We start from the raw sequence: 106,028 nt of genomic DNA, 5'->3' as shown, positions 1-106,028 counted from the left end.
CCGACACCGACACCGTGGACAGGCCAGGGGAGGACCGAGAGAAAGCCCCTCTGGGCAGCTAGAGGGCCCAGCCAGACCTCAGACCCACCGTCGGGCGCCTCCAAGCTGGGCCTTCCACACGGATGCTATAAATACCACTGTGCAAAAATGCAACAAGCACAAAGCCACAAAACAAACCCCCATCTCAAAACGAGAGGAATGCGGGCCCTCCCTCTCGGAATGCATCCTGCTGGAATGGGAGCCGCTCCGTTGTTCTCCGTGGGTGTCACTCAGACGTGTTCCGACAAGGCCCCGAAGGATGAAGCGTCTTGTGATACATTTGGCTTCGAACTGAGGCGTTAGCTCCATTTCCCCCCCATTAATTTTCAAATCCTTACCAACTGTGACTCTGTATTTAGCACAAGAGAAAGCTGGGGACGCGGTTTTGCCTCCTTCCAGAAATATGTCTGGCTCATCAGAACTTTTTTTTTTTAACATCAAAATATTTTAAAGATATTTTAAACTTTTGTAAAGAAAAACATCCACCAACAAGAGACTCTTCTGAGGAGGAACATTTGTATTTGAATAAGACCCTTGGTGTGTAATTCAGTCTTGCGATATACAAGCTTTTGTGTATAAATGTTTTATGATCTGAATCCCTGTATTTTGCAGGGTGTTTCCTCTTTTGCTTTCTAGATACATATGTATATCGATATTTTAAATCCATCTTTGCTTTTTTTTTTTTAGAGGAGTTTGTAATCACCTTATAACATGAAAATAAACATTTCCTTTTTAAATCCACCATGTGGGGTTCTATTTTGATGAGGCTGTTCTTTCTTCCACTTGGCAAGTGCTCCACAGTTCCCGAGGGGCTTGCAGGTCCGCCCGGGGTGCTCCTCACAGGTGTTCAAGGTTGGGGGCTCTGAGGTAGAGGCTTCCAGAGGGGACGTGGTTTGCTCAAGGGCACACGGCAAGGCTGTGCAAGAGTCATTCGCACCCAGGCCCACTGACTCCTGGGCTGGGTCTGTCAGTCCTGAGTAAAGCCACCTGCTACACACATAGCCCCGTGCAGCTGGTGTATCTCCCATAGTCTCCCGAGCCTCAGTTTCCCCATCTGGGATAAACCCCCACCCCCTGTAAGGGTTTAGGGGTGATTAGAGGTGATGCTCATAATGTATCAGGCCCTCACCTACCTGCACTGGCTCCGTTTCCTTCTTTCCTGGCCCGGGCTTATCCTGCTGTAAGCCCAGCAATGGGGAGTCGGGAGAGAGCCACTAACTTGAGGTTGCTGCCCTTCCTGCCCACCCAGCCTCCACCCAGCCACCAGGTGCAGTCACTGAAGCCTGACCGCATGCCATCCCATCAGGGCTGTGATTGTCAGTGCAAGAGTGGGGCTGGGTTTGCTGGAAGGTGGGTAAGTGGCAAGTATGCACATGGGACCGCACACTGGGACCTCAGGGGGGAGGCCACTGGGACCACAAAAGGTCAGTGGTTGGCACAGATATCCTCGGCCCTAGGGGTCATAAGCCCGACACTGTTGTAGGTGGGGAAGAGGCCAGGCGGGTTGCTGTTTGGGGCAGCCTTCTAGTCCACTGGTCGCATTACCCTTTGTGAGTGGGAAGGTCAGGGAGCCTGCTGGGTCCTTTCCCCAACTTCCCAGACCAAAGGAATCCCAGTATTTCATGATTTATAGACCATGTTAGAATAAAATATCCCTCTCCCCAATTCTTTGTTCTGGCTATCTGCCTTTCTGTTGGCCCCTGTGCACCTCCCTCCCTCCCCGAGTGTTGTGGCTATATGTCTTGTGTGCAAATCCTGACTCCATTCCTTCTTACCTGTGTGGCCTTGGACAAGTTACTTAACCTCTCTGTGCCGCACTTCCGCATCTGTGATGTTGGCATGGTAACAGAGCCACCTCTGCAAACTGTTGGGAAGATCCAGGGAATTCTTGCAAAGCTCTCAGAACACAGCCAGGCTCTAGGGCTGGTGCTACTGCTCCCGGAAGACCAGCAGAGCCCCGTGCAACCCTGCGGCCGCCAGTGTTCCTAACCCAGCCACACAAATGCAATCGGTGTGGTCCAGCCCCTGCTTCTATCCCCCCGGAAAGGAGGAGCTACTCCATCTGGCGCAGCTGATGGGAAGAAGCTCTTCCGCTGTCCACACAGAGCTGTGGCTCCTCCAGTGGGACCCAGGCTGCCCTCCAGGCCCCTCCCCCACCTAGGCAACAGACCCGTCAATCACTTGTCTCAGTGGCCTGCTCCTCCTGCACAGAAAATAAAATCCATAGTCCCTACCCTACTCATGGTCCCTTCATGTTTAGGCTCTTCGACCTCCAGTCTGGTCTCTAACCCCAGTCCCTTCCGTGTCCCCTTTCTCTTCCTTCGAACCATCAAGCTCATTCCCAACTCAGGGCCTTGGCACCTGCTGTGCCCTCTGCCTGGGACAGGCTTCCTCCATGTTTCCACGGGGCTGACTCATGTCCTTCAGGTCTTGGCACAAAAGTCACCTCTGCATCGAAGCCCTTCCTGATCCCCTGAGCTAAAGGCCCCCACCCAGTCACTATCCCTCTTTCTATTTTGTTTTCATTGCTTTTTATTCCTGAAAAACATATATTTTCACTTGTCAGTTGTCTGTCTTTTGCTAGAATATAAGTTCCATGCAGACAGGACCTCGCCTCTCTCGTTCTTGTTTTTCCCCGGGGGCTAGAATGATGCAGCGTACACAAAGGTTTTTTGAGTGGATGATAATGAATTAATCAAAAGCAGGTGAGATGTCACAAGACCCAAACAGACGCTGACTTGCTAGCCTATGATTTAAAAAAAAGTAGACACCCACTCCAGGTGCACTTACATTATTTTATTTAAAAAAATGCAAATCATCCCAACAGCACCCCACCCCCAACTCCCAAGTCACTGCAGTCCCTGGTGGGACAGACAGATTGACACGGGGTGCAAACACCCCAAATGGCCTTTGCAGTGTAGCCCGTTGGCTTGTAGTGCTTCCCGAGAGCCCTAAGAAACCCCATGTAGAAAAATACTTTACAAGGAATATGCTCTCATCTCAGCCAGAGAAAAATACAGCTTTTAGGGGTGGGAGGGGCGTGTTGCAAGGACTGTACCCAAAATGCATAGGCAGGCAGGACGCTCACCGGGACGGGTGTCAGGAAACGTCAAGTCTGGGATGAACATCCCCATGAGAAGCCAGAAGAAATATTGCATATGAGAAGGCGGCCACAGCAAGGAGTCCACCCGCCGAGCCTCCAGGTCCCGTTGCATACGTGGATGGGGAAGGGGAATGGCAGAGGCCCCAGCCCCAGGAGGAAGGGGAGCATTGGTCAGGGTTAGGGTGCATCTTCCTTCGCCTGCAGTCCAGTGCAGCGTCCCCAAGTCAAAGGCCCCGGGAGTGTGTTCTGTCCAACTCTGTCAAGTGACAGAGGCCCAGAGAGGCTGAGCCACTTTCCTAAAGTCACACAGGTGAGGCTGCAAAGTGGCCATGTCTCTGCTGTGCCCTCACCCCAAGCTGAGGGTTCTTGGCTCTTGCTTGGTGCCCCTGTAATGGGTGGATGTTCCTGCAGACATCCAAGAGAGTAGAGGCACTGGGCAGTCCAGCCAGGGCATAAGGGCTCTCAAGGGAGGCAGGCCCTTGGGGAGAGTTGGGCAGGGGGCTGAGGGGCCACAGTGGACAGGGAGGCCTGAACCTGCTCAGAGACTGTCCACCCCTTGATTGTCCATTGGGGGCATCAGTCTCACAGGGGGTCACACAGCAACCGAGCAGTTGGGGGGTGGGGTCAGGGGGAGGAACAGGCCTTTTGACTCCTGATCTGGTCCCTTGAGTGGAAGAACGTTGTTCGGGCCAAGGGGGGACAGAGGCGAAGGCGGGTGCAGGTGAGAGTGGGTGCCCCGTTTTTGTGAGACCCCCATCAAGAGCTGGGTGGGGACAAAGTAAAGCCCAGACCTGGCTGCACCCTGCCCGCCCACCTCCATCCCAGGGGCCACACCAGACCACCAGGCGGAGGCCCTGGGCCCTTCTCACAACCAAAAGGGCTTCTGGTCTGTGGAAATGAGGAAAGCAATTTTAAGAGATGCTGGTGCTTCCAGATTTCAAGTGGGAAGGAACTTCCTTGAATGACGACTTTGGACACTGTCACCATTGAGTGTGAGAGAGAATGGCCATCTCTCCAGTCTCTCTCTCTCTCTCTCTCTCTCTCTCTCTCTCTCTCTCTCTCTCTCTCTCTCTGTGCTTCGCCCTCCTCCTTCTCCCCTGAATTGGACCCTGGGGAGTAGTTGCACCAGCTTATGTATCGTATTTCCATGGCTTCCCACCTTCACTGAATGGCAGGGGAATGGAGCCCCAGTTTTATCCCAAAATGACTCCCTCCACATGGAGGAGCCTGGGCTCCGAGGGGCCTGTGCAGATGGGTGAGTGGCCACATGTCCTACAAAAGAAGCAGGAGGGGCTGAGAGCCCAAAGCCAGCCACTGAGCTGCCCAGGGCGCCCAGTACCCCGGCCTCAAATCAGAAGCTTTGGATCAGAGACGCCAAAATGAAACAATCACCAACTTTCATATCAAAGGGCTGATGCTTCCTGGGTTCCAGACGTCCCAGCTCAGAACCTTCTAAGTGGGGACACTGGGACTCAGAGACTCTCAGAACCAGCGAGCCCCGAACACCAGAATCCTGGAGGAGGAGGTGGCTCCCACCCGGGCAGCATCCTTCCTGGCGATCATTTCTTCCGCTGAAGTGGCCCCAGCCTCACCCCGATTGCTCCTGTCAGGAAACTAGCCCTCTGAGCACATGTGGAGGCATCACTGGGAGGCCTCACCCCTCAGGCAACAACCCCACGGGGTGCCCAGCCCCTGCTTGCTCACCTGCTCTAACGGAGCTCACTCCTCCATGGCAGCTCATTCCAGCTCCATAGCTCCACTGGGAGAAAGCGCTCCCTACGCTGAGCTAGGCTTCCCCACATCAGACGCCTGTCTGAGGATGCTCAGTAGGGACCTGAGACCACCTCCAGACCCCTCTTCTCCCAGCTGAGCAGCCTGTCCCTGTTAGGCTGGGCACCTCTGGGCATCTTGGAGACCCAACATGGAGAAAGACCTGGAGATGCCACTCCAATTGGGGCAGGGACCTCACTGCCTGGCACCCCAGTTCCACAGAACCAGAGAACAGTGACAAGGTCCTGTCCGTGGCTTAGAGCCTGCCAGATGGACAGATGGACATGTGGCTGGCCACTTTTCCAACCCAGCTACAGGTCTGGGAGCCAGGATCAGCTGGAGTGCCCCTTGGGTGTCGACCACGCCGACGTCAGAGCATCCGGGGGCTGCTGGGGCCGGGTGCTCGCGGGGTCCGGCTGCTCTGTGCCAGCGGGTTGCGGCTGATGACCAGCTGCAGCACGTCGCCCGCCTCGGCCAGGAGCGGCACCGCCAGGCAGCAGTCGAAGTCCCGTGTGCGAACATGGTTGACCTGCACGGTGCACAGCCCAGGGGAAAGACTGGCATCAGCCTGGCCTGTGCTGAAGGAAAAATCTAGAACACTCACACAGCGGAAAGCATTCTTCATTTAACATTCAATCCTCCTGGTGGGTTTAATCAAAGGGAAAGTCCCAGGGAGGTGCCGGTATACCCTTCGCCCCTCTGACGCCTTTTTGTCGTGAAAGAGCACACATTTGGCCCCCTGCCTAGAACGGTGTGGCCACGCCCTGTTGCTATTTCATTTGTATTTTACACTGGCCTTCTACTTCACGCAAACAGTGTCAGGTTTTCATTCCTAATTGAGTCGAAAAGTTTCCTTTTAAAATCAATTTAACTTGAAAAAAAGTCATCCATTTAGAGAAAGCATACATTCGATAAATTCAGCACAAATGTGGCAGAAATCACACCAAGGGAACAAAAGTAGCTGGGGCCGGGGAAAGGCAGCCCAGGTGGCTGGGCCAGGATGCCCATAACTTTCCATCTGCTCGTCTGCATTTCCCAGTCTCCCTTGCAGTTGGTGAGGTCACATGACTAATTCTGGCCAATAGGCCATGAAGGGGAGTGATAGGTAAAGGCAGAAAAACCCCATATGCCATTTTCCAGTCGGGTTTCCTCTGCTGTGGTGTCTGAGGCAACGACAAGAAGGGGGCGTCTCCGTCAGCCCAGGCGGAGCAAGGCTAATGCAGTCCACGGTGGACGTGTGTGTTAACACTGTGACACGGGGCTGCGAGTTACTGCAACAGAACTGGGCCTAACCTGACTAATATGACTGGTGTCGTCATTCCCTTTTCACAATGAAGGAGCTGGGGCTCAGCGAGGGGAGGTGACCTGCCCAAGGCCACTCAGCCAGGGTAGAAGTGGGGACTCTTTCCCCAGCCCAGGGCTAGGAAAGACCACTCCCCCAGAGGTGCCTGCTGCAGCCTTACCTGGAGGACCCTGTCGAAGGGCTGGAGGCCCCCACGCTGGGCGGGCCCCTCGGGGCGCACAGTGTGGACATAGACACCCTTCTCCAGGAGGCCGTCTGAGACGCTGAAACCAAAGTCATTCCTCGTGGGGTCCTTGTACAGGGTCACCTGGGAGCAGGAGGAAGAGGAGGTCCCTAGAGTGGAGCTCCGGCCCCAACTTCCCACAGTAGCCGGAATCCTTGGTCTGGCTTTCAATGTCTCTGGGATGCAGTCCCCGCCCAGAGGCACTCCGCACGCCCTTTTGCGGTGCCCATGGAGCTCCCCTCCCCGTCTGCACTCAGCAGGCCCCAGGCCCCAGATCGACGCTCCCCATCACAACAGAGGCCCTTTGGAAGGGAGTTCCTGTCAGTTCGTCCAGTCCTCTTGCCTCCCCCCGGAGAAGGTCTCAGTGGGTGCCCACGTGTCTTCACTACCCCTAACACTTGCTCATCCCCCAATTTACCCAAGAGCTGGCTTCAGGCTAGAGGTTTCTGAGGGCTATCAGGGGAGAGGTTTTCTTTCTCCTCTGTGTTATCTTTCTATATAGTAACCTACAGATGGCAAAAATGCTGGCTTTTTACTTAAGGTAGTAATAAGTACATACACATAATATGTAGAAGTCTATACACACAGTAACTTAAGTTGAGAAAAGTGAGTCTACTTAAAGGAAACTATTAATAATAGCACAGCGTGCATCACAGGTGTGTGTGTGTGACGGGAGTTTTGAGAAACCAGTACAAAATCCCCATTTCACAGAGGAGGAATGAAGGCTGAAGAGAAGCAGGCCCATCTGGAGCCCATGGCCAGCCCTCATGGCACCAGGACACACACCCAGGCCTCCTGTGCCCCCCCACCCCACCCCACCCCCCCAGCACCCACCTTGTGCATCTCCAAGGGTGTTGGCAGCAGCAGCTCCTGCATCTCCTCCGGGGAAGGGCGTACCTCCCGGCCCCTCCGCCAGGGCCGGTGGCCAGGCCTGCCCTCGAGGGCCACGCTCTGCACGGTGCCCGTCATGATGGATGCCTGTGAGGACACAACCCTTCACTCAGACACTCACTGTTCTCAGTCAGCTCTTTGGACACCTACTATGTGTCAGCCTTCAAGGTCACCTACTATGTGTGAGCCTTCAAGGTCACAGAGGTGAGGAGCATAGACACACTGCTGTCCTCCCAGGTCAGTCACACCAGCAATCAGAATAACCATCCTTGGCACTGAATTAGCTCTAACTCTGTGCTGGGCTCAGTTCTAAGCACTTTATACATCGAACTCATTTTATTCTCTACGGTATTACAAGACCAGCAGATGCCATTATTTTTCTCCACTTTACAGATGAGGAAACTGAGGCTCAGAGAGACTAAGATTTGAACTCAGAGTCTGGCTCCGAAGTCGAGGGTCTTAATCACTCTGTTACCTTGTTAATTGCAAAAACCAATAAGATAAAGTTACACACGGCAGTTAACAGTCACAGAGGCCTGGTACATGGAAGGTGAGGACAACGAATCTGGTCCCGTGTGAGAGGTCAGGAAGCGTCCTGAGCTGAGATCTAAAAGATGAGCAAGAAAGCGGGTGGGGAGGGAGCGGGCCTGGCAGGCAGAGGGAACAGCCTGTGCGAGGGCCCTGCAATGGGAATCTAGAAGAAGGCTGGAGGAGGGGCACGGAATGAGGCTGCAGGTGAGGGCTTGATCCCACACGCCCCTGGGACTACAGTGAGAAACATTAACTTCACCCCAAAGGCAATGGGGACACTCTGAAGGGTCTGTGCAGGGGGTGGGGGGCAGGATCAGATTTGTGGACTTAGTAGCACCTGCCAGCTGCTGGGGAGACCGGGCTATCGCGGTGGGTGTGGAAGCCAGGGGGGAGACCTGTGAGGAACCATGCAGCTGTCCAAGCAAAAGATGACCGTGGCCTGGACAGGGATGGGGCCAGTGGGGAAGGACAAAAGGAGCAGATGTAGGACACGTGTCAGAGGTGAAGCGAAGGGGAGCTCTGGGAAGGGCAAGCGGAGTCAGGAATGCTGCACGCGAAGTGAGCGCCGCGAGTCTGTGACCCTGAGCGCAATCTATTCACATTCAGACCAGGAAATCCAGAGCTGGGAGTAGGGGGGCGCTTCTGGGGTCGGTGGGAGGGGAGGATGCACTTCTCACCCGCGATATTATCATTTCCTAGGCACAAGGGAATCTATCTGCCCAGCCTAGAAACTTCTCTCCTGCCCGTCACAGTCTCTGAGTTTTCACTATTAATATAATTTTTATTGATTTCAGAGCAGAAAGGAGAGAGAAACATCAATGAGAGAGAATCATTGATTGGCTACCTCCTGCACACCCCCTACTGGGGATCGAGCCTGCAACCCAGGCATGTGCCCTGACCAGGAATTGACCTATGAACCGGTTCCTAGGTCGATGCTCAACCACTGAGCCACGCCCGCTAGGCTCTGAGTTTCCACTAATAATACAAGGTTCTCTCTGACATTGCGGCTGGGAGTTTGGGTCTTTTCGAGGTCCCCTAAGGACCAATTAGGGCCAAAGGATTGGGGTGGGGTGGGGAGGAAGAGAGGAGAACACGAGAGGATGTTGAATGAAGAGGCATAGAGACACCTTTCTCAATTCTTACAACTGGCCCTCACCTGCCTGGAGAGCCAGGGTCCGAACAGAAAGACCAGAGACTCAGAATCTTGGGGTAATAGGATCATTAAACAATGAAAGCAGGGTATACACCACAAGCGCTTGGACCCCTAGAACTGTAGAATTCTAGGACTTGCAATTAAAATGCAGACCGAGCTGATACAGAGAGCTCGCATCTCCCTCCAAATCTTACGGTAAATTAAAAATAAAATTTTCAAAATAAACACTTTCAAAGCAAAAAAAAATAAATTAAATAGAGACAGACATGAGCAGAAGTGGAACCACTTGGCCTATGGAACCAGATGTGCAGCGAGGAGCTGGGGCGCCCATTCAGGGAGGAGCGGAGCGCTGGGGGAGTGCCACCCCTGAATGGGGACTAGAGATGCCTGCCTGCCAGCTCAGGGGTTCGGCAAGGAACCACCAGGACTGTGGGCTGGGAAGCCATGTGTGAGAAAGGGAAGCCAGCAGCTCAGGTGACCACTGACGAAGCATGAGCCAGAATCCGCCTTCCATAAACAGTGCGATAGAGACACCATGCTGAGCAACGAATGAAAACCTGGTGTGGAACTGATGAAGCTCAAAAGCCACCGCAGGCCTCAGAGGTGCTTCACAACACAGAGCACGTGCGGGAGCCTCCAGGAGTAACCGCTGCTGAGAGCAAGCCCGACAACGAAAGAGTCCACCTGCTCACGAGACCGCGGATGAATGAATTTGCACCCAGCGAACTAGGGGGGCGGGGGAGAGACATCTAAACAAACTTTAAAATAAGTCTGCTTAAAGTACGCAGAAAAAAAAACAAGAAAATGAGACATTAAGAAAAAAGACTGGGAAGAGTTGAAAAATAATGAGAGAGTAAATAAATAAAAGATGTGGAAGTGGAAATACAATATTTACGAAGTGGGCTAAACAGTAGATCAGGGGTCCTCAAACTACGGCCCGCGGGCCACATGCAAATACAAATATTGTATTTGTTCCCGTTTTGTTTTTTTACTTCAAAATCAGATATCTGCAGTGTGCATAGGAATTTGTTCATAGTTTTTTTTAAACTATAGTCCAGCCCTCCAATGGTCTGAGGAACAGTGAACTGGCCCCCTGTTTAAAAAGTTTGAGGACCCCTGCAGTAGATTAACAGCCAGGGAGAACATTAGTGAATTGGAAGACGAGTAAGGGAAGCAACTAGAACACAGCCCAGAGGAAGGTGGAGGGCTGCTCTCCGCGTATGAAGGAGCTGCGGGAGTGACCCCGTCGGGCCTTCCCTGGCTTCTCCTGGGCAGCCTGCTCCCTCGCAGGCGGTGCTGGCCTCATCATACAAGGCTGCACTCGCCTCTCAGCTCCTCGGGCTCCTCACTGTCGGTGCTGAAAACGATGTCGACATCCACAGGCTCCCACAGGGCATGCCCACAACCACGTCCACATAGGGCACATGCGCACACAAACACCAAGCTGTTCCTATGCATCCAAATGTGCACACTCAGACACACATGGTGTGAGAAGACACTCAGCACTGTGCATGCATGAGCATGCTCACATGTATGCATACACACATGGTCCCAGTGCACACGCGATGGTGCCAGACATGCTCACATGTGCACACCCCCTGCTGTGCCAACCACGATGCTCTCAGTCACACTTGCACACATGTCCATGCACAGTCTGCACATGTGTGAAGATACCTTTACACAGAGGGTGCTGGGTGAGTGCACACATACATGTTACACGTGAGCACAATCCCACCAACATGCTTGCCTCCCAAAGGTGCACACACCAGTGCGCCCAGAGGCAGGCGCCCCACGCAGGCCCGCGGGGCAGGTGGCCTACCTCCAGTTCCCTCAGCAGCTCTGACTGACCACACGACTCCAGGTCTTCGAGGGCTTCCCCAAACACGCGCCAGAAGCCCTCCTTGTGGGCAGGGCCGGGGGCTGGGCTGTAACGTAGGAACCAGAGAGTGTCAACTCCTGGTAGGCGGGTGGGCAGGCAGGCAGGCTGGGCCTGAGGAGTCTTCTAAATGGCCATCGGCGTTGGGCTCGAGGGGCCAGAGGGTGGGCAGGCGGGCATCCTCGGTGGCAGTGCTGGGGCCCCGGGGCAGTGGTAGGTGACACGGAATGAGGGGAAGACGCAGCTAGGGGCGGCCAAGACTGCCGGTCTTAGAACGGGGGCAGATGAGACGGGGTGGAGAGCAGTGACACAGGATGCCTGGGAAGAGAGACAGACGGAAGGACAGACAGACAGACAAAGAGGAGATCCATGGTGTAGCCCCAGAGGACGGCTTCTGGCCCCACCCAGACACATGGCACCATAGGACAGTGACAGGGACAGAGCTGGAGCCAGCAAGAACACAGATGGATGGAGAGGATGGAGTATTTGTGCTGGGGGAGGGGCTGAGACCATCCCATAACTTCCATCACAGGCTGTATGAGCCCATTATCAGCTCTAAAATCGAGTCTCATTAGAAAGGTAATAAGTCACACATTTCAGAGTTCACAAAGCCATCGGCCATGCACCAAGTCCTGGCTCTTTATAGCGTATGCTATGGTTTCAAAGCGCTTCCTCTCTCCCAAAGGCACACAGGCTTTCCTCCAGGGAGCCTCAGGGGCAATAAAGCAAAATAGCTGCCTCCTTCCCTTCCCATTTTAAGATGAGAAGACCAAGGCTGAGGACATTCTCCATTTAAGTCCTTTGTACGAACAATTGGCCCATGGAGGTGAACAAGGAAGGGCCCCTGTTCTCAGGGAGCTGAGGATTCAGTCACAAAGTGTGTATGAGCACCTACTGGGTGCTAGGCGCAGAGCTAGGGGTGCCACGCAGAAGGGAGGTAGAAGAGCCAGGTAATTAACCCGGTAGACACGGGTGGCTAGCGCCACTCAGGGGCTCACGCGAGCAGCTGTACCAGCAGAGGGAAGACTGTCATCGGCCTGAGAAAGTCAAGCATTCCAGAGGTGGGGAAATTTGAGCTGGGTTTTGAAGGATGAGTAGGTGTTGGCCAGGAGAGGAGAGGGAAAGGTGTTTTGGGCAGAAGGAGCTGCCTAACCAACAGCATGGACATGGGCAGGGGTGGCCAGCATTCCTCCACAAGGCCAGCTCTCTGTGGGCGCCTCCTCCTTGGAGGGAGAGGCTGAGGTCTCTGAAGCCAACATCACGAAAACCACCATATCCACACGCCAGGACTGGTGCCCATGACCCAAAGGGCCCTCGAGCCATCTGGGCTGACTGAGGAGGACCCGGGTTTGAGTTCTGAGTCTGCTGCTGGAGACCCCCAGACTCGGGAAGGGCAAACCCGGCTGCTGCCCTCCTCCCCACCGGTGCCTCTGCTGTGCCCTCCACCCAGCGAGCTCCCCCACCACCTCGGCCTGGCTGAGAGAGTCTGCTCCATGTTTTCTCCTCTCCCAGGAGGAGCCCCTCCTCGGGGGCGGACCAGACTCTTCCACTGCCCGCACCACGGCCAGCCGCACAGGGACCGGGACCCTCACCATCCTGCCCAAGAGACCAGGACTGTCTCCATCCTCACGGCATTCCCACCACAGACCTAGTCGGTGGCTCCCAATCCTCCTCTTCCTCCTCCTCGGGGAAGCTCTTGTCAGCAGGGGCTGGGGTGTAGCTCGTCCTCCGGGGCTCAGTGGGTGGGGGGCTGCTTCTCAGCCGGCTGGGCTGCCACTCCTGGGGGTTCACAGCCCGGGCTGTCGTCTGTGGAGTGTAGGAACCTGGCAGGTGGAGACAGGGGGTGCCTGCATCCTCTCTGTGCCCTTCGCGTGCCCTCCTTCCCAATCCATCTCTAGCAGTGCTGGGCGACCCTGAATACGTCTGTGCCCTCTCTGGGCCAGCAGGACTACCCTCCGTGCCCTCAGGGCTCCTGCCACCCAGGTCCCTATCTGAGAAACCCGTGACTTTCCCAGTCCTCTGGCGGAGGAGTTAATGCCTGGGGCTCCAGGACCCTGCCCCAGCTCCGCGGGGCTGGGCTGGCTGATGCCGTGCTGAGAGGAGGTTCAGTGTTTTGACCATCCTTCTCTCCCTGCCTGTGAGCGCTCTGAAGGGCCTGCCTGGGGTGGAGCTGGCAGATGCTGACCAAGTGCTCGAGATGGGAAAGCCGGGACCCAGAGAGTGAGGGCCAGGGCTGGGAGCCACCGGGGCACCCAGAGGCATCACACTAGTCCCCTGAGCTGGGCTTTAGGGAGTCCCTGTGGCTCTGGGTCACAGAAACCAGAAGGCCAACCACCGGACTCAAATGCTCCCTGTCCCTCCCGTGGGTCTCAACATAGATGGACGGGGGCATCTGGTCCTAGGAGGGCACCCCAGAGGTTTCCACCCCAGGCTGGATGATGTAGGATGGGGTGGGAGGGGCTTCCTGCCTTTCCATCTTCGATGGGTGCAGTGCACACTGATAGAGCACCTGCTGTGCTGGCATCAGGCAGGGATGAGAGAGACAGCAGGGGTAAGGCGAGCGTGGTCTCGGACCTCAGAGGAGGGTGCTGTGGAAGCTACGCAGAGGATGTGTGAAGGCCTGTGTCCGCGAGCTGAGGAGCGAGGGGCCTGAGAATGGCTAATGGGGCCCAATCAGATCTGCCTTCCGGGAAGGTGTCCCTAGAGCAGTGATGGCGAACCATCTGAGCTCGGCGTGTCGGCATTTTGAAAAACCCTAACTTAACTCTGGTGCCGTGTCACATAGAGAAATTTTTTGATATTTGCAACCATAGTAAAACAAAGGTTTATATTTTTTGGTATTTTATATATTTAAATGCCATTTAACAAAGAAAAATCAACCGAAAGAATGAGTTCGCGTGTCACCTCAGACACGCGTGTCATAGGTTCGCCATCCCTGGCCTAGAGGACGGAGCGAGGAGAGGAATAAGGAGACCTCGGCCCAGGGGTGAGCCCTGCAAAGGCCTGGCAGCTGGGGAGACCCAGAGAGAGCATGCTGCTTGTCCAGGGGCTCCGAGGTGTTACCTGGGCCCCCAAAGCCACTCTCTGTGGCCGAGCTGTCCCAGGACTCCAAGGCGCTGTCCACGCTCGGCACAGCGGGCGAGAACCGGGCCGTCAGCTGTCCTCCTTTGAGTGCCTCTGGCGGGTCCTCGTCCGCATCACTGGGCTCGCTGAAGCTGCCTGACTTGTGAGGTGCGAGCGGGCCTAGGAGGAAAAGGGGGGTGGGAGTCACTGCCACTGGCCTCTGACCTGGGAGATAGAGATGCTCAGAAAGCCTCAGTTTCCCCACTGGAGTCTGGTGTGGGAATCCACAGGCACTGAGCCCCCTTAGCCTGCTGCTGGGCAGTCTGACAAGTGGGAGGTGCCCACTGATAGACAAACCCATTTCACAGATGGAAACACCGAGGCTCAGGGAAGCTGACCAACATGCCCAAGGTCACATGGGGAGCAACAGTGGAGCCCAGATTAGAAGGAAGACCCCAAAGCTCAGGCTCCTTCCACTGTAGTCCTGCCGAGACACACGGGACAAGTCCAGGGGGAGCTGAGGCATGCACAAGGTATGGCCACAAGGTGCAGCCAGCAGTCTTAAGAGGCAGAAGGTGATGAAGAACAGGGTTCAGACCCAGACTCTGCCCCACACCAGCCCTGTGACCTTGGGCCCACCTCTCCCCTCTCTGGGTCTTGTCTCCTCAGGGATCCTCCCACCGCCATAGGGCTCCGCATGGATTCTGTGAGAGGGGGCACAAAGCCTGGCCCAGAGGCACAGAGCCCTCCCTTCTGAAATGGGCTGAATGGTCCCAGGGAGTGGGGGGAGGCTCACGGTCTAGCTGCTTCTTGATCTTCAGTGTGACGGTCTCACCAGCCACCTGCAGGAGGTGGATGGCCTCACTCAGGGGCCGGCCCTTGAGGCTAACGCTGTTGATGGCCAAGATACGGTCCCCAACGTGGATAGCGCCAGTCCTGGGGAGGAGGCACAGGGCAGAGGGTAAGAGCTAGGCACTCAGGGTTTCAGAGTGAGGAGATGCCCTAGGAAAACTGGGAGCCCAAGGCACACGCCTGGCTGACCCTCAGGTAAACCCAGCTGCAAAAAGTCTGCAAGTGTGACTGTGAGTTGCATTAACCGAAGTATAAAGTCTAGAACAGCGGTTCTCAACCTTGGCTGCACATTAGAATCACCTGGGAATCTTTCTAAAATCCTGATTTCTGGGCCTCATCCTCCGGAAATTCTGTTTCTTTGTGACTAATGTTGTGGCCTCACCCCATAACAAAGAAACAGAATTTCCAGAGGATGAGGCCCAGAAATCAGGATTTTAAAAAGATTCCCAGGTGATTCTAATGTGCAGCCAAAGTTGAGAACCGCTGGTCTAGAGTCTGGGAAGGGATTATCCTGCCTAACTCTAAAGTTAGGTTCTAGAACCAATGCCAAGCATGCGTTTTGAGCATGGTTTGAACCCCACAAACTAGCTGTCAAATTCTAGCTACATGATCGTAACTTCCCTCAGTTCCCTCCTCTATAAAATAGGGGTGATAATGCATATTTTATCAAATTAATATTGAAGGATGGATGAATCGGATGGGTTAATGTTTCCATCCAGCAGAAATACATGGGTAGCTGTTCCCTCTCCCTGGGCCTCAGTTTCCCCGCCTAGAGAATGAGCATAATCCCAGGGCCCAGTGGTTTTCTGCCCGGATACTATGAGAATAACCTGAGGAGCTGTTTTAAAATGCAGATGCTGGGCCCCACCCCCGAACAATTACACCTATGGGACTCGGGCAGGGGAAGGCGATTCTGCGGAGCAGCCAGGACTGAGGGTGGGAGAGAAGTTCAGCATCTGCTGAGGATGCACTGGACCCAGGTGGGGGAAAAAGAGGTAGAGGATTGGGGCGGGGGTCTTAAACCCCAAACTTAGATGTTCCCTCCCCCCCAGGTGGGAGCTCACAGCGGGTCCATCCCGGAGTGCCCTTATCTTCAGCTTTGCCCAGCAAGCTCCCCTGGGGCCTGGGGAGTGAGTGAGTCAGGGAACGGCAGATTCGGGGAGGGAGGTCCGAGCTGTGCTACCAGCCACGGGTGGCTACCAGGCCCCTGAAATGTGCTGGCCTGAAATGAGATGTGCTGAAGGTGTAAAATACACACCAGACTCTGAAGATGTGGTATGAACAAAAGAATGTAAAATATTTTGTTAATAATTTTTGTGTTGATTACATGTTGGGATATTTTAAGGTTCATTTTGTTCCTTTTTGCTTTCCTAATGTGGCTACTAGAAAGCTGATAAATGAATTGGTGGTTTGCATTATATGGCAGTTGGATGGCAAGCTAGATCAGCCCAATGAAGGCAGAGGGAATTGTGTGTTGCGTCCCTGTCCCCAGTCCCCAGGCACCCAGAACGGGCTGCCACACTGTAGGTACCCAGCAAACGCGGGAGTGAAGACATTTGATGTCAGAACGGTCCACACTGGCCTCTGCAGTCTACCGGATGGCCAGCAGGGGGCGCTCGAGGAGCGGGGACGCCACAGGGAGCTGTCCTGCGGAGTCTCCAATCCTTCTGCGGCACCCTCTCCTTGTGTGGCCCCTCCTGCACCGTGTCCTCCAGGGACCCCCCGTGCCCCTCCAGCCTGGTCAGGCTCCCCCTTCACAACCAGCTCTTCTCAGTGCTGGGAGCTCGCTGCCCAGCTGAAAGGAGAATGCACCCTCCCACCCACGCTGGCGTGGCCGACCTGTGAATCCTGTGGGGCTCCTTCCACCTCTGGGTCCCAGATCTATCTGCTCCCCCAACCAACCAAAGAACCTGGGACATCCCCTCTTTCAGCTGCCACAGTTTTAGGGACACTCTCCAGGGGAGAGGATAGCAGGGGCAGGCCTCCAATGGGCCAGGAAAGGTCCCAGGCTGTGCCGCGATCCGGGTGCTGGGACCCAGGGTACTGGGCTCGGCCCCTGTATATGAAGGCACACACGTGCTCCAAAAAGGCTCACAGTGCTGACTGCCCCGCCAGGGAGGCAGCAGAGGGATCAGCACACTATCCAGCACTGACCCGGAGCTGGGAGGTCTGCAGGGCGCTGGCCCGACTGTGGAAATGAGGCTCAGAGAGGGAAGGGACCGGCCCCATGTCCCCCAGAGCATAGATGCTGGAATAAAGGTCAGAATCCAGTCTGGCTAATCCCACAGCCCAGTTCTGCCCCTGGCCCGCCGAGTATGTCCCTACAGAGCCGCGGCTCACCTCTCAGCCAGACCACGCTTGGTGAGGCCGGAGATGACAATGGGGTCAAAAGGCTCCTCCGTGCCTGAGATGGTGATGCCCAGGGGGCCCCCGTAGCGTTTCAGCTCCACCGTGTAGCTGATGGCACCCGTGGTCTCCTGCTCATCTGCAAGGGTGACACCCATCAGGGGCAGGATCCAGCAGGGCAGGGTCCAGGAGCTTGGTACCCGCAGCTCCCCAAAACCTTGGTGCACTGACTCCCTCATACTCGTCCATTCACTCATCCATCCATTGACACATCCATTCGTGCTGTGACGGCAGCTGGCGCAGCCTGGGGGCCCTGAGCCCATCTTCTGCCTCCAAAATGCTTTCTTCCACCCAAACACCATTTAGAAAAAGAAAGAGCAGGAGTGTGGAACAAACATTTTAAAATGCAGATTTCACACGCCACACAAAATAGAAATAATGATCGTGATAATGCTAATCACGATGAGAAGAAACCAGATCTCCAACTTTCCTTAAAAAAAAAAAAAATCAGCCAAGAGACCCTCTTGCCCAGGCAGCAGGTGGTGACGGCCCCTCTGGATCAGGGATTTGCCCTTCAGTGGCCCAACCCTCACCTTCCCTTTTGCCTCCCAACCTGTACCATTGCTCTTACCTCCTGTCAGTTCACTCGCTTATGTCCCCGTCTGGCCTCAGCTGTGTCTGAGTTTGCAGGGTTTGCTTATTCACTCGCACATCCACCCACACAGTGGTGCGGGGACCCGCCTTTCATTCACACCCCACCCGCTCATCTCTCACAGCTGCTCCCCGCGGGCCACCCTGCCAGGCTTTGTGTACGGCATGGGGGATCCAGCTGGTGACTCAAACCCCCACGGACTCACAAGGGCCCTGGAGGGCCCCAGGGACAGTGAGGAGTCTGTGGTGCCGCCCCTCCCTGCATCTGTCCAGTCAAGGGGTCTCCACCGGCCAGCTCTCAGGTGGCAACACCACATCCCTCCCAGGCCAGAGGGAGCCCCGAATTGCAAGCTAGGAACCGCTGGTCTGGGGGACCACGAGAGGTGGCAGGGCAGGGTGGGGCCGTACCCGAGTTGTCCTCGTCCTTCCGGATCTTCAGCTTCACCAGGTCCTCACACTGCCGCAGGATCTGCACGGCGTCCTCCATGGCACAGGTGTCCAGGCGGATATTGTCGATGGCCAGCAGCTTGTCCCCTGGCTCGAGGGTGCCAGTCCTGCGTGAGCAGGGGTGTGTGGCAGGATGGAGCCTGGCATATGCCAGTGCCCTACCCACCCCCATGGCCTACTCACCCCACCCCAGGCCCAGGGGCACCCCTACCTGTGTGCCACACTGCCTTTCTTGATGTCAGAGATGGTCAGGGGCTCCCCTCGCTTCCTGCTGGCCGCTGGAGGAAGAGAGGCCACGACTCAGCCTGGGGCGGGGGGACCCAGGATTGGGGCATGGACGTGGGCCACAAGCCCTGCTCTCACTGCTGCCTGGTTAGGTGGCTGTGAGCAGATCAGCTCACCTCTCTGTGCCTCAGTTTCACTTCTGCCAAGTGGAGGTGATGCCACACACCTCATAGGGCATCCTGAGATTAAACTAGATACTGCAGGCTCCTGGCACATAGTGGGTGCTCCATCCACATCAGCCATTTTTTCCTCTTGCCCATCCCCCAGCAAACTGTGAGCTCCTCGCGGGTAGCTGGTGTCTGTGTTCCCAGCACCTGGCTCAGGCCGGTACCCAGAACTGCATGATTCTTCCACAGTGGCCTGCAGGGAGTGTTGGCTACTGACGGCTCACCGCAGAGTCCCATTCTGGGAACCCCCTTGGCCAAGGGAGTCGCCTCACCCAAGGCCATGCCGCTCCTGGTGCAGCCTACATCCAATGGCTGGTCCAGGAGATGATGCACAGGCCCAGCTCCAGCCTCAGCGCAGGGCAACTTGCAAGGCCTCCCAGCTGAGAGCGAGCTCTCCAATGGGATTGGCTGAGCCTCTTTGCTGCTGCACGGCAGCTCCACTTCTCCCTGTGCCCAGTCCTGGTCCCTCATGGCAACAGGTGTTGGTCTTAAGAGGCCTCCTCAGTACACCCCCTGCATGTAGCTCCCTGTCTGAGCAGCTGTTTCCTGGGGAACAGGGCCTAAGGCAATGCGTGTGGCAGGAATGGCTAGTTTTCTTGAGAAAAGAATCCATTTGGGCTAATGGGTTTTGCCGTTAGTGAGCAGGTGGTCGGATTGCCTCCTAGCCCGTATGGCATCTTTGCAGATGAGACAAAAGTGCCCCTTCCAATCACTCCCGAGAAAACGTAAGGAAAGTGTAAGTCCACCTTGAATGGGCATCCCTGTGTCAAGTACAGCCTGTGCCATTGCACCTGTGGCCCTGCCGGAGGTGCCTGGGCTGGAGGCAGCTTCCGCTCCTGGATGGCTTACACTCCCACCTCCATCGACTGCAGAGCCCTTCGGGACAGCTGCCTCTCCCTCAAGCCCTGGGGTGGGGCGGAGGATTGTTCCACACAGGAACGCGGTACTGGCCACCTGTTCTCAGAAGGCAGTCCTAGGGAAATGGTGTCCCAGCGTCCCTTGTCTGACCTGTGGTCGGTCCACCAATGTGTGTGCTGCCCTCACCAGAGTGGACACCTGCCAGGAGGCCACCTCAGCAGGGCGGTGGAGGTAGTGATGCTGTGGCCAGGTGGCTGGGGTCTCCACTCCCCTCAACCTAACTTTTTCCCCTTCGGGTCCCCAGGATAGAGCCGGGCTGAGCCAGCCTCCTGACTCCCAGGCCCCAGTCAGCCTCATTTTCTCGACTCATCAATTCATCCTATAATTGTTCATTCATTCATTTGATGAAAACTTACTGAGTGGCTACTATGTGCCAGGAAGGAAAATAGCAGTGAACAAAACAGACAGAGATCCCCGGCCGCCTGGAGCTGCCAATCGAGTGGGGGCCACAGATAATCAACACAATTTAAAGGGAGCGTGTCATATGATAACGCGTGTTGTGGAGAAAAATAAAGGACAGGGACCATGCAGAGGGCAGTGCCATTTTAAATCAGGTGGTGGGGAGGGCCTTGCCAAAGTGACAGGTGAGCAAAGGCCTGCAGGGGGTGGGGAAGAAGGCAGAGGGAGCAGCCAGGGTGAAGGCCCAAGGCCGAGAGGAATACAGCCTGTCCAGGGGGCAGCCTGGAGGCCAGCAGTGGCTGGAGTGGCCAATGTCAGAGGTCACAGGGACCAGGTCACAGAGGGCTTCATGGGCCCTGGGGAGTTCACCCCATCGGACACCCAAAGGGCCTGCAGACTCCCATTGAGCAGAGCGGAGACCAAGGCTTTGAGAAGCTCCCGTCTTGCTTATGGAGAGAGCGGGGCAGTGCAGGGCGCAGGGAGCCCAAGCAGCGGGTCCTCCCACAGAGCCCTTCCCTGGGCCAGGAGGTGGATTCTTTCTCCCAGCAGGCGGGCTCCCGCGGCTCCCAGGGGCAGGCAGGATGGTAAGGAGGGGACGGTAGGGCGGGAGGGGACGGTAGGGCGGGAGGGGACTCACAGCTGATGGTGATGCCCAGCTCCACACCTCGCCTCTTGGGCAGCTTCACGTGGAAGGTGCCGCTACTCGGGATGACAGACTCTGGGTACAAACAGACGTGGCCCCACGTGAGACTCAGCCCCACATCGACACCTGCCCAGCTGGGAGGGACCAGCCCCGTCCTGCTTCTTACACCCGAGAGATGCAAAGACCGAGGCACGTGAGCTGACAGATTGGTTCAAGACAACCAAGCCACCCGGTCAGAGTGGCACCCGGGACTGGAACCCAGACCTCGCGACTGCCAGCTGGGGGTTCCCCATAGCCAAGCCCAACCCAACGGGGCTCCAGTGACGATTTCCTGAGCCTGAGCTGGGCGTGTTCACGTGATTTATCTCATCGAACACAAGCAGCATCCCCCGTAGTGAAAGGATTCTATTCGCTATTTTACAGTTGGGGAAACTGTGTTCCGTCCAAGGTCACACGTTGTCCAAATCCCAGGACCAGAATTCTGACCTGAGTTCGGGGGCAAAATCCACCCTGACACTGGGGAGCGTGGAATGCCTTCCTCCGGCCAGCGCCTTCCTCCCCACGGTTGGTGCTCAGGCGCAGCTGTGCCCCAGGCAAGAGCAGGGCCCAGAGGAGGGAGCAGAGGGCTCCAAAGCGTGAGGAGGCGGCGAGGGGCACGCTCTCACCCGCCACGTCGAACTCGATCTCCAGCACGACCTTGTGGGCCAGCGCGGCATCCCGCAGCAGCTGGTTGGCCTCCTCCATTGTCCCGTCCTCAGTGGCGATGCCGTTGATGGACAGCACGCGGTCCCCCACCTGCAGCAGCCCACACCTGAACCCCGGGCAGCCCCGCAGAGAAAAGAGGCTCCGTCACGGGCACAGCTCCGTGGGGAGCTGGCCCGCCGTGCAGGTGTGCGTCTCAGCCCTGCCCGCTCCAGCGCGAGAGCCTCAGGCAGTTTACCCGGTGGCTCTAAGGGTCTTTGCTGGGCCCCAGTGTCTCTGTCTGTCCGATGGGGGTGATGCCGTGCCTTACAAGATGTACAGAGAGAGGACTCTGACCTCAGACCGGCAGGGGCGCGAGTCCTGTGACCCTGGGCAAGGGAATCGGCTTCTCTGCGCCTCGGTTTCCTCATCTATCACAGGGGCTGGTGACGAAGTCGAGGTGGTGGGTAAGTGAGATAACTGGTGAAGCCAGGCGTGGCGGGTGACTCAGTTTCCCTGGCTGTCCGTGAGCGCCCGCCGAAGAGCGGCAGGCCCGGTGGGGAGGGGGCAGTAGGCTCACCTCTCGGCCGGGCTGTCGGGCTCGATGAAGCGCACCAGGGGAGGGGAGGACAGGGTCTCGGTGGCGAAGATGCCGCCCTGGAGCTGGAGGCCGAAGCCGCTGAGGGGGTCGCCGCAGAGCACAACCTCCGTGGTCTCTGTGTGCACGATCTGCCCGCCTGGCCCCACGGTGCTGGAGGCCAGAGACACTGTGGGGCAGGTGGGCACGGCACTCAGTGGGGCCGACCCAGCCCGGCCTTCCTGTGGGAGCCAACCCAGCCCCGGGCCCAAGCACCTGGAGTCAGAGGGACAAGGCAGTGGGAGTCCTGACTCGCTCTGGTGCCAGCCAAGTCATGGCCCATCCTGAGCCTCAGTTTCCCCATCTGAACCATGGGAGTCGTGATTCCCACTTGGCAGGGCTGTGGCAAGGGAGGGAAGAGACCATGGCTTACATGAACTCTTGTGCTCCCTTCTTCGCTGCCTCCTCCGCCCCATTGTGGTCCGGGGGCTCATGGGCTGGGATCCACGGGGAAGGGTGCTGGGGTTGGCGCAGGGCAAGGTGTGGTTCATGACCGGCGAGGAAAATGGAGTCGAGGATAAGGCTGGGGAGATGAGAGCACAGCCCCGTGAGCCCCGGCAGGGCCCTCCCACTTACTGCACAGGGGGTGCCAGGAGCCACCCAACCACAGGGAGACACAGGGATGCCTTTGCCCACCCCCCTGACCACGCGCTGGGTGACCTCTGGGCCTCAACAACGGCAGGGTTTTCACAGACCCAGTGAAACCCAGCTGCCAGGACAGGGATCCATCTCATCACTAATGTGCCAGGTGACGCTGGGCAGGCCCCCAATTTCTCTGAGCCTAGGTTTCCTCCCCCACGAAACATGCACAAGTCACAGCAGGTGGGCACGTTACATCGGCTCTGGTCTTGGCCGGCGGGTGTGGACCAGGTGGGCGTCGTCCTGTAGTGGCCGGGCCGGGGGCTGTGGCAGGAGGGCACACAGGGGGCCCAGCGATGTGGTTGCTCACTTCTCTGCACCTTCACTGTGGCCATTGGAGGAAGACGAGAGAGAGAGAGAGAGAGAGAGAGAGAGAGAGAGAAAGAGAGAGAGAGAGAGAGAGAGAGAGGCAGGGGTTGATGGAGTCTGAACTCACCACGCCTGCCCCCACCCCACCCCCCACCCTCCCAAGGTTACGCTCCCATCTGCAGATGAAGTGAGGAAAGCAGGACCACAGATCCTGAGCTCCCCCTGAGCCAAGGGAAGCAGTCAGGGTTCTGCTCACACGTCCCAGACGCTCATGATGTGCTGGGCACTGTGCTCAGGGCGCAGCCATGGGGCAGCCGGGACAGGGGAGGAAAAGCAGGCCCAGCCGAGGCCCGCAGTGGGAGGTGGTGGAGGGAGACTTGAACGGGCGACTGGCTCTGGAGCCTGGGCAGCCTCAGGGTCCCAGGGCCTGGCCATGCCTGCCCACTGCTGGGCTCTCAGGGCAGCCTGTGTGCCAGGGCTCCTGGGCTGGTGGAGTCTTGCTCAGACCTGCATCCTCCCCTTTCCACCTTTCCCAGGCCTTCCCCGCCCCGTGAATTCTTTGCCTCCAAGTCCATCTAAGCATCTGCTTCCCTGAGGCCCTCAGAGATCCCGCTCCCCCCACCTGCCCCACCTGATCACCCAAACTGGCTGCCATGTACCACTTCCTCCCCGACTGCCCCAGGGCCTACCCCGGCTCTTCCTTCTGCCGCGGGGCTTTGAGGGGTCTAGTCCATGGAAGGAGGGTGAGGACCCACCTCTCTCAGCCCATTGATTCTGCCTTCCTGCACAGCGCCCCCACCCTCACCGGGGGCTTGGCGACTCTGGAGCCAGCTGCCAGGTCACTTGGACAAGTCACGTAACCCCACTGTGCCTCATGGTCACTCTCTGTACAATGGGACTAAGGCAGTGGCCCATCCTAGGCCAGTGATGGCGAACCTATGACACGCGTGTCAGAGGTGACACGCGAACTCTTTTTTTGGTTGATTTTTCTTTGTTAAATGGCATTTAAATATATAAAATAAGTATCAAAAATATAAATCTTTGTTTTACTATGGTTGCAAATATCAAAAAATGTCTATATGTGACACGGCACCAGAGCTGAGTTAGGGTTTTTCAAAATGCTGACACGCCGAGCTCAAAAGGTGCGCCATCACTGGCCTAGGGTAATGGGGAGGGTCAGAATGAATCCGTATGATGCCCTGAGATCCTCCAAGGGGACCCACCTGCCTCTGAGGGCTTCAGGGGCCGCCGACTTTGGGGCGCAGGCAGGATCTCCAGTTGCACTTTCTCTGACACACTGGCCAGCAGCTTGGTGGCCTCGAGCAACGAGCAGTGCTCCGTGCTGGTGCCGTCGATGGACAGGATGTGGTCTCCAGCATGCAGCGCTCCACTCCTGGCCAGAGGGGGGGGGGGGGGGCGGGAAGCTGATCTGGGTGGCCTCTTCCCCTGCTACCCTCTTCACCATGGCAGTGCCCAGCATGTGCCTCACCTGTCCACCACGCTGGCCGGCTTGATGCGGTCGATGGTGATGACTGGCTTGTTCCGGTGGGAGCCGGCGGTGAGCGAGATTCCCAGGGCGGACCCCGGCGTCTTGGTGATCTCCACTATCAGGGGCCCCGAAGCATTGGCCACCGTATCTGGCACATGGAGTGGAAGAAGAGTTTGAAGTGCAAATACTGAGCACGTTCGTCCCTACCCTCACTCTGCTGTCTCGATTGAATCCTCATTGCCAGCTTGGGATCACTGCACCCATTTTACAGACTAGAAGACTCAGACGTGCGGAGGGGAAGGCTGTTTTTGCCCAAGTGCACACAGTCGCTGAGCAGCGGAGGAGGGGCAGGGATCCGGGTCTGAGGGGCTCTGGCCGCAGGGCTTTGCTGGACAATGCTACCTTGCTCACATTTATTGACAGCCTGCTGCATGCCGGCACGGAGTTGCAGTGTCTACTGCAACCCTTCCCCGTCTCAGAAAACGGCCCCCTGTTGACCCACCCAGCGGCCCAAAAACAAAACCTAGCTCCTCTGCTCTTGGTCCCACCACCATGTCCAAACGCCAGCAAATCGGGCCGGCTCGACCTCATCACATTTCCTGAACCTGCCCCCTACGGTGTTGCTCCTCAGCCACCAGCCTGGTCCAGCCACCCTGGCCTTTCTCCCACTGGGTGGCTGCAAATTAGAAAGTCCCTCCCAGCCTTTGCCATCTCTCTCCCTAACTTTTTTTGCAGCACTTACTGATGTCTGACACTCTCTCTATTGGACTCATTCTGGTTACTGCCCATCTCTCCCCACCAGAACGTCAGCTTCATGAGAACAGCGACCTCTGTATTGTCCTCAGCAGAATGCCCGTCGCATCAAACAATGCCAGGTTCATAGTGTTTATTGCCCAGATAGGCTCAGAGAAGCTGAGTGACTGGCCCAGGTCATCCAGCCTTTGCAATGATGAGGGTCTGTGCCCACTACATGCCCACCCCCCCGGGCCTCTTCCTGCCCAGCCCTAGCCCGCAGGCCCCGGCTCACCTGGAATGGCCACGTCATACTCCACCTGGAAGAGGGCCTCGTGGCTGCACTGCCGCAGAGTGGCCAGGGCCGCGGCGAGGCTGGCCCCGTGCAGGGGGATCCCGTCCACGCTGAGCAGCCTGTCGCCCACCTTCAGAGAGCCCTCCCTGCGGGGAGGGGCCCGGTCAGCCGCCTGGCCCGGCGCGAGCACTGGGCACAGCCCTGCCGAGAGGGCATTGGGAAAGGTGGGCACAGAGGACAGAGGAGGCGCAGGGAGTGGGTGAAGGAGAAAGGGACGGGACAGGTGAGCGAAGGCATGCATGAGGAGTGACAGGATGAGCGGCTAGGCCTGTGCAGGTGAGTACGTGGGGGGGGGGGCGGGTGGCGGGGGAGACAGGAACCGGGTCTGCTCTGGCATCCACCCCACCTGGTGCTTAAGACATTCAGCCCTGGCTCAGCCCTAGAATGCCTGAGGGGGATGGCCCTTGGGATCACCACGCCCTCCTGCCCCAGGGATAGACGAGCGCGCCAGGGTCCAGAGAGGACAGCAGCCCCGCCAGGGCCACCTGGCGTCAGCAGTGGGGTGAGCTGGATGCTCCATGCTGCCCATCACAGAGATTCCCTCCCACGGTCCCACCTGGCTCCTCAGCAGTGATTCTGTCCTGGTGGCAAATGGGCCTGGGAACCAATTCACCGGGGGCCCGAGCTGGGGTTCACCTCGGCTTGGGTCAAGTCCCCGCCCTGGAATGCCTGCCCCAACAGGTGGCCAAAGCTATTCTGGGAGGTTCTATGAATAGCTTGTTGCAGGGCCTTGTTCCAGGACAGATTTAGATTTCTGACAAGGCCCTTCCAGGCTTCTCTTAAAATGGCCAGGAATCTCCCACTGGGACACCAGGCGCTGGGAACTGGGCACATTCCTCCTCCACATTCTCTCCTCCTGCGTGTCTGGGCAGGGCCGGGGTGGGCAGTGCAGCCAGGACTGGGAGGGTGAGGGCGGGGGCTGAGTTACAGAGGGCCACAGTGACGCCAATCACCATGCCCCAAATCTTGGGGGCTAGAATATTGGACCCATTCCACAGAGAGGAAAACCAAGGCCAGGGAAGGGAAGAGCAATGCGACACTAAGGCTCGTTTTCCCACGGCCCCCTGAAACCACAGGATGTTGGGGAAGAAAGAGCTTGGGGTCTCTCTCATTTGAGGTTTGGTCCTGGCTCCACCAAAGACTCCCTGCGCGACTATGGGCAAAGGGTGTACTCTCTCTGGACCTCAATGTGCTCATCTGGAGAATGGGCACAAAGGCCCCAGCTCTGCCTTCTTCACAAGGAGCTGGGGTTGGCCAGCACAGTGCGAGGCTGTAAGGTTTCCTCTGGCTCAGGCTCACCTGTCGGCAGGGCCCCCAGGTCGCACATAGGTCAGGACAAGTGGGCGACACCTGTGGCTGTCTTCATGGGCCCCTCCTGGACAGAGTTCAGCAAGAGGCAGAAAATCACCTACCCACGTCTTTCCTGATGCCCAGAGACCCTGACCCAGGCCCTCAGCGGGCTCTCCCCATTACATCTGTTTGAGGACCTTATCCTTGCTACTCACAGACCCTCTTCTGAGATACCAGCTGTAAATCCCACCGCCCGCCAGCCAGTAGAGGAAATGGCCAAAGTCCTCTCCCTGCTAACTGGCTTGCTTCCCTTCCTCGGATCTCATCCTGTTTCCCTTTCGGCCCTGATGGCTTGGCGGCTCCAAACTTTGCTCTCAATCTCAGTGGCACCACCATTTTCTGAAACAGCTTTTCCCTCACACACCCCTCAACCACCTACATTTCATTGCTTGGCAGCTTTTTCCATTTAACACTTGGCTTAATAGTCCTGGGTTCTTTAAAGTCAGAAGCAAGATATAGATGACATATCCGATTTATGCACGGATTCATTAAAGCAAAACAACATACACAGAATCAGAATTAGCCACTTTCCCGCCCCCCGGCCCAAGGGTGACTCTTACACTGACCTCTCAGGACAAAGCCAAAGCTATTGGCCTCCTTGTAGAGCGAGACGTCCACTGTCTTTGACATGATCCCTGGGTTGTTCTCCGGGGCTAGAGAAAAACGGAGGACTCCCTTGAGTCTCAGTCACATCGCTGAGCTGGCAGATGTCCCCAAAGCTCGTTCCAGGAGAGTTGGGTGACCAGTCACGGAGACTATAGGAAGGGCAAATTCCTCCCCATTTAACGGGTAGGACAAGTGAGGCCTAGAGGGACCCTTTTCCTAGTACCCACTTTGTCCATCACCTGGAGAGAGGAAAGGGCCTGCCCACCCTCACACAGAGACGATGGCGGAACTCAGGCTTGAATCCATGGCTGGTGGGCTCAGGCCAGGGTTGAATTCAAACAGTTACCCATTTCCAGGCCAACTTTGAAAATTCAGAGTTAGGCCACTGTACTCTATGCAGGGTGATAGGTTGGGGAGAGCGGTAGGGCAGGGGACACTGTATTCAGCCAATGTTCCCCAAACTTGCCCCCTTAAGGGAAAAAAAATCTGCAAATAAATATGTAATATGACCGTGAGTTATAAACAGGACCCTGCCACCCCCGGGGACAGCATCCTGTGGTGCAGGCAAAGCCTCTGGGCGAGGGATGGATGTCTGTGGTCAGTCTCCAGGTCCCACCTACCCCATCTGGCACGATCCCCACCACCCAGGCCCTGGCAGGGAGGCAGCGGTGTCCACCCACAACCACGGCAGCGGAGAAAGTTCCCTGTCCAAGGGCACCCACCGGGCGGGGGCAGCTCATACTCCACCTCCAGCACCACGCGCTCGCCCACGTTCTTGAGCAGGGTGATGATCTCATCGTGGCGGAGCCTGGTCAGGTGGATCCCGTTCACTGACCGAATGTAGTCGCCCACGTTCAGCAGGTCACTCCTGGGAGCAAGGAGGCCAGAGCACAGGCATGGTGCCAGGTGCAGCATCCACACCCACCCTCCCACGGGATCCTCATGTCACCCGGATCCTCGTTGTACAGAGGGGGAATGTAGGCTCAGAGGTCAGACAATGTCCGCGGTCACACAGTGAGTGAGTAGGACAGCGTGGATGCTAACCTAGACCTGTCTGACGCCCAGGCCTGGCATTTCCCCCGAGGCCGGTCTGCCTGCCTTCCCTCCTCCTGGGGGTCACCCTCCCAGCTCTCACCAGCTCCAGGCGAGCCTGCAGAGGGGCCAGATCACCTCCGTTGCTAGTCCTAGCACTCTTTCCTGCTTTTCACCGCTCATCTGTTCTGTTCAACTGAACACTTATCAGTGCCGGCTCCATCCAGAGAGGCAGCGATGGAGAGGCTAACTCCCAGGTTCCACGGAACTCATGGTCCAAGGGAGCCAAAACAATGGGGAAATCCAGGGCAATGTGTGTAGAAGTGGCACACGGGGCTGTGTGAGCAGCGCCGCTGTCCCAGCCTGGGGCTAGGGGCTTCCCAGAGGCAATGTGGAGGGATGAACAGGAGCCTGCCTGGAGGCTGTCATGGGGAATGAGACTTCCAGGCAGAGGGAACTGTACAGGCAAAGCCTGGAGGGCCTGGCTGGAGGAGGCACAGTGGCCGGGTGAGCACCTGCTGTAAAGGCAAAGAGAGGAGGCTGGGGCCTAGAGGTGTAGCCCCCACTGCAGGGCTTCCTCCCGCAGACACTGAGCTCTTGAGAGCTTCTGGAAACAACTGCCTGACGGCTTTACCCAAAGCCCTAGTTCATTTCCCACTGGCCCCTAGCCCCCTCCTGCTGCCCCCACCAAGCCCTCTCTCACCTGGCCGCCAGCCCCCCGGGCCTCAGGTTGGAGACCCTGGGCTTCCCATCCTTGTCGGTGCCACCTGAGATGGTCAGGCCCAGCGTGCTGCCTTCTTTCTTGATCAGCTCCACCACGGTGACCCCTCGGAACTCCTCTGCTGACACATGGAAGATGAGGGGGCAGCACGGGGCAAGCTGGGCCCTCAGCTCCAAAACAAGTGAGGCTAACACGTTAGGCAAGCAGGGCACTTGGCTGCATTACGCTGGGTGAGATATTTCCTTTTTACAGATCAGAGAGGTTATGTGGTTGGTCTAAGGTCACAGAGCAAGTTAGCAGCAAAGCCAATGCTGTCTGACCCCCACCCAGAGCTCTCCTTGCCTCCAGGACAGAGAAAGAGGAAGGGGAAGAGAGGGGTTCGGTACCTGGAATGCTCTGTCTGCGGCAAGCCAGGGCCACGTCGGCGCCTCCTGCATCCTTGCCTCCTTTGGAGTAAGGCCCATCGTCTGCAGGCAAGAGAGAGAGAGAAAAAATGCCCAGAGCTCCATTTTCATTTCCATCCAGGCCAGCCTTTCATGGGTGTGGCCTGAAAGAGGGGTTCCTTCCTGCCACCGGCTCCACCGGTGTCTCTGCTGGGGGATCCTGGTGGCTTCTCCTCCCAAGGGCGGCTCTATCTCTGCTCTTGGGGCTGAATAACATTCTTTTGAACATTCACACTGTTCTGTGGTTAGCCATCTGCACAGCCCGTGGGGCTGGTATTATTATTATTATGGGTAATATTATGCCATTGTACCGTAAGGAAGCTGAGGCCCAGAGAGGGACAACTCATGCCCACCGTCACACAGCTGGGGAGTTACGCAATGTGGCTTAGAACCAGGGTCTGCTGACGGCACCACCTGAGGCTGTGCTTGCACACCTACGGGGACAGGGAGCTCCCTCGCAGGCAGGTAGGTGTCACAGCCCATGGGAGACAGTGCTGGCCCTGAGCAAACTCATTCTGCAGTGGCCCAATGAGTGACTCTTCATGAGGACTGCACTTTGACAGCACGAGCCATATTCTCAGACATTCTAGGCAGCCCAAGGTGAGTCTGTCTCACCTGAGCTTGCACGTGCCCCCCCAGCCCGATCGCTTGCCCTTGAAGAATAACCTTCCTGCCTCCTTCACCCCTGCAGCACCAGCTTGACCCAGTGTTAAGATCATGGGCTCAGGGCTCAGCCTGGCCTGAGTGCATATCCTGGCTCAGCCATTCACCGGCTATGGGGAGATCACTCTTCTCCCCTCCCCCAGCCTCCTGGCCACAGCAAGACCTAACCACTAGATGCCAGTAGCACCCCACCCCGGTCGTGACAACCCAAAATGACTTCACACATTGCCAATCTCCACTATGGGAGCAATATTGCCCCTCCCACCCCCCCCCCCCCCCACACACACACACCTTGAGAATCACTGCTCTAGAGCAGCGGCCGCCAACCTTTCAGACCTCACAGACCACCGGTTGGCCACCGCTGCTCTAGAGTGAGGGTTGCAGCTCAATCTGGGTCTCACAGAGCCCCAGTGCCCTCACTCTGCTCTGCAGGCCAGGGCTAAGCTCCCTTTGCTGGCCAGAAGGAGGCAAACAGCAAATCAAACAGTGGTTAAACCCGGAATCATTTCTAGGGCCTCTGGAGTTGGGCGCCCAGCAGCTCTGCTCACCCCTCTCCCCCCAGGCCCTCTGTTCACACCAGCCAGCAACGATTTAGGGAACACCCCATTAAGTCTAATGCCTCCCATTACAGTTCTCTAACTCGCACTTCATTTAGATTCAACAAGATGTTTCTGAGCTAATAAAATTAATAAGATTGGGTTATATCAACTGTGCGACAGCGAACGTCTGTAGTATTTCATGAGGGCAATTCTGGAATTGAAATCGGTCTTATTCTGTGCAAATGAGATTCTGCCACTGGGCAATCCGGGGCAGACCAAAGATAAGCTTGCTGGCTCCAGGGTTATGAGTCTGGGGATGGTGGAGGGGGAGATGATCTCTTAAGGAAAGGAGGAAGCTGAGGATAAATTCGCCAAATTCAGAGCAGTAGGATCCCAAAGAATAGAGTGGAACAACAGTGGGTTAAAGGTGGAATTTTGAACCCCGATACTAAAAACAAAAGATTCAGAGTCTGCCCAGCCGGCATGGCTCAGTGGTTGAGCGTCAACCTATGAACCCAGAGGTCGCGGTTCGATTCCCTGATGCCCGTGTTTCGGGCTTGATCCCCAGTGTGGGCATGCAGGAGGCAGCCAATCAATGATTCTCTCATCATTGATGTTTCTCTCTCTCTCTCTCCCTTCCTCTCTTAAATCAATAAAAATATGGTTTTTTTTAAAAAAAGATTCATAAACTAAGACTGAGGAACAATGAAGGATTCTTTCTGAAGCAAAGGATGCAGGATGCTGGCTGCCGAAGGCCAGGACCCATTCCCCGAGGTGTCTCTGTGGGATCCTCCAAGTGAGTCCTCTCCCTTCTCTCCTCATCCCAATATTCAGATCTTGCTCTAGTGAACTACTCAGTGCTGAATTGAGCTGCAGGGACAGCGGAGACAGCTGCTTGTCTCAACACTGAGTGGCCCCAACTCCCTCCTTCTACAACTTCTTGCTGGCTTTGGGCTGAGGCTGTGGGCCATCGCTTTTCCCAGCAGTCAAGCGGGCCTGACAGTGTGCTGCAAACCAGGGTTCATACAACTGTTTGCAGACAAAGAGTCAGTGGGCAATAATCGAGGAGGTGAGCCTTCTCTAGAGAAAGCGTTTTAGGCTGTGGCTGTGCTGACCTCTTTTAGAGGTGGAGGCCACTCTAGAGAGGTGAATTGCCAGATAAAACTGGCTATCTAAGACCCACTGCCATATTCAGAAAGGCACCCATAAGGAATGCTACAATGTTTGCTGATTCCTGTTCAGAGGGGACATAGCATACCACTGTCACAAGCTTTGGGGCGGGGGGGGGGGGGGGGGACTGAGGCAGCATGCAAACCAAGAATCTAAGCAGGGCCAGAATTACCATTGGCTGTGTGACTTAAGTCTCTATTTCTCCATCTGTAAAATGGGGGGGGGGGGGGTGAGGGATTATCCCTGCCCCTCCATCACTGGCCCTAGCCAGCCCAGGCTTGAGAATCTGAAGAAATGATTTTATTTATAGAAATCCCCAGGAGGTCAGGCCCCAGGCCCCCTCCCTCAGAGAACATGCTCACTCTTTCCCACTCTCTCCTTTTTGTTCTGAGACCTGGTAATTATATGCTTAGAGATGAAGGCTTTTCAAAAACATCTTTCCCACCAATTTTCAGCTGGAAACGTGCATAAAAAAACAGAGATATTTTTATCCTCGAGTTTCTTTTTTCCTATCTCCTCCTTCCAGCAATGGGCAATTATGAGCTTTTGACTTCAGTCCATCCATCCTGTAAGAACTCGCTTCAGAGGGAAATTCATTTCCGCAGTGATGCCAGCCGCCCGGGCACATGTGGGCTGGGTGAGGGGGGGGAGCAGAAGGGAGAGGCGCTGTACCCTGCACAGCCCTGTACACCTGGTCCCCAGCCCCGCTGTGCCCAGGGTGGGTGGGTGAGCTTCTTTTTTATGTCATTTCTCTTGACGGTGTTGCTAATTTGCCTAATTATCTCCATCTCTCTGGAGCCCCAGGGAGCTATTGAGCCTTGACAAAGGAAAAAGGAAGTCAGCCCCTGGCCCACTGCCTTTGCCAGGACCCCCTAAGCCGGAGAGGGGTGTAGGAGGGGGTTGCTGGGAGGGGCTATAGACTCAGCCTGGACTGGTGCTACTCTGTGGGCCTCCAGGAAGACCCGCTCACATCTGAAAGGGGGACCCCTGAGAAAATGGATGCCCAGAGAGGCTCAACTTGGGACAAACAGGAAATGACATCATGACACCGAGCCACCTGCACGGCCAGCCCGCCCCCTGTGCTGATGGCGAGCAGGGGGCCCCCCACTCGCCCCTGGGTCCAACCATCAATTGTACATGGTGGCCGCTTGCTGACTCTCCAGGGGAACCCGCTACAGCATTCCACGTGCTCGGCCACTCCTGGCTTGGTTGACCCCACCTTTGAAGGCGTTGCTGGTTTGCTGGAAAAGAAAGGATGGACTTTGGACTTAGGCCAACTTCAGATTCTGATTCCACATCTGCTGCCAACTAATGGCTCTGGGTCAAGTCACTTCTCTCCGACCGTTGGGCGTCTCCTCTGCACAGTGGGGGTGCAGTGCCCACATCATGGGTTGGTGGGAGGAATCAATGAGACTGTACGGTACCGAGAAATCATGAACCATGACAGTTCTCCCTTTGCCCCCTTTGTTCCCTTCATTGGAAAGGTTTTCCTAGCTCAGTAATGGTAACAACTCCTATCGATTAAATGCTGGGCATGGTGCTATGTGCTTCATAAGCATTATCCCATTTAATCCTCACCACTTTCTGAGGTGGTATGATTGTTATTCCCATTTGAAAGATGGGAAAATTGAGGCACAGAGAGGCTTAAGTAACTTCCTACCATAAGGAGCAGGGCCAAGATTTGACCCTTGGCCGTGTTCTAAGAACTTTAAAATTATCACCACTTTATGTGGTAGGTACCATTATCATCCCGATGTTAGAAATGAGGACACTGAGGCACAGGCAGGTTTACATGCCCGGGGTCACCCAGCTCCTAAGTTCCTCAGCGGCAGAGCCAGAGGCCCCCTCCCGGCTCCACCGCCCATCCCATGACAGACCTGGGCAGACTCAGGGACAATGCCCATGGCCCAGCCCCAGCTCCTTTGGGAACTCTTCACAAATAATGTCCCTCTGGCCATCACAGCTGGACCAGGGCGGACAGCTGGATGGAGACGCATCGAAGCTGATTCTGCTCCAAGTGACAGCCTTACCCTCACAGCTGACCAGCCTCCCCAGAAGCCAGCTTCCCGTGGGAGGGAAGCATGGAAAGATCAACGCTGCGCTCTTTCTGTTGTATGCATGCTTTTAAGGGAAACAAGAAGGAAAAACGTCAATTAATTTAAATAGTAGACTCCTGATTTGCTTGGTACCAAGGATTGTAAGAGAAAAGGAACGGAAAAGGGGCACCGGGTGTGGAGCCCTCCCCTGTGCCAGGCCTGCTCTAAGCCCTTCATCTGCCCTGGACGAGTTTAACTCCACTGAGAACCATCTGATGGTCCCCAGTGTACAGATGGGGAGACAGAGGCCCAGAGAGGTCACTCAGCTGGTGGCTGCAGAGGAAGGACTGGACTGCGGGCCTGTTGGGCCCCATCAACAGGCCACATCCTTAACCCTCAGCTCTGCTCTCTCCCTCTCCCAATAAGGGGCACCCTAGAGGCAGTGCTGGCCTCGAGGAGCCCTCACTGCTCCTGCCTCCCACCCCGGGGACAGAGCTCAGGCATCCACAGGCTAGGCACGTCAGGGCTCCCAGGAGCCATGAGCATGACTGGGAGAGCTCCCACAAAGTGTGGGAAGCGCCTGGCACTGGGCCTGAAGTCACACTCCTGGTGGCCCCAACATCATGTGGGATGGGGTGCAGGCTCAAGTCAGGCCTTGGCCTTCTGCCTTCTGAGTCTGTGCTCTCCTGTCTAACTCTGAAACCAGCAACATCAAGGAACGTGACCTCAAAACTGAGTCACCATGGAACCATTTTATTTCCCACCAGCGGTTGCCTGGAGCAGTAAGAAGACTCAATTCATCCTGTTGAGAGTAAAAGCACAATTGTCATCCCAGTCCCTCAGGTTCCCTGGCCTCCTAAAGATCTCCCCTTTGCCAGGTCTGCTCGCTATTCTCAACACCAGACGCATGCCCACCCCAGGGCCTTTGCACTGGCTATCCCTTCTGCTCGGGATGTTCTTCCTCAGACATCCACAAAGCTGCCTCCCTCACCTCCTTCAGGAACTTGTCACCTTCTCAGGGAGGTCTTTCCCAACCAGTCTGTTGAACTTACACCTGCACTCCCCATGCCTCCAATACCTCCCATCACCTTCCTACTCTGCTTGATTTATCCTTAGAGCATTCCACGCCATCTAACAGACCTGACTTTTTAAAAAAAACTTTGTGATCTTATTAACTATCTGCCCCTGCCCCACTAGGATATCAGCTGGGATGTTGTCTGCCCGTTCCCTGCTATGTCCAGCACAGAAAGCCTGCATACAGTAAGGGCTCAGCAAATAACGTTGAATTAGATTTCACCTGCAGATTAGGAGAATGGGAACCAAAGAGGTAGCATGAGTTGCTCAGGATCATGAAATCAAGAAGAGGCAGACCCAGGATGCAAACCCAGGCCTCCCGGACTCTAAGCCATGGCTGCTGTGGCCTCCTTGGCCTCTGTGGCCTCCATAGTCTGGAGCATGGGGTCCCCCAGGGCTACAGCCCCTGCTGTGGCGCAGGAGGTTGGGCCTGTGCAGGGATCCAGGTGGTCTGGTGAGAGTCCCCTCAGAGGAGTGGGAAGCCCAGGCCGTAGACGAGGGACTACACACACACACACACACACACACACACACACACACACACACACTGCCCTAGCCTTCCTGGGTGGCAAGTGCTGAGGAACAAAGACCACTTTGTGGCCTGGAGTCAGAAAAGAGTGAACACTGGACATAGGGTGGGGAGTGAGGGAGGAAGTTACTGCCGAAGTCTGTGTCCATGTGTGTCCCAGCCCTGCTCACAGCCTTTCCTCAAGGGCTCGGGTTAGTGGAGGGTAAACAAGGCTCCCAGGAGCAAGACTGAATATGGCCAGAGGACAGGCCTGGAAAGGGTTCAGCAAGCAGGAGTCCTTTGGGGCAGAGAAAGGGGACTGGGCAGCGCGTCCCAGGCCTGGTGCTCATGGAAAAGCACGGTAAGTGGCTGACTGCTCAGGGCTCAGCCTTCTCTGCAGAATGTGGAGTGCGGATGGAGTGGACACCCATTGCTGCCCTGTCCCCCTGCTCCTGGGGAGGCCACATAACCAGGCCCGGCCAATCAGAGATCCGGTGAGTGGTCAGGAGAGGGCATGTGACCCAAGCTGGGCCAACAAGAGCAGGCCCTGGGGCGTTTGCTGAAACTGCTAGAAATGGTCCTTCCTTAGGGAGACCTGAACTAGGTAACCTTAAGCTTGAAAGTCCGAGGGGCCCTCTGGAGAAGCAAATGTCTGCCTGAAATGAAACACACCTAAAAAGAAGCATAAACCTAACCGTGTTAAGGGAGCACCTGGATCCAGCTATGCCTGAAGCTCCATCTTTGGATTTTTCTTAAAAAGAGTGCTGGCAGCTGTGACCATGAGGTTCTGTGACCTGGGGAGGAAAGTAGGTGGGGGCTGCGGTGGGAGGGTGGGGGTCAAGTAAGTCACCAGAGAGAGAAAAAGTCAGGGAGATCATGAAGGGCCTTGAAGGCCAGGATAAGGAGGTGTAATCAGATTTACATTTTAGTAAGCTCCCAAAAGGAGCACGGGGAGAGGAGGATGAAGGGGGGGAGGAGGAGGAGGAGGAGGAGACCAGGAAGTCAGGGAGGAGACTGGGCAAAGGACCAGGCAGGCGATGCTGAAGCCTAAGCCGGGATGGAGGCAGAGGCCCAATAGCAGGGGAAGACACCTCCCTCCAATGCCCCAGGTGAGGCCTCTGGGGCACCACTGCCCGTGTGGCTCTGACCACGGCAGGACGAGGTGACCCCACTCATGTGGGCCTTAGGTCCAGAGGACACAGATGCCCAGGCCAGGAAAGCAGCATCTCCATCTATAGTGCAGTCGCCAGGAGGGGGCAGGAGCAGACCGCCTGGGGTGGAATCCCAGCTTTGCCACTTCTGGCTGGGTAGTCTTGGACAAATCACGTAACATCTCCATGCCTCAGTTTCCCCAACTGTAAAGTGGGGAGAATGGTCCTGAACTCAGTGTTGTTGTGAGGATTAAATGAGAAAACGCACAGAGAGAGCTTAGGTTAGAGTAAGGTCTGGCACAGAGTCAGATCTCAATAGCTGTCAGCTATCGTTTGCATTATTATTATGTGGCGTCTGAGGGTGACCCTGCCTCTGCCCCTTGCCATGGGTGGGGAGGTGGGAGCCTAAGTTCATTGGTGGAGAGCCCGGCTGTCCTCGTGTGCGTGCCAATCCCAAGTCAGTCACTGTGTCGTAGTTGTAGGGCCTTCGGAAGACCACCAGGTTTGTGCCCCTGTTTCTCTCCTGCCCACAGTCCCTCCCTTAGGAGTTGTTGCCAGGCGGGAAAGTCAAGAGTATATCGAGTGTGGGGAGGGGTTGACAAGGGCGGCCCCAGGGCACAGAGTGAAGGACTGGGTCCTGGCTCCTGCCAAGCTCCCTGTTGGGGAGTATGGGGAGAAGTAAGGCCAGCCAGCAGGCTTGGAGACAGATGGACAGATGGATGGAGCAACTATGCCCGTCCCAGAGCCCTTCCCTGAGTCCCAGTCCTGGCCACCCAGGAATGTGGCAGCTGTGTGCCACCCTCCCTCCCCACTGCACCCCCAGAGCCCCAGGGCTCAGCAACCGACCCCAGCCAGGGCTTCTCCCTCCCACTACAAGGTCCAGGAGCTCCCTCCACACCACACCTTTGCTCCCACACCTCTGGGAGGGAGCTCCCTCCTGCCCGCTCATGCCGAGGTGGGTGCCATCTCCGAGGCACCCCTGAGGGGCTGAGCACTGCCCTCTGGACAGCCCAGGGGACTCGGCCCCTTGCTGCAGGACAGCATCGGGGTCAGACAGACAGCCCTGTCACCTGCTCACCCAGGCCAGGTGCCCCTGTGGGCATCTGAGTTTGCAACCTATGGTGTCCCACTCCCTGCACTCTCTCCAAGCCCTGGGTCTCTGGGGAGTGGCAGTCCCACTCTTAGCCATCCCAGTCCCCCATCGGACAGCAGTTTGAGGAACCAGCCCCACCACTCTGCCTACAGGTCCCCCATTACTTACCGGCCTCTTCAGGGGTCTCCCGGTTGAGCCCACACAGCATGTCTGCTATTGTCCCTGCTGCCCACTGACTCCCTTGGGAGCCACGCTGCTCTGCCCCTCCCACACCCTCACCAGGGAGGGGCCGTGGGAGGGAAGCTCCCAGCTCCCACTGGCTGGGCGCTGAGTCCACCCACTGCAGCAGGCGGCTCTCTGCTTAAAGGGGACATGCTGCTGTCATGTCTGGCTCCTGGATGGGGCTCGACACCCTCACTCCCATAGCCTGGGCAGGAGATCTTGGAAGATGGCATGCATGGGGTCTCCCCCAGGGCCCTCAGGCAGATAGACTCAGGGTCCAGCTCAGCTCCTAACTTGCCCGGGGACTTTGGCAAGTGATTGCCCTTACCAGGCCTCAGTTTCCCCATCCAGAGAGGGGGAACAGTGCCTTTCAAATTTTCTTTAAAGAGCAGATTCCAACAGAATCCCAAGACATAAACCAGTGCAGCCAATGGATAATGCCAGGGCACGTCTGTAGGTCTCAAGTTGGAAACTCTTGCGCTTGGAGCCCCCTGGGGCCCTTCCACTGACATTCTAGGCAGATGTAACTACTTTCCCCCAGCCTCAGTTTCCCTTTCTATACGGTGGAGCTTGGGGAAGGCGAGCCCAGCAGCCTGCCCCAGGGAGCACCCCCCGATCCCCAGCTTTCTGGGAAGACTGAGCGAGCTGGGCTGAGGATCCGCTCTGGGCTTGATAGGCAGGAGCAGCTGGTCACAACTCCAGCCCCAGCTGGGCCTCAGCCCTGCACACTCCTAGCTCCCTCCATGCCAGCTCGGGACTGACCCTGGGGGCCCTGATGGACTCCTTGCTCCAGGCCTCAGCTGCTCCTGCTCCCAGCCCACCCATGTGTGCTGGCACCCACGGAGGGGACACCACATAGGTACTTCGGTGATGGTGGCATGAGGTGTCAAAGCCTGCGACTACATGGTGCATCCAGTTACATGCAGCAGAGAGGGAGGCAGACGAGGTCCCGGCCCCCGTGGGGTTCCTGGATACATGGGAACAAGCAGGTCTCACAGCAAATGGGAGCGTGCTGCCAAGTGGTTAGCGACGGGAGGTTTCTTCTCGGTTCTCTCCTGACCAGGGGTTCCCACCACAAAATCCAAACAGAATTCCTGAGCCACCCACTCTGGCTCCTACCACCCCAACACAAATGGCACCTCCAAAACAGTCCAGAATCTAAACCTGGGGTGAGGCCACTTGTACCCCTGTGTCCATAAGTTTGTGGTCCTCCATTGCTGCCTTCTGCTAGGGCTACTCCCTCTTTGGGTGACTGCAGGCAGGTCTTAGCAGGCAGGGTCCAAGTTCCAGGCGAGGTTCCCTTGGGCCAGCAGTGAGGCCAAAGGTCAAAGAGGAAGTCCAAGATCTCAGCCAGCCATGGGAGGGGTGATAGGAGGGTCAGAGAGGGAGGACCTGTAGTTGGCCCAGGCAGAGAAGGGGATGCAGGCTCTGGGTGTGCATCACGGTGCCAGGCGATGGTCAGCATAAGGCTCTCGATGAAGACCCTGACCATCCCCAGGTACCAAGGGCCACTTGGGGGCAGTCCCAGCTCCATGCCAGGCAGGAAGGGATGAAGCCTTTCAGCAAGTAAATTGCTCTAACAGACATCTGCCTTCTCCTCCCTCTTCCCCTCCCCCCAGCCCCCCCGCTTACAGTCCTTCAGGGTGGAGGGCTTCATGGCGCACAAGACTGAGAGGTACATCCACCCCCTCCCTTAAGAAAATATTTGCTTGCGGTACAGATGCATTTAAATGAGCTATTAAGATGGGCTGTCGGAAATCTCGCCATGTTTGTCTTTCTCACCGCTCCTTTGGAATTTACTTTTGAGGATGAGAAGCTCCTGGAAAGGTCATGCCGTGGGTTGTGGGAGAGCTTCCCTTCAGCGTTTCTCTGAGTGCCCGCTGTGCCCACACCGGGGGCTGAAACCCCAGGAGACGGTGGGAAACAGGGTCTGCCCTCTGCCCTCTGTCCCCATCAGCCCATCGAGCACACTGGCTTTTGATTTTATCCAAGAGTATGTTTGGAAGCAACTGTTGGTCCATTTTGACACAAGGCAGGGTTTAAATAAACAATCGGTCCTGAAAGGTTAGGTAACTTGGCCAAGGTATCCAGCTGTAAGGGTGGAGCCAGCTTCACAGCTAAGAGGTCTGTTGTTGTTTTTTTAATCCTCACCTGAGGATATGTTTATTGATTTTTAGAGAGGAAGGGAGGGAGAGAGAGAGGAACATCAATCAGTTGCCTCTTGTATGGGCATCACAGAGCTGGTCAGTAATACTCAGGCCCCACCGGAATTTAACAAGGTCCCAGGGGATGCAGGCGAAGTTGCAAAGCACAGCATTAGGAGTTTGGCTTTCCTTCTGCAGACAATGGGAGCCACAGATGGTTGTAGAGTAAGGGGGCGAGAAGGCTCTGCAAGGTCCTCAGACACCAAACTCAGCCAAGGTAGAAGGGGACGATCTGCCCTGGGAGTTGGCCTAAGAGCAGGAGGAGCTACTGCCCTGCTCCAAAGATGACCCCTCTCCTCCAAGGCTGCCAAACCTCGAGGAAGCAGAGGAAAGGGGGGGGGGGGCGGACTGCTGGGCGTGTGCAGTGGCTGAAAGCCAGGCCTGCTAGGTGCCCAGATGGCTAGCACAGATGCAATGGATGGCCCGTGAGGGGCACTGGGAACCCTAGGGGAACTGGCAGGGCCACTGAGCTGGTGGGCAGCAGCCCCCTGGTCAGGAAAGGCCCTGCCACCTTTGCATCCTCAGGTTTTGTTAGACGTTGGAGGATGGATTGCTGTGTGACCTGGGGCGCGTGCCTAAACCTCTCTGGCCATCATTTCCTCGCCTGCAGAATGGGAATAATAAAAGCACCCAGCCCCTGGAGTTGGGGAGACCACATATTAATGAATCAGAAAGTGTTCGCCCATCTACTTTCCTGCCATGAATGTCACACCAACCCTGAGAAAGAGACCAGAGAGGCAGAACTTGAGGGTCAGGAGCGCCCAGGTTCAAATCCCAGCCCTGCCAGCTGTGTGATTTGGGGGGAGTCACTCTGTCTGGGCTTCTACTTCCCCACCCAGGAGGAGGAGGGCAGAGACCTTGGGAGGGCTCTGCAGCCGGTGACTGTCCAACACACACTCATGACCTCTTCCCTGCACGGGGCCAGGCCTGCAGCCCTTCTTGGTGTCTCTTAATGGGGCACTGTTGGCACCACTGTTGGGACATTCTCTGCTGTGCTGGGCTGTCCTCCATACTGAAGGACCCCTGGCATCCCTGACCCTTGCCCACCCATGGGCAGCGACCACTGCAATTAGGAACCAAACTACCCCACGCTGCACAGATGGGAAAGCCGAGACCCAGAGAGGGCCCACTCCCCAGTGCAGAGTAGGGGGGCCTGGACCCCAGCCTTTCCTTCCTCTCAGGCCCCAGGGCCGGGTCCATCACAACCACACAATCAAGTCCATCACAATCAAGCCGTGTCCTGAGCCCAACAGGGTCCCTGAGTGACAGCCGGAAATGAAGTCTGGGTGCAGAGATGGCGTATTGAAGATCAGAGATAAACCCTTTATTGCTGTTCAGTTGCTTCTTCCTCCCTCTCTCCACACAGCGCCCAGGAGGTCAGGCCAGGACAATGGCTTCCCAGCCTGGTGGCTAAACTTTTCTATGAGGTGGGCATTACCGTCCCCATTTTACCAATGGGGAAACCGGGACCCAGTCTGTGATCCCACCAGCGGCAGGTGAGGGGCACGAGGTGACTCCCTTATAAGGGGTGCTGTTTAGCTGTGGCCCCCACTTCGACCAAGTTGCCCGACATCTCCCCCACCTCCAGTGCCCCCCAGCTGACTTCAGGGCAGGCTGAGCTGTGCCTCAGGGGTAATGCCCACCCATGGGCCACTCCCAGGCTGTGGCTGCAGACTGACACCTGCCGGTTCCCAGCGCTCCTCACCACAGCCTTCCTCCAGCCCTGGGGGGCAAGGGGTATGCAAGGGCAAGGGGTCTCAGGTGACTGCGAGAGCCAGCCTGGCAGTCTGCGTGCACAGACCAGGGGGGAGGAAGGTCCGAATCGGGAGGAACCCAGCTGATGGCTCTTCAGGACCAGGTGGAGCAGAAACTGGGCCAAGCTTTGTTTGCAGCATTCTACATCTATTTTCTCATTTCATCCTCACAACATCCCCACTTCAGAGATGCGGAAATGGGGTCCAGAGAGGTACAACCACTTGCTCTTAGTCACACAGCGTGAGGGGTGAGCTGGGATGGGAACCCAGGCCCTCCTGGTGCCATCCACACAAGCCCCACATCCAGAGCCTCCTGAGAAACGCACACACGGAGGTGCTCTCACCAGCCCACTCACGCACACGCTGTGGGAAGGACAGAGGGACTGTGGGGTGGGGGTTCCCAAGCTGCTGTTCACACAGGACCTACTCTGTGATAAGAACATCACACATGAGGTCGGAACACCCGTGTCTCTCGCAGAAGGGATTATACTCAAAGAGGATTACAGGAGCCCAAACAACAGAGGGGCCAAGGGTCAAGGTGGCTCAGAGGAGAAGTCCAGGCAAGCTGCCTGGTGGAGGCAGCATCTGAGCTAAGCCTTGAGAAACACAAGAACCAAACACTCAAAGATTAGGCAGGAAGGGCATTCCAGGCAGAGGGGACCGCCTGGCAAAGGGGGTGTTGGGGGAGGTGCACATCATGTGTAGGGAAAGGCACTGACCAGCATGGCAGGCCAAAGAGCTCCAAAATCAAAGGTGGGCTGGATAGGCAAGTGGGCTGGGTCCTGAAGATACAGAGACCTGCTTTAGAGGAGGGAATGTACTAAATGGGGCATTCCTGGCACTGGCTGCCACGTGGGTGGCATTTAAGGAGGAGCGGGCTCTCCTGAGTCGTCTCCAGTGTGGTGATGGGAGGGTGGGACACAGGGCCAGTCAGCTGCAGGGGAACAGTCATCAGGGGTGTGCTGGAGCCTCAGCACGCAGCGTCTGATCACAGCAATGCCCTCTGGTGGCTGGTGATCAATGAGACTTTGGGAGGCACAGGCCTTTTCCTGTGCCCTCATGTCCCGTGGGGTGGGAGACTGGCCTCAGGCCAAGGTGGCTAAGACTGTGCCTGGAATTTTACCTTCTACCCTTTAGGTCCAGCATTACCTTCTGAACAAGTGCAAATACCCCAGGTGAAGAGGAAAGAGGCTAACATTTACAGAGCGCTTACTGGATACCCAGCGTTTTATGTCAGGGTCTCTCGGAATCTTTCAAAAATCCTGCTGACCCCATTTTACAGAGGAGAAACTGAGGCCCAGAGGGGAAGGAACTTGGCCAAGGACTCCAGCTAGGACGGGCTGAGGGTCAGATCATCAGAATCAGGTGCTCCCACCTCAGGTCCTTTACATGGGCTCTTCCCTCTGCCTGGAGCCCCCTTCCCCTCGTTCATCCTTCGAACCCAACCTAAAAACTGCTTCTACTGAGAAGCCCACCCTGACTACACCAAGTGGGTCCCCTTTACCCTTTCACAGCCTTTCCTCCAATGCATTTGCTCACCTGTTCTTTTCCACTAAGTGGGACATCCTCAACTGTCCAGCTCATTGACTTTGACCCTGTGCCCAGGACTGGGCCTTGCACACAGTAAACGCGAAGTGTTTGCCGAATGAGTGAATGAGAAATCAACGATGAATACACATAATCTCTGGATGGCTACAATGGAAAGAAACCAATACTGTGTCCCCTCTAACACTTCAGTCTGATGCAGGAAATCCTTCCTGCTGTCTGGCACAGCTTGTACAACTCCACAAATGGGGAGCTCACCACCCCAGGAGCAGCCCACTTCATTCCTAACCAGCTGTGAGGGACGAGAGCCACTCTGACATTCTGAGCTGAAGCCTGCCTCCCCGTGGCTCTCCCAGGCCCCAGGCCCCCTGGCCCAGTACCACCCTTCATAGGCTCAGGGGCTCTGTCTGTCCCAGGTCACGGCCTCTGAGCCCTGGCGGGAGCATCCACAGCTCAGCGTCTGGATATGGCTTCAGTGGGGACCCACCAGCTCCCCTCCCAGCCTGAGGGCCTCTCCCCAGTGTGTGGCTGGACAGCGTGGGTGGCCGTGGCTGGACAGCGTGGGTGGCCATTCACCCCATCGGTCTGGGGCGGTGCTCATATGTGTGTCTTTCACCCCTATAGATTTCAGCGTGCTTTCACCTCCGGTGCTGTTGGCTTCAGGCTGGAGTCTCTTTTTACAGGTGAGGAAACTGGAGTTCAGAGGACAGGAGACTCAGGAACTCAGGTGTCTGGCTCCAAAGCCTTCATCACGGTTCAGTAGACACATGTGCTCAAAAAGGCTTTGTGTGACAGCTTTATCTGAGGTTGGGCCCTCCTGGTGGACTCGACTGTTGAAAGAGAACCCTGGCACTGCAGACTGATGGTGGAAGCCCAGGCAGGGTGCTAACTTGGGAGGGACCCCGCACAGCCCAGTTCAGAATATGCCAGTGAGATCCGGGCAGCAGGTGCTCCCTGTCTGAGGTGTGGGGTGCGGGCTCTGCAGGGTTAGACATGGGCTCTGGCAGAAGCCTTGTGTTTGAGGACGAGGCCTGACCCTGAGATTTCTGGGCCAGTGCCTGCTGCCTGCCAGCTGAGGCAACCGCATTCCATGGCATCCCCTACGCTGTTCAGGAAGAATCACTGGGTGGTTGCCAACTGGTGTCCAGAACCAGCCTGTCCCTCTCCAGCCTCGCCTCCCCGCACCAAGCTCCCTGAGCCCTCTCGCACCTCCCCGACTTTACACTCACGGCCCCCCAGGAATGTGCCCTCTCTAATCCCTCCCCTGCCTGCCCCAAACCTGCAAGTCCCCCAAGATTGCCCCACTGTCCCTTCCCCCAGGAAGCCTTCCCTGATCCTCCAGCTGGTTGATGCCTTACTGAGTCTCCAAAGCCCGCAGGCAGCCCTCAGTCCGGCTTTTCAACTGACCAGATGTCCCCTCTTTCTTGCCCATCTTCCCCCAGATGAGCCTGACACCAAAGTGGTGATGAACATTCTAGCTGCCCCCTGCCAATCTGTTAGCACCCCTTCCTCCAGAAGGAGCACCACAGGGGGTCTTACAGGGGCCCTGGGTTCAAGTCCTGGCTCCACCTTGAGCAAAACTGGCCTTGACATTCCCCTGTGTAAAATGGGGGTACATGTGCGGGCTAGGGTAGAAGTAGGACCGGTGGTCTCTGGGGGCTGCTTCTGCTACACCCTCAGCCTGAGACGCCCTCTCCTCGGTCCCCAGCTGGGGCTTCAAATGATCCCCGGCTGTTTCCAAACATCAAACAAACCTTCCTCGATAGACCCATTCTGCAAACGGGGCACTGAGACTCAGAGAGGGGCAGGAGCCTTCCCCAAGGTGTGGCTGTGAGCACTTGCTAGATATGTGCCCCCCTCACCACCCACCTGCCCACACATCTGCTTATGAGTCACCGCCACCTCGGCCAAGACAGCAAAATGCAGGGCTGCAGAGACAAGGTCAGCTCAAGGAGAGCAAGAAGGCAGATGGGGAGAGGCTCAGAGGAGGCTTCCAGCCCCAGGAGAGCAGAGCGAAAGGCACAGAAAGGAAACCGAGGCCAGGAGGAGCAGGGACCTGTTCAAGGACCACAGAGAGTGGGCTCGGCCTTGGTCTCCTGTGTGATGGACGTGTCATCCGCTCCATCAGGCCATCTCCCCAAGGAGGGAGACAGGGCCAGTGGCCTCCACAATTATCTGGGCAGCTAAGACAGGCAGATGATCCTGCTGGACTGAACATTCAAGCCGACACACGGAAACGACGCTGGGACATTAGCTGACAAGATCAGTGCTGGTTGTGGGGGTGACACAGGCAAGGCACGTGTGCTATCAGGACGTTCACTCAAAGTGTGTGCATGGGATCTCGGTGGTGGGGGGAAATGGCTTATCTGCCTGCTCTGTCCTATCGGACTTCCCCAGACCTGGGCTCAACTCTAGGCTCTGCCCAGGAAGGACCCAGACAGACTGGGGCATGGACAGAGGTGGTGACCAGGTGGGGAGGGTGCAAGATCCTGAGAAGTGGGGGCTCAGCCTGGAGGGGGGCCTTGCAGGACCCTATCACTCTCTGCAGGGCTGTCCTGGGGCAGAGGGAGCAGAGTGAGGGCAGAGAACCTTGGGGGACCCAGGAGAAGACAGACCAGTAGCCACACACTGGGAATGCAACAGAGAGGACCCCTGCTCCTGGTGGGGGAGACGGGATAGCTGACCACTAAGAAATGCCCGCTGGAGAGCCATGTGGGCTTTGAAGTCAGCAGGCTTGGCTCAGAGGCCCAGACTGCGCCATCTCCCTCCTAGCTGACCTTGGAAAGGCCCTTCCTCTTTTGAGTTTCCTCACCTGCAAAACAGGGCAATTTAGTTCACAGGTCGCAGGGCCGCTGTGAGGATGAGAAAGGCCATGTCAAGTACTTAACACAGTGCCTGGCCTAGCGTACAGCAAGCGCTCAATAAATGCTTGAGGAACAAAGAACAGGTCCCGAGGGTCACTCCAGGCTGCCTGGGTTCCAGGAGCAATTCCTAAAATGAGTTTATCCCTGGCTCCTTGATAAAGAAAGAAATCCCATGGCCTGAGACACCACGGCTGACCCACTCATCGAGGGGCAGAGGCCTGGGAGCAGGGTGCTGTTCTGGCACTGGGGCGGGGAGGGGAGGATGCTTCCCACCTGGGGGGTCAGATCTGAGACCCCTTTGCGGCTGCCGCAGTGTGAGAAATGCCAGGAGCCGGATGTGGAGGCGAGTTGGAGACAGAGGAGAGCCTCATTACGCAGGGAAGGAAGGAGTGAATAATTCATCACAGATGTGCGCTATGGCGGGGGTGGATGGACAAAGCTGGGAGGGCATGGCACAGCACTTCCTGTTCCCAGGAGGCCCCATGCAGCCAGAAGAAGAGGTCACTATCCTTAATAACCTTGTTATCCTAAAACTGCCCATGGCACCTCTAATACATCACTCTGCCCACCCTGGCCTGGGAGGTCTGGGATAGGCCCCTGCCCAGGCCTCCCTGAGTTTATCTCCTCCGACACATGAAATGAAATCCCGCACTCTTTGAATTGAATGTGACCATTTTATGGCCTCAGAGGCCAAAGCACAGCCCCTTGAGAAGCCTCACTGAACTGACCTGATCTCCCAGAATCCTCCATTCCACCCTTTAGGGAGGCGCTGTCATTACGTCTAAGCTATGGAGGAAGACACAGTGACCCGGGAGTGTGTGTCCTCCGCAGGCACCGAGGTCCAGCACCTGGGTGTCCGAGTCAGGCCCTCCCCTCCTCAGCCTCCATTTCCTCCCTGTCCAGACGCAGACAATGAAGGACATTGCCAGAACCAGCTGAGGTCAGCCGGGGGTGGGCACGGTGTCCAGCATGGCAGAGGTGCCCGCCTCTGTGTGCACCAGAGGTGCTCCCCTGGGTCTTAGGCCTGGGATTGAAACTGGGGAAGCTGAGCCAGGAGTGAACCCAGCTTCCCCCAGTCCGGCCCAGGCAGGAAGCGCTGCTTCTGAATTTAAGCAAAGCCTCCAATCCCAGTCTGGGGGACACCAAATGGGGCTCAGCTGACCATGTGGCCCAGGGAATCCCACCTCAAGCAATCACAAGGTGAGGAACTTCGGGGTCCTACCACATAAGACGGGAGACAGAAAGGCCTATTGAAAGTATGGGCTGGGCCTGGCCTGTGTGCCTCAATTGGCTGGGCGCTGTCCGGAGCACGGAAAGGTTGCCAGTTCCACTCCCAGTCAGGGCACATGCTAGATTGCAGGCTGATCCCTGGTAGGGGCATGCAGGAGGCAGCTGATCACTGTTTTGCTCTCACATTGATGTTTCTCTCTCTCTCTCTCTCTCTCTCTCTCTCTCTCTCTCTCTCTCTCCCTTCCTCTCTAAATATCAATAAAAATATTAAATATATACATACATATGCATATATATATGCATATGCATATATATATACACACACTAATAAAAGGGTAATATGCTAATTAGACCGGATATCCGGCTGCGGCCAGCCCAGGAGAAGCCGCCCGCGGTCCTGGGAGAAGACGTCGCTCCGCTGACCAGCCTCCGCCATGGACCTGTTCCGGGACCTGCCGGAGTCTCGCTGCCGGTAAGTGAGGGGCAGCCCTGCTGGAGGAGAAGGGGGCGGGCGGGCGGGCTGGTGGCGCCTGAGGGGGTCGGTGGGAGGAGAGGGCGGGCAGGCGCGCTTGCCTCGGGCCCGGGCCCAGCGTGCGCACCGCAGCCCCAGAGCCCGGGAGCGCTCCGCCATGTTCTCTGCGCAGGAGGAAAGGGCTCGGGCTCTGCTCGAGGCTCCGGCGGGGCAGCGCCAACCCCACCGCCTTTGGGTGCGGCCCCCACGCGCCCGCAGCCCCGCTTCAGGGCGCTCCGCCTGCGCACCTGGCGCTGTGTCCGGGCCTCCAGGCCGCACCCCTCCGGCCTGGGTCTGAGTCGCTTTTCCCTTGAGCAGTGTTTTTCCTCTTGTGAGTGTACAAGGCCAGGGGTTTGCTTTGGTTTGTTTTTACCCCAGAGATTGAAGGAATCGCCAGCGCTGTCTTTCGTGTTTTTGAATCATCCTCTGTGCGTCTCTGATTTTCGGTGGATAGTAGTTTCCCGGGCCACGGAAGTCTCCCTCACCCCAGAGTCAGGAGCACCCGCCCAGGTCCACCCATCGGCCGGCCCCGACCGCGGGGGTGAGTTCCTGCAGGCTGGGGTTTGATCCCCGCGCATTAGCCGCAGGAGACCAGTGCCTTTGTTATTGCTGTGTGTCCGGTTTTAATTGGACAAATGCCCAGCGGTCCAGGGCAAAGAAGCCGACCACGGTCCCAGGGCGCCAACTTAGCAAAATCTTGCAGGAGGAGAATTCTGTCTGGGTTTCCCCAAATTCCCTCTGTAAAGGCACAGAACAAATGAGGCCCCTTAAATAAAAACCGGAGGTGTCCAGCAATGGATCCGGTGGGCCTCTCTCATCACAGTCATTTGGACCGGATGGCGTTTGAGTATTTATCTGGGCACCATGACAGAGAAACACAAGCTCAAGTCGTGATCTCTGCCCTTAAATAATTCACAATCTTATTAGAGCGAGTGGTTGATAAAAGCGCAGTAATGACATCAGAATGTAAGGCAACGATACAGAGAGGAACAGAGGCCATTGCTAGGGTGATTTCCCAACAATTAGTACAAAGAGTATGTGCTATGAATTAAGTAAAAAAAAAAAAAAATGTGTGTGGAAGTAGCTGCTTCATGAGTATGGCATCCCTTCCTGTTTTAAAGGAAGCTGAGTTCCATGTGAACTGTGTACTGTGCTGTGATATTTGAGGCACAGAACAAGAGAGGCCCTAAGTACACTATGCTTTGATATTTGAGTCATTCTTTATTGTTCAATGTGATTTATTTCTGCACACCTCAGTTTTGTAAGAGTTAAATTACTAGAATAATACATCTTGCTATAAAATATTACTAGAAGATCAAATGATTAGGTGACATTTATTGTTATTTTCTATAAATGAACACAGTCTCTGGCATACTAAAGTGATAGGTATTATAGAAATATTCGGATAGGGAGACCTACGGGCTTAATTACAAGTGAGGTTTACTATCACAACCCAAACTTATTGCTTAAAAAAAAAAAAGCAGGGAGCCAACTAGAAACTGAACCAAATATAAGCCCTTGAAGGGCACATGTAAATGAGATAAACTTCGCTATTACAAGAGCAACAAGAAAGAATTCAGAGGCAAGCATGAGAAGCAGATTGCATCCACTCTTAAGTTGCTGCTAAAGAAAAAGGATGGTATACTATGAAAATACTTAATACAGTTGTAAAGAGATTTGTTCAAAGAGGATTTCCTAGAGTAGGTGGTATTTCAGCTAATTTTTTTTAAATGTGAAGAGGTTAGCTAGATAAGAAAAAGGTGTAGGGGTCCCAGATTGGAGAGGGTGCAGGCCAGGCTGAGGGACCCACCCTCCCGCACGAATATTGTGCACCGGGCCTCTAGTGTGTATGTGTGTGTGTGTCCTCAGACATTTAAAAAAGTATTTTGGAAAAGAAGACAGAGGAAAAACCTTCTGTGTTCTTAAATCCTTCTCCCTTGAGCTTTCATTTTCACAAATGGATGCCCAGGTTCACTGTCTGGACAAACAAGTTTGAGTTTAAGTGCCTCCTTTAGAGCCCCCAGAAAGGAATGGAGAGAGTCAGCCCACAGTAGCCCTCAGTCAATCAGGGCATGTTCCCTTCTGTTTTCTTATGTCTTGTTAGGGGTTTGTTAGTACCAGACACACCACCTTGGGGTCAGTGGTGTGTGTATGGGGGAAGAGGAAGCGAGTGGCTGGGCCTCTGATGGGAAGATTGAATTCAAAATTACCAGGTGTAAAAAATTAAAAATTACCAGGTGTCTACAGTTTGCCAGGTCCTGCCCTAATCTTCTCAAAACATCTCCGCAATCTTGGGAGCGTGGCTTTTCTTGAACCTATTTTACCGATGCGGAAACTGAGGTCCTGAGTGGGCCACACTGCAAGTAAGAGCCAGGATAGGATTGAATCCAGGTCTGCTGGGAACCAGGAGCACTTCCTGCTTCTCCACAGGGTGCGGAACCTGACCCGCATGTAATTGGCTATTCTCCAAAGCTCAAATCTGGAGCAGTCCTGAATGTGTTTGTCCATCCCTCCAGCCTAGGAGGATCCCCCTGGGTGCTCAGGGTCTGTGGACCTGAATTGGACAATAGCCTTGATGGGGGAGGGGCTTCTCTCTTGGGGGAGGTCCCAACATAGGGAAACCCTATCCCTGATGCTCTTCAGCTTTGGCCGTTCTGTCCCTGTGGAAGGAGCTTAGGGACCTCTAGGATATCAGACCAGCAGCTGCCGAGGGCCAGTGCGGAGCCTGGAGTCCTGTGTCTCCCCGTGGACCCTGCTGCCCGTGATGACCCTGAGGAAGCCCTCCCCATGTAGGCCCCTCGAGTCTGGAAAACGCTCATGGCAGTTATGAGAGCCTCTGTATGTCAGCTGTGTGGCCTTGGGCAAGTTGTTTAACCTCTCTGTGCCTCAGCTTCTCCCTCTGCACAATGAGAATAAGGATGGGACCAACCTTGCAGGGCTGTTGTGAGGAGCTAAGGAGTTAATGCATTGCCTGGCACACAGTGGCACTGAATTAATGACAGTTACTGTTGTTCTTATTAGCAGTGTGATTATTCTTAGTTCTGAGGCCTGAAACACAGAGACTGTGATCCCACCACCTCCCCCTCCCCTCCACGCTGTAGATGGAGAAATGGCAGCACAGGGAGGCCTGTGGGAGGAGGGTGGGAAGGCGGAGTAGATTCCAGCTCCAGACACTTCTCCCAGCCCCACTCCCACCCCAGCCTATCCTCCACCCTGAGCCCCTCCTGGGACTCTCTAAGGCGCTGGACACCTGTCCAGGGATGGGGCCCTGCACATGCTGGGACTCAGCATAGACTCAGTTTCATTGAGGGCCAAGACCTGCCTTCACCCTCACCAGCGCCCCCCACTCCCCTCACAGAGCCCCTGTCTTCTCCCACTCCCCCATTCCCCCAAGGACACCCCCCCTACACAATACATACACACAGCACCCCTGCCAGCCCAGACCCCCAACAGGGAGGAAAGAAAAGACCATCAGGGACATGCCATGTGAGGGGTCGATGAAGGAGACTGTGGCACAGAAAAGTAGAGGGAGGGAGGGAGACACACATAGAGAGAGACCATGGGATAGACCGGGGTGGGGGTGAGGGTGAGGGTGGGGATGGGGATGGGAATGGGGATGGGGGGAGAGTAGAAGGAGGGGTGGACAGACAGGAGAAGCAGTAAGAGAGGGAGAGAGGCAGAAAGAGGGAGTTAGAGAGACTCACACACAAAGAGTATGGAAGAGAAACCCAAAAAGCGCCAGAAGACATCGGGTCAAGGTGAAGCAGGAAGAGACAGGGCAGGGAGGGGAGGCCTGGGCGGAGGTCCCTCCCTGGACCCCTCACCCTCGCCCTCCACCCAGACCCAGGTCCTGCCGCCCAGCCCCAGGGCAGGCAGCAGGATCTGCCCCGCAATCCGTCCCGGTCCCCTTCCGCTCTGCTCGGTACCTTTGGGCCGCCGCCTCACCACGCCCAGACGCCACTTGAGTGACACGGCCAGCATCGTCCTCCTGCCCTCGGGGCCCTGTGCCAGGGGCCAGGGACCACACCTGCCCGCGTCCGCGTTCCGGAGCCCAGTGCTCCTGGCGCTCCTCCGCTCGCTAGGGAGCTGCCTGCGCTCGCTGGCAGAGGCTGGGCGCTCCCTGCCCCCGCCTTCCCCGAGTTGCTAAAATAGATAATCCTCCCCGGAGCCAGCGGTTGTGGAATCCGTGGCGGCAAGGCCCTTCCTCCACGACAGTCTGGCCGGAAAGTGCAGTCCTGGGGTGTTCTGGACCCTGCGGCAAACTTCCAGGCCCCACCCGGCAAGTCCTCTTCCTCCCAAAGCCTCACCTTGCCCGCCCCTTCTTGGGCCTCAATCTACCTACCCCACTCCCTCTTTCCCTAAGCTGGACTTCGAAGCCCCCAGGCTTTGCCCTTGCAGGTCGTCCACCTGGAATGCCCTTCCTCTCTGGCTCCATTCAGCTTCTGGGAATGTGTGCTCAGCGTCCAGAGACCCCTGTTTGCTGGCGTCCTTGCCTGCGGGGTCAGTTATGCTTTCCATACTCGTTTGGGATTATCTACTCACCCCCCAGACCAGAGGCTCCCAAAGACAGGGACAGGGTCCACTTGTCCTGTGTCCCCTGTGGTCAGCCCAGTCATTTGATGGGGTCATCAGTATAATCAACAGACCCCTTCAGAGCTGAGAAGGGAGCCCGGGCAGTCTGAATCCAGAGCAGGGGCTCTGGCCAAGAGGGAGCCACCTCTTTTTGTTTTAAATAGATTTTTATTGATTTCAGAGAGGAAGGGAGAGGGAGAGAGTTATAGAAACACCAATGATGAGAGAGAATCATCGCTTGGCTGCCTTCTGCAGGCCCCCTATTGGGATGGAGCCTGCAACCGGGCAGGTGCCCTGACTGGAATCCAACTGTGACCACCTGGTTCATAGGTCGACATTCAACCACTGAGCCACACGGCAAGGTAGAGGAGGCTCTTGTTCAGCCTTTGATGAGAAGACAAAGGGCCCAGATGACATGTGGAAAGTACAGCAATAAATAAGGCTGCACAGGAAGGTGGGTGCTGAGGCACCAGGGGTGGGGGAGATCCGGAGGCCTGACCTGGGAGGGTTTCCTGTCACTGGTTTACCCTGGAGGATGCCGGGTAAATGTCCCAAGCTCCACAGTGAGGACACCCCCAGGGCTGGATCCACACATGGATAGAGAGGTGGGTCGGCCCACAAAGGATCCAGGCCAGCCTCCACCCCTCCATTCTGCTTTTCCCATTCCTGCCTCAGCCTCACAAAGCCTCAGAGGTCCTAGCTGCTGCCACCCCCCACCAGCTTCCAGAAACAAATTAGCATCTCATCAGAAATGCCTTTAATCTTCTCCAGGCCCTTTCTTCCCTTGGCCCAAGTGGTGACATTTCTGCATCCCAGCTCTTTTGATGTAAAAGAGACAGAAGCCTCTAAGCTTTAGAGAAGGGGGGAGGTGGGGTTGAGGGGCAGACCCCTCTTAACTCCTTCTCCAGGCTGGGGGAGGGAGAGGATGAGGACCAAACTTCATACTGTTCCCATCTATTCACTTACTCAACAAATATTTATTAAGCACCTTCTGTGTGCCAGGCTCCGAGGCACAACCATGGACAAAATCAAGCCCTCACGGTGCTGATATTCTAGTGGGGAAGACAGAGAAGAAATGACAACTGTAATGACGGAATAAATGTTACAGTATGTTAGAGGTGAAACACACGAGAAATAAATGGAGCAGGGAGAGGGGTATGGGAGCACAGAGGGAGATGCTGCCATTTATAAAGTGGGGTAGTCTCCCCAGGATCCACACTGTGGTCTTATAGCCTCTTCCCACGCTAAGGTCCCCAGGGCTCCTCAGAGAAGTGGCTGATTCCAGGACGGGGGCAGGGAAAGTACAAGAGCCCAGACATCTTGTGACACCAGGGAGTCTAAAGGACAAGGAGGCCAGCTTGAGGGGCTCCCATTGGCCAATATCTGGGGCAACTTGAACACCAAAAAGAACAATGACTGTGAAACGGTAAAAATCCATGTGTTCATGATTCTCAAAAGAAAAAAAAATTGCACGGGTCCCTTTGGAGGTAGTTAAGGCACAACCTCATTATTCTATAAACAGAAATTGAAGGTAAAGAATGAAACATTTATCCTGTCTTCCTGTATGAACAGTATTTTAGAACCTAATAAGAGAAAGTCATTCTTTACAGAAGAACCACAGCAAGTAAGTGCAGAGACAAGAGTAGAATTGAAAAACCACCTTTTTGCAGCCCTAATGAAATTAAGGATCTGGCCATCATTGCAAGGCTCAAAGGGACTGAGTGACAGAGGCACCAGGCAGGTCGCACTTGAATCCGTGGACCTACCTTAGCATCACCGAAAGTGGAACATTCTGGCATACGTGCCTCTGACAGGACGTGGAAGGAAGACCAGAGTACCATCCATGATGTATTCTTGCCTACAGACTGAAACCTGCATCAAATCCAGGTTTGGACCCAAAGACCAGTGGACAGAAGGCACAGGGGCAGAGAACGTATTGAATGATACCCCAAGGACACTCCACAGGACAAATGACCTGGTTTCACCAACAAGTAATTAGAGTGAAAAAAGGAAAAAAGAGGAAGAAGGGATGGTTATAGATTAAAAGAGGCTTAAGAGAACCATCAACCAAATGCAATACAAGGACCTTAGCTGGATCTTGATTTGAATAATCCAAGTGTGAAGACATGTGGGAGATGAGAGGGAGAAACTGCACAAAGATTGGGTATGAGATGATATTAAGGAATCATGGGTAATTCTGTTGGGCTGGTGCTATCGTAATTATATTTAAGAAAAAGGCTTTATCTGTTGGAGATACAGATGAAGCACAAAAAAGTTCAAGATTTGCCCTTAAACACCTCAGGGGTTTCCCTGTGTTATATGTGCCATATAGAAGTAAATGGAAATTTGATATATAAAATAAAAAGAAGCACGGGGGTCATAGAAGGCCTCAGTGAGAAGGTGACATTTGAAGAAAGGCTAAAATGAGGGAGAGAGCCATGGGAGGGGGTGTCCCAGCAGGGAGGGGGCAGAGCAGGTCTGGGTGTCCAGGGAGGGGGACGTGTGAGGGAAGGGAGTGGGGGGTGTAATGCAGGGCTTCCTAAGGTCTCTGGCGTTTCCTCTGAGTGAGATGGGGAAGCCAGTGCGGCATTTGAGCAGAGAAGAGACATGGTCTGACCTGTGATTTAACACCATCCTCTCGCTGCTGGAGGGAGAAGGGACTGCAGGGGGTGAGGACAAAGGCAGGGAGACCAGGGAGGAGGTCCCTGCACAAGGCCAGGAGCCCAAGGTCATTGGGAATAGGGGTGAACAGAATCTGCTTTTTTAAAAATTTTTATTGATTAAGTTATTACATATGTGTCCTTATCCCCACATTACCCGCCCCCCCCCCCCCGCTCATGCCCTCACCCCCTGACCCCCCCCTGGTGTGTGTGTCCATTGGTTATGCTTATATGCATGCATACAAGTCCTTTGGTTGATCTTTCCCCCTTACCCTCACCCTCCCCTACCTTCCCTCTGAGGTTTGACGGTCTGATCGATGCTTCTCTGTCTCTGGATCTGTTTTTTTGTTGTTGTTGTTCATCAGTTTATGTTGTTCACTATATTCCATAAATGAGTGGGATCATGTGATATTTATCTTTCTCTGACTGGCTTATTTCACTTAGCATAATGCTCTCCAGTTCCATCCATGCTGTTGCAAATGGTAGAACTCCTTTTTTTACCACCGCATAGTATTCCATTGTGTAGATGTACCACAGTTTTTTAATCCACTCATTTACTGATGGGCACTTAGGCTGTTTCCAAAACTTAGCTATGGTGAATTGTGCTGCTATGAACATAGGGGTGCATATATCCTTTCTGATTGGTGTTTTTAGCTTCTTGGGATATATTCCTAGAAGTGGGATTATTGGGTCGAATGGGAGTTCCATTTGTAGTTTTTTGAGGAAACTCCATACTGTTCTCCACAGTGGCTGCACCAGTCTGCATTCCCACCAGCTTTTTTTTAAGGTGGAGCTGCCTTCCTCTGCCAGGGTTAAACATTTGCAAAACAGCTGGTCAATATTTCTTTCTCTGGGGTAGGGGCGAGCTCTAGGTCAAAAAGGCCTGGTGCCGAAACCGGTTTGGCTCAGTGGATAGAGCGTCGGCCTGCGGACTGAAAGGTCCCAGGTTCGATTCCGGTCAGGGGCATGTACCTGGGTTGCAGGCACATCCCCAGTAGGAGATGTGCAGGAGGCGGCTGATCGATGTTTCTCTCCCATTGATGTTTCTAACTCTCTATCTCTCTCCTTTCCTCTCTGTAAAAAATCAATAAAATATATTTAAAAAAAAAAAAGGGCCTGGTGGTCTCTGTGCGGTCACTTCCCATTCTGGGCCTCAGTTTCCCCATTGGTAAAATGAAGATGATGATTAAAAACTCAGACAATCGGGGGGGATAAAATGGACACATATGTAATACCCTTTGTAATACTTTAAGCAATAAATTAAAAAACAAACAAACAAACAAACAAAACTCAGACAATCATTAGGCTGCTCTTTGGAGACAACAATGTCCTGCAAACTGGTAAGGGCTGGGCATGTGTGGCCGAAAGAGAAACAGCTTTTATTGGGCAACTACTACATAACTAGGCTCTACGGCATCAAGCCTCCCCTTATCAAAGGTGACATCACGGGGGGAGCGTAAAACAGCTAGTGCTGAGTCAGAAATGTTGCTGGATTCTATTCAACGGCGCTAGTTGAGTAGAATCACTGCCTCATTGTTGCTCCGCAATGAATTTGAGGCGCTTTAATGTTCAGAGAGCGAAACTGATGACTCCAGCATCACACAGCTTCCAGGTGGTAAAGGAGGGATTTCCAACACAGCCCGCCTCTTCCCCTTCTCCAGACCCCCTCGCAGGACCAGCACCAGGAACCAGCCCCACAGGGGGGTGAAAACCCTGCCAGGGAAAACAGCTCATCTATCTGATGGTTCTAAAACGTTTCTGAGCCAAAAAGAAAGTGCCACCAAGCATTTTCGGCGTGGGCCGGGGTGGCTGTTGGACAGGGCCACCTGCCAGGAAACAGGTGGCCTGTCTGTTCACGTTCCTGGTACTGCCTTCACGGTGTAATAATTAGGCGCAAATGCCTGGGCAGGCACCACTAATGAATATGCAGAATAAATCGTGGGGCATAGGGTGGAGACGACAGAAATGCTGTAATTATGGCCCTCAAGTCCCACAGGACACAGGCTTGGCCAGGACCCCTCCCCATAGTGGGCTATGCCAGCACTGGTCCAGGTACTTCTGTCAGGGTCACGGAAGGAGGAATGCACGAGGAGCGCAAGAAGATACCTAACACTTTCCTTGTCCATGCAGTCGCCAGGCCCCAGGTGGCTGTGACAGCTTCATGAAGTAGCACAAGTCTGGGGCCCGGGAGGGCTCTGTGAACAGGACCTCTCTTCTAATTATGTGCCAGGCAGTTGCTTTCAGAATGCAGTCCCGTCTCTGAAAAATGGGGATCAAAATAACTAACTTTTATCAAGCATGGCTCCGCGGCAGACGTTCCCAGGCTTTGTGCACATTAACGCTCTCTGTCACGATTAGCCCCAGGTGAAGACCAGGGAACATGGAGCACAAGCAGAAGGCCAAGGTCACAGGCTCTGAGCCTGAACCCCGGCAGGCTGGCTCCCAGCCCACATGTGCACCCACTCTGCTGTTCTTCCTAAACACAGATGCCTCTGTTGTGGTCTCCCTGGGAGCGTGTGGGCGGGTGTGATTAAATACAGCAAACGTGGCAGAATGAGCAGCGAAGACACAGCACAGCCTCCAGTGCTGCTGGTCTCCGTGTCCCTCCACCTTGTTTTCCGCTGCGTGGCCCTCCCCACAGGTTGGACAGCCAAGGCGCCCTGTCCTGAGAGGCCCTCCTGGGTTCTGACCAGCTGTGGGACCATGGGGCCACCACTTCCCCATCGGCACCATGGGGACAGCCACCTGGCATTTCAGGTGGTTGGGAAGGTTCTCCCGGGTCAATGTGGGAGTTGGTATCATGCCCACCCTCTTCCCTTGGCACCAGCCAGTGAGACCCCCCCATCTGGGAACTGGGTGACAGCCCGCAGGATACACAAGATTAAAACCATGCAGCCTCTCCAGCCCCAGGATGGTGGATCCAGACCACAGAGCATTCATCATGGATCCACACCACACTGGATCTGACCACAGGCCATTAGAATAGAGCGGAGAGTGCCAGAATTACAGGCATGGAAGCCACAGCGGTGAGTGGACCCAAGCCACAGCCATCAGATCCAGGGAAGGACAGGGGAGAGGGATTGGCATTGTGGGACGCAAGCCCTTGTCCAAAGGGACAGTATAACTCATTGGTTCTTGCCAAGCAGATTAGGATCTCCCAAAGCTCTTCCCACGGCTCCTGACTCCTCCAACCTTACCCTCAATCCCGCCAGACTCCTCTTCCCAAAGCCTGGGGTGAGAGAGGCAGTTACATGGCCACTGCCTGAGCTGGGACACGTCCCTGCCTGCTCTGGGCCTCAGTGTCCCCACTGTAAGATTAGGGGGGTCGGCCCTTTCTGAGGGTTAGTTCGCCTCCAGTAACCTGTGAAATGATTCTATCACTCTTTTCTCCCTCTCTACAACCTTCTGTGGCTCCCATAGGACTGCATTTGAATGAATGAATGAATGAATGAATGAATGAATGAATGAATGAATGAGGAACTCTCCTGAAGTCTGATCAGTGCTTTATCTTATTCATTTCCCATGCCCCTGGAATCTGGGCCTCTGCTCTAGGTCTCCTAGATAAACCAGGTCCTCCTACCCTTCTTTTACCACAGGCCTTCTCCTTAGAAAGCCCTCCTTGTCACCTTAATGACTCTCGATAGATCACCTCCTCCAGAAAGCCCTTCTTGAATCCCCAGACCCTCGCTAACTTCTCTCCACACGTTGCTGGACCAACGGCACACTCCTTAGCACCCCACTGCTCCCTGCACCTCCCCCCACCCCCACAGTCCAGCTATCAGCATCATTCACCTGTACAATAGCAGCAGCCTCCACCCTTGCCTTCCATAACCCACCTTCCTCATGGCGTCAGAAACCAGACATGATCTTTCCCCTGCTTATGCACTCCCATGGCTCCCAGGACACTCTAGATAAGACCCGAATACCTCATCAGGCGAACAGGATGCCATTTGTTCGGTCCGCGGTGACCCTCCACTCCTTTCACACTGGCCTCCCACCATTTCTCAACCACTGGGCCTTTGCACCTGCTGTGCCTTTGGCCTGGAGCCCCACTATCTGCTCTCTGCATGGTTCCTCCCTCGCTCTCCCCTGTAGGTCCTCATTCAAATATCATCTTCTCCATGGCTAAGGACAGGTGCAGACCTCACTCCCAGCACCCTATCCTTTCCCTGCTTTATTTTTTCTGTAGCATTTGTCACTGACAAACCACGTTTTACTTATCTTGCTTATTAATTGTCTGTCTCCCCCACTAGGCTGTCAGCTGCGACCACAACCTGTCCCGGCACACAGTAGGTGCTCAATGAATACTTGTTCAGTGGGGGACTCAAGTCACACCCAGTCTTGAGGCATTTTCTTACTCTTTGCTGGTTGTTAGTCCTGCCACTGAGGTCAACGGTACTCCCGATTCATTCCTCTCTGTTTTCCTCTTAGTTTGGGGCAGATACTGGCTCGAGGTCACTCAGCAATGAAAGCAGAGCTAGGATCTGAATCCCAGACACTTAGTTCCAAACACTCTTTCAGTCTGGTCCTGGGCATTGAACAAATCTCTGTCAAAAAAAAAAAAGTCTCTGTAGAATCTTCTCTGGAAGAAGAGGACAGTCCCTGCCCTGACCAGGTGGCACAGATGGTTAGAGTGTCATCCCCTACACTGAAGGTTGTGGGTTCGATCCGCGGTCTGGGCATGTGTGGGAGGCAACCAATCAATGTTTCTCTTGCATTGATGTTTCTCTCTCTCTTTCTCCCTTCCTCTCTCTCTAAAAATTAATAAAAAAAACATATCCTTGGGTGAGGATTTAAAAAAAAGAAGAAGTGGACAGGCCCCCTGAGAGGAAGCCCAGCCACAAGTCATTCAAAGTTCTTTGCCACCCTGTGGGTAGCAGCTGAGTGAGGCCAGCCATCCATCAAGGCTAGACTTAATGAGGCTATTAAGTGCCAGGGTCTTCCGTGGGGACCTGCGTGCCTCTGGGCTGCAGGGTCACATGACATCCCAGGAATCAGGAGAGACAGCAAGAGGTCCAGGCTGATGCCACTCCAGAGATAAGGAAAACCTGGGGTCAGAGAGAGGTCACCATTCACAGGGGGCTCTTCGTGTCCTCAAACCAGGGTCTGCCTGAGGCTCGGGCAGCAGAAGCATTGAGAGAAGAAATAATAATGATGACAGCAGTGACAGTCCAGTACCATTTACTCCAGGCCCCATGCATTCATTTGTACCCCATCATTTACTCACTCACTCACGAAATAGTTGCTGAGCAGCTCTTATGCTCAGCAGTGAATACAACTTGCAGTGTATGCAGTGAATACAACTTGCAGCACTTGCATTCCAGTAGGGAAGACAGACAATAAGCAGAACAAATATGCACTACAGGGTAGGTTGAAATAGGCATGTTGAAGGAAAATAAAGAGAGGTGAGAGGGTTGTGTGTGTGAGGTACCCCTTTGATCAAGTCTTTACACAGATGAAGGAAGTGGGGGACCTAGCATGCAGATCTCTGAGCCAGGAAGAGGATGCAAACAGCGCAAAGGCCCTGAGGCAGGACTGTGCCTGAGGATCAGCAAGGAAGCCAGTGTGGCTGGAGCTGAGTGAGTGACAGAATAGATGTGTCAGAGGATGTCAGGAAGGTCACAGGGGCAGACCACAGCAGGCTGGGTTGGCTGTAGTGAGGACTTTGGCTTTTCTGCTGAGGGAGGTGGGATGCATCGGAGGGATGTGACAGGACCCCTCTGGCTTCTGGGGAAGAGCAGACTGTGGGGAGTAAGGATGGAGAGGGGACCAGTAAGGAGGCAACTGCAACCATGCAAGCAAGAGATGCTGGGGGCTTGGACCAGGAGGGTGAAATGTGGGTGGTTCAGGGCATGTTTTAAAGAAAAGTGGTGACTCTACAGATGCACACAGCCCTATAAGGCTGGGAGAAGCACATCTACTTTTCAGAAGAGAAAACTGAGTCTCAGAGAGGTTAAGTCACTTGCCCAGTGCCACACAGTAAGGAAGTATCAGAGCTAGGATTATAACCCAGGACATCGGGCTCCAAAACCTGTGCTCTCTCATCATGACGGCCATGAGGGTCTCCTGGGGTACAAGGTTCAGGGTATAAGATCAGAAGGGGAGCATCCCCATCCATCACTAGCCCTTGATTCAGCTACAAAGTGAAGCTGGAGAGGGGACAGAGGAAAGCTCGTGTAGAAGGCAGGGAGAGATGGGACAGGTGAGCGTGAGAGAGGAGGTGGCTGGGGACATGTTCCCAGCTTCCTAGATGTTTGGGAACTGTGCTGGACACAGGGAGCAATCGGCAACATCCCTGTGAAAAGGCAGTGGAGAGCAGGTGCACTAGCTGTGTGACCTTCAGCTCATCATGTACTCTCTCTGTGCCTCCGTTTCCTCACCTGCCAAATGTGGGGGTAAACAAATAGCAAGTGCTGGCACAGCAGATGGCAGGGGGTGGTATATTCAGCTGACAGGCGGCAGCAGGGCCACCAGGGTCATGGGCAGGGGATGCAGCAAAGCCGCCTCACTCTGTCCCCGCTGTCCTGCCTTCACTCCTTCTGCTGTGGACTCAGGGCCTCCTTCCATTAATTCCGGAGTGACAGCCGTGACCGATTTGGGCCTGCTTGCCTGGAATTCCATCTTCAGGGGAAGGAAAAGATTAACATTCCTCTGAAACCAGGAGACATGGTGGCTGAGACCTGGGTTCTCAGAATCATGCTGTGCCAGAGAAAGCTTCTGGTCCAAAACTGCACCCCACCCATTTTATCAGCTGGGGAAGCTGAGGCCAAAGAGGGAGGGGACATTTTCTGAGCCACGAAGCCCCTAGGTACCCACCCCCCTGACCTGGTTCCTGAGGTTTAGGGGGTCCAGGCAAGGTAATCATGTGGGCCAGCAAGGATGGCCAAGGGCCTTCTGGGCCACACAAAATCTTCTGGGTGCTGGGTCATGAGAGATACAGGGGTCCTGAGGGAGATGCCTGGAGACATGGGGGAGGCGGGGGAGGATTTGGGAAGAATTTCCAAATTTTCACACCTGGATCTCCTTCCCAAGGTCAGGCTCCATGCTGCTGTCCTTTCTATGTGTAATCCCGTCAGATCCTCATGACTATACTAGAGAGCCGGTGTTTTCAGTTAAAATAACATCACTCACAGAGGGGAAATGACTTGCCTAAGGTCCCACAGCTGGTGAGCGTCAGAGCTGGGACTGAGCCCGATGGCCTGAGCTCAAGCTGCCGCAGCCTCTGCCCCACAGGCTCCCTTTCAGGAGCACCCAGATCCCCCACTGGGCATGCCAGCCAGGCTTCTGAATGTCATGGGAGAAAACCAGCCCTGCCTGACAGCTGGCTCCAGACCTCCCCTCAGGGAGGAGGCAGATTTGGGCAAATACCAGGCAGAGGGTATGTGACAGCCAGTGGATCCGGGAGCCAGGGCAGCAGGGTTGGTGGCCATTCTGAGAAAGTCGGAGGGGGGAGGGAGGAGGGAGCAAGGAGAGGCTGAAAAGATCACCCCTCACAGCAGTGGTTAGAGGCACAATCACTACCGAGGACATTCTGAGAAGGTCACCATGGGAACCAAGGAAACTGAGGCATGGAGAGAGTAAGTGATGTGCTGAAGGTCACACAGCTAGTGCACCCTGTGGGGACCCTGGGCCAGGCCCTGTTCTAAGCACTTTATGTATACTAACTCATTTAACCCTCACAAAAACCTTTGCTACACCTACTAATAGTATTCCCATTTTTCAGGTGAGGAAACTGAGGCTCAGAGAGATGAAGCCTCTTGCTCAAGGTCACCAGCTAGCAAGTGGCCGAGCCAGGATTTAGACCCAGGCTGTCTGGTTCCAGCGTCTAGGCAGAGAAAGAGGGGCTTGAGGCAGTGGGGAAAGCTGAGAAGGACTTTTAAGGACAAGGGTTCTGATGCTCAATGAGAAGATATGTGAGTTTGTGCAATGAAACCCCCTTCATTGCCTCCTCCTGGCCAGCATCTTAGTCAAGCTTGCCATTCCACATCCCTCTTCGGGGAGTACATGTCCAAGTCTAACCCCAGATGGGCATCCTGGGAACAGAGCCCACCCTTGTGGGTCAGGGATGTGAACTTTCCACTGAGGCAGCAGCACCAGGTCAGACCCAGGGGGCTGGGGTGGGGTTGCTCTGGGTGCAAAGAAACATTGGAGGGTATTTGGGCTTCTTGGGGCCCAGATTGAGGGTGTTGAGGCAATTACAACCTCAGCCAGATTAAAAGCAGAACTATGCTAAGTGTAGTCTGTGGCCCTGGGCCTGTCCTTGAACTATTTCTTGCAGGACAGCAACAGATAAGTTCAGAAACTGGGAATAAACAGAGACTGTTCCAGCAATTTGACATTGCCACAACACCCAAGCAGCTGATCAGTGGCTTCTATTGTTCATGCCTTTGTTGTTTTTTAAAATTTATACGTTTTTATTGATTTCAGAGAGGAAGGGAGGGAGGGAGGGAGGGAGGGAGAGAGAGAGAGAGAGAGAGAGAGAGAGAGAGAGAGAGAGAGAGAAATGTCAATGATGAGAAAGAATCATTGATTGGCTGCCTCCTGCACACCACCTACTGGGGATGGAGCCCTCAATCCAGGCATGTGTCCTGACAGGAACCGAACTGTGACCTCTTGGTTCACAGCTCAGATGCTCAACCACTGAGCCACACCGGTTGGGCCATGCCTTAGTTGTTTTATTTCATTTTTCAGTAATTCATTACAAATGTATTTTTCACATGTATTGGTCTCCAATAGATTGAAAGTAAAAAGAAAATACTGACCCTTCACCAGAGAGTCTGAAAAGCACTGCTTTAGAGGAACTAACCAGTGACAAGCTGGCGCCCAGCCCGATTTATAATTCAATTTAAAATAAAGCTGTAAAATAAAAGTTTAGCTTTCAAAATGACACACAATTTTTATGCGTGCTAAAATGGAAGTAAGTTTTGGTTTTTTTTATAAGATCAGGGTTTCTCAGCCTCCAGCACTAGTGGCATTTTAAAGCAGATAATTCTTTGTTGTGAAGGGCTGTCCTGCATGTCATGGGATATTCAGCAGCATCCATGGCCTCTGCCACTAGATGCCAGCACACCCCTCCCCAGCTGTGATAACCAAGAATGTCTCCAGACATTGCCAAATGTTCCCGAGAGGGCAAAATCACCTCCAGCTAAGTGCTGGCTTAGATGTTCTGATTGTGTGTGTGTGTGTGTGTGTGTGTGTGTGTGTGTGTGTGTGTGTGTGTGTTTGTGCATACATGCATATGTTCATCCCTGGCCCACCTTCCCCACTTACATGGCCAGCCTGCCTGGCCCCTGTGGGCATCTGAGTTTGCAACCTCTGGTGTCAGCCGTTACTCTTAAGGGGTGCCTGTCAGATCTCCCATCTCTAAAGTTGGCTCATGCTAGAGGCGCAACCACTCCTGAGGACCATTCTAAGAAGGTCACCCTGGGAACCAAGGAAGCCTCAGAGCTACATTCTACACAGAGGTGAAGCGGCCTTCAATGCCTCCCACCACAACTCCCGGAGTGTGAAGATCAGTAGACAAGATCAGAAGCTGGACAGAAACTATGGACTCCAGCCAGAGGCAAGGGACTTGGTGCCTAAAGAACAACAGGTTGTGATTGAGAGAGGCTAGAAGGCCAGCTGGCAGTGGGGCTGGTGGGGCAGAAGTTCCTAATGGGCACCATCAGGAAGTGCACAGCTTGTTCAAACCACAGACACCTGCCCTCCAACCGTGCGGGATGATTCAGAACGACCTGGCAGGGCCCCAGGCTCTGTCTTTTTAAAGCTCACCCAGTGATTTTGATGCACAGCACGAGTAGAGACCTTCCTCTGAGTGCATCAGAGTCCCCTGGGAAGCTTGATAAAAATATAGATTCCTGGCAAAAGAAATGAAAGATCTGACAATACCGAGTATTGGTGAGGATGTGGGGTAACTGGAGCTCTCAGACATTGCTAGTGGCAATGTAAAATGGTACTACTTTGGAAGGGAGCTTGACAGTATCTACTGGAATTTTAAAATATGCATATCCTAAAATATAACTCAATAAAGCTGTTAAAATATGCATATCCTATGGCCCAGCGATTGCACTTGAAGGCATGTACCCAATGGAAATATTGCACCTGGCTACCAGCAGGCCTGTTCAAGAATATTCATGGCAGTATTATTCCTAAGAGTAAAAAATTGGAAACAGTCTAGAAGTCCATCAATAGTAGAACAGGTGCATGAAAACTGGTGTACTCATGCAATGGAATACTACACAGCAGTGAAAAAGAATGCGCTGCTGCTGCTGCTGCTGCTGCTGCTGCACACAACACAATGGATGGACCTCAAAAGCGAAAAAAGCTAGACAGAGAAGAGTGCACACTATAAGATTCCATTTATGTGAAGTTCAAGAACAGGTGAAAACAAACTTTAATTTGTAGTGATATATATATAAGGTGGAAATAACATATAAAGAAAACCAAAAGAGTGATCACCCAAGATATCAAGAAGGTGGCTACCTCTGGGTAGAAGGACGGAGTGGACACACTTTGAGATGAACCCATGGGGAACGTCCATGGGGCTGGCAATGTTCTATTTCTTAACCTGAGTGGTTACATGGGGTGTTCATTGTCGTCATTCTTTTCACTACACCTCTGTTATACCCATGTGTACATTTTACGATTTTAAATAAAAGGTGAAAGAAGTGTTTTCTGTCCAACTCCAAGCAGTGCTGATTCCTCAGGTTTGGGTTGGGGGTGGGGGATGAGCATTTTAAACATGCTCCTCCCCCCAGGAGATTCTGATTCCCAAGGTCCTGGGGCCATGCCAGGGTCTAAGACATATGCTGAGCACATGCCAATGTGAGGAGCCCAGGAACCCAGACCCCAGTTGGTAGGTCCCACCTCCAAAGCAAGCTGGGCCAGCGCTAGTTTTGAGTGATGAGTAGACCAAGTAAGAGCCAAGTGTCCACCAGCCCAGAGGCCAACCCACAGAACGTCCTGCCGACGCAGCGCCCAAAAGAATGGCCATGTGGGCTGCTTGCATTATTAGGAGCTCTCATGGGCTTAAGGAGGGAATTTCTACAGGGCCACTCTGCATGCAAGGAATTCTGGAAGGGAGGGTGGCACGGAGTTCACCCGCGCTGGCAGCCTGGTGTGGCCAGGCTGGGCTGACAGCCCTTTAAGGAAAACTAAATGGATGAGGAGGAAGCAATTAAGGGCTGTTATCAGGAGGCAGCTGGCATCTGTCTGCTGGGGAATCTGCTGAAGCTGTCATCTGCTCAGAGCCCAAGTCGGGGAGAAGCACCTGACTGGGGAACCTTCAGGCCCATTCTCTGTGTGAGAAGCCATGGAAGATGTGAGCCTTAGTTACCAGCCAGGACGGACTGGTGCAAAGCAAGCTGGTCTTGAACCCACAGGAGGAAGTGGGCTACTCACCAACAGCCCCTGATTTGATGATCGCCTGCTAAGAGCCAAGTCCCAGGGCAGTGCTGAGGATAGGAGGAGGGCAGATGGGACCCACTGCCATGGGGCTCATGGGTAACTGTGTCATAAAACGTGGTGAGCGTTGCAGAGCTCAGGATGTCACTGTGAGAGGGTATAACAAGGAGCACTAGGAGGCTTTCCTTGAGAAAAGGTACTTCGAGTAGGCCCTGGCCAGGTAGCCTGTTGGTTAGAGCATCGTCCTGATACACCAAGGTTGTGGGTTCAATCTCAGGTCAGGGCATAAATAAGTGGAATGCATAAATTTATGCATGAATGCATAAATAAGTGGAACAACAAGTGGATACTTCTCTCTCTCTCCCCCCCCCTCTCTAAAATCAATACATTAAAAAAAAGAAGAGGTGTTTGGGGTGAGTTCTGCAAGATTAGAGGGAACTAACCAGAGAACAAGCCCTCCCCATCCCACCCCAGGCAGGGACGACAGCATGGGCCAGGGCCCTAGGGTGGGAGCAAGAATGAACACCTCCCCATCCCCATCCCCACCCCCAGTGCTCCCACACAGCGAGCATGGCTCTGGGGCTTTCCTGCCTTAACTCATGACCACACTCTGATGTGGGTGCCATTATTCCCATTTTACAGATGAAGAAACTGGGTCATAGAGAGGTTAAGTGACCAGCACAAGGTCACACAACTCATCAGTAGCAGAGACTAAATTTGAACCCACTGTGCTATGCTGCCTCTCATTTGGCTTGTTTTCCCCCAAGAATGGAAATGTGCCGGTATGGCTGGAGCCCAAAGAAATCGGAGGACAGCAGCGAGAGAGAGGGTGGAGAGGGCAGCAGCGCCAGGCCACATGGGAGGACGCGCACTTAATCTTGGCAGCAGTGAGGAGCCACTGAAGGTAGGAGGACGGGATGGTATCGAATACATGTTTTATTAAAGGTGCTGCCCGGCAGGGTATAGCTGAATCGTCAAGCAACACTGGACCATCAACAAACACCTCCTCCTTCCGCACTGACAGCACCGCCTGGCACCACGATCTTTTCCCCCCACAGTGGGGTCCATTTTGACACCCCCCACCCCCGCCCACCCATAGACAAGGACATCTCAGATACAAGGGAACAAATTTTTCCAACTTTGACCACTTTGCGGCACAAGCCCCAAAGAGCCCTTTTAAACCTTTGATGAATCCTCTACACAGTGCAGTTAAGCCACTTCCACTTCCATGGTTTTTCCGTTGCCATTTTTTCTTTATTGAGGCCGGCTTCATTGAGATGGAGTCTTTCCTAATTAAGATTTGTAACAAAGACCTGACTCATCAATCAGCTTCTTTGCCCACAGCACATACTACTGATCGGAGACAACTTCTGCCTCCGTGGACTTCCCACTCTGGCCATGATTTCTCTAAACTGCAATTCTCTCGGGGCAGATTTGTGCAAATCTTAATTTGGCATGGAAATGTGATTATTCTGTCAATGTTTAGATCAATAACTACTTTTACCGTGCACAGTTTCAGCCAATGTCCATTTTATTTTGTGTTGATTATTTCAGTTCGTGATGGATTGGATTGGAGACCAATGGTCTGTGTTTCTTAGGAAATCCATGAGAAATTGAAATGTTTGTGAGTTAGAAAAAGAAAGGAGACTGAAGACAGAGAGAGATCCAGAGACACACAGTTGACCACAGGCAGAGACTGACAGGGAGAGACAGAAAGACACAGAGACAGAGAGATACAGAGGGGGAGAGAGACCCGTGAAATGTCAGCTCAGCTCTTGCCAGTTCAGTGGAGACAAGTGGCAGTGTCCAAGCTCGCGGCCCACAATACTCTGCTTCCTGTCCAATCACAGTCTGGACCTCTCAGCTCCAGGCCACTGCACCGCCTGGAAGGCCCTTCCCTTCTTGACACTCTGCTCAGGGGTTGCTCACTTCCCTGCTCAAGACAGGAAAGTAAGGAAAATGGTCACTCAGATTGTATTGCAGCAGACAGGACCCAGGGCAGGTACTGGCCAGCTAACAGCACCCCAGGCCCAGGTAAAAACCTTCTTCCAGCACAGTGGCTGCTGGCTACATCACCTCATGTCGGGCACCTGGAGAGCTGCTGGCTTCACCATGGAACTCCGTGCTGGATGCAGGAGTTGCCTCCCCCAATCTGGGGATCCTGCAGGAAGGACTGTCTCTCCCACCAGCCTGGGACCTTGTGGGGCAGGGGCTGGGTCTGACCACCTCTGTGCCCCAGCACCCAGCACACTCACTTATGAATAGTGAATGAAAACCATGCCTAGGTCCTGGTGGCCCCAGAAGGTTCTTCCCATCCCCCACCCCCCACCCCCTGCTGAGGCCATGTGGCCTCTCCTGTCTCCTGAATACCAGTCTTAGGTGGGAAGGGACAAATATACCTTTCCTAAAGGCCCGGTGCACGAAATGCATGCACAGGTAGGGTCTCTAGGCCTGGCCAGTGATCAGGGCCGATCTGTGGGGCCACCAGCGGGGCGACCAAGGGGCCCCTGCTGGCACCTGCCTTGGCCGGCCTGATGCTGCCCATTCGCCGCCTCCGCCCCCTGCCGCCGCCAGTCACCTCCCTCTGTGGGGAGATCAGGAAGGCCCCCCCACTGGCACCTGCCTTGGCTGGCCTGGAGCCTGTGGGCTGGGGGCAGCTCCTGCGTTGAGCATCTGCCCCCTGGTGGTCCGTGCACATCATAACGACCAGTCGTTCCACCAGTTGTTCTACTGGTTGTTCCACCGTTTGGTCAATTTGCATATTAGGCTTTTATTATATAGGATATTGCCATGTGGTGCTTATTTAAATAAGCACCTTTGTCTCTCTGTGATGGTTCATTTTATGTGTCAAACAACAGCCTAGATGCTATGAAGATATTTTGTAGATGTGATTGAATTTACCATCAGTTGGCTGAGTGAAGTGGGTAGGCCTCATCCAATCAGTTGAAGGTCTTAAAAACAAGTACTGAGGTTTCCTCAAGAAAGGGTAACTCTGCCTCAAGACTGCAGCATAGAAACTCTGCTTGAGGTTCCAACCTGCTTGGGCTGCCCTAACAATTTCTGTATGCCAGCCCCACTATCATGTGAGCCAATTCTTTAAAATAAACCTCTCTCTCTTTTAATAGATAGATAGATAGATAGATAGATAGATCTCCTGTTGGTTCTTTTTCTCTGAAGTACCTAACTGATGCACTCTGAGCCCACTCTCATCATCCAAATGCACTGCGATCCCACAGTGAACATCAGTTGTTTTTACCAATCCAACAACCAGATCCCCTTCTGGTAGCAACACCCCATTTTGCTCTAGGGAGACCCCTCCCTGCCTCTTTGTCTATGTGGTTCTTTGGGTTGACCTTGCTTCCAAAGCAGGCATAGCCAGGTTTAGCCAATCAGAGCAGTCCATTCTAAAGGCCACAGTGACATGCGATTCAACACTATCCAATGGGAGACAGCCCCAGGACTTCTGCTGTAGCCATCTGTGCAATCTTTTCCCACCAGAATGTGGAGTGATATTAGTCTGGAGCAAAGGCAGCAGCACAGAGAGAGACAAGGAATGCAGATACTGAGCCCTGATGTCACCCTCTGGGCGCCTGGATTCAGCTCTTCCTGAAGCTGATGTGAGCATTTAAGGTCTCTTCCTCACTTGGGCCAGTTGGGGTTGGGTTTCGGTCATTGATAAGTAAAAGCTTCTTGCCTGGAATCACCTCCTTCAGGAGGTTTAAGAAAGGGCAGGTGGTCTTGGCTCAGCTGATAGAGTCTGCATTCTGTTTTGGACACTGGTGTGTGCAAGCCTGGGAGTAGAGCTGACAAGCAGAGTGATAGAGGAAAGGCTGTGAAGGGGAAGGAGAAGGGACCCAGCACCGGGGCTGCTGGGAGGACAGGCTACGAGAGAGATGAGAGAGGGCTGACCAGGTGAACTTGACTCTGTATAGCTTTGTTGGTATGATATAAGCTGCTCATCTGATCTATATGAGACTTGATATGATCCCCTCATCTCTTCAGGGAACAGACATTTATACTCCCACCCTCAGTGCACAGAAGTCCAACTGCTCCATTTCTGCACAAACACGCAATATGTTAAATCTTAATGTCAGTCTTTTTGGTGGGTATCTCACTGTGATTTTAATTTCCATGTCCCTTTGTGAGAGGCTGTTGAACATCTGTTCAAAGGTTAACTGACCATTAGGATCTCCTTTGTGAAGCATCTGCGTGAGTCTCTTGTCTAATTTTCTATTGGGTTGTCTTTTTCTTGTTGATTTATAAAAGCTCTTTACATATTCTGGATATAAGCCCTTTGTTTGTTAACTATAAATGCTAAATATGGCTGCAAGGTTGACACAGAGCGAGACCATGGGCCACTCACAGGACTTAGGCTGATTGAGGATGAGTCTAAAAGAGGACTTTGGACAAGTCACGAAGCCTTTGCAGCTTGGGTGGGTTAGGAATCTCTGAGCCTCATGCCTAGATTACATGAAAGACTCAAGCACAGGCTGGGAGGAGCAAGAAAGCAGGCAGGCAGGGCAAAGGAGAACGAGAGGGCCGTCATGTATTTGCCCTGTGCCAAGAACTGGGCCAGAGGTGTCACCTGCTTCATCACTGTGCTCTTGCAGCCCTGGCCTTTCCTGAATATGGCAAACTTTTGTTTTGTTAATCCTCACCTGAGGATATTTTTTCTATTGGCTTTTTAGGGAAGTGGAAGGAAGGGAGGAAGCTGACAAGCAGAGGGGCGGGAGAGGGGAGGTCAGACATCGATGTGAGAAAGACACATTGACTGGTTACCTCCTGCACGTACCCCAACTGGGTCTGTGATTGAATCTGCAACCCAAGAACATGCGCCCTTGATCAAGAATCTAACCTGAGACCCTTTGGTGCACAGGCTGATGCTCTAACCATTGAAAAACACGGGCCAGGGCTATGCCACATTTTTTGCACCTCAGAGTCATTGCAATTGCTGTTCCCTCTGTCCGTGCAGGTCTTTGCAAGACTGATTACTTTTCAGCGTTCAAGTATATGCTTGACTATCACCTCCCCAGAGAAGCCTTTCCTGAGTACTGCAGCTGAGAGGGACTCTCCACCCCTCTCAGTGCCCTGACTCTGCTCCATTTATTTAAATTTCAAGACCTGTCATTAGAGTGCACAGCTATATGTTTCATGGTGCTTGGCTGGCTCACACTAGAATGTAAGATCCATAGGGCAAGGTCCTAGTCTGCCTTCTTCACCACTGTATTCCTAGGGCCTAAGGCAGTGCCTAGCACATAGTAGTTGCTCAGTAAACATTTGTTTGAGATAATAGATGAACCAGTCTCACCGCCACCCTGTTAGGTAAATACCAACACGGTTCCCATTTCCCAGAGGAAGGCACAGATACTAAGAGAAGTTGGGTAGCTTGTTCAAGGTTTGAGAGGAAGTAGCAGAGCAAGAGTGGAATCCGGTACTTCTGACTCCATAGGCTGCCTCTGCTCCTTTCCCCACTCTAAGTGTCTTTCAGCAGTCCCTGAATTGTTACCTTGCCTTATGACTGGATTTCCTGGCTCCCAGATGAGCTGGGTGAGAGGAACAGGGAAGAACAGATGCAGTGGGGATTGTTTGAAGATTGGGAATCTGCCAAGAGGCCTGTGCATGAACTTGAAACAGGTCAAGTTTGCAAAAACTAGGCCCACCACAATGGTCAAACCATCTCCGAAGATGGCCTAAGACAGTGGTTCTCAACCTTCTGGCCCTTTAAATACAGTTCCTCATGTTGTGACCCAACCATAAAATTATTTTCATTGCTACTTCATAACTGTAATGTTGCTACTGTTATGAATCGTAATGTAAATATCTGATATGCAGGATGGTCTTAGGCGACCCCTGTGAAAGGGTCGTTCGACCGCCAAAGGGGTCGCGACCCACAGGTTGAGAACCGCTGGCCTAAGATGTCCAAACCTCATTCAGAACAGGAACTCGTTGGCTGCAGCCTTGATGGGAGCTCACCACCTCCCAGGGCAGTCCAGTCCCATCTTGCCTAGTTCGGAGCTGAGCCAAAGGTGCTGGGGCCTTCCTCACCCTGACCTTGGCTGGGAGGCCTGGAGAGGAAGCCCGGTGCCTCCTGGTTTGGGAATTCTGCACGCTGCTGGATATGTGGCAAGAAATTAGGTTAAAGGAGGAATAATCAGCTCATTAACCCCCTTGCCAGACTCCACATGCACACAAAGTCTGCTTCAGAGCTACGCTGCTGACTGTCACTGCCTGCCTGCATCCGACTGCAACGGTACAAGTGAGATATTTTATTTATGCATCGTACATATTTATTAGGAAGCGGTAAATAAATTAGCTGCCTGCCATCTGCAACCACCAGCCTTTGACAGGTTCCCTCCCTCCCTCCTCTGCCTTGGGAGGGGCCGTGCCAGCTAAGCCTGGGTCCTATGAAAGAAGGGGCTCCTCTCCTAGTAAGATTTTCTCCAGGGTTTGAGTGGCCCTAGAATTACAGTTTTTCTGTGAGGAAATGAGTATCAGGTACTGCCTAGGCCATTTGTCAACAGCCGTTCATCCTAGCAAGCCTGGGAGGTGGGCATATCGTCATCCTGATTTTATAGATGCAGACACGGAGGCTCAGGGAGGTCAGGTCACTTGCCCAGGTGAGTGGAGACGCTAAGCTCAAGGTAGGGGAGGCCCAAAGACTTGGCGATGTGCTGGGGAGAAAGGCTGGACCAGGAGGTGACTATATTCCCGGCTCTGGAACTAGTTGCTGTGGGGTTTCAGTCTGGTCCTTTAACTCTCCTGGCCCTTCTTTGTTGAACATGAAAATAAAACACCACAGGACAGAATCCACAAGGGGCTGTGTGAAGAATCAAATCACCACCCATCCGAATCCTGGGTGGCCTTCAGAGGCTCCTACCGCTGTCCCCTCCCTCCCGCCACCGCCACCCTCCTTGAAGGGGGCCAAGACAGCTTCACACTCCTGCCCAGGCTCACTGTGTGATTCTGAGCATATCAATGAGCCTCTTGGAATCTGTTTTCTCCTCTGCAATATGAAAAAGCAATTGGACCGGGGAGGGCTGGGGCTGGGAGGAAGAGGATCTTACAGGTATGGAAAAGTTTGTGAAGCACAGGTCTGTGAGGAGGTGGGGGGCAGGCTGGGGCCCAGGACCAAGAGGAGAAGAACCCAGAATGCCTTATGGTGCTACAGAGTCCAGAGAGGAGCTGTGACTTGCCCAGAGTCACAAAGCCATCACAGCCATCAGGAGTCTTAGACCACCTCCCTCCTGGGCTGTGGAGGCAAAGCCCAAGGCACTGAGCCCAGCCCCATCCAAGCTCAGCCTGGATCTGAATCTTTTATGAAGTCCTGTAAATCTCCCGTGAATCACTTTTGCCCACAGCCTGCAAGCCCTGCCTCACTGCCTCGCCTCCCTGCAGGGCCTTTAGATTAAATTAAGTACGGAATCCAATGTAATTGCTTTTGGTTTTCCCTGAGGGCCACCTGCCACCTCCTTCCAGGGTACCTACAGGGCACTCACACATACCCTCAAACGAACATTATAGAGATTTCTAGATAAAATATTATTTTAAAAAATGTTTGATTTCGTATCTTTGGAGCTGTTGTTTATGAGCCCCCACTAGGTGCCAGCACAGCCTCCCAATAGCTCCAGGAGGCAGAATCAGTCCATTTCACAGGGAGGGACAGCTTAGAGCAAACACAGCCCTTTGGGCTCTCAACTCTGGAGCCAAGGGAGTTGGAGGGAACTGCTGATATGCAGATCCAGCTTGCCCTAGGGCCACTGTCGGAGGGAACAGGTGTGAGCTGCAGCAAGGAGGCAGGTCAGATTTCAAGGAGGCCAGACAGCATCCCAATGCACTCTATGCAGCAAGCAAGTCTCATCTCCTAACAATAACAGCAGCTAGCTGGCTCAACCGGGCACCTACTGTGTGCCTGGCACTGCAAAGGTTTCCCATGACTCTCACCTAAACTCCTCCCTTTGGCCTGCATGGACCCTGCTGGCTTCACACCACTCCACTCTCCTGCAGCCACACTGGCCTCCATTCCTCCAATACACCAGACCCACTCTAGCCCCAGGGTCTTCGCCCCTGCTGTCCCGTCCATCTGGAACACTCCTCAATCTTCCCTTGGCTGGTCGCAGCACAAATGTTACCTCCTCCAGAAGGCCCTCTCACTACTCCATCACCCTCTTTTATATCATCCTGTTTCCTTGGCTTCTGAGCAGCACTTTCCACCTGTGAATTCTTGTTTATTGTTCCACCTGTTTGTGACCTATCTCCCTTGCTGCATAAGTACAAAGACTGTCTAGTTTACTACTGTATCCCAGCAACTTGGAACAGAGGCTGCCATATGGTAGATCATAGTTCAACAACTGGAAAATGAATGAAAGGAGAAAGAAAAGAACCAACCTGCACAGGGTCTGAGTGCCCAGGCCAGGACACGGGCAGGAGGGAGGCAGCAAATGCCTGGGGTTTGGGCAAGATGATGACAGCCCTTCCCTCCCCACTGCAGGTGTGTTCCCTAAATCCAAGGTGCTGGTGGAAGGAATTGGCTTTCTAGAGGGAGTGGAGAGGCCTCATGGGATATGGAAGGGGCGATATGGCCTAGAACATGAGGAATAGCAACACTCCGGGAGATTATGTGGCCATTAAAAATGACAAGTGTAAGAAATAACATCTGCAGGGGGGAAAGGCCATGCAGAGTTGCATTACAGGCTGATAATAACCACAGCAAAGCTGATTCTTGCTGTGGCCTTAGTTATAACAGCTAAATGCTGGAAACAACCTTGTGGGGGAGTAGGGAAATCAACTGTGCCTGGAACAGCCGCTCCATGAAGCAGTCGACAGCTAGAATAAGCCAGGGAAATGCTGACCCCATAAATCTATGTGAAGAAAAAGCAAAACACAAATCAGCAAATATAGTACGATTTCAACAAAAATAGATAATGGAAAAATATTGGAAGGAAATGTACCAGAGTGGCCCTGGATGTTGGGTAGATGGAAGACAATTTTAATTTTCTTCTGGTCTTTCTTTCCAAAAGGGTCTATGTTTAGCAATAATTACATGCTTTATCAGAGAGAATGTAATTTAAAGGGATACTTTTTTTTTTAAATAATAGCAAGAGGCCAGGGAAATGTGTACATATTAGTGCTGTATGGTGAAGGTGGGACATTGCAATATCTTTTTTTTAACTGATATTGCTATGTTTAATTATTTAAAGTAGTTTAAAAGCCCAACAAACATTTTATAAGGTTTTTAAAATTCGAAACAGAAAAGGAAGAACCATGAAACTGGTCAACAGAAAGGCTGAGAGACCAGTCCCAGCTCAGGCATGAAGTGGGGCAAATCGCTTCTCTCTCAGCTCGAGTCTCCTGGTAGGTAAAATGGGGTTAGTCATCCTTGCCTCCCATTGTTGTTGTAGGATCGGGGCCTCTATCAAAAGGGGTGTGCCTGTGCCCAGCACTCAGTAGATGCTCAGTAAATGCTGGCACCCTCTGCCTTCTAAGCAAGGAAGATCCCAGCCAGAATTCTTCCAACTGCTACACTCCCAACAGGTAGGCAGATCTTTCCCACTCACTTGGGGGAGGCAGCCTCGCCTGGGAGTCCGGAGACCACAGAGATTTACATCCTCCTGGGGCCCAGCCTCACTATAAAATACAGCTGCCTCCACCCTGTCTGCCCTCCAGGACTCCACTTACCCAGAGCCAGCTGCCTGTAAACCCCCAGACATAAATCTTGAGCTTCAATTCCGTCAGCTTCACAGTAGTTTAAAATACTCTCTGCAGCAAGACTGCCTGGGTTCAAATCCCAGCTCTGCTCCTTACCTGCTGTGTGGCCTTGGACAAGTCACTAAACCTTCCTGCCTCAGTGTCATCATCTGAAAAGTGGGATTAACACTAATACCTACCTCATAGGGCTGTTATGAAAATTAAAATTGTTAATATATAAAGAACGTAACCTTTAATAACTATTGGCTGCTATTATTATTGTTAACTTCACACACTCTCATCACCAAAGCCCCTATTACAATGCCACTCTTCAGTATCAGCCCCCTCCCCATTTCTTCAGGGGCTTCCACTTCTACAGGTACAAAGCACTCTGCACATTTTAAACCACTTTCTCTTCCACTTTATTTCTTTACATCCACAGAGCATCCCCTTGGAGCAGGATTCTTTTTCTGATTTTCCTGAGGAGGAAGCTGAGGCCCAGATGGATCAAGTCACAGGAGAATTGTTCACAGAATCAAGACAGGTCCCAGATTTCCACTTCTAGCCCAGTGCACCTTGCGACACCCATCCGGCCACTGGCATTCATGTTTGGTGGCTACTCTGCGTGGCCCTGAGGGTATTACATCCACAAAGCAAGCTGAACACATAGAATGAGGCATGGTTCTACCACCGAGTAACTTGGCACTCCCCTCATTGTGCCAGTCAGCATCCCAGAAGTGCACCCCACTCTATAGCTGGCAAAGTCCTCTCCACCTGTCATCTCTGGATACTCACGATAACTCCTGTTAAGGCCCAGAAAGGCAAAGTGATTCACACATGGTCATACAGTTTGGGAGCAGCTGTGCTGGGCTGGGAGCCAGCCCCGTGTGACCTGAGATAGAGGTCTGTTTGATGAATGGAATGGGATGGCAACTGCACACCAGCCAGGGAGAGGCTTTTCAGCACAATGGGGAGCCCCTTGCACACCAGGAGCTCAGATCCCCTCGGAGCCTCACCATCCCTGTCACCAGGCCATTAAGGGAAGGATGTGAATATGGTCGTGGGCATGGCGCACAGTAGCTGCTCAACAAAGGCTGGTTGCTCGCCCTTCCTTCCTCTATTTTATTCACCACTCAGTGAGCACCTACAGGATGTCGGTCTCTGCGCTGGGCACTGCAGACCTACAGACCTGATGGGGTTCCTGCCCCCATGGAGCTCTGTCTAGTGCAGTGGTTCTCAACCTGTGGGTCGCGACCCCTTTGGCGGTCAAACGACCCTTTCACAGGGGTCGCCTAAGACCATCCCGCATATCAGATATTTACATTACGATTCATAACAGTAGCAACATTACAGTTATGAAGTAGCAACGAAAATAATTTTATGGTTGGGTCACAACATGAGGAACTGTATTTAAAGGGCCAGAAGGTTGAGAACCACTGGTCTAGTGGATGAGACAGATGAGCAAACATAGTTACACTCCTAAACGAGAGGAGCCAGGGCCAGGACAGAAATGTGGGGGGAGAGACTCATTCTGTCATATTAGGGGGGGGGGCACAGCAACAAGAGTTGCACCTTGGCTTGGCCTTGGGGTGGGGACTAGAGGAAAAAGGAATTTGCTGGGCGAGGAAGAGGTTGGGGAAGAGGCACTCCAGGCAGAGGTGGCAGCCTGAGCAAAGGCTCAGGGGTAATCTGTGCATGATTAAGGAGGGAAGAAAGGTTACTGCTGCCAGATTGCTAAGGACCTGCAACACGGGAGGCCTCCAATTCCAAAGGGGGTGTGGCTTGACCCTCAGAATCTTTGTTTGAGTTGGTGTTTAACATTTAAAGTTGGGAGATAGTATGTAAAACTCTGGACTTTTAGCTTCTCTGGAAAAATCAGAAGATCTGGCAGGCTGAGCCAGGACTCCCACAAAGCCTACTTTCTGGGTCAACATTATACCCTAGGCACATTTCACTCTCTTAGTACACAAATATTTATTGAGCAACTGCTATGTGTCAGGTAATGTGCTAGTTACTGGGAATGCAGTGGAAAATAAAATGACACAGTCATGACTCTCATGGCATTTACATACTAGTGGGGGAGAAAGGCAGTAAACATAAAGTCAGGTAGTGCAAAGTGCTGGGAAGAAAAAGAAAGTTATGGGGCTAAGGGCTGCTACTTTATTTATTTAGGGCTGCTATTTTAGATAGGCTGGTCAGGGAAGGCCTCTGTGAGGAGGATTTTGCAGGATCTAAATGAAGAGAGTGATCCATATACATACAGTCTGGGACAAAAGATTTACAGTTGTTCGTATGGAAAATAAAACAATAATTAATAAATAATAATGCAAGAATAAAGTCTGTGTTGCATACTTACAACTGTAAACCAACTTTTGCCCCACCCCTATGTACGGCGGAAGATCAATCCAGCAGAGGGAACAGCAAGTGCAGAGGCCCTTGGCCACCTTTATTCATCCTCTGGGTCACTTAGGTTGTCCTGTGGGCATTTTCTAGTATGTGTAGCCCCCCTACTGTAAGTATTGGAGCACAATGGGTAATGTATAAACAGGTGAAAACCACCCCCACATGTGTGTTTTAGAAAATACCTCTGACCAAAGCTGGGGAGATGGTAAAATTTCATAAAATTATTTCATAATGTTTCCCCTCTGGAAAAAAATCTTTATTAGGATGACAAGGGAGAGGCAGAGAAGGTCCCTCTAACATTGCACCTTAAAACTTAAGCCCAGAAAAGAGAAGCCAGGAAAATCCTTATTTCCTTTCTCACCAGCTGTCATCTGCCAAGCCCTGCAAAGTGGAAGTTGGGGGGGGGGGGGAACTGTGTGAGAATGCTAAATCTTCTGCAGCCTGGAGCTGTTTGGTTGTTGTTGAGTTTTGTTGTTTTCCAAACCTACCTGAGCTGCTGCTTTAGAAAGTCAACTACAAAAGAAACACTTTGATGGTTTTTATTGTTTGTTTCCCCATCCCTCAGCAATATTCAAGTGTAGATTCCTTGTCCTTTTACCCACAAAGTGAAAAAAAAGAGACACTATTGTTTTTAAAGGAGAGAGGAGAAAAAAGCAGATCTACAGTCTTATGCCATCCTTCTCGGTTGGGATTTGGGGGGGGGGGGTGATTTTGCATACTAACATCACAGTCCACATCATGGAACATAACTGCCATCACGCAAAGGTTTATTTGCATTTTTGAAGGTACAGGAAGACATTTAAAATCAGCTCCAGTGTTGACACTGCAGTTATTGAAAGCAAACAAAAGAGCCTTTCCAAAGTCTGGCTAGTTCTCCTGAAATTTATCTGGGCTCCACTACCTGATTTAAGGCAACGAGCAGATGTTTCACAGCGGGAAGCGCATTAGCTCCAGATGTCGCCGCTTTGTTCGAGACATGCGCATGCACGCACTGGCAACCACACATACATATACACAGGGCTTGGGGCAGCGAACATTCACAGCTCCCCTTCCGGCACTTGGCATGCCCGCCTGGACCATTTGTAACCTCTGCCTGCAGTTCTGACAGAGAGATGAGCAGCGGGAGTGAGTAGCCAATCAGATCCTGCCCCATCGTCTTTCCATTGTCTCCTAGGTAACCAGCACAGGGACACATCAGCTAGCTAGGTACTACCACACACACACACACACACACACACACACACACACACACACACACACCCCAACAGTCCATTCATTGCAGACACTGGATGCACCTGTCAGAACCTTGGACAGCTCTCCAGAGTGGCATTCAATGCCTTTGGTTCCTGCCTATCTGGCAGCCTCATCTCCTACAGCTTTCCCACCTCTGCTCCTTTACTCATGCCATTCCTCTGCCTGGCATGCCTCTCCCCATCTCTATTGATCAAAACCTTGCTTGTCTTCAGAGCCAGCTGAGGTCCTTGATCAAGACTTCCAATAGCTCCCCTAAGAATAGAATCCACACTTCTCCCGGTGCGCTGATCCAGCTCCTCAAACCTCATTGCTCATCACTCTCCCTCTCCCTCACCCCTTCTTTTGGTTCCTCCAACAGAACAAACTGGTCCTCCCCATACTACCCTCTGACCAGAGCTTTTCTTGGTACTTGCTGCTCCCTCTGCCTTCAATGGCTCTTCCTTCTGCTCTTGGCATGGCTGCACCTTCTGGTTCTTTAGTCTCAACTCAAAAGTCACCTTCTCAGGAAGCCTTCTCTGATCACCTAGACCACCCAGCTAAAGAAGTCACCTTTCCTGGGACTCACCACCACATCACCCTATGCTCCCGTGTTGTCTTCATCTCACTGATGACTCTGAAACTATCCCATCCCTAGTTATTTGTCTCTGTCTCCCCCCTCTCCCAGAATGTAAGCTCCATTACTGCAGGGTCTTTGTCTTATCCATGGCCATATCCCCAGCCCCCAAAACAGGGCCCAATAAATATGTATTGAATGGCTAAAAAGTCATTTCCTCCTCACTGCTTCCGTATTTCCCCATCTCTCTAATAAGAGGGTTGGACGTGATGACTTCTATTAACCCTCCTGGCTAACATTCTAGGAGTCCATTAGAGAGCAGAGAAGACTGGCATAAGGAGGAAAATTACCCCAGCTGCACCACGGGAAAGCTCTGCTGGTAGGAATCTGACCTCGACTGGGTCACAGAGCTCTCCCCCTCTGAGCAGCCTCCCTGAAAGGAATTTGCTGCTGCTTCCACTTCACATTCCCCAAGCCCTAGGCACCTTGGACTTTTGTTATCTGAGGGACTGGGACAACTGGAAGCTGAGGACTGGCTTCCTGCACAGAGATCATCAAATACCGGGGAGCAGGGGGAGGGGTCCTCCTGAAGCAATTACTGTGGTGAATAGAAGAAAATGTTGTTGTCTATAGGACAGTAAAATGTCAAGGTGGAGGTTCATTAGAACACAAGTCTCTCTCTCTCTCTCTCTCTCTCTCTCTCTCTCTCTCTCTCTCTCTCTCTCTCTCACACACACACACACACACACACACACACGTGTCAAAAGCATCATGAAGCTAGAGTCACAGAGTTCCCAGTCCCAGGGCTGGCTGTATGTGTCTCTCCTCAAGGGACATGACTACTGCTTTAAGGTCTAAAAGCTGCAGTGTGATCCTGACACGTGTGCTGTGTGTTTGGTGCACATAACCCATGCTTTTGGTCAACCTCATAGGGCAAGGCTAGGTGATGTATTCAAATTGCCACATGGTAGGCACAACCATGGGTCCCCCAAACCCTAGGAGTGGAGAGCCTCAAGCTGGCCACTCATAACCCAGAAATCCACCCTTAGTCCTGTTCTCCACTGATCGATGCACCAGGTCATTTCCCTAAATCTGAAGTTACAGTGGATGTAAAGATCAGGAAAGGAAGGGCAGGATTAGCATTTGTCAGGCTATGTGCCAGGCTCTGTGTTAACACTGACTCTTCAAGAGCACCCTGCAAGGTCACCCTGTCTGCTTTATGGGTGAAAACACACACACACAGACACTCAGAATTAATTAGCATGCCCAAGGTCACAGAGCTGGCAAGAGGAGGGGCCTAGGTTCGGGACATGAGTCTGGTCTCCAGGCCCACTCTTCTTTCCCTAGAACCTTACATTATACCACAGAATAAGAAGATAAGCTGGTCTTGTTCAAAATGTCCCTCCCTCTGGCTAAAGCTCTTCTCCGAAAATGCCAGGTTTGTGGGCCTATTTCTTCATCTCTGTCACTCTTGGGCTTGGCTGACCTACCATGAGCCTCTCATCAAGCTGGACCCACATCCCAGAACCTCTCATTTGAGTCCCAGTCCACAGGAACCAATTTTCCTGTGGCCCAGAGACAGCCAGGGATTTGTCTCTTTAAAATAGTAATTTCCTGCTGGCCCGAGTAGATGCACCAGCCGTCCTCTGATTTAGTGCTGAGCTCAAGGATCAATCTCAAGTAAGATTTTCCATGGAAAACTCAAATGCTGGGTACCTCCTGGCCTTGAGGGAGGGAGAAGTGGCCTCCTCTCAAGAGATGTGGCCAGTGGCAGGCAAAATAGCTGTCAGTATCACAAGACTGCATGCCTCATACGTGTGACATGTGAGCCTCATGCACACCCACACGCATCTCAAATGCATCACCCACATGCCTTCACACACAACTCACATGCACTCCATCCACATGCCTCACCCATGCCACACACACGTATTTATATATACACACACCACATGCACGGAGTGGGGGGGAGGAGGGTTGGGAGTTAAAGAGCAACTCCCTAGAAACCCTGCAGGACAGGTGTTAGGCCCTCCTCTTACAGATGCAGAAAGTGAGCCCGGGAGAGAGGGAATGACTTGTCTAAGATCAGAGCATGCTTGTGGCCGAGCTGCCCCAATTTCTGAAGAACCAAGCTCAGATTGAAGGTTGTGGTGGGCACTGGGCTCTGTCAGGTTTCCCTCTTAACTTACTCCACTCTTTGGGGGCAGTTCCATTGAGTAGGAGCACTCCTCCATGATCCCCTCCTCATCAGCAGCTGTATTCATCTGCCTCCTCCTTTAACCCCAGGGAAGAAACCCTGGGCACCTAAAGCTGTGCCATCAGCACCAACTCGGATGGGAGGAGGAATGAGAGTCTGCCCCCTGGGTTGGGCAGAGCTGCAGGCCTGCTAGGGGCTTGGGGCACCAGCTTAGGCCTGATGGGGATCTAGGTAAGACCCTCCCCAGGCTCTGCTTCATGCCCTCAGAACCTAGGGCCACAGTGGGGGCAGGGGTTACAGACCCGACTTAGCCCTGCGGACAGGACAGGAGGGCCAGGGACCAAGTCTCAATCCATCCCACCCCCCAAGCCCCACACAGGAACTTCTGGTCTGCGCTGCAGATGGATCCTTTCTCGTGAGTGGCGCCAGACCCAATGTAGGGGGAGCAGACAGGAAGGAGGTGGGGGTGGGGGGTAGACACCACCAAAATCTTGCAGCCACGTCTCAGCTTCACCACCTACTGGCCGTGTGACCTTGGGCAAGAGGCTTCCTCTCACTGAGGCTCAGTAGCCTCACCTGTAAAGTGGAAAGAATAATAGCGCCCCCCTGAGCGGGTGGCTGTGAAGGTTAAAGACAGAGGCAGATGTGAGGCGCCAGGACACAGTGCGCGGGGCCCGCGAGTCCGCCATTGTGACCCCCCAAGTGAGCGGAGGTGGGCAGCCGCCAGCCCGCCGCACTCTGCCCCCAATTCACAGTCTGGCGATTCTCAATTAGCACCGAATCCGAACTTTCCAGGGTTATGTTCACTGGACGCGGGTCCCTCTTCCTACTCCCTCCACGACATCCGGTTCTGACAACAGGTACCGGGGAGGAGGGGGCCCCGCCGCAGCGCTGCGGCACAGCCGGCCCGGGCAGGGGCTGGGAGGCAGAGTCTACCGCCCGCACCCACCTCTCGCATTCGGCCTCTTTGCAACTTTGAGGAACTGCAGAGTCTGGGGTCGGCGCGGGTTCTCCCGGGCGTGCGAGGGAAAGTTGGGTACCAGCGACTGCAGCCCCGGAATCCAAAGCCCCCGCCCCAGTTCACCCCATGAGCGCCCGCACATCCCGACCCCCGGCAAACTCCGGGCAGCCAGGAGGCACGTGGGCGCCGCGCCGGCTCCGGCCGCTCCAGGAACCGGACTCGCGGGGCCGCTCCGGGGATGCGCCCTCGAGGGTTCAGAGCCTGCGCCCCAGCCCCTGAGGGTCGCCCCGTCCCGGGTGCCATCTCGGTGCGCCCTGCGGAGCTCCCCTGCACGCTTCCCGCGGGCTAGGCTGCGCTCCGCACCGGCTGTCCTGCGGTGACCCCTTCAGGCTGCCGGCTTCAGAGGCGCTCCCCTCCCGCCCCTCGGATGCGGCCGCCTTCGCCCCCTGCGGGGACCCTCACCGGGCGCCCCCCGCGTGCGCGCTTCTGGCCAGCTCAGCGCTGGTCCGCCCGCCCTGCCCGCGCTGCGCCGGGGCTCCCCGGCCTGGACAGCCGCCGCGTCCTACCTTCGTCCGGCAGCCGCTGCAGGCAGAGCGCGAGGTTCCTCCGCCAGCTCCGCATCCCGGCGGCCGCCCTGCGGCCCGGCCGGGTCTCTCCAGCCCGGCCCGGGCCCCGGCCCCGGCCCCGCCCCCGCCGGGCCCGGAGGCGCAGAGCAGTGCTGGGGAGGGCCGCGGGCCCGGGGCACGGTGGGCATGGGCGGCCGGGGAGGGTCGGGAGTGTGGGGGCGGCCGCCAGGCGCTCCGCTCGGCTCCCGAGCTGGAGGCTGAGCAGCGACGCTCTCCGAGAACGCGCACTTTCGCGGGCGCGGGGGCGGGGCGGCGGACTCGGGCGGGAGCGTAGAGGGAGGCTGGAGAGGGACCCGACTGGGCCTGAGCAGTATGACCCCCCACCCCACCCCGTCAGTAACCTCCAACAGCCCCCTCACACACCATCGCCCCAATCTCCCCCACCCCAGCACTCCAATTCTCATTCTAGTAACGCTAATCACCACCAGTTAGTCAATGAATGAATGAATGAATCATTGAATGCATGAATAAATGGGTGAATAAGTGAATGAATGAATAAGGATGAGATCATGAGTAACTGAGTGAATGAATGAATGAGTTAGTGGGTTGAGTGAGTAAATTAATGAGTAAATAAAAGGTGAAGAAATATGTAAATAAGTGACTGATGAATTAATGAATTGGTGAATCAATGAATGAGTGAGTGCCCCCTGGCCTCAGGCCTGCAAGAGGCAAAGGACTCTCCACAGGCGCCCTCACCCCTGCCCTGGGAGGGAGGCCTTGGGGTGTGTCTTGCAGAGGAAGCAAAGGTGACTCTGAGAGGGTGGTCCCTGACCTTAACCACACAGCAACGGTGAAGGGTAGTGAGGACGAGGTCTGTCCGTCTGTCTGCGGGCTTTGTCTTCTGCACCCAATCCCAGTTCCTATCCCTCCGCTAGTCAGCCATTGAGCTCACCAGATCTCAGAGGTTGAGGAAGAACAGCGCGAGAAGGATGTGGGGGGTGCTACCCTCAGAAATCAGATTTGCTTTCTCCTTGTGGGAATGAGGTGGGAAAGGCGGGGGGTTGTAATTCAGATAGAGGAGTACCACGCAGCCAGAAAAAGGAGGGGCCTTCTTTGGAAGAGGGTAAAATGAAGAGCAGTGTTTATCATATGCACAGAAACAGGGAGGGAAGGATCTACATTCATATTTGCTCAGGTATCTGGAAATCCTCTCCAGTGGGAAGACTGGTCTCCTCCAGAAGGAAAAGTCATGTGTCTGGGGGTAGGTGGGAGAGACTTGCTTTTCACTGAGTCCCCTTTCGTGCCTCTTGAAGTTTGGAACCCTGGAAATGCATCACCCATCCAAATAATAAGTTAAAGTTTTTAACTAAATAAATTTTTACAACATTAAAAAGCATTCATACGTCAGTAGAGGCTGACTCCCCCACCCCAAACTCCTGCCCCACCAATCAAGTCAGCCTGTTTCCCTGGACACCTTCGCTCTGTCTTCCAGCTCAGAGAAGGAGCGGGTCTTGCTAGTCAACAGCAGAGGGAAATATAAACATGGTGGCCAGCAAAGAGCACGTCCTACCTCCATGAGTGTTGGGAGGAGAAAAAGTGGCCTCTGCTTCGGTCCTGGGTTTGTCAGTTTTTAGCTCTGTGTCCTTGGGCAAATCTCTTGGAGCCTCAGATGTGCAAACTAGGGATCATCATAATGTCCTAATAGGATGCAGTACAGCTAGAGCCACGTGCTTGTATTCCAAAAGGAAGTTCAATGTGGAATTCCAGGCATCTTGATCTTTCCAAGGAAGCCACCTAAACTTCGACCTTCAGAATTACTTCTTTTGTAAGGTAAGGATATGATTTTTATGTGACCTTAGATTTCTCACTGCATTTTCGAGGTTGATATAATTAGCCCCATTTTACATATAAGAACACTGGGGCTCAGAGAGGTTAAGTGTCTTTCCCAAGGTCACCCCACCCATCCAGGAGTTGGCAGAACTGGCATTTGAACCCAGATATGCCAGCTCTAAACACCCCAGACAGCATTGCCTATATAGTCCATCTGCTATACTTATTGCCTATCCATGCTCCTGAGACCCTCGGGTGGGTCATATTCAAGCCCCACATTAACCCTAAATTATTAATCACTTCAGTAAGTAGAGTTCAGGCCCAGGGTGTGAGGGTGAGAAAGGGGCAGATCAAGATGCAGACCCAAGTCTGCAGAATGCTGACTCCAGAACTTGTCTGAATGGCTGTGAGCTTCTGACAAGCCAGTGAGTCTCCCCCACAGCAGAGTTGTAAATCACTGCTGTCTACACCCAGATTGATGGCCTCCCTAACCAGGATGCCCATGGCTCAGAGGATGACGGGACAGGGATCTCTGATAGGAGACACAAAGGTACCAGCGTTGAGGTGAGGAGGCCCCAGCAGAGGCGGCCAGTCAGGAGGGCAGGGCACAGGCCCAGTACCTCTCCAGTGTCGGGGAGGAGGATACAAGGAGAGGCAGGCTCCAGTTACCCATTGCTGTCTAACAGGGCACTCAAAACTTAAATGGCATAAAACAACCATTTCATTATGGTTGGGAATTCTATGGGGCAGGAATTCAGGCAGGGCAGAGGGATGTCTCAGCTCCGTGATATCTGGGCCCCAGCGAGAAGAGTGGAAGACCGGGAGCTGGCATCACCTAAAGCAGTGGTTCTCAACCTTCCTAATGCCGCGACCCTTTCATACAGTTCCTCATGTTGTGGTGACCCCCAATTTCATTGTTACAAATTGGACATAATTAAAGCATAGGGATTAATCACAAAAACAATATATAATTATATATGTGTTTTCCGATGGTCTTAGGCGACCCCTGTGAAAGGGTCGTTCGACCCCCAAAGGGGTCGCGACCCACAGGTTGAGAACCGCTGGCCTAAAGGCTTCTTCACTCACTGTTCCCTGAGCTGGAATGACTCCAAAATCACAGTGTCACTTCCTGCTATCCTCCAAGCAGGCACAAGCCTCCCAATCCCAGGGAAGTGGCACAGACTCTGGCTGTCACGGAAGGACTGTCACAGAATTTGCAAGTATTTTTGAAACCCACAGAAGGGAAAAAATATTCAAGGAAGGAAGAGGAGAAAGAATCATAGAGGAAGTCCTATTAACTAGAGAAGTAAACAGAAGGTACTAGGGATGAGGAAGTCAGAAAAGAAAAAGAACTAGAGGGAGAAGGTGCCAGTAGGAGAGCAACATTGAGGAGTAATATAAAGGAAATAGTAAAGGATGGCACCGGTGAGCCACCTTCCAGTGTAATCGGAAAAGGGGGAAATACAGTGGCAATGGGAGAAACAGTAGGAGGATGTGACCAGAGAAATAAAAAAGGAAGAGGAATAATATTGGGGGAGAGTGAATAAATGAATAAAGATGGTGACAGTAAGTGGAGTGGCAGAGCAGTGTAGGACACAGGTTCCTGGCCTCAATTCCACCTCCAAGTTGCTTGGCCTCTGTTGAGTTTCTGAGCTATGCCTCAATTTCCTTTTCTGTGAAATGGGCCTGGTGATATTCATCCTACCTCTCTGATAAGGTCGTTGTAAGGGTTAATGAGTTATATGTGTAAAGCACTTAGTGCCTGGCTCATAGTGGGGCCTACGTAAGTGTTAGCCCCTGTTACTGGTTCTATTACTACCGTAGAAATGGGAGAGGCACCCTGAAGCAGCTTGGAGTGGGGCGGGGGGAGCAGAGAGCTGTCGGGGAAGCAGGACCAGCTGACCCAAAGGCCTGCCTAGCCTGCTGCTTTCTTTGTGGTGGCCAAGGCATCGCTCCTCCTCAAGGGCCCAGCTTGCCCACCTAGCACACTTGGTTCATGGTGACTACTGACCCTTCGGCCTCTGAGAGGGTCCCTGTGCAGGAGGTGGGTGAGGACTGCGAGCCCTGCCATAGGCAGGAATCCAGAGCTAAAGCAGGGACGGAACTCCGCCAAGGTTACTCACCAAGGGGTGGCAGGGCCTGGGCCATCTCCGGGCCTCTAGTTCCCTGGCTAGGGCTTGCTGGGAAGGAGAGGTTCAGGTTTGGCTCCAAGTGTTCAGGGATGGCACCCTAGAACCTTCTTGACTTTGACTGTGACTGAACTCCCTGGAATCTGCCAGTCTAGGTGGGGGTTCACTAGTCTGGTGAGGCAAGGGGCACGGAGAAATCACTGTGGGGTAGGAAGGAATTATTCCTGCTTATAAGAAAGTCAGCTTTACTAATATTTAATAATTGGCAGTGGTTACTTGTACTTAATTTATAAGTATATCCACATTTGGGGCTACGTGCTCCAAAATCGTTTTACCAGTGGGGCTGTGAGACCACAGAAGTCAGAGAGCCCCGGGTGAAGGTGCTCCCCCTCTGAGCACACCAGCCTCCTGGGGGCGTGTTCTGGGTAGTCACCACTAGCAGTCACTCTGCAATCACGTAGGGACCCAGCAGCCTCAGGAGGCTCGGTGCTCTGGTTGAGTTCCGGTACAAAGCCTCACACCTTGCTTCTCTTTTTAAAGCTCCGAGTCTGAGACCAGCCTTCCCATCAGCCTGAGCTTTTACTTCACTCCTTCCCTGCTCATTGCTATCGAACAACTGGTATTCTACACTTTTATGTTTCCCCTTCCAGGAAGTTAATCCAAATATTCCCAACTGGATGTAGCTAGAAATGGCCATTGAGGATTGGAAAGAGCCGAGTTCAGATTCCAGCTCCACCATTTTATTCCTTTACTCGGCAGACATTTGTTGAGAGCCTACTATGTGTGCGCTCCTGCACTCTGGGCAGGGGTATATCAGTCACTTTGACAAAATTCTTGCTCTTATGCAGCTGACATTCTCAGAAAACAGCTTATTTGCTGTGTGACTTCAGGCAGATCACTGTACCTCTCTGAGTACAGTGAGGCTCATAAACCCCAACTCTGCAGCACAGCTGTAATGAGAGGAGATAAGGGGCCTGGAGTTTTTGATGGAAGGCACCCCAGGTACCTAGAGCTGGAAGGAGCCTCAGTCCAATCTTCTTATCTTTTGACAAATGCAGATGACAGAGAGACAGTGATTCATCCAAGGTCACTCAGTGATGTGGGGCAGAGTGAGAACTGGGATCCAGGGTCCTCTCTTGTCCCTCTTTCCTCAAGACTGAGGCTCTCTGCCTGGTCCAGTGAGGGCGGAAGGAGTCCATCACATTCCGGCATAGAAAGAAAGCTCTCTGACTCCGGAGCCTATCTTCATCCTCACACCAAACAGCCAATGAACGTGGAAGCCAACTTCTCCCCTCTCATACCACCACCAAGTGGGCACTGGAGGAAACGTACCCCTGCTCCCTTTTAGAAACAGCAACATCTAGTGTCTGGGCCAGAACCAAGAATGGGAGCACCAGGCAGCTCAGCATTTGAGTTGCATGGAAACAACTGTTCTCTAAATATCAATTCAGCCACAGCTGCTTAGGATAAAGGCCCAGCACAGCCTGGGGAAAGGTGAGGAGAGCATGTGGGAGCCAGGATCAGTGTTTCTTTCCTCACCTCCTGCAGTTCAGCTCTGGCCACAAAACTGCACATCTTACTCAGCAAAACAAAAGGCTGATCCCTGCCCCACCTTCTGGTTAGAATACCATTTAGTGGACTTGCTCTTAGAGGTCTCACCACTTCTTCAGGACAGGAGCTCACTAAAGGATGATTTTGTCCAACCCACAAACCCACAGAGGACTTTTCTCCAAGAAGTCCTGAATATATATATATATCTCCATCTTAGTGTATCTGTAGGCATCTTTTATGCCCTAAGATTGGGGCACTAGGAAACTGTCTCTCTTGTCTGACCCTTAATCCAGGTCAGTGTCCATGGGGTTAGGCTAAACATGTCCAGAACAATGTCTCTAAATAAGAACCCATAGTTGAAATGTGGCCAGAAATGCCTAAAACCATCTCTGTTTGCCCCATCGCATTTGTACAGTTAGTTTTTTGTTGTTGTTTAAACCAATCTTCAAAAAAAAATAAGAAGGGGGAATATTAATAGCCCCCTTTCATATTTAGCTAAGGCATCAGAGGGCTGCTCAGGCACCCAGGACTTGAGGAATCAAGATCCTAGACAGAAGGGGAGCTTGTTGAGATGAGCCCAACATTCTCCTCTTAGGTCATTTGCTGATTCTTGGCACAGGTAAGAGGTGGAGAAACCAAATGAGCTCTAAGTAGTGTCATGGGGCTGATGAGACAAAATTTGAAGTTCAGGGCTAGCAAAGCCACCAAAACTTGAAGATCCTAGACAGATGGGAGGCCCAGAGAAGTAAGCCTGACCCTCAGTACCAACTTTTCCCTCAACAGTCACCAGTTCTCAGCCAAGCAGAAAGCGACTGAAGAGCAGATGGTGTATTCTTCAACCTCATAGAACTTGGGAGGCAAATTAAAGCTTGAAGCTCAACAGGGAAGATAAGCTCTGGGAACTGTCTCAGGCTTTATTTGGGACCACTGGAGGTTCATAGTGCAGAATTAAAGGGTGAACCACAGGTAGATCAAGACTTACAAAAATTGCAATTCAGACTTGAATCAGTATGCAGACCCCGAGTAGATTAGGGTGATAGACCCTAACTCCAGCTATGTCTCAGGAAAGGGCAAGTCTCCTCTGGAGGGAGATACTATCATGAAGGCCCTCTTCAATTTTTCATGTACAACATCTGGCATTCAATAAAAAAATTTTTTTAACAGTCACACCAATAAACAGAACCAAAATAAACAAAAAACCCAATAGCCATGAACCCAAAGATGACTCAGATGTTAATGTTATCAGGCACAGACTTTGAAAGAACTGTGACTATATGTTCAAGAAAATGTAACAAGTGCAGAATTTTAACAGAGAACTGGAATCTGTAAGAAATAACCAATAGGAAATTCAAGAACAGAAAAATACAACCACTGAAATCAAGAACTCAATCGATGGGTTTACAGATAACTGGATATCTGAAGAGAGGATTTGTGGGTTGGAAGATAAGCCAGTAGAAAATATGCAGAACACATTTCCAGTACAAAGATCTGGAGTCCTAGAAGGGGAAAGAAATAGAATGGAGCAGAAACAATAGTTCTGATAATGACTAGTAACATTCCAAAATTTATAAAAAGACATCAAACCGCAGTTCCAATAAATGCTACCAGCCCTAAAAGAATAAATCTATGGAAAACTATACTTAAACCCCTAAGAGTAAAATTGCTAAAATTTTTTCCAGAGGCAAAAATAATAGCTTCAAAACAGAGTGGGGGGGGGGGGGGGAAGGACACATTACCTCAGAGGAATGACAGTAATAATGACAGCTCATTTCTTTTTTATAATCCTCACCTCAGGATATGTTTACTGATTGTAAAGGGGGGGGGGAGAGAGACAGAGAGACAGAGAGAGAGAGAGAGAGAGAGAGAGAGAGAGAGAGAGAGAAGAAGAAGAAGAAGAAGAAGAAGAAGAAGAAGAAGAGGAGGAGGAGGAGGAGGAGGAGGAGGAGGAGGAGGAGGAGGAGGAGGAGGAGGAGGAGGAGGAGAAGGAGGAGGAGGAGGAGAAGGAGGAGGAGGAGGAGGAGGAAGAGGAGGAGGAGGAGGAAGAGGAAGGGGAGGCTTGGCCTCATGGGATGACTAATGGGATGTCAGCAGAGGTGACACCAGCAGGGGCTAAAATGGGTCCATGCACTTGCAGGGTGCTCACCCAGTTCCTCTGCCATCTCCATCCTTTGGGCTGGCCTGGCAAAGGATGAGAGACATGTGGAGTTGCCCCAGGCTGAGGGTGACCCAGATCCATAGCCAGCTAGCAACCCCCAGACATACAAGTGCACCTAGTCAACATTAGCAGAGCCGCTTAGCTTACCCCAGCTGATCCTAGACCAGGGGTGGGCAAACTTTTTGACTCGAGGGCCACAATGGGTTCTTAAACTGGACCGGAGGGCCGGAACAAAAGCATGGATGGAGTATTTGTGTGAACTAATATAAATTCAAAGTAAACATCATTACATAAAAGGGTATGGTCTTTTTTTTCAGTAGTTTTATTCATTTCAAATGGGCCGGATCCGGCCCACGGGCCGTAGTTTGCCCACAGCTGTCCTAGACGCATGAATAAACACTTATTGTCAAATGCTACTGTTGTGTGCACGAAGTCCATATTGTTTGTTATGCAGCAGTGTGGTTTTACTGGGTAGCTGATATAGGATGGAGAGCTGCTTGGGAGGCAGAGCCAGCAGAATGTGCTGGTAGTTTGCATTGCAAATGAGAGTGAGGGTGAGGGTGAGGGTGAGGGTGAGGGAGGAGACAAGGAGAATGCCCAGGTTTCTGGGCGGATGGTGTGCCCTAAGTCAGGATGAGGAAGAGGGACTGGGAGGCTAGTGAGGGAACAGGATAAGATACAATGTCCCATTTTATTTGCTCTGAATCACAAAGGAGTCAGGAGGGCTATTGGAGAAGACAGGGAGCTGGCGACAGTGATGAAGGGCATGTCCAAATGCCTTTCCTGCCATAGGGATTTCCCAGAGGTTGAACTTAAATGCTTTTTTTTTTTTTTTGTCCATTCTGTTCCCAGAAAGAAACAGACCGTTTCCCCCTTTCCAGTTGCTAGGACACTAATCTGCTTGAGAAAGGCATAGGAACATCTGGTTGGCGGAACAGTGCTTCTGGGAATTTCCTTTGTATCTGTGATTCCAATTGCTCCTCCTGGTTCTCCAACAAGGAAGGGGCCGTTCCCATGGGCCGCATGGGCCGCAGTGAGGAGAGCAGACAGTGGGGGAAGGGCAGCCTCAGCACTGACTAGATGCCAGGACTGGGCCAGACACTTCCAGTTGTATGGGTGTCATTGTTTACCCCAGAGGGGCCAGCGCTCAGAGAGAAAAGGAACCACGTTAGCTTTATCCTGCTTTATCTTTCTTTCAAAGACGTATTAGTTTTGTGTGTTATTATCTGTCTCCCTCACTAGCACATAAGCTCCCTGAGGCTGCTGATCTTTTGCTGGCTCACTCCTGTATCCCTGGTGCATCGACAAGTGTCTGACATGTAGCGATAGCAGTACCTGCCATCTGAGCAGTGTTAACCAGCTGTGGAGCACTTTTGTGAGTTTTTTTAGGTGTACTAATTATTTTAGATTTCGAAATGACACCAGAAGTGGGTATGCCTTTTGTCCCCAGTAATAGGCGAGGAAGCTGAGACACAAAAGAGGTGAAGTAGTTTGCCCAAGGAAGCAGGAGAACTTGGAATCCCAGGCGGTCTAGCCCCAGAACTTGTGCTCAGAGAGGTGAGATGATTTGTTGAATAAACCAGTGAGCTTGTCCGAGGTCACACAGGGACACTGGGATCAGCAGGACCCTCCAGGGGTGTTCCGTTCCCCTCCCTTGCACACACACGGCAGCAGGCTTCAGCCACGACCTTCTTCACAGGTGTGAGCTTCCAGCATGGTGGGCTCTGCTCAGAACCACCTAAGTGCAAGGTCACAGGCTTCCCTCTAAGCCACCAGCATCTTGCCAGGCTCCAGGCACCTTCACCACCTCAGATGGAGTGGGCAAGTGCATGTAGGGTGAGCCGAGAGACGCCTCGGGGCACGGATGGTGACCTTCCAGCTACTCTCTTGAGCAACAGTCCTCACTGGGTGCTGATCAGGACAGCGTGACCCTCTCAACCCTGGGCCCTTGTCTGGACCCCACTGACCTTATCCCTCATCATTGCCTCTTCCTCAATCCAGAAAACCCTTTCTTCTCTGAGGCCCACGTCACCTGGCTCTTATCTGTTTTTCCCAGATCTATTGATTAGAACATGAACCTGTGCTCTGACTCAGGGTTTTACTTTTTGAAACGCAAAAGGCCAGACTCAGGAAAATCAAAATGGCATTTGAAACTTATCAAATTTGGCCTTGGAATTCAAAACTTCTGGCATTTGAAATTCAAAACTCTTAACTTTTCAAGCTAAAAAGTCTTAGCTTTTGAAATTCTTGGTTTGAAAAAAAACAGTGTAGGCTTTTAAAACTCAAAACTCCGTGTGTGTGTGTGTGTGTGTGTGTGTGTGTGTGTGTGTGTTTACCTCTATGGAGTGAAACATCAGTAAATATTTGTGGATGAAGGGCTAACAAAATCCTTTCTCCTTCTCTTAAGAACAAATTAAACCTTGGCTTAACTTACTGTCTCTGTCAATCCTAGAAACCAGATAAAGGTGGAATGTCATTGTGTTGCCAGGCAACATTACTTGCGTTAAAAATGAGTCTTGATTGGTGAATTGATCTAGATTGGAAGACCCATGAATGAATTTTAAATGCCTATTGGGAACACCACACTGTTGAGCTTTCCTCTGTGCAAAGACTTGTGACTGGGCGTGTCCCTTGTGGGCACCCTGGAAGCTTTGCATATGGAGCTGTTGTTACAGAGGCATTGGCTCCTAAGGCATGAGTCTTTGAGGCCCATACTTGCCCAGTGAGTACTTCATCTCCTGGACCTACGCTGTCACCTGGGCTCAAACATGAGTAGCTCCTGGGCTGCTGTGGGAACTCCCAGATGTGGGAAAGGTCTGGTGCTACCCTCCGGCAGGCTGTTTCTTGGACTGTGTCCTGAGTGACAACTGTGTCCGATGGTCAGGTGTGAATTTCATTTTCTAGTTGAACCCCTGGTGGCCTTCCCCCATTAGCCCACATCTCTATTCCAATTACAGCTAGGAAAGCACTTGGAATATAAAACTTAGTTTGATGCAACATCTAAAAGGAGGGGAAGGCAGTGTTCACTGCATGCCCAGGACTTCCACATACCATCTTATAACATTCTCCATTTTATAGATGAGGAGACTGAGGCTCCCAGAGGCAAAGAGACTTGCTGAAGGTCACACAGAAAGAACTGATGTCTGGGAGATATCAAGCACTGGCAAGAACTGGTTCAACTACTAGTTCTGTTGGGGATGAGCTGGCAGACTTTGTGGGCTACTCTGAACCGCAGTTTCTTCCTTGAATAAATGAGTGTAATTACCATACATGGAGGCTGTGAGGCTCGAGATAGTCCACTTTCAGATGTCAGGTGCTCCAATGCAGCAGAATTCAAAATGTCCTTCTCTCCACCCTGTCTGCTGCCAACCTAGCCCAGAGATTGTACCACCTGACAACAGTTTCTAGGTGGACACAGATATTCCCAGTTCTGCAGAGCTGCATTTCTGTCATTCCCAGGATGCAGCTAGGAAAGAGGGTCTGGCTATGTCAACAGCCAAATCTGATTCAAAACTGGGAGCTTGATTGCCAGCATTCCAGAATCACCTCTGGCAAATGTGAATAAACACAGCTGTTGTTAAAGCAGTTGGAATGAGTCCATTCATTCAATAAATATTTGATGAACACCTAATATGCATGGGGCATTATGAATACCATTATCTGCGAGCGCACATAATCCTTGCCCTTAGCATTTCAGGGAAGTTGGGGAGACAGGCATTAACAAAGATACTATTAAAATTAATATATAGTTTTAAATTTTTTATTTTTTAATCTTCACTGAGACCATGCTTACAGAGGGGAAAGGAGAGAGAGAGAGAGAGAGAGAGAGAGAGAGAGAGAGAGAGAGAGATCATTGTGATAGAGAAACATCAATTGGTTGCCTTCCATAGGTGTTCCGACCGTGAGATTAAACCCAGGTATGTGCACTGACCAGGAATTGAACCCATAACTTTTCAGGACGATGCTCAACCAACTGAGCCAGTCTGTCTGGGTGAAATTAATAGGTAGTTTTTAAAAGCCAGCAAATGTTACAAAGGCAGATTGCAGGGTGCTATGAAAAGTTGTAACAGATGGTCTGTTGTAAACTGCCCTTGTTATTGCCCACTTAGCCTCATGCCCTCATTTTCACAGTTTTCTTTTGGGGACCCACTTTGCCTTCCACCAGTCCATGTGATTCAGGCGGGGATGAGTTTAGGGTAGGCACATGGTCCTGGCCAATCAGAGCATTTCACTCCTTGACACTTCAATGATTGGGCAAAGATATACACATGACTTAAAGTAAGTCTGGCCAATGAGATTCAACTCTGGGACTTTTAGAGGGATAGTTGGGAAAAGAAAGTTCTTTTTCTGTTGGATTTTCTAAACTAGAGGGACAAAAATTGGGGTCTACCATGGAGGCTCCCGAAAGAGCCTACTCAGCCTGAAGTCCCCAACAGGAAGGCTGAGAAATTTGTCACAGGCAGCTTCCTGATAATGTCATTTGAGACCCTAGATCCAGTGATGCCTGATGCCATTTCACCCTGAACTTTTCTGTTTTCTGAACCAAGAGTCATCCTTTTTTGGCTATGTCAGTTTAAGTTTGTTTTTCTACCACTTGCATTTGAGAGCTTTGCCTAATATAGGACTGACAAGTCTTGGAAGGCTTCCCTGAGAAGTGACATTCACACTGAGTGCTGAAGGACAAGTCAGAGTGAACTAGGCGAAGAGGCCAAATCTGAAGTCAGCAGTTTTGAGGCTTGAAAACCTTGAGAATTCAGGAAAGGGGAGGGGCTTTCATCCTGTGTAGGCAGAAAAAGGATTAATGAGGGGAGATCATCATGGCAAAAAAGGCAAGTCACAAATCACACTGAATGCTTAAATCATTCCTATCTTTCATTTCAATTAACAGAAATCTCTATTTACTTTTGATAAGACCTGCATTAGAATGAGCTCCCCTTGCAGACAGAAAGATGCCCTTCCCTGCACTGACCATTCACAAGAGAGCAAGGCCCAAGCCTGCCTTCCAAAACACCTCTGCTTCTGGCTTTGAGGCAGAAGTTTTTCATTCTTTTTCTAAAGGGAAGAGGAAATAAAACAAAAAGTGATGCCTGGATGGTGTGGCTCAGTGGTTCATCATTGACCCAGGAACCAAAAGGTCATGGATTAGATTCCTAGTCAGGGCCCAAACTGGGACTGCAGGCTCAATTCCCAGTAGAGGATGTGCAGGAAGCAGCCAATCAATGATTCTCTTTCATCATTGATGTTCTTATCTCTCTCTCCCTCTTCCATTCTCTCTGAAGTCAATAAAAATATCAATAAAATATATTTTAAAAAAAAACCAAAAAGTAATAACAGACCGAAAATGGGGCCCATTTATAATGTGAGTAACCATTTCTTAATTTACCGAATTTATAATATTGTGTAGTTTTGTGTTTCAGACTTTCTTAAATTTTAAGTGTTTTTTTTTCCCCATTATGAAAGTAATATAACCACATTTTGGGATATGCAGAAAATAAAAAGATAACTCTTTCCAACTCCCTCATTTCAACCCAACCAAAGTTAGTTTTTTGTGTTTTATTTGGCTAGTTCAATGCAGTGCATAGCCCAGTGCTTTTAAAACTTGATGTGCCTAAGGATCACCTGGGAATTTGTTAAAATGCAGATTCTGAACTAGTAGGTCTGGGGTGGGGCCTGGGATTTTGCATTTCTGATAAGTTCTTGGATGATGCTAGTGCTGTTTCAGACCATGCACTGAATCGTGCAAGCTGAGGTCAGCTCTGTGCTGTGTGACCTTAGGCAACCCAGTCAGCATGTTTGCCCTAGTTCATGAGTCCTGGTTCTCAGGGGTCTCCTATTGACCCCCAGATAGGATTAAAGGGACAGGCAGTAGGAGGTGTCCAAGGCATCAATGTCTAAGCACTGCTTTCAGTGGTTCTCAACCTGTGGGTTGCGACCCCTTTGGGGGTCGAATGACCCTTTCACAGGGGTCGCCTAAGACCATCCTGCATATCAGATATTTACATTACGATTCATAACAGTGGCAACATTACAGTTATGAAGTAGCAATGAAAATAATTTTATGGTTGGGTCACCACATGAGGAACTAAATTTAAAGGGCCAGAAGGTTGAGAACCACTGGCTTATATGCTGATGATGCTGATTACTACTGCCAGGCGATTAGCTTATTCAGGTACCTCAGATCTCAGCTTTGACTCAGGTTCACTGGTGTGTTCCCAGCTGAAATCTTAGCATATTTGCTTGGGAGGGGGTCCTTTCTACAAGAGATATTCATTAAGTCTCCTCAGCTTTAGTGAGGCTTGATCCACCTTCCCTTCTGCTTACCACACTCAGGCAGCTGGCCTTCCACAGCACAAAAGCCTGTAACCTGGCATTCAACTGTCCATGATCCGGCCCCTCCTAACATCCCTGCCTCATTTCCTTATGTCCCATACTCCAGGCATGCGTGACTCCCAAGTCTCACCTCTGTGCCTGTGCCATGTTACTTCCTCTGCCTCAAATGCCCTTCCCTGCCTTGATCATTGAAGAACAAACGTCTATCCATCCCTCAAAACTGAGATAAGAGCTCCATTTCTTCAGAAGTCTTGTAAACCCTTTCTGGAATGGCTGACCTCTTGCCCCGTGCCTCCTTGGTAATTTGTACAGGCCTTGCATAGGCACGACTCTTGGTAGTAGGTGGCTTAAGAAATAAGAGGGAGGAGGACTCACTGGTTTATATAATGGAAAAGTCCCAATGGTAGAGCTGGCTTTGGACACAGCTGAGACAAAGGGTTAAACTGTGCCACTGCAACTCTGTTTCTAGCTGTTGATTGGCTCTGCCTTCCTTTGTGTGGGCTTCTCTCTCGGGCAGCTATCAGAGCCCCTGGAAGGTCCACACTTTACCCTTCTACCTTTAAGTTCAGCCAAAGTAGTCACTTTCTCAGTAGTTCTGCAAAAGTCCCAGAATTGAGCCTCATTGGTCTGGCTTGGGTCACATGCTGATCCTTGAACCAATCACTGTGGCCAGAGGGTCAACAGCTCTGACTGGCCCAGCCTAAGTTACATGACCACCTCTGGAGCCAGAGGAACTAGAGTGTGGAAGGGCAGCTTCTGGAAGGAGTTTAGGGTCCTGGAACCCCAGGCTACATGAGAGCCAGGCAATGAAAACCCGTAAGTGCCTACCACAGATGTCACTTGAAGCACTTTCAAACTGTATTATTATTTGCTTTTATGACACTCATCCAGCTAGGAGGGAATAAGGGTCCTTCTAATTTATAGTTCCAGAACATCATTCCAGCCCAAGAGAAGAGGAGTGTAATAAATAGCCCTTAAATTGTACCTTTTAGGCATTTCCTTGCTATGTGACCTACATAGCAGGTAAATCACAACAGAGTCTGACAAAGGTTTTTGTGACATTTATATTAAGGTAATGCTTCCTGACACTTTTAAAATCACAAATCAAGTTTTTGCTCAGTGTCTGTGTGCACAGTGGGCGAGTCCATGTGTCTCTCATGGATCCCTCACAAGCTGGGGAAGGGGGGGCTCCTTCCTTGATGGGTGAGAGAACTAAATGAAGCCCAGACACCTTAAGAAGCTTATTTGAGGAAACACAGCTGGCCTGTCAGTGACATTGCTGAGCGTTAATCCCAGGCAGGCTGCCTTCCTAAGGCTTTCTGATGGTTTGCTGATGGCGTTCTCGATTCAGGAAGACAGAGAGGGAAGGATTTTGGAATCACCTCTAGGGCTCTTTAAAATTATTCCTCTGCCTTAGTTCTGGGTTCCTCAGAGGCAGGCTCCCAGATGAGGATTCAAGTGGGTGCATTTTACATGGGAGGGGATCCTGGGTGTCCTCTGAGAGAGTGCCCACGTGAGACAGAGAAGGAAGGCAGCCAGTGAAGAGAGCTTTGGACACAGACACGGCTGTGGGCAACTGGAGCGGAATGCCGTGGAGGCTACTGTGGGTCAGGAGTGGAGGCTACTGTGGGTCAGGGAGGAATGTAGCTCAGAGCTGACCTACCTGAAAGGGGAAGGAGCTGGCACGTTTGTATCCCAACTCCTTCCAGTCATTGGTTGTGGCTGCTCCCAGGGGGCGGTAATTTGCCAGCACATTCAGCAGCTAGGAAAAGGCCTCAGGCACTGGCACCGCCAGATGGACAGGGGTGTGGGCAGAAGCAGGCCAGAGGCCTCACACAGGGGCTGCCAGGGGCTGCGGTGACCCTTGTCCTCCCAAGCTGGGCACCACTCTTTATAGAAAAGCAGGCCAAAATATTTGAAATTGGGGCCAGCCCAGACCGTTAATGGTGGCGCATGCCAGGTGCCTCATCCTCGGAACCTGAGGCGGCCAGAGGCGGATGTGGCCCGCTGGGCCCGTGTTTGCCTGGATTTCCCGTCACTCTTCAGCTGTTTCCATGAATATTTACAAATGTCACACAAAGATGCTCATGAAAAATATACTGGGGATTGGAAGTGCAGAGACTGGGGTTTGGTAAACAACGCAGCTTAGTTATTTTTCACTCCTTCTAAGAAAATTATGATAAGAGATTTCAGATATACAAAGTGGAGGGGAAAAAATAACAGAGTGAACATCCATGTACCCATCCCCAAGCTGAAGCAGCCGACCATTTCCAGCTGATTCCATCTTTTCAGGAGGCACATCCCTTTAGAGAGTGTGAGAGGTGGAGGCAGAGCCGGGGCCTCCAGGCTCCACTTGCCCCTTCCTAGCTGTGTGCCCTTGAGCCTCAGTTTCCTTATCCGTGAAATGGGGGATGATGCTAGCACCTACTTTTTGCAGTTGGCAACACCAGTGAAAAGAGAACTTCTGTTTCCCAATAACTCCAGCTCAGATCCCAGGCTTGCCTCTCACTGGACCAACTTGGGTCATGTGCCCATCCTTAAACCAATGACTGTGGAAATGGCAATGGAATTTGCGATTGGCTAGGCCTGGGTCACATCTCCATCCTTAGAGCTAGATGTGGGGTCAGCTCCTCCTTAACCGTGTAGTGTGAGAGTGAAGGAGTAGTGGCTCCCCACAATAAGCTGGGGTGCTATCACCAGAAGGGAGAATGGACACAGGATAGATAGAAGCCTCATGTGTCCACTAGACCAGTGGTCGCCAACCTTTCGGACCTCATGGACCACCAGTGGCCTGCAGACCCCTGGTTGGAGACCGCTGCACTAGACGCCTTGACCCCAGCAAGACACTCAATGTTTCATCTCATGTATGACAATGTGATAGATCAGTGCCTGGGAATGTGCCTCAGGTGAGGATATCGAGATAGAAGAGCTAGCCCCCTTAGGGTCCAGGGGAAGAATAAACAAAAGCCTTCATAAGACTCACTTTGGCTTGGTGTCCAAAATTGAATGTGAGAAGTAAACAACCTGCATTGGTTCATTTATACAAAGAGAAACCCAGTTCCTTTAGGATAAAGTACTTCTCACACCAATGAGTCGCCCCAAAACTTGTAAGAGTTGGGGCTTGATTTGGTTTTCCTGTTTTCTCTAAATTACCAGGAAGACATTTCCCCCTCTTAAGTGGCAGGAAGCAGCATTCCATCTGAAAAAATCATCCTCATCAGGCTGCCCTTCCCCAGTGGCAGTCAGCTGACTCACTCACTCAGCTGCGTGAGGCTCAGCCACTTGGTTCTGGCGGGGGGCTGTGTGTGCATGCGTGTGCGTGCACACCCACAGATCACCCATGCACACACAACTCCAAAACACAACCTTACTTATTTTCAATGCCAGATGCATAAATGCACCGTGCCTGAGGGCCTGTCCCCCCACACCTGGGGCTGCCCACAGAAGCCATTCTGCTGAGGCTTGTTGATTCTTAGACAATCTGGTCTGAATATCGTGCTGACATTTATAGCATAGCGTGTCCTCCGCACTCCTTGCCCACGCTGAGCCATGCACCTGCAGGAGGTGGCACAGCATCAGTGCAGCAGAAGTTGTGTGCCCTGGCAATGTTTAAATAAGGACTCTATCAAAGACACGTGTTACCTAAATAGGGGATCTGAGGGAGGAAGAGGGGGAGGAGCAGGAGGGAGAAAGGGCTCTGGCTTCCCCAAGCCTATCTCTGGGTGGCCTGCATGGGGAGCCTGATAAATCCCAGTTCAAAGGCTGTCCTAAATGTATTTTTTTTAGGCTTAAAAAGATGTTAGATTCCATTATATAGAATAAATACCGAGTGTGCCTGATAATAACTAAAAACAAAACAATGCATGGGCTGTGGAGTCAGGAAAACCTGGTTTTGAGTCCCAGCTCTGCCATATAACTAGCTGGGTAACCTTGGGTCAGCTGCTTAGCTTCTTTGAGCTTCCCCACCTGTAAAATGGGCATCTTAGAGTTATCTATTTTTCATTAGAGTTGTGATCAGGGCAAGTTAGGTTAGTGATTCATATGCCAGAAGCATTATTAGATATTATTTCCTTTATCTGAGCTTTTCAATCAAAGGTGGCATGTCAGAATAACTTTGTCCTGATAATGGAGATATTACAAACCTTTTCCAGTTGCCTTGGATCTCAGCTTCCTGCCCCCAACTCTGGCCTTCCCACCCCTCCCAGAGGCTGGGTCCACAGATGTCTCCCTTGCAGATTCAGCCCCTTCCCAGTTCCCAGGTATCTCTGGACTTGAGGGGAACGTGTGTTGTTACATAGTAATTTTCTGGTTGCAAGGGACAGAAAACAGGAACTTACTGGTTTGTGTAATTCGATAGTTTAGGGGTATATCTGACTTCCAGAGTGATTAGACACCGGGGCTCAAACAGGCCACCTGTACCTGACTTTTCCTGTCTGTCTTCCCCGCTATCTCCAAGTTGGCTCCATTCTCAGATAGACTTTCCCTCATGAGGGAGCTGGGGTCATGGCCAGCTGAGAAAAGGTTAGTCTCTGCCCTGACATCCTAAGCAAAATCCTACTCCGACTGGGCAGGCACCCTCAGCATTAGATCCTCCTCCCACCACTTCCTGATTCCCTGCTATCACACCACATCGCCATTACCTTCTCACAGCAATGATCATGGTTTGCGATGAGGCCATGTGCTGGTTACCTGGGGTGGGGTGTGTGTAACTGTCTGTCTTGCCCCTGGCATGTGAGGACATGAGGACAAGCACCATGTCCATCTTGTTTATTTCTGTATCTCAAGTACAATAGCTGGCACATGTGCAAGAGTCAAAAAATAAATGTGTAAAATGAATGATGGGTGGAAATAACTGAATTTTTGCAGTTGGACACCCCCGGATTGAATTCCAGTACCACCACCAATTGTGAGTCACCTTCACTCTCCAAGCCTCCATCTCCTCATCTGTGAAATGGACATAGGAGTCTATCTGTGAGCTGCTATGAGGATGAAATAGGATAGTCCATGCAGAATGCCTGGCATGACTCCGAGTGAAGAACAGGCACTTATAAGGTATGCTGACTAATGTATGAACAAAAGCATGAAGACAGTAGATTCCCTGTGAGCTGTCATTTTGAGGGTGAACTCTTGAGGAGGAAGGTGGAGTTGGGGTGCCAGGGGAGGGCTCCTTGGAATGGAAAGATGGAGAAGGTGTACTTGTGAACAGAGCCTGTTTATCCAGGCAGCTTCTGCTTCCCCCTCTCTTTATTCTGCCCCACTCCTTTATGCCTATGGCCCCAGCTCCCTCATGACAAAGTCAAGGTCCTCAGGCGGACGTCCAGCCTCCCTGCAGCCTGCCTCTCCCTTGAAGGACCCAGGAGGGATGCAGACATCCTTATGGTCCCTCTTGTGGGATTTACAGCCCCTGCCAGGCAGGTGCCTCCCTGCTTTGTCTCTATCTGTGTCCATCTAGAGGAAATGAAAGTGGGCATCAGGGCATTTGTAATAAATAGCTCATGTCCCCGGCCCTGGGACCCATGAGTGTCTGCAAAAGGGAATGTGACTCAGGGGCCTCTTTCTTTCAAGTACAGTCTCATATCAGACTTGCAGTCACAGAGGACCTTAGATTGTTTCCATCTCTGGATGTGTGAATGATGAGTGTCGGCAGGCAGGATGCAGAGAAAGCGTCTAACTAGAGGAGAGACGGGTGCAGGAGCACCATCTCCTAGGAGAGGCAGGAGTGTGAGGTTGGGAGTGCCCCCACAGCCTCGGGGGGGGGGGGGGAGCCACCCAATCTCCCTGAGCCGCAGTTTTCTCATCTGTCACATGGAGATAGGAGTCCCTGCCAGATTGTATTTCACAAAGTACCACATGCGGGCACGCACGTACAGTGCGATTGAAACTTCGTGGCCCATGCGCAGAGTCGGTATTTTGTGGAAGAGCCACACTCAAGGGGCCAAAGAGCCGCATGTGGCTCGCGAGCCGCAGTTTGCCGACCACTGAGCTAAAATACATAAAGCATCACTTGAGAGTGGGTTGACCCAGGTCACTTGCTCCAAAAGCAGGTATTCAAGACAAATCCTTTTCAAGACGGGCACTGGGGCCTCTTCTGGGTTGAAACATGTTCCTCTATGTCAGTGGTTCTCAACCTTCTGGCCCTTTAAATACAGTTCCTCATGTTGTGACCCAACCATAAAATTATTTTGTTGCTACTTCATAACTGTAATGTTGCTACTGTTATGAATCGTAATGTAAATATCTGATATGCAGGATGGTCTTAGGCGACCCCTGTGAAAGGGTCGTTCGACCTCCAAAGGGGTCGCGACCCACAGGTTGAGAACCACTGCTCTATGTTATCAACCCCAGCATCTCAACATATGACCTTATTTGGAAATAAGGTCCTTACAGATATAACTAGTTATATGAAGTCACGCTGGAGAAGGGTGGGCCCCTAATTCAATATGGCCTATGTCCTTGTAAAAAGATGGCCATATGAAGACAGAGATGGAGGGAGAACATCAAGTGAAAACGAGGATTGGCATGACATCAGGGGTTGCCGGCAAACCACCAGAAGCTAAGCAGAGGCAAGGGGGGTTCCCTATAGACTGCAGGGGAGCATGGCCCTGCTGACACCTTCATCTGGGCCTTCTAGCCTCTAGAACAGTGAGACAATCAATTGCTGGTGTTTTAAGTTACCCAGTTTGGCCCTAGGAAACTAACACAGGGCCAAAAGAAGGGATCAGAGGCCAAGGGGCAATGCCTTTGGCTTTTCCAGCCTCTGTTGTTTCTTGCTTTCCCCCAGGGTGTGGCCTCCAAGACTCTGAAGCATATCCCCACCTTGCTCTCTGTGCCCCATCCTTGGAGCCTCTCACTGGGCTTCCGGCGTCCTCTGCCTCTTCCCAGCTGTCTCTGGATATGCAGTGGGGGCTGGGGTGGGTTTGAACATGGGAAGGCATCTTTTCCTGATCTTAGTAAGCCACTGGATTAAGGTTGGGGGCAGCACTGGGGACCCAGTGGCTGGCAGTTTTCTGGAGGCTGCAGAATTCTTAGCACTTCTTGTGGCCTCAAGCACCAATTTCCCAGGCTGCTGGAAGAGCCCCACTCACCATGCTGTTACTCCAAGTTGGTAAGCTCAGGGCAAATACGCTCCAGGCCACCAGATGATCCTTGTCCAGTCCCAGCCTGCACCATCGGGGCACTGGCATTTACTGTGGATTCCTTCTGCCTACAATGACCAGTTGACAGGTCCCTCCTGCATAAATATTCTGGAGCCAGCTCCTATAAAAACTTGCCCCTTCCCCAGTAGAGTTGAATGGATGAATGAATAAGCGAATGAATGCAAAGCTAATATAGTCTCAGGTCTACCAAGGAAGGACAGTTTGAGGTGCTGAAGGTAGGCTATCTGGGTTCAAGTCGGGGACTAAGACTAGCTGTGTGACCTTGGACAAGTTACTTAACTTCTCTGTGTCCCAGTTTCCTCATCTACAGAACAAGGATAATAATAGCACTTGCTCCTGAAGTTGCTGTGGAGATTCAATACGATAATGCCAATAACAGATTTGTGTGCCTGATGCTGATAAAGG

At 52.9% G+C, this 106,028-nt stretch overlaps 1 protein-coding gene across 3 annotated transcripts; it reads right to left on the bottom strand.

The window, feature by feature from the left end:
* Window positions 1-5,282: 5,282 nt before the first annotated feature.
* GRIP2 (glutamate receptor interacting protein 2) lies at window positions 5,283-84,526 on the bottom strand (the record flags this gene model as incomplete). 3 transcript variants are annotated; one of them, XM_081106239.1, is made up of 24 exons in its annotated part: window positions 5,283-5,441; window positions 6,376-6,522; window positions 7,273-7,416; window positions 10,833-10,938; window positions 12,538-12,712; window positions 13,953-14,132; window positions 14,749-14,888; window positions 17,145-17,289; window positions 18,210-18,355; window positions 18,460-18,526; window positions 20,655-20,735; window positions 21,326-21,471; window positions 21,922-22,108; window positions 22,352-22,501; window positions 22,814-22,942; window positions 24,150-24,319; window positions 24,416-24,563; window positions 25,443-25,588; window positions 26,802-26,877; window positions 27,419-27,505; window positions 28,181-28,326; window positions 29,194-29,329; window positions 29,598-29,678; window positions 84,472-84,526. In XM_081106239.1, 24 exons carry the CDS (start codon window positions 84,524-84,526, stop codon window positions 5,283-5,285), a joined length of 3,147 nt encoding a protein of 1,048 aa, XP_080962365.1. The 3 variants fall into 3 exon arrangements, with proteins under 3 accessions (XP_080962365.1, XP_080962364.1, XP_080962366.1); XM_081106238.1 differs by lacking the exon at window positions 84,472-84,526 and adding an exon at window positions 52,145-52,199; XM_081106240.1 differs by lacking the exon at window positions 84,472-84,526 and adding an exon at window positions 38,057-38,096.
* Between the last annotated feature and the right edge of the window lie 21,502 nt (window positions 84,527-106,028).

Source organism: Myotis nattereri (assembly GCF_964212035.1).
Source record: "Myotis nattereri genome assembly, chromosome: 14".
Taxonomy (NCBI): domain Eukaryota; kingdom Metazoa; phylum Chordata; class Mammalia; order Chiroptera; family Vespertilionidae; genus Myotis; species Myotis nattereri.
This window is presented reverse-complemented; position numbering and strand designations above follow the sequence as displayed.